Source organism: Eulemur rufifrons, chromosome 19 (assembly GCF_041146395.1).
Source record: "Eulemur rufifrons isolate Redbay chromosome 19, OSU_ERuf_1, whole genome shotgun sequence".
NCBI lineage: Eukaryota > Metazoa > Chordata > Mammalia > Primates > Lemuridae > Eulemur > Eulemur rufifrons.
This window is the reverse complement of record NC_091001.1, coordinates 31,066,213-31,210,391: the sequence shown is the minus strand read 5'-3', so window position 1 is coordinate 31,210,391 and position 144,179 is coordinate 31,066,213.

Genomic DNA, 144,179 nt, shown 5'->3' with positions numbered 1-144,179 from the left:
GAAAAGAAAGGGGAACACATTAACTCTTATATCTTAGAAAGAGAGCATGGTCCTACTGACACCTTGATTTTAACCCAGTGAGACTGATTTTGGACATCTGACCTCTAGAACTATAGGAAAATAAATGCATATTAATTTAAGTCATTAAATTTATATTAATGTTTTGCAACAATAGCAAACTAATACAATGGCTTTGCAGTATTTTTTGTTGGGATTAAGTGATTTCCTGGAAGTTAGTACCCAAAAGAGGGCAGGTGCCAGATCTCAAATTTTAATCTAGTCATAGCTCCATGAAAGATCTACAACATAACAGAAACTTAAGGTAACTAAATGTCTTTTATCAACTATTTTCTTCCATAAAGTTCTCTCTAATTGTGTACCCCTAAGAACTCACATGTGTCATAACAAACCTTAAAAGCTTCTTCTAATCTTTTCTGAGACATCTTAAAAGAAAATCGATCTCATGCTGCCCATTCTATACTTCTTTTCCTTTGATCTATACTGATCTGATTAAACTTTCCAAAGATGTAAGTGTTTTCCAGGCCCTGTAGAACTCCCAAAGAGTTGGAGAGGGCAAATTTTAGCAAGAAGCAGAGAACATTGGACTTCTCTTTTCTTCCTCTACCCTGATACAGAACATTAGCTTAATTTAATATCTTAACTCTATCCTCAACCTATATCAGATACAACTGTCCCAAGAATGGAATGACATAGATGGAGTGAAGGATTGAGCAACACTTAGTAGTAGTTGTTCCATACATGGCAATACTCGTAACTTCCCTCTTTTATATTTGCTTCCTATAAAACATTCTTTGAGAACCAGATAAATATTGTGAAGCTCAATTAGCTTGAATTAGACTCTCTATCTTCCCCATATTATGTCCTTTCTATGCCAATGGGATTGACTCTTTTTTTTTTTTTTTTTGTTGAGACAGAGTCTCACTTTGTTGCCCAGGCTAGAGTGAGTGCCGTGGCGTCAGCTTAGCTCACAGCAACCTCAGACTCCTCGGCTTAAGCAATCCTACTGCCTCAGCCTCCCGAGTAGCTGGGACTACAGGCATGCGCCACTATGCCCGGCTAATTTTTTCTATATAGATTTTTAGTTGTCCATATAATGTCTTTCTATTTTTAGTAGAGACGGGGTCTCGCTCAGGCTGGTCTCGAACTCCTGACCTTGAGCAATCCACCCGCCTCGGCCTCCCAGAGTGCTAGGATTACAGGCGTGAGCCACTGCGCCCGGCCTGGGATTGACTCTTGATACTTGTGTCTCCTAAGATATTGCCCTCTTATGAATAGACACATTTCTTGGCATTCCCATGATGATGCATGTCAATCTTGCAATATAACTTGTCAACTGCACTACTCCTACTTCTGGACCCTTTAAAACAGAAAGAACCATGCTGTGAGACTTACATCACACACTCCCTCAACCCCTTGAATTTGAGATCTGATAACTCAATCAATAGAATATAATGGAAACGGCCACTTTCCGGGTCCAGGCCTTAAGAGTGGGCAGCTTCCATTTCCTGCCTTTTGGTATGTCTATCCTCAGAACACAGCTGCCGTGCTGTGAAGAAGCCACAAGCACAGGTGTTCTGGACAGCAGTTCTAGCTTGACAGCTGCATCAACCACCTGACATGTGAGTGAGTGAGCCTTGATATGATTACAGCCTTCAGCCCTTGAGTAATCCCTAGCCTCAGATGGCCCAAGCCAATGATGCAAGGAACAGAGAATATCTGTTCTCTCCAAGCCCTGCCCAAACTGCAAATACATGAGAAAAATAATGATTATAATTATTTTAAGTCACTATATTTTGGAGTGTTTCTTTACATAGAAATACAAAATTGGAGCAAAAAATTGTATGAAAAAAGAACAACAATCTGCTAACTCGCTTGCAAGAGAAAGGGCTTTCCTGTGATAATAATTGCTTGCAGGGCTCTTGGAGACAGCTAGGGCATGATTTAACAATTGTGCGTGCAGACAGGGGAAATAATCAAATTGTGTTAAAAGGAATAGCGTTGGAGTCAAAGATGAGGAAGTATATTTCAAAGCAAAAAGAACCTTAAGAAGAGAAACAGAGCCAACGTTCAGAGCCCAGGGGTTATCAAGTCAAAGTAAGCCAGAAGAATGAAAGAAGGTTAAAATAGGATGGTTGAAGTGTCACTCAAGCACAGAATAGAAACAGTTAGCTTTTGCCCATATTTCCTCTTTTACATGTTACTGGTGCCTTTCATGTTTGCAGGCAGATCACACTGATAAAACAATCTTACTGAGATAACTTTAATGTTCAAGGTATGCTATAAGGAGCATAACCTAAGAATGTCCATCACACTAGACTCAACTTTGTGACTTTGCAGGAAACAATTGCTCTTTACAGTCCAACCTACATTTTTCAATAACACAGCAGGCATATTGACCTATAAAAGTGTGCCCCAGAGCAAAATAGATTTACAGTAAAAGGACAAGATGTTGCACTCAGCAAAACAATGGTTACAGTTCCCAGAGTTATGGGCTGGACGAAAGTGCAAAATCAGTCAACTCACGATGGTGATAAAAATGGACTTACAAGAAATATTTTGAGTGGACGAGGACTCCGAAGGCAGAGGCAAAATGACTTGTGTTGCTTGTTAAAAGAGCAGGTTCCTGAGACCCATCCTCAAGGGTTCCAATTCTAGACTTACAGTGTGATGCCTGAGATCCACATTTTTAATAACTACCCAGGGTGATTTTGACAGACAGTGATATTTGAGAAACACTAATCTGGATATTGAATTTTTGTGGGTTGTAGGAATTACTGATTCAGGAGGTGACTGTGTTTTTGTGTTGATATTTTCTCAGCTCATACCAAAAGTAACAGAAATTTGTTCCTCTTCTTTTCCCTTACCCTTTCTACGGCAGACACAGACACACATTTCTCAGATCCTTGTTCAAAAAAGAACGTGTTGACAGGTGGTGAGGCTTGTCCTTAGGTGACACTCCCCAGCTGTTACCTCATTCTGTTCTGCCTCAGATTTTAAGTTGAAGTCACACTTTTCTTAACTGAGCAATCTTATCATACAAGGGCCAAGCCCAATGCAACATGCACTTGAAGAGTAGTTTTGCCCCAGAGCTCTCCACTGGTCCATAGCAGCTTTGGTATATCTGCCTCCCAGTCTACACAATTCTGCTCTGTAACCCCACTTATCAGGTGCTACTTTGTAATAAATCGTTTGCACTCCTAACTCCATTTCAGCATTTGCTTTCCAGAGGACCAAACAGATACATCTTCCCTTCAACTCCCTGAACAATTTAGTCCAAAAGCCATTAGGTAAGGACAAGCCAGTAGGCATCCACTTGGAAGGGCAGCTTGGTGGAGAATGCCCAAACTCAAACGAGTTGAGGAGGGTATCTGCATGGGATCGGTTTTCATGTGGAATCATGTGAGGAGGACACACATGCTCATGGATGGCTCAGCTTAGGATTTCAGATCTTAAGCAAAATAATTAGCTCATCTACATGGAGGGGTGTCCTTGTTGGACACCAAGCGCAAGTAGGATAAGGAGGATGTTCATGGTAAGTGAGGAAGCCCTCATGGAATGGAGTAGGAATGTCCTCTGTATCCACGTGGATGGACACACCAACTCAAGGATATGCCCATCCACTCCTCCATGTGGATGCTCTAATTACCTTGTTTGGGTTCTGAAACTCCAAACTGAGCCATTCACAAGCATGTATGCCCTCCCCACCCAGTTGAGCTGATTCTTCATAACAGCTCATCCTGTGGAGACATCCTCCTCAACTTGCTAAGTTTGGACATCAAGGGCCCAAGCAGAGCAAGAAAAGAACCCTAGCCAAGGCCAGCTGGTGTGGGAATCCAGAGCTGAAGAGAGTAAAGTGAGTGTCCCCATAGCATGTAGTCTAGTTGGGAGGGAGGCTTCCTGTAAATAGGCAGCCTTGAGCGGAGTGGAAGAAGCTGAGCATGTGAAACGAAGTGTCCATGCAGGCAAGGCAGTAGCAGCAGCAAAGAGAGATTCATTGTCAAGAGAGAAATTAATCAAATAAATAAACATATTAGGAAAAGAGGAGGCTTCCTTGTCAGAGAAGAGAGTTATACATGTGGAAAGAAAGAAAAGTAGAATAAACCCTTTGACATTGGATAGAAATTACGGGATTGAAAATACTGTATTAATTCATGGATTTATGGATTTCAATAACAGAGATAGATAAATACCAGTGTATTTGCAAATCTGTCTTTCTTTGTATATGTGTAGACACCTCCAAAATCTATATAGGCATCTACCTATGTCACAGACACACCATACACACACACACACACACACACACAGAGGCATGCATCTACTTATCTATTTAAAGACACAGTGATAAGGATAGAAATAGATATGTGCACATGTATTTTTAGCTCTATCTTCTGAGAAGGCCACAGTAATAACTATAATCCTACATGTTCTTCTGGAACTGCAGTCTCCAAGCCATGGGCCACTGCCCAGTACCCATGCATGGCCTGTTAGGAAAACAGGGCCAAACATCACCATCTGAGTTCTGCCTCCCCCCACGCTGCCCCTGCCCCCCAACTCCATGAAAAAATTGTCTTCCATGAAACCAGTCCCTGGTGCCAAAAGGGTTGGCGATCCTGTTCTAGAATGTTGCTACTCTCTCTTTTCAAAACGTGGCATCTGTTTCTACCCTCTTTGAAATTGGGCAGGCCTTTATGGTTGCTCAAAAAATAGAATGTCTGACTTTCCACTTGGTTTTCTGTTGTCTGGGTCTCCTTGCCCTGAAAATCCAGCTACCATGTTGTGAGGAGGCCCAGCCATCATGGATAGTTCACTTGTAGGATTCCTCTATTGACAGCTCCAGCAAATGTCTCATTCCACAGCCACCATGAACTACTCTACATGTAAGTAAATGAAACTTCAGGTGATTTCAATCCTGCTAAATTGATACCCAGTAGAACAAAGGCAAGCTATGCCTGCCACGCTCTGCCCAGATTGCAGATTTGTGAGCAAAATAAATGTGATTTTTTTTTTTAAGCCACTGACTTTTGGGATGGTTTATTATGGAGTACTAAATAACTGAAATTATTGTCAAGAGTTCTGTTTTGGCTGTTTTTTCTTTGAGATGCTCATTAGATATGCAATACAAAGGTATAGTGAGTGGGAATGGCTTTAAGTGAGGTTAGAAAATGAAGAGAAGATCTTGGGGACATATTAAATATTTGTTGATTCAATGTGAAAGCAATGAAATTATTGCAATAGCATTTTCAAAACATTCCTTTTAGCTGCAAAAGAGAGAATGAATTAGAAAGGACAGAATAGAAGAAGTAGGGAGCCTATTTAGAAGACTATTGATGTAATCTAGTCAAGAGATGACTACGGCTTAATCCTGGAGTTTGGAAATACGTGAAAATAGGTCTGAAAGGATTTGAGGGCTATTTGTGAGATACGATAACCAGAATCATAATTGGTCATCTTGTTCATTCTCCATTTCATATACAGGTGCGTGCTGCTCACCCATAATTCTATATTTTGAAATCTATTGACCTATGGACAAAAATTCACTTTTAACATATTTTTATAATATACTTTTAAATGGCATGGTTATCAGTACTAGGATCATAGATATTAACTGGCACTAATCATCTTTGGCCTAATGGAAAAACTAGCACAATAAATATCCAAAAATTCAATTATATTCTCTTTTTAGCCCTTAACTTCTCTGAGTCCTAATTTCTACAAATTTAAAATAGAAACAACACCATTTGCCTTACAGGAAAAGATTAAATAAACTATACATATCACCTAAGATGATGGTGGAACAGAGTCAGTTCTTAATTATTTGTTAACTGGATCTGAATTTTAGCAGCTCTGAGCATATGTCAGAACATATGATTGAAAGGTACAGATCTTGGCTTAGTATTTTTATCTGATGTTATTACCACTGCTGCTCTGCTAACCTTCCAGTCAATAGCCCATTAGGCCCTCGGTGGGTAGGACTGAAGCAGGTTGATTGACCAGATGTCACTGGGAAGCTTGAGACGATCAAAGGATGAGGGTAGAGCTAGAGCTTCTATTAGCAGAAGAGAGACAGACTCTATTTCCTTAATCCTTTCCTCAGGCACTAAATGATTTTATTTCAAGACTGAAGTTTGGGCTGTTCACTTAGTGTGTCCCTCCCACACATTCTGGCCCATCGGACAAAAAAAGCTAATCCAACAACACATTGACTGTCTTAGGCCTAGAGCCTCCTAAAAATCCTCACCTGGTCACTCTGCACACATGGTGACCCTTACAGAAAAACTGCAGCATATGCAAGAAATATAGATACATATATATTTTCTACTCAATGGAGAACAAACAAGGATGAGCCACCCACCTATCATTTTAAACCCTAAAATCAGATTTTCAAAATGTGGGCAGGAGACAACTATTTCTCTCTTCCTTACTATGCTGAAAACTTCGCCATAAATCACAACACTGGAAACATACTTGTGAACTTAACTAGGAGAGGAATGATGGTAAATTGGCCTTTTCCTCCAAGGCAAGTGAAAGGCTGAACAATTTTATCTCAAGGAAATAAAAAAATAAGTGTCCAATCCATAACTCTCCTGTGAAGGTTGGCAAAAACTTGCAAAGTGTCATTTGCTAGATTATTTCTGGGTTATTAATTTATTTAATCATTTACTGATTTATTACTTTCCAGGCTCTTTACTAGAGATAATAGATATAAAATAGAAATCACTGCATTTCTATTATACATGAGGTGGTATTCTAGTTGGGGGTGGGGGTAGGATATAAATATACATATTAATATCTTATATAATTTGATAAATGTTAACAAGTAAAGTAGTTCAAAACACTCTGAATAGAGAATTTGAAGAAAAGAAAGGAGTTAGTAATTATGTGTCAGAGTCTTGAGAAGGCTTTTCATTGGATATGATATTCAACCTGGTCAAGTAGGATGACTAGGATAATATTTTGTCTCCAGAAAGAGACACATGTGGTGCCTGCCTCATGCAGAGAGTGTTTCTGCAGGTTACGAAGGCAGGTTGCCCTGGTTAAAATTCTGGTTACGCTGCCAGCTGTGTTGACTTGGGCAAAGGCCCTGGGCCTTGGTCTCAGGGTCTCAGCAGTACTTAGTAGGACCAAAACTTTATATTTGGATAAGGCTAATAAGAATAGCTCTTGCTCTCACTCCTTCACCATCACTCTCAGGATAGATATGATTTTGATTTATGCTCTTTTTTTTTTTGAAAGGGCAGGATCTTATTTCATAGCAACTCTGCAGCATATATTTTGCCATTCAGAACCATATTTGAACCTCTTACAAAACACCCACAAAAAAAGGTATCATTTGTCTTTCTTACAATCCTCCCTGGGGACAGAACACAAAAAGCATTTCGCTTGTCAATACTGTTTACTACGTGGTGGAGTAAATGTAAATTTGATGTTTTCCCAGGCAGTTGCTGATGGCTTTTCGTGGACAATGACATATCCCTGGACTCTTTGACATTTCATTTTGTGCTCCTGGGGCTGTCAGCTCTTTTCTGTAATTGCATGTCAAAATAACAAGATCTTGCCTGTTTATTTAGAGCAACCTGCTTAATAACTGACAGTCTAATCCTGCCACAGCCTTTGAGTCGTGCGAGCTGGCTTTCACAGTGAGATTGGGATATTTTGTCCCTAGAACATAAGGTGCACACTTAAAATATCCTCAAGAGTGCTGACCTAGAATGACAACGCGAGAGGTGGGGGTTCTTTGTGAAATCACGACGTTGGTATTCTTAGAGTTCCACAGATAGAAATAATGAGCATCAAATCTTTAAGTGTGAATAGAGCCACAGTGAGAGTAGAACACACCCAGGAAATATCTGATGGGCAAAAATAAACCTTTTCCTAATTCATTCACCTAAAAATATTGTTGAATGATAAAGGTATATACTGTTCTAACATAAAGTTTCCTCCTTGGAAGGTAGCTGGGGCTAGCAATTATGGTGAAGAACTAGGTCTTTAAAATCACATAGATTTGAACTCCTTCTCTACCTCTTATTCAGCTATGTGACCTTGGGCTAGTTACCTAACATCTCTGAGCCACAGTTTCTCTTATGTAAAATGTGAATGGCTCTCTCCTTCCCATACTATTTGAGAATAATAGCTGAGAATGAGGTATACAAAATACTTAGCAAAATGCTGGCACAGACCAGGTACACACATGGATTTGTTTGTTTGTTTTTTCTGGTAGAAAGCACCATCACCATCACCAGCATCGTGCTGAATGGCATTCTGTTCCTCCTCCCAACCCCATTACTCAGGTGGAAACAGTCCTCTAGGATTTGGCTTCCAGCCCTCACATCCTACCGCTCTACCTCTGTCCTTATCTTCTAGCAACACTTGCTTTCTTTCTGGCCAAGCACATTCTTGCCTCCAGCTTTTTCACTAACTGCTGCCAAGGCCTGAGATTCCCTCCCTCAGTTTTTTGCAGAGCTGTTTTTTCATCATTCAGGTTTTGGTTTATAGACCAACGTCTCCGCAAGGCCTCCTCTGACCATCCAATCTCTCTTAATCATATCCCTGTATTTTATTGTATCCAAATCTTCACCCTAATTAATGTGTTTCTTGTTTGTTTATCCATTCTCATGCTATCTCCATAATAACATTGATTTTTCCTGATATTTCACTTAGTCTTACCCACTTTTAAAAGTGACCCAAGGTAGAAATTTTTTTAAAAGTTCATTAAATGGATGATATAATCAATCAATCAATCAATCAATTAATGAAAGGTTTACTTTAGGGTAAACTTCAGAAAGATGACACTTCCGTACTATATAGGCTTTGGAATCAGATGCATTTTGATTCAAATTTAGCTACACACTAATGGAGAGATTTTGGACTAATTTCTTAATCATTAAAGCTTTAGTGTTTCCATTTGTAAAATTGAAGATTTTATAAATCATCACATAATTTTATGACGAATAGATGAAAAAACGCAAGTAAAGCACTTAAAAGATGTCCTGGAATATAGAAAGTGTCTGTTATTGAAGACTGTGAAAATTGAATCCCAGCTAACACCACATTCAGCCCAATATAAGCAGCTTGCCCTTGATCCATGACATTTATTTGTGTCTTTGTATATTTTATTTATGTGCTTTTAGGAAACTTTGATTTTGGAGCTCAGTTACTCAGCATTTTAAGTTCCAATTATTTTTATATTTTTAACGGAACTATACTTCACTCTTTTAAAGTTGTAATATTCATCTGTTTAAATTGGACAATTCAGTGTTTTTATTATATTCACAACATTATGCAACTATCCCGACTACATAAGTCCAGAGCATTTTTATAACCTCAAAAAGACACTCTACACCCATTAGCAATCACAGTCCAGTCTCCTCTTCCCACACCCCATGTTGACCACTAATCTACATTCTGCATCGATGGATTTACCTACCGTAGGCATTTCATGTAAATTGAATCATAGTATGTGGCCTTATGTGTTTGTTTTCTTTCACTTGTATTAATATTTTCAAGTTTCACCTATATTGCACCATGAATCAGTACTTCATTTATTTTTATTGCCAAATAATATTCCATTTTGTACATACTCTGCTTTTCCATTCATCAGTTGTTAGACATTTGGATTATTTTCACATCTTAACTATTAATATTATGAATAATGCTGCTATGAACACTAATGTACATTTTTGTGTGTAGACATGCCTTTTTACTTATATTGGGTATCTGAAAGGAGTGGTCATATGGTAACTTTACATTTAATATACTGAAGAGCTACAAAAGTGTTTTTCAAAGTGTTGGTACTATTTGACATCTCAACCAGCAGTGTGTGAGTTCCAATTTCTCTACATTTTCGCCAAGATGTGTTATTGTTTGTCTTTTTTATTATAGTCATCCTTGTGGGTGTGAAATAGTATCTCATTGTGGTTTTGATTTGAATTTCTATTAACTAATGATGCAGAGCACATTTCCATGCACTTGTTGGCAATTTTCTTATCTTCTTGGGAGAAATGTCTATTTAAATCCTCAACCATCATTTAATCGAATAATTTGTCTTTTTATTATTGAATTGTAAGAATTTTGCCTATTCTGGGTAAAAATTCTTCATCAGGTATATAATTTGCAATTATATTCTCCCATTCTGTGTTATTTTCAGAACAAAAATTTAATGAAGTTCAACTTAAGTATTTTTTTTCTTTTGTCACTTATGTTTTTGATGTTTATGTTAGAAACCATTGCCTAAACCAAAGTCACATGATTTTTATATTGGCCTAGATAGGGGTAGAAAATATATATATATATTATGTGGGTATTCAGTTGTCCTGGCACCATTTGCTGAAAAAATTATTCTTTTCCCATTGCACTGTCTTGGCACCCTGGATGAGGATCACTTGACTATAGATTTGTGGGGTTTCTTTATAGAGTCTTAACTGTATTCCACTAATCTATATGTCTAACCTTATGCCAGTACTACATCATCTTGATGACTGTAGCTTTATAGTAAGGTTTATTAATAAAATCAAGAAATGTGAGCCACCCAACTTTGTTCTTTTTCAAGTTTGTCTTGGCCATTCTAGTCCCTAGCATTTGCACATAAATTTTAAGATAAGCTTGTCAACTTCAGCAAAAAAAAAAAAAAAAAAGGAATCTTGGATTTTGATAGGGATTATGTTGAAAATGTAAGTTTATTTAGTGAATGTTGCCATCTTTATAACGCTGAGTCCTCCAGCCCAAGAACATGGGATGTCTTTGCGTTGATTTAGGTCATTAATGTGTCTCAACAATGTTTGTGAATTTTAGTGTAAGTCTTGAACTTCTTTTGTTAAGTTTATTACTAAATATTTTATTATTTTGATGCTATTTTAAATAGAAATGAATTAATTTGTAGATTTTTCACTGCTGGTGCAGAAAAATACAACTGATTTTTATGCATTGATCTTGAATCTTGCAAACTTGCCTGGTCGTGAGCTCTATTGGATATTTTGGTTTATTTCTTAGGATTTTCTATTTGCAAGCTCATGTCATAGTCAAATAGAGATAGTTTTACTTTTTTACTCATCTTGTGATCTGGATGCCATTCATTCCTTTCTTTTTCTTTCTTCTTTTTTTTTTTTTTTCTTTTTTTGTATAAATGCCAAGGGTGATTTCTCCAGTAGCATTGAATACAAGTGGTGAGAATAAAAATTCTTGTCTTGTTTCTGGTTTTAGGAAGAAGGATTTTAGTCTTTCACAATTAAGTATGATGCTAGCTGTGGAATTTTGGTAAGCAAGCTTTATTAGGTTCAGGTAATCCCCAGCTACCATAAAATGGTGTAGGATTTTGTCAGATGTTTTTTCTGTGTCTATGGGCTTATTATGGCTTTTATTTTTCATTTTTTTCCCAATATGGCACATTATATTGATTGGGTTTTGTATGTTGAACCAATCTGTTTTTCTGGGATAAATTCCATTTGGTCCACTTTGTCACACCTGGTATGATCTTTTTAATATGTTACTGGACTTGGTTTGCCAATATTTGGGTGAAGTTTTTTTGTGATTATATTCACAAGGGATATTGTTGTGTAGTGATTTTTTCTATTGCAATGTATCTAGTTTTGTGTAAAGACAATTCTGGCCTCATAAAATAAATTCAGAAGTTCTCACTTCCATTTTACTTTTGGAAGAGTTTGCGAAAGATTGGTATTAATTTTAAAAACAGTATTGGGTAGAATTCACCAGTAAAGATATCTAGTTCTAAGTTTTACTTTTTAGGATGGTTTTTGATTATTAATTCAATCTTTATACTTGTTTTAATTCATTCATATATTCTGTTTCACGGCAGTTTTGGTAGTTTGAGTCTTTATGTGAATTTGTCATTTTTATCTAATTTAGTGAATTATTTGGCATATATTTGTTGATAGTATTTCTTGTAATTCTTTTTTCTTAATGTAAGGCTGACAGTATTGTTCTTTCTTTCATCCTGAGTTTAGTAATTTTAGTATCTTGTATCCTTTTCTTGTTCATCTTAGTAAAGACATGTCAATTTTGTTAATATTTTTTCAAAGGTTCAATTTTTGGTTTCATGGATTTTTCCTATTGTCTTTCCACCCCATCTCATTTATTTTCACTCAAATCTTTATTATTTATTTATTTATGATTGATTTAGGTTTATGTTGATTTTCTTTTTCTAGTCCTTTAAAAAGGGTGGAAGGTTAGATTATTGATTTGAGATCTTTCTTCTTTTTTAATGTAGGCATTTTCCTTTAAGCACTGCTTTAGCTGCATGCCACAAGTCTTGGTATACTCTGCTTTTGCTTTTTCCTTCATTTTGAAGTATTTTCTAATTTTTCTTGGGACTTTTCTTTGACCCATCGATTATTTATAAGGATGAAACTTAATTTCCACATATTTATTAATAAAAATTTCTCACCTTTCTTTCTGTTAATTTATTCTTAATTTCTTTTCATTGTTGTAGGATAACTTACTTTGCATGATTTTAATCCTTTAAATTTATTGGGATTTGCATTACGGTTTAATTTATTGTCAATCTAGAGGAATGTTCCATGTGCACTTGAGAAGAATCCCCTGTCTTCTGCTCTTGATGGATGAATTATTTGATAGCTGTCTGCTAGGTCTAGTTGGCTTATACAGTTGGCTTGTTCAAGTATTCCATTCTATTGCTGATCTTATGCCTAGTTGTCTTATCCATAATTAAAAATTGGGTCTTAAAATCTCTAACTACTACTGTTGCATTTTCTATTTCTCCCTTCAAATACGTTAGTTTTGCTTCATTTATTTTGAGTCTCTGTTTTTAGGTACATTTATAACTTCTTGTTTGATTGACCATTTTATTATTATAGAATATCATTTTCTGTCTTTAGTATTATTTTTGTTGTCTCAAAGTATGTTTCATTTAATATTTCTATAGCTAGCTCCAGTCTCTTTTTGTTATTTTTTGTTTGCTTGGTATATAATTTCCCATACTTTTTCTTTAAACCTATTTGTAGCATTGAATTTAAAGTATGTATTTTATATGCAATATATAGTTATATATTTTTTTCATTCTGGCAATTTCTGCCTTTGAAATGGATAATTGGAGTATTTGATTCTTTTGCATTTAATGTAATTACTGACATGTTGGGATTAATGTCTGCACTTGGGCTATTTGTTTTTATATAGCTATGTCATTTTTGTATTAATAACTCTTCCTCTCATTTTTTTATCCATTACTGCCTTCTCTTGTATTGTATAGACATTTTTATAGTGTCACATTTTAGCTCTCTTACCATGTCATTTACTATATTTTTTAGTGATTATCTCAGTGGTTGCCCTGGGGGTTGTCATTATCGTCTTAACTTGTAACAATCCATTTTGGACTAATACCAACTTAATTACAACAGTACAAAAAGTCTGTTTCTATCTGTCTCTATCCCCACTCCTTTGTGCTACTAATGCCATACAAATTATATCTTTTTGCATTATATGCTCATCAACACAGATTTATAACCATTGCCTTATGCAGTTGTCTTTTAATTCTGATAGAAGAGACATGAACCAAAATGCATTTGTGCTATCTTTTATATTTATCTGTGTTGTTACCTTTAATGGCGCTTTTTATTTCTTCTTATAGATCTGAGTTACTGTCTAGTATCATTTTATTTCAGTCTAAATGATTTACATTAGTATTTCTTATAGGAAAGCAGTCTCCTAGGTTTGTTTATTTGGGATATCTTAATTTCTTCTTCATTTTTAAAAGGTAGTTCTGTACATTTGGAACTGTTGGTTGACAATCTTTTATCTTTGATTTTTTTTTCTTTAAGCAGTGTGAGTATGTGATTTTGTGCTTCCTTCTGGCCCCCATGGCTTATGATACAAAGTCAGCCTTAATCCTATAGAGAACCTTTGTACATGAGTCACTTCACACTTGCTGCTTTCAATATTTTGTATTTATCTTTGGCTTTTAACTGATTATGAGTATTCAGGTGTGGATTTCTTTGAATCTATTCAACTTTGAGCATGTTATTCTTCTTGGATGTGTAAATTTTTTTTTTTTTTTTCTCACGTTAGGGGCTTTTTTGACCGTATTTCCCCAAATATCTTTTATCCCTTTCTCTGTCTCCTTTTCTTCTGGACCTCTTATTGCCACAGGTACATACGCCAATGTATGTGGGTACTCATGAATATGTCACAAAGGTCTCTGAGACTCTGTTGATTTCTTTCTTTCTTATTTTTTTCTTTTTGTTTCTCAGACTGGATAATCTCATTTAATCTTTTTTTTAATTTCAAACTATTAAAGGGGTGAACATGTTTTTGTTACATAGATATCTTGTATAATGCTTAAGTTAGAAAAAATATTTTATTTATTTATTTATTTCAGGATATCATGGGGGTACAAACATTTTGGTTACATATTATGTATCTTAAAGTTTAATTGACCTTTGTATGCTTAGCAACTTTTTTGAACTATTTCTCTAAAGCATCTATTCTTTATTTTTGTGGGCACTGAAGTCTTTGCTCAGTTAGCTTAATGTTCAGCTTGTGATTAGACAGAGATTTCTCTAAATGCCAGGGACCAGTATATTCCCTAATCTCTCTTTGTGGGCATTCAGTGGGCATGTGAGGGCACACATTTAACAGTAAGCCACACAGTCGATAATTCTCCTTTAGCCTTAACTTCTGCTTACATGGTGCCAAGGTAGAGCTCAGAACTTAGGGCTTTCTCCAGTCATCCCTGAATGTGCAGAAAGTCCTATACTTACAGCCCTATATGTACAAGTGGTCTTGTTGATTCTTGGGGATGTGCCAGAGCTTTTCAAAGCTCTTTACAGACTATTCATTACCTCCTTTCCTGTTTTTGATTAGCCTATTTGTCCCAGCTATTTTTCACTGTTTCAGGCAGTCCTCATGTTCAACAACTGCCTCGGAGGGTTTTAGACGGATGCACCCATGCAAAAAGCTATTTGCAATGGATGAACTCGTTTTCAGGTCAAATAAAGACAGCCTTGCAAGTGTGGTCTTCCAAGAAACAACCAGATGAATCCCATAATATCAATTCTCTAGGAATGGAGGTTTGAAGGAGCTAAAACTCAGTTTGCCTCCTCTTTTGGCTATCAGACTGCTGGTTTTCACACTAATTGTGATCTCTGTGTTTTCAAGGATACTTTGCAGCTGGGAAGAGGTGAATGGAAATAGGAAAAGTTAAAGTGCCACAAAGCTCACTATTTTCACTGAGATCCAGCTGTTTTTCTTGGATGCACTCTCTGAATTTCTTCAAGCCTTTCGTTAATTTCCAGTGTTCTGAGAAGCTGATTCTGACAACTTCATGCCAGGGTTTTCTTTCATTTTATGGGGGAAACAATTTTTGGAGGTCGTTATACCACCATTTCCACTGAAGTCCAGCTCCACATAATTTTACACAGTACTTTTATGTATCACAGATTTTAATTAATATCTTTAAAAGATCAAATGTAAAATAAATACACATAACAAAATATATCTAACATAAAATGAAAATAATTTCCATAATGTGCTAGATTTCTATATCTGATTGCTGAGATGTGGTATGAAAATGTAGAAGTATCTGTCAAAGCTATTTTCTTTTTAAGATACTTCATTAATCTATCACCAACTAATTCATCTCAACATACAGGAAAGTTAAAAAAAAAGTAGCAACCAGAGGATGATCTTTCAACCTGGTGGTTTTTGCCAATGTATTTATTCAATTGTACATCCTGTAGACATTATGCTAGACATTGAGGATACAATTCCCAGAGAGACATTGAACAACATATACCCCATATTCTGATTGAATTGCACTACTTTACTACTAATAAGTAGACATATCTACAAATTGCTATTGGAAGTAGAGAAAAGAGTGTGATTAAATCTATCTAGGTTTGCATGAATGTTCCCATGATGGTAATGCCACTTTAGGTGAAAATTTTAAAATTAAATAGGACTCTGCCAAAGCAATCAAGGAGCTTTGTGGGTAGGAGGGGACATTAAATATTTTATCATGAGTTCAGAAGAATCATTGAAATCACATTTCTGACAAATATTTATTAAATCACTCAAATCAAAGGTCTAGCTTCCAGATAAAGAAAGATACAGAAATAGAGAGTTTGCAAAGACTATATACATTACTGATTGCCCTTTTTATGGTAATGTCCCTTCCAGTCACTACCAGTATTTCTCATGTATTGTAGGACTAACATCTTGCTTATCGTATGTTATGTATATGCACCTTTGTCCTCTATTAGATTATAGCTCCAAACTTTGTGTCCTCACAGGATGAGCACATTGCCATGCATGTAGGTGATGCACACCAAGTGTTCGATGACAGAAAAGAAAACCATAGGACAAATCCATAATATCCCCCAGCTGATTCTGAAGTACATTATAAAATTATTGAGCTTGAAATGGATTTTGTTTCCATATTTGTGCAACCCTCTCAGCAGCCTCAATTCTAATAATTATAGTCAAGATTATTTCAAAAATGATGATCAGCAATATCGTCTTCAGAGTAAAGGCCAAAATTCATAGTTTCTATCGCTTAAATAATTACTTTGAACCCATTTTTGTCAAACATTTCTCCTTAATTTACAATTTACGTAGTTCAGATTTCTTAGAGTAATATTCTAAATAAAAAATTTGTATGTATTGAAGATACTAACATTGTTTATTTTTCCCCCAAAATTTCAAACTTCCTTCAAATAATGTTTCACTAAATAGTCATTGGGCATTCATACTCAACAGTAAAATTGGAGAAAAAAAAATTAAGTAAAAAATTTTATTTGTCCTGTAATTATTCAGTATAGAAGTCACAAACTGGTTACCAAAGAAGTATTTAGTTTCATCCACACGAAGTGAAAATAATTTTTTCTATGCTTAAAAATTAGAAGATTGTATTAAAAAAATCTAGACATACTACTTTTCTTTAAAAAAAAAAAAAATAGAATGCCTGTGAAGTGGCAGCAATCTCCTAGGGCTGAGGAACATTTTCTTCCTCCCATGGCAGAGTCTCACTGTTTTATTTAGTTTTTCAGACACTAAGGTTATGTCATCTGAAATTCACATTATGCTAACTCTGTTTTTTAGGAGATTTGAGGAAAGTGAAATGTTTTTGTGCATGTATTTTTATTTAAAGAGGGGAAATTAAATACAGATAACGAAGGCCTCATGTTTCAAGAAAAATGTGAGGAAATGGATTTCTCTTTGGGGAACGAAAGGTATTTCTACATGCTTAATATGCAAATACAACTTGTCCCCATCCATGTATGCAAACTAATCTGTCACTCAGAAACAATATATATTAAGTACTATGACTGGTAATGCAGTAAGTGCATCAAACACAACTTAATAACCTCAACAAAAAAGTCTAAAATTTAGCTGGATTTGTTTTTGAATTCACATAGATTAAGCATTGTTGCTGTAAATATATTAAGTGAAAAAATGGCTGAAATCAAAATCAATTATTGAAGGCAAATTTATAAAAGTTTATTCTGAGTACAGCAGAAATTATGGGTCCTAAACTGAAACAAGCATTTGTAAATATAAATTCATCAAGAAGTGCACTTGTTCTACATGTTGAAGAAATGGGAGAACACCCACAGGGCACTATCTATTTATTGAAAGGCAACATATACGTGACAGAGAAACTCATATATATGGTGCCCATAACAAGCATATATCAAACTGGCTTTCTCTTGGGTGTTAAAAAATTGAAGGCAAGCAAGTCTGAATTGGCTCGTAACCTGATAGGTAATGATGTCTTTGTACAAAACGAACAAACCAAGTTTACAAATTTTGAAAAGACGGCAAATTTTAATCCATCTGTTGCATCATTTACTAATAACTGCGTATGCTAAAGCATTACATATGGACCTTGTCAGGCACACAACAGCAGTGAGCTAGAAATGCTCCCATAGTTTTAGCCATAGACAGGTGAAGCTTTGCTTGATGAATTGGGTATACATTTCATCTGCCATGCACCTAACTGCTGGGCAACTAAGTAATGAAATGTTTTGGGGCAATTTTTAATCTGTTGATAGAAACTAACTTGCTTATGTGAAGCAAGGAAAAACTCCACCTTTAGCTAACCAATAAAAATCAAATTAACAATTTGGCATTTTTGTTTGACATTACAACCACACAAACTCTTTGGATATTTATCTTCAAGGGCATTTAGAAATAATTATTAATACATAGGTTCAGTTTTCACTCTTTTCTAGTGAAATTGAATTTTTTAGAGATTCACAGAAAAAAAAAATTATCTGGCACATTTCTTTCACTTAACTCATATCTTTAAGTCAAATAATAGCCTGATCTGTATACCACAAATTGTAAAGTTGAATATTAATTTTCAAAAATATTTCTTGACTTTGTTTTATAAAAATGAATTAATATTACAATTTGCCTTTGCCAGTTAATAATCATCACAGAATAAGGAGTTCCAAAACAAATTATTTGAACTTCAGTGTAAGATGGTCAGAAACAATAAATATAACCACTCGGTGTACCACAAACCTAAAATATATCTGTAATTGTTACCCATCTGTTAAATAAACCATTGATCACATATCAGTTTTCACAGTCTCTGTGAACTTAGAAACACCCATATTATGTATGAATAGCATTTTTTCATTACACAAATAAATGGATATGTATCATTCCCAGATAAAGAATTTCATGCTGAATTTTATACTGCATATTTCAACAAAAATATGTAAGAACTGACATTGACATCTTGATGCAAAAGAAAATCTGTCAAGCTTTCAGTTTCAAATGAAAGGAGGAATAAACTGCAAAAAAAAAAATGACAACTGAATACTTCTATTTTTAAAACTTGTATTGTTTCAAGGTCTAATTTTAAAAATAGTCTAAAATGTCATATTGTGTATATTGTATTACATATCTATACCACAATTAGGTAACATAAACAAAGTATATACAACATAGTTGTATCTTTGACACAAATTCCTGACCATCTGTTATGTGTAAAACTCTTTGGCACTGAATTTGAACACCATAATTTTTACATGTGATGTATATGTTTCAAACAATTGGTATATTGGTAAACCTACAATGAAGACCTATTAAAGAAGTTAATAGAGAAAAACAACTCTAGAATATTTTGAAGATATTCAAAGAAAGGACCTAGGGTAAAACTGGGGTATGTGTTAGTTTAGGCTGCTATGACAAAGTGACATAGACTTAGTAGCTTACAAACAACAGAAATTTATTTCTCACAGTTCTGGAAGCTGGAAGTCTGAGATCAGGGTGCCAGCATGGTCAGGTTCTGGTGAGGGCCTTTTTTCTGGTTGCAGACGGCTGTCCTGTTGGATCTTCACATGATAGAGAGCTAGCGATCTCTCTGGCCTCTTATAAGCGCACTGATCCTATTCATGAGGGCTTCACTTTATGGCCTAATCACTTCCCAAACGCCCCTAACACCATCACATTAAGGATTAGATTTCAAAACTTAGATTTTTGAGGAACACAAACATTTCTGTAACAGAGTATCATTGGAAAAGTCTGAATAGCTGAAATTCTAAGACTTTAACATTGAAATTGGTTCTTTACCAAAGTAAAGGATCAATTGACCAGTTTTTACATTTTCAGCAACTTATTAACGTGGTAATGAATAGTCACAAAAATCAATCTCTCAACAAAACCACTATCGAACATTCTGAAATAACTAGTAAGTCAATATTGCATGAATGGTGAACAGCTAAGTCTCAGAGCATTAGAAGGGAGTTACTGGGAGGCTCACAGGGTCCCAGGAAGAAGAGAACATGGCAGAGTTGCTCCAGGACTAAGGGATGCATGAACAGAATAAATATTGGAGACGTCATCGCCACTACTTTACACTTGGTAAAGGGAGTAAAGATATGCTCACCCATATGCTGCATGCAGGAGGTCTTCCAGGGGAAAGGTTAACAATTTTAGAAGATATTTTTGAGGATAAGTGAGATGAACATAACCCTGGTAAATGATGGACACCTGGGATAACGTTCCTGCCTTCCTGTAATGCACCCTGTGCCCAGAATCAGCCTTTTCATTGTCTTCAGCCAAGAGGAAACCTCCCAAGTTGTTATAAAACAGATGCATTAACATTAACTGTATCTTGGTAATCAAGTAATATATGATATTAAATTCTACTGCTGACTTTTATCCTCCTCTAATGATAATAAAATGACTTGGAGTAATTACATGGGCAATTATCTGTTAACATTTCAATTACAGCATTATGAGGTTTGCTTAATTGTCTTCACTGGGGGTACCAAAAGTCAAACTTGCAAGTGGCAGCCCACCACATTAATAGTGAATCTACTATTGAGAATTTATCCTCAGGTCAGTGCATACAAGTGAAAAGACTAAAGATACGGGCCTTCCAGATGACATCCAATTTTAAAGTGAACCATGGCTTTAGAAGCATCTTTGTGATACTGCATGACTACAGGTCATTCTTAAAACAGTCTGAGAATTGCAATGTGACTATCATACCCAGAGGTTAGCAGATGGTGGACACCCTTCCATGCATACAGAACCCCTGTTGGATGGATATTTCAGATCGCTTCTCTCTTTCTTCTCCTCCTCCCCTAACATTCTTCATTCCTTGTTCCTGCTCCGTTCTGGTGAGGCAACCTCTAGCCTAGAGTTTCCATGCTTTGATGGGAAAGACTTTAGATCCTTCAACTTTTCCAGTAGAACATCAACAGAGCAGGATCTTTTCTCATATTGTTAATATTGACTATTTTAACATTTTTATCAATCTTTCTCAGTTTTTGCCCCTTTATTCTCTCTTACCAAGACCTCTGGATACAAGAAGACTAGTGGGAATGAGGAGGAAGATAAAGTGACGCTGCACTTGCCAAAATCAGGCTCACAAAGTTTCTATATTCCTCCCTAAACTTTAGCCTCCAAAGAATTCAGATAATAAGGTTTGCCTTGTAATATTTATCAGGACCCTTAAGCATTTAAATAACTTGATGGAGTATATGAGAGAGTAGATTTTTCTGGGTATATGGAGGAAGAAATTTTAAATTATATAAAAGAAAAATAGGAGACTAAAGGATACTTTTTATTTACTGAATTCTACTATGTACCAGGTTCTCGATAGGAAGTTGTGAAATTTATGTAATTTAAGCTAGATTAAATATTTCTATTTAATAGTAACAGAAAAAGTAGAAGAATTATCTTCTATATTTTAGTAATGCTTTATGAGAACCCTTACAACACCAAGATGTGAAAAAGAAGAATATGCTCCAGAGCCTCACTCCAGGGTCAAGGCCAGCTCCGCGTAGCAGCTGTGTGACCTTGAGTCAGTGGCTTAACTTCTCTGTACATGAATTTCCTTTGTAAAATGGAAATAATATTATCTGGCTCCAGAGGTTATTCTAAGGAATACAAGAGTCAATGTATATAAAGGGCTTTGCCCAATGACTGGCCCAGTGTAGATACTTTTTATACAGACACACACACATATATATAAATACATATATAACACCTTATATATGTGTTAATTAAGTTAAATTAATATTTTTAGCCCCCACTAGCTTCTTTGATTGTATATAAATTGTACAACAATATGTGGAGGCAACAGGAGGTCTTTTTTTCTATTTTACCTTCGTCTGGTTTCATTTGGATTTTAGTTTTCTAAGTATTGTTCATTTTTTGTTACTATGTTCTGTTTAGGATTCTTAGCAGATGGAGGAGCTGAAACTAAGAAAAAATAAAACGAATCAAAACCATTTTTTTTTTCTAATGCCTTGCTGGTTTCAAATTAAAACTGTAGCAAAGAGGCAGAAATTATTAACTATTGTATTTGTGGAAACATATATTATTATTATTTATATTTCCAATGGAGAAAACCCCTTGGAAATGTTTAATCTGATGTTTCAAAATGCATTTGTGGGTAATGGGTTTCTCTTCATTCTTTAGAGATTTCATTTGAAAAGGTAGGAGCCTATAAAATATTTATAAATTAAGACAATTGTTTTTTTTTAATTCGCTTTCATTAGAAATTTTAAAAGTTGTTCAATGTTTTTTTCTCAGTTGAAAAGGAGCAGAGTAGTTGCTCCATAGTTTATTCTGTTTACATGCTCAACTTTCATATTTGCAGGGCACTTTCTTCAACTTCAGCTATGATTTCAACTCTTTTTGGATATGAGTAAGTTCTTGAGATCCCTGAGGTATCAAATGCATTTATAAAAGAGCCAATGAGGCTACCAGATTCAATCAAGCTGAGCTATCAAATGTAGTGTTCATAATGATAAAAAAGAATCAATTATACATCCTACACCGTTCTGCCTCTACCCCATACAGACAGTGGAGAAGTCAAAATGATGGCATCAGATGAGATACTAACCAACTCTTCCAGGAGAAAGATAATCAGGGAAGCAGTCATTCCTTTTCTGTCTTATTTATTTCCCATTTCTATTGTAAATACAATCACATGGAGTCAACAAAAGCTGTCCAGTATGCAGTAAAAATTAGAGTAGTTATGGGCTCAATTAAGCATAGGATGATAAGTTCAATGTAAACATCACAATCTAAATTTAACTTTCTTTGGAAAAAGGAAATAATCACTGACTTAAAAGGAAAATCAATGATATAATTAAACAAGCTCTCATTATGTTGCTTTGTTAATTACTCTAATACTTTTAAATTATTGTCCAATTTGTTTTGCAATTGCCCTATTTTGGTGTTCTTAGAAAACATGATTTGCTAAAGGTCATTTATATTTACTGACAGACCATATCCAATGCTTTTCATTGTCAAACTACACCTGTTCCCAATAAAGGCCCTAAACCATGTTCAGTTATTGAAAAGCTGTGATGTTCAGTACTGTGATTTCCTCTCAATGACATTTTGTTCAAATAAGAAAATTTGTGTGAAGTGGCTCTGTGCCTATGAGTAATTTGTGTGAAGTTTAAAATGTCAAATATTGGCAATAACCATGTTAATTCCGTAAGTTGAGAAAGTAAAGCAAAATAGGTGTTGACTTTTTACTTCCCAGAGAGAACCTAATACTATTCCAACAATCCCCAATCTTCTGGCTCCCATTTCTTAAATGATACCTATGCCAGCTAGAGTGTATGTCACAAAGGTATGTGACTCTCACAGCACAGGAAGTCTTTTAATCATAGTCAAGATTGAAAATAGGATTTCTATCTATTTTCTTATCTAGTGATTTATTTAAAGGCAAACCCTAGGAGGAAAATGCAAAATTCACTTTTTTGTTAACAACAATGAAGCAATATTCTATCCCATTTCAGATACATCTTCAAGTGATTGCCCACAGGACTGAATGTTGTTATAGAAATAGGGTATCTAGGAGTAGGTAGGAGTCGGAGATATGAGTTCCAGTGGTAAATTAGCACATGCCCATGTGAGGAAGACATTCCATATGAAGCCTACAAAACATGCCATTTGTGGAAAATTAAAGGATTAATTTATGTTTAAACTGGAGACAAGAAGTCTTGAGTAGGTTAAGTTGGTTGCCTTCAAATATCTGAAAAGACAGCATATATATATATATATATATATATATATATATGAAAGATTTGCTTTCATTGTTGCTCCAGAAGTTCAATATGGGATAGGTATATAGAAGTGATAATAAAGATAATTTATAATAATTAGAACAGTCCAACAATGAACCTATCTTCTTTGTGAAAGGCTGTGTTTTTATTTCCTGATGTTGTTCATGCCAAGGTTGGAGGGACATTGTGGCCCCTATTCATTAAATGTCCCTTCAGCGAGGGCTGTTATATCCTGGAGCACAGGGAAGATATGATGTATGATGACTGCCATTGTATTCATTGTCATGACCTCTATCTGTATGAAAAATTTAACACAAATACTTGAAATGAAAAGCAAAAGTCAAGTGAACTACAAATGTAGTAAATTTCTCCTTGTGCTAGAGTATTCCTGTCAGCTATAGAAAGGGATCCCAAATTAGGTCAGAGGTTGAACTAGATGCACAGACCCCAAACTTGTTCCAAAGGAAAACAATAGCTCTGTGAAAGGTTGCCATATATTTTATAAGACAAAGAAACAAAAAAGCATCCTCCTATAGTCAATTCAGATTTGGAAAATAGAAGATGTAAAGAAAGGCATAGTCTCTTTATTGCTGAAATTATGACAGCCTTTAACATGAAAAGCAAAATGTGAATCCTTAAAGGGGATTTAGAAATGCAATTTTACCAAATGACCTTTTTAAAAGTTTTTTCTTTTCCTTCTTGCGGAATACCTTTAACAATTTTTGAGACCAGTTCCATTCGATGAAATTTGGAAAGTAGCGAATGAGTTGTAAAGGTTATATTTTTCATGATATATGATATATGAGGATATATGCAGTCAGATGGTGACTGAATTAATTTCTGAGGTGAAATAGGGATGAGGTTTTTAATTTCAGGAGGAAACCAGAGTGAAGAGAGTTCACCTCCAACAACAGAATATGTTTGTCCTGGAAGTATGTACAAAAACAGAAATTCACTACAGAATACAAGATTCAAATATCAAGAAGAAAATTAGAAATGTTGTAACTTATGGGAGAGAAGAAAGACAGAAAATCAAATGAAGGGAATGAAGCCAAGACACTGAACCAAAGACAAGGAACTGGGACACATGGCCAAGAAGAGTTGCACATGTTTGTGTTTTATTGTTATGGGTCAGTTATGATGTATTCCAAGGCTGAAAGTATTGAAAAATCATGGTGGAATAGGCAAACGGTTTGAATCTGAGAGCCATAATCACAGGCACTGTGGTTCCAACCATGTCTGTAAACCATTGAGACGTTCTAGTTCTATATCACATTAGGGTGAGATGCAAAGCAAGTCTTGGTTCTTGAAAACCTAGGTGGGTGTTTTAGGTTCAGCTCTCCAGAAAACATACTCTGAGATAGAGATCTGTATGCAGGGATTTTACCTGGAAGAACTCTCTATATCAAGCCCTGTGGGGAAATGACAGGCATAGAATTCAGCAGAGAAAAGGGGCTGTGCCCTGGTTCTATTTCCTCTCAGAGTTGAACAAAGGACTTGGCAAATACCAGAAGCCACCAGGAACTTTGGAGTTGGTTTATCTTTCGGAGTTTCCCCACCTTGAGACAAAGGGATCAATTTTTTATACCACTTCCTGACTCGTGGTCAAATGTGGGGTCTCTAAAGTGAGAATGGTGTCATTGGATTGGGAGGCTTTCTTTGGATTTTTTAATTTTTTAAAAATTTTAATTGTGCACATGTGTCTTTGTTACAGAATGGCCTTTTTTCCTTTGGGTATATGCCCAATAATGGGATTGCTGGATCAAATGGCAGGTCTACTTGAATCTGTTTAAGATACCTCCATAATGCTTTCCACAGGGGTTGCACTAGTTTGCAGTCCCACCAGCAGTGTACGAGTGTTCCTGTCTCTCCACATCCACGCCAACAATTCACAAGAGCAAAGACGTGGAAACAACCCAAATGCCCATCAATACATGATTGAATTAGTAAGCTGTGGTATATGTATACCATGGAATATTACTCAGTTATAAGAAATAATGAAGATATGACATCTCTATGGTTCTCCTGGAGAGAGTTGGAACCCATTATATTAAGTGAAGTATCCCAAGAATGGAAAAACAAGCATCACATGTACTCACCAGAAAATTGGTTTCCCTGATCATCACCTAAATACACATCTGGGAACGACACCAATCGGATATCAGACTGAGGTGGGGGGTGGGGGAGGGGATGGGTGTATGCCTACACAATGAGTGCATTGCGCACCGTTTGGGGAATGGTAACGCTTGAAGGTGCTGACTAGGGAAGGGGGGGGAAGGGAGGGATATATACCTACATGATGGGTGCAATGCGCACTATCTGGGGATCAGACACGCCTGGAGCTCTGACTTAGGGGGAAAGGCGGTACATGGGCAACGTATGTAACCTGCAATTCTGTATCCCCCATAACAATAAGATGAAATAAAAAAAAAAGACTGAAAAAAAAATTTTAATTGTGATGGGTACATAATAGTTGTACATATTTTGCAGGTACATGTGTTACTTTGATACAGACATAGTGTGCAATAATCAAATCGGTGTAACTGGGGTATCCATCACCTCAAGAATTTTTCATTTCTTTTGTTTGGAACATTCCAATTCCACTTTTTTAATTATTTAAAAATATACGATAAATTGTTAACTATAGTAGCCCCATTGTGCTACCAAATACTAGATTGTATTCTATCTAACTGTATTTTGATACCCATTAACCATCTACTTTTTATCCTCCCCTTTACTACCGTTCCCAGCCTCTAATAACCCTCATTCTCTCTGTCTTCAAGAGTTCATTTTTTTTTCAGCTCCCAAATATGAGTGGTAACGTATAATATTTGTCTTTCAGTGCCTAGCTTATTTCACTTAACATAATGTCCTCTAGTTCCATCCATGTTGTTGAAAATTACAGGATTTTATTCTTTTTTGTGGCTAAGTAAAACCCTTTTATGTATATATACCATATTTTGTTTATCCATTAATCCATTTATGGACCCTTAGGTTAATTCCGTACCTTGGCTATTGTGAATAGTGTTTCGATAAACATGGGTGTGCAGGTGTCCCTTTGATATACAGATTTCCCTTTTTTTGATATATAATCAGATGTGGGATGGCTAGATCACATGGCAGTTCTATTATATTTTTAGTATTTTGAGAAAGCTCCGTACTGCTCTCCATAGTAGCTGTACTAATTTACACTCCCACAACATAACATGAAGTTTCTCCTTTCCCCTCCTGAAATTATAAAACTACTAGAAGAAAACATTGGGGAAACACTCCAGGACATTGGTCTTGGCAAAGATTTCTTAAGTATGACCTCAAAAGCACAAGCAACCAAAACAAAAGTGGATAAATAGAACTACATTAAGCTAAAAAACTTCTGCACAATGAAGAAAACAATCAACAAGGTGAAGAAACAACCAACAGAATGGGAGAAAATGTTTGCAAACTACCTGACTAGGGATTAATAGCCAGAATATAAAAGGAGCTCAAACAACTCTAAAGAAAAAAAAATATTCTGATTTAAAATGGGTGAAAAATCTGAATAGATATTTGTCTAAAGAAGACACACAAATGGCCAACAGGTATGTGAAAAAATTGTAAATATCACTAATCATCAGGGAATACAAGTCAAAACTACAATGAGATATCATCTCATCCCAGTTAAAATGACTTTCGTTAAAAAAGCAATAATGAAAGTGGCTATCATCCATTGGCTGAAGGTAGTGCTTGGAAATCAACTCAGCTGTGAGCTGTGAGTCATCAACACGCCCGGTAGCTAGGGAAATGAGTGCCTCATGCTTGAAGGAAGGTTCACATAGAACCATGTGATAGTTTAGTTTATAAGATGTGCATATATATTTTTTCATAATAAAAAAGAGCTTAAGAGTGCTTGTTGATATCAGAAAACTATTAAGTTTTCATGATGTACTACATTAAGCACTGTGGAAAGCACATTTCCCATGTATAACAATAGGCTTGATGCATAGGAAATTACAAATCACATAGTGGAAAAATAATGGAAGATTGAATTTGAGAAAAACAGAAGATTAAAATTCAAAGCTGTTGGTCCCAGGCTTTTTTGATGTGTCTTTTTAGACAAATCAATCAAATTTGGTAAGCCTCAATTTTCTGAAATTAGGACCAACAACCCTGGTCCAACAAGTATGTATCATTGTTGCAGAATTTTTGCTATGGTTTGTATTTGTCCCCTCCAAAATTCAGGTGTTGTCCATGTGATAGCATTGACAGGTGAGGCCTTTAAAAGGTGATTACACCATGAAGACTCTTTCCACATGAATGGGATTAGGTGCCCCTATAAAAAGGCTTGGCTAAGGGAGTTGGTTCTCTCTTGCCCTTTCACCTTCTACCATGTGATGACACAGCATAAAAGACCTCATCAAATGCTGGCGCCTTGATCTTGGACTTTCCAGCCTTCAGAATAAAATATAAATTTCTGTTATTTGTAAATTACTCAAACTCAAATTTTCTGTTATAGCAACACAAAATGGACTAGGATAGTTTGTAAGAAAATTGATTAAAAAAATAATAATATTAATAGGAACATAGCGTGTGCCAGTCCTTTCATGCATATTCTTATTAAAACTCATCTTAACATTGAGGAAATGGAAATTAAAGATTAAACATAGCATAATGGTTAAGAGTGTGAAACCTAGCATTAGACTCCTGGGTTCAAATTCTGGCTGTGTTCTCTAGTTCTATGATCTTAGTAAATTATGCATTCTCTCTGTGCCCGATTTTCTACCTCTGCAGAATGGAAATTGTAATGTCATCTACTTGAATTCTTATGAGTATTAAGGAAGACAACAGGAGCAAAATGCCTAAAACAGTGGCTATTACCTATAGATCAAATAAATATTAGCTAAAAATAAGTAAAATAAATAAATAAAATATAACTTGTCCAGTGTTATAAAATCATACAGCTAATGGGTTAAGGAATTAAGACTTGAGTCCTGGAAGTCTAATTACAGAATATATATGTCTAAACATTATTATAAATTTTATACAACAATAAGTTATTAAATTTTAAGGGCTTATAAAGCAGACTGAAAATAGGATGTTCTATTAATAATGTTGAACTTGATTCCCTGACCTCTTGGGAGATGTTATACAGTGCTGGTTAAAATCTTGGGTTCTCCAGATATTCTTCTTGAGTCTAGTTCCTAATAGCTGATCTCAGTTTGCTTTTCCACCTCATGGAAATTATTATAAGACCTACCTCATACTGTAAGTATTAATTAAATCAGATACCACATGCAAAGTTCTAGGCATACTTATTGATTAATAACAGCAGTCATACTCATCATCACAGATGCTTCCTTATTCCTGGTAAGACCTTTGGTGCCAAGGCAGCATCTGGAAGACTTTGAGGGTTTATTACTGAAGAATAAAGGGAATTGATTGTCCCATGGCATGTACTATTAGTTTTCTTTTTTTCTCATTGATTCTCACAGCAACGCTCTGAATAAACTATTTGCCATTTTAGTAGGTCAAAAATGATTAAACAGGAGTTTTATATAGTTCAAACCAATCTGTAATTCCATTTTCAGGTAAGGAAATAGGCTGAGTGGATTTAAGTGGCCTCTGTACACTCACGTTCGTAGGAGGAGACAGAGGCTGGAGTAACTTTCAGTTTTGGTATTTTCCTTCCTTGGTCTTTCTCAAATGTAGGGTTAAGATCTTGGATGCCAGAGGAGGCATAATACAAAATGAACATTCTTTGATCCAGACATATCTGAAACAAAGACTCTAATGCTCAACAAAGAACTAAAAAAGAAAAATTCTACCATTTAAAATATAATACTCTATAATTACTTCATTCTTATTTTTCTAGTCTCAATATGTTTGAGATTATTCCTTTACAGTCTTGAGGTAAATTATTATATTGTTTGACAGCTAATTGAGCATTTGGAGAAAGGCTGAGGCACCTTTCCACAGACCTCCCAGTGTGGTAAGAAATAGAAGCTTTTTTTGTTTCCTATGGGTCCTGCTACATCACAAAACCACCATGGTTGAGTTCAGTTAGAATTCTTTGGCCTAAATTGTGCGAGTTACTGTACCGAGCATCATATTGTTTGTGTAGAAATCTCTCACCTTTATGATCTCCTTCATTTCTGCCTAATCATCTAAGACAAGAATAGCACACTGTGCCTAAGGGGGAAATTTTCCATTACTACTGAAAAGATAAATGGTAGGAAGGAAAATGAACCAGGCTCATTACAACCTTCCAGAAAAAAAAAAAAAAAAGGCAAATTGGGCTTCAGAAATGATATAATAGGGCTGACAATTTTAACACTTTTCCTTTCAATTGTGGCATTTCACATCAAGGTTTTCATAATGTGCAATGCAAACACTTACAGACATTTGAAATAATGCATGGTGCTTAATATTTTTAACTACATTTTCTTGGAATCTGTACCACCCTTCACAAAAAGTCAGCTATTTTTTAACCCATGCTGACAAAATGTGAATAGAAAGATTATATTTTAAAAAGCATTATAATCATTCATTTATTTTGCTATAGCTGTATTTTTAATAGATACAATAATGGCTGTAATGTCACTTGATAAACTGTAAAAATGCCCCAATTTCTAAGAACAGTTAAAGGCAGACAATTTGTTTGATGCTTTAAATATCTGATGAGCTACTAGATAACAGAGCTGAAGGGAAGATTGATTTTTCAAAACCAAATACAGTCTACAATAATAAGCCAATTTCTTGCTAGTGATTCATTTGGAGAAGCAATTTCTAAACACATTTTCATTAGCTGCAATGAATGAACATTCTCAAGGTTTCACATCTTTGGCATCAACTTGATGGGATGCTAATTCACTAATTGAGATGGGTATTTTATGAGTGGAAAAGCTTGGTAGTTACGGATCATCAAGTATGATTCCTACATAGATAAAAGCTATTATTCACATGAAGCCTACGCACTTGAAGTATGCATTTGCAAGGGAGGCTGAGCGTGGCTCCACAACAAACTGGGCAGAAAAAATGAAACCACATTTAAGTCTCTAATTTAATGAAAGATACATACAAGTTGTTAGCTCAGAGCATGACCTAACTAGTAGAGATGCTTTTATAAAGAGGGACCGAGATGTTGAAGGACACTGGTCTTCTGTAGAAGGGATAAAGAAAAGCAATAAAACGTACACTTATGACACTAGAAACTAATGCCAGGCCTCATATTATTCAAAGATACCTTGATAGTTATATTATCAATATAGATAGATATACTATATTTATCAACACATGTAGTATGATAAAGTTTCAATTAAAAATATTGGAGAGTTGGCCGGGCGCGGTGGCTCACGCCTGTAATCCTAGCACTCTGGGAGGCCGAGGCGGGTGGATCGCTCAAGGTCAGGAGTTCGAGACCAGCCTGAGCAAGAGTGAGACCCCGTCTCTACTAAAAATAGAAAGAAATTATCTGGCCAACTAAAATATATATATACAAAAAATTAGCCGGGCATGGTGGCGCATGCCTGTAGTCCCAGCTACTCGGGAGGCTGAGGCAGTAGGATCGCTTAAGCCCAGGAGTCTGAGGTTGCTGTGAGCTAGACTGACGCCACGGCACTCACTCTAGCCCGGGCAACAGAGCGAGACTCTGTCTCAAAAAAAAAAAAAAAAAAAATATTGGAGAGAATTTTAGACTCTAGGAGGTAAACAAGTCCATAAGTATAAGCTAAGTCTTAATTGTTGTTGGTTTAATGGATCCAGACTAATGCACTCAAAAGTCTATCTGTCCGTCTCCTCCTGCCATCTTTCTTTGTTTGCAAAGGACAATAGAAAAAGGATACTTAAAAAACAAACAAACAAACAAAAAGCATACTCTTAATAGTTAGGTATGATCCTGAGGCTTAAATTCTAATTTAGTCCACCATCTTTTTAAGTGGGGCTGAAAAGTGAAGAAGCTTTGGCACCCAAGTTTTTGTGGAATCTCTGGTCCCTTACATTTTATTTGACTGAGAGAAACAAACAAGTCTCTCAAGCAAGTGGTAGTATGTACACAGTGGGGAAAAAAGAGAGGAAATCAAAAGAAAAGTTATAAACCCTTCCTGGGTTCTTGATCTAGTATTTTTAACCCTTCACTGAATTCCAGTGATAGAGATCTCATTACCTTCTAAGACAGCCCATTCCAACTTTCAATAACTCTTTAAGTTCAAACTATTTCTCTGTGGTCATCACTGACTGGTCATAGATCTTCCCAGTCAAATAAGGTTAAGGTTGATATCTATATGAGAAAAAAAATGCTGAGTTGAGTTTGACTGAAACAAATAAATGAGAAAACAACATAGATGAATGTTCTTGGGCTGGGAAGAATGTGGGGACTACAGGAAACATTTTGAAATGTATGAGACAAACAGAGACACCTACACTATGATTGGGTTGAGTCAATGGTAAATGCTAGTCAAATAGATTAAAATGGATGAAACACACTTTTGTTTTTTCTAAATCTCAAGGTCACTAAAAACTTTGAATGAGGGAGGCTTTGCAAAGTGTCAGAGATATAAAAAGAGGCTGAATATATGAATAAACACTTCCAATTTTCTCCCTCAGTGTCTCACTGTACTTAAAAAACATAGATAACACTCTAGTCTCAGCTCAGTCTTTTATCCAACTTCCAACTGGTAGCTGACCGTTTCTTAATGGGCTGCTTAAAAATTATTGAGGACATCTAGGTCATTCAAGTATGTGACCTGCTTGGTATTAAAACATATAGTGAGCGAGGAATTTTATAATTTTAAAGATCATAAAAAGCCTGTTGATATTCTCTATATCTTATAGGAACATACCTAATTTGAAGTAAAACACAAATAGAAGATTTAGAATGGAATACCTCATTTAACTCAGCCATCTGACTATTTTATTGAGTATTTATAATAAGACCTAGATGACCTCAAATTATCCAGGAAGAGAGAGAGAATTGTGTTTTATTATTATTTCAAAATATTATGGGAGTACAAATGTTTTTGGTTACATGGATCACTTTCTTTATGCTTGAGTTGGGGTTATAAATATGCCCATCACCCAGATAGTGTTCAGTGTACCCATTAGGTAGTTTTTCACCCATCCCTTCCCCTCCCCTGCTTGATTTCCACTGAGTTTTCCTTCCCTGTATGCACTTATATGTTCATCAACTACTGCAATTTAATAGTAACTACATGTGGTGGTTGTTTTTCCATTCTTTAGGTACTTCACTTACAATAATGGTCTCCAGTTCCATTCAAATTGTTGCAAAAGGTGTTTATTCATCCTACTTGCAAAAGGCGTTTATTCATCCTACTTAATGGATAAGTAGTATTACTTATTGTACATAGACCACATTTTGTTAATTCACTCATGAATTGATGATAATGTAAGTTGTCCACATCTTTGCAATTGTGAATTGTGCTGCAATACACATTCAAGTACAGGTGTCTTTTTGATGAAATGAGTTATCTTCTGTCAGGTAAATACCCAGTAGTGAGATTGCTGTATTAAATGGTAGGTCTATTTTAGTTTTTTGAGGAATCTCAATATTATTTTCCATAGAGGTTTTCCCTGGAGGTTGTACTAATTTGCAGTCCCAACAGTGTATAAGTGTTCCTTTCTTTCTGCAAGCACACCAGCATCTATTGTTTTTGGACTTTTTAATAAAATCCATTCTAACAGGGATAAGATGACATCTAATTTTGGTTTTAATTTGCATTCTTGATGATTAGTGACACTGAACAGTTTTTCATATGTTTATTGGTCATTTGTGTACCTTCTTTTCAAAAGCTTCTGTTCATGCATTTTGCCAACTTTTTAATGGAGTTGTTTGTTTCATTCTTGCTGATTTGCTTAAGTTCTTTGTAAATTCTGGTTATAAGCCCTTTATCAGATGTATAGCTTACAAATTTTCCCCCATTCTGTAGGTTGTCTATTTCTTTAGATGTGTAGAAGCTTTTAAATTTAATCAAGCCCTATTTGTTTATTTTTGTTGTTGCTGTGATTGCCATTGATATCTTCTTCATAAATTCTTTTCCTGGGCCAAAATCTAGAAGAGTTTTTCCAATATTTTCTTCTAGCATTCTGTGCCTTACAGTTAAGTCTTTTACCAGTCATGAATTAATTTTTGTGAGTGGTGAGAGATAAGGATCCTGTTTCATTCTTCTGCACATGGCTATCCAATTCTCTCAGCATCATTTATTGAATAGGAATTTTTTTCCCCAGTGTATGTTGTTGTTTGCTTTGTCAAAGATCAATTGGCTGTATGTGAATGGTTTTATATCTGGTACGCTGTTCTGTTCCACTGTTCTGTCTCTATTTCTGTGCCAAGACAATGGTGCTTTGGATACTATGGCCTGGTAGTGTAGTTTGAAGTCTGGTAATGTGATGCCTCCAAATTTGTTCTTTTTGCTTAAGATTGCTTTGGCTATTCAGGATCATTTCTAGTTCCAAATCAAGCGTAGAATTATTTTTTCTAGATCTGTGAAATATCTCATTGATATTTTGATGGGTGTTGCATTACATCTGTAAATCACTTTGCACAGTATGGACATTTTAACAATGTTGACTCTACTGATCCTTGATCAAGAGAACTATGAAACACTGAGGAAAGAAATCATAGATGACACAAAGAAAAGGAAGGACAATTGTGTTTTATTGGGACTACTATTTTGATGTTCTCAGGCTGCTTTGGAGAAGTAAAATACTTAAACATTCTAGAAATAGGCAAAAGAAGAAATCTCAAGGAGAATGGGACATATAAACTAAAATATAGAATTATTGAGGAATTTGATTTAAAGGGCATGGTAAACTGAATAAACCTACCCTCTATCCATGGCTTAAGATCTGGAACCCAGGAATGTTACATTATGACAACAGGAACTTTGTAGATGTGATTAGGTTAAGTAACTGGATCCTTTTTGGCCTGACATAATCACAGCTGTTGTTATAGGACGGAACCAGAAAGAGTCAGCCTCAGAAGAGAAGGCAACATGATGACAGAAGCAGAGATTGGATTGATGTTCTTTGAACAAGGAGGAAGTTGCTACAGGCCAAGGAATACAGGCAGCTTTACTGGAAGATGAAAAAAGTCAAGAAAATTGATTTTTCCCCTGAGGCCCTTCAGGAAAAAATACTACTAGCAATTATGACACCATGACTTTATACTGATAAGACATATTTCAGACCTCTGATTTCCAGAACTGTAAAATAATAAATTTGTGGTGTTTTACACCACTGTTTGTGGTAATTTGTTACAGCAACTGTAAGAAACTTATACATAGTATGAGATGACAACACATTCTAATGAGAGGTGTTCAAGTATGCAAATGTTGCTTATGTAGGATATTGTTACAAAATTATTTCTTGAAATCTAAATATGCATATCTTTTAAATTACTATATTATAAAGCCCCATACCAGGTTGTTTAAAGACATTTCAGCTCAGCATTTCCCTTCTTACAAGATTTTCCTTTTTAAATGCTATTGAAAACATAATAGTTTACACTTTACCTTGCCTCTTCATTTTCTTTTGAGAGAACAAGAATCTTACAAGATGAAAATAGCTAGTAAATGAAGAATTTGTTCATTGTGATTGTTTTTTCCCCTAGTGCTTCCAACTCTTCTTAAGTACGAATGAATTCCACATCCTCAGGCAAGAATTTAAGAATTAAAAGATGACTTAGATTTCAGCATTTCCAGCAGTGTAAAAATCTCATAACCAGATTGTTTTTCCGAATGCCCCTGAAAAATCATAAATTGTCATCTCACCTTCTAAACCGAATCCATCCATGAGTCCTTCATACAAAGTCCAAGATCTTATTCTGTCATTAGGTTAAATTCAACTCAGTAGGAAGAATGTACTGAACAGCTAAGGGCAAAGTTGGTTACTTTTAAAATGGAGCGTGCATGCTATTCTACTTTTTTTTAAACCACTTTATAGAGGAATAATTAACATAAAGAAAGTTGTACATATTTTATATATATATATATATATATATATATATCTCAGTTAATGAGTTTGGAGTTAAGTATATACTTGTGAAAGTATCAGTACAATTAAGGTCATAAACATATCCACCCTCTCCAAAAGTTTCCCCCAACCTCTTCATTATTATTATTATTTTGATAAGAAGATTCAATATAGATCTACCCTTGTAACAAATGTCCATATATATATATACACGATACAGTATTGCTCACTATTTATGTCAGAAGGTCAACATCAAAAGTATAGACTTGGGTTGGAACCCACCTTCCCCTAAGACCAGGACCCTGAGGAGCCACATCAGCAAGTAAAAATGATGCCAGTTGCTCCTATTTACACGCTATTTCCCTACAACCTGTGATCTCTCACCAAACCAAGGCTAAAGCAATTCCCTTGCTTGGTCAACAAGGCCTTACGTGGTTTTAACTCTGCTTGTCACACAAAGTTTATTTCATCTTGCTTTCTTCATCACTTCCAAAGATCGGGGCATCTGGACAGCCTCCTAGGATGTGGCAAACTCTCAGCCAAGAACCCATGTGCTGTTCTACATGTTTGAAATGCTCAGCCATGTGCTGTTAATTTCACCTCCTCAGAAAAACCTTTCCTTGGGCCTTCTGAAGGAGGACTCACCTGCTTTCTCCATCAGTTCACCTTCATCATGTCCTTCACGGCACTTATAACAGTTGAGGTTGTGCTATTTACTAGTTTACTTGTCTATTTGTAGTCTTCCCTGATAAAGCATAAGATCCATGAGCCCAAAGAACTCGTCTGTCCTTTTCAGTACTTTACCACAGTGCCTGGATCCAAGCGATGATCAGTAACTACGTGGACCGAATTCATAAATTAATGAACATGTCTGGGCAAAGTGTGAAAGAGTCCGAAGTATGTTTGACATTTTCATCTTATATATGCATAGTCTATTCATTCTACAATTTTGATTTAAGTTAAAAATTCTTGTTTTCAACATTCTATAACATTGATGATATAATTCATGGTCATTCTTCATGACCCTTGGGGCAACACAAATATCTCCTTGATGTTCCACCACACTAACTATTTACCTCATTTTGAAATTTGATTCTCCTTAAATATCTTTATTATGTTGAGAATGGACATTTTGGTTCTTGAGCTGTAGAAGAAAGGCTATAAGTATGTTTTTAATTTTTGGTCCCTGGATATTTGTTTTGATTTGCATGTCTCTATGAAATGGTAGCATCATTATTTTTTTGTCTTTTGCTAAAAAAAAAAAAAAAAAAACACTTTTTTTGACCCCACCCTTATCCTTAGGTCAAGCTTACAAAAAGATTAGCAAATCATGACTTTATAATTTTCTGGGAAAATGTAAATTAGTTAAGGAAAGACATAGTGGAAACCCTGCAGAGGCCAAAAGTTTTGGAGAAAATGACCAGTCTTCAAGCCCTTATCCTCAAAAAGGCTCTGAGTACAGATAGTTACACAGGTTAGCTTTTATACATTCTCCAGAGATATATAACATTCATGCCATATAAACTGTCGAGCATACAAAAATTGATTTTTTAATTCATTTTTAAAAATCAGTGTAACTCTGCTCCTGAAAGTTAAAAAAGAGGTCATACATATACAACTACAAGCTAGTCTCAATTATAAATAGATGTAAAAATTCAAAGTCATATATGGGAATATGAAAGACAGCAATATGTTAATTTATGTATCTTCTCTATATTTTTAGTATCTCATCTATAAAATCCAGTTTTTAATATTTATCTCTAAAGAGTAATTATTAAAAATATACCTGCAATAAAATTGTTGCTCAAATTTGGAAAATGAATCCACATTGACCTATGACCTGTGCTACTGCCATGTGTGTACCAATTTCCTTCTAGAAGATCATCATTCAGGCTTTCCTTTAGATAAAGCAACTGATCTTTTGCATCGAGTTCATGACCTATCCAGCTGGGTTGAGGGTGAGGGTTCCTTGATGCAAATATTTTATTCTGTTGTTCCTTTATTTAAAATGTAAAGAAGGGAAGTTATCTTCAATGTATAAAAGTGTGTCTGTCAACGAGGGAATGACATTATATTTGCATCAGGGCTTATCTTTTTTCTAATCATGCACCTAAACGTTCTTTGCCAAGAAAGGTCCTATTACAGGCGAGAAAAATTCGTAGCATTGCATGCAAAATTATATTCTTCTTAATCTGACTTTGTAGCTCATTTCTAAATCAAGCCCAACCTCATTTTGAAAGGAAAAACAGTCAAGGTGAGAGGTTCTGAAAATAAATGTGAATGTTGCCTTTTTTTAATCCTCTGGCCTTTCCTAATGTTGAGGTGCTAGTTTCAGAGGTTTTATTGTACAACTCATCATCAGGAAGTTCTGTATGCTAAATTATTTTATGAAAGTCCCTGGGTCATACTCCTATATAATATGTCATTTTGATAGCATTTCATAGGTTTCACTCAAGTTTTTCCATTTGTCTTTTCATTTATTTTATTTTGTCAAAAAGAGAGTCACTGAGAATTGCAAAATAGATAATACATGAAAATTATTGAGCACACTTCAAAGATATTATAAGGGTCTTTTACAAAAAGAAAAGTACATGTACGTATTTATAAAAATTACTGATGGAAGAGAAATGAATGCCAGGAATTTACTTCAGCATTCCTTGCTTTCTTCTTCAGTTCACAGCTGGGGGAGCAGAAAGGTAAATGACAGAGTTGGGGTGCATCAACCATGGTACAAGCTGACCAGCTGTCAAGCACAGTAAAGATGTGATTGTATTTAATTCTTTCAAAAACTCTGAAATCTCTGGTATCATTACCCATAATTTCAGATACTTATATTAGTCTAACAAAGAATAAAGACTCTTCTTAGTTGTGTTTGCAAACCTGTACAATTCTATAATATAGTATGTCTCCTTGCCTGTAGGTTCATCTCACCCAGAATTCCCATGGTAATCCTGACAGTGTAAGGAATCCACGAAAGCTTACCATTTTAATTATTAAAATCCAGAAAATATGTCCCTTGTTGGTACCCAGAAAGCAAGCTTCATCTCTGGGATCCCATGGGACTTACATAGAAGAGATACTTCCATAGGGAGACCATAAGAGACACAAAAGTAAAAAAGAAAGCCAAGTGTGAATCAAATGGATCCCCCAAACAAGAGTTACTAAAAGCATATTTTAAAACTAGGTGTTCAGAAGTAGGAAACCAACAACCAAAGAAACGTGAGTAAAAGCAAGTAAGTCAGATGATTGTATAAACACCTTGAGCTATTATTTGCATCTTAATCCTCCATTTGGAGGACGTGAACCTCTCAATTTGGAAGGCCCCAAAACTGAAGAAAGACATATCCTTTCAGCTAAATATGGTGAATACCGATGTTCTAGCTTGCCCACGGAACTCTCTGCAGGCAGACAGTTCCCTCACCCCTGCAGTGATGCACTAACTCTAATCACAAGAATCCTACCTCCATTTGCTGATTAATGCTTAGTTGCCTAGATGACTCGGGAACCCTTCTCTGAAGCTCTGACCTATACATTAGTACTCTGACCAATTTTTATTTCAGAGTTGCAAAGTAGAGGCTTGTACATAACTTCTGATTTTCAGAGTTATGTTTTTTGGCCCAGCTGGTTTTTAAAATTTTTATTTAGGTCCAACATTTAAATGCCTGAAATTTATAAATTAACATAAATGTTACATAAATACCTTGAAAACTGTCTGGATTCTTTCAACATTGGCCCACTTCCCACGGAAGCACCATCGGCTGTGTCTGAGTTCTTGACCTCTTCACTAAGGTAAGCGTGAGGCTTTCATCACATCTTTGTCCTCATCGTTCCCTTTGCAGCAACTGACTCAAGTCACTCATTTACCCTATTTGCCTGACCTCTGACTTATTGACACCTCTTTTCAGGAATGCACCTGGGCTCTGACTTTCAAACACATAGACCGCCACTGTCTTTCTACCCACACTCTCAGGAGTTTATCCTACCACCTATATTGCAGAAAAAAATTATACTCCTGCACAGACAAAATCATACATGGGAGTGAGGCAGGTGCTGCAATTAGCACTTCACTGATCCCAGGTTTAAACTCCTTTGACTGGCGTGCAGATGAACCCTCCCTCTGTTAACCCCCCCAACTGCACCCCTTTTTAAAAGTCTGCATATTCAGACAATAAGGCTGATCCCCAAATGCAGAGAAATAATTTTCCTGTTAACACTTTTAGAAAAGCTGTTCTTCCCTATTATTAATAAAATTCTAAATATAGACCTTGAGATTCAACAAATATTAACTGTTGAGTATAAAGAAATTATTATCTGAGGCACACTTATAAATGATACCTTAGCCCTCACCACAGCTCCTGCCAGTCCTTTCTTACATTTCCTCAATTATGAAGATGTTGACTTTCTCCTACATGGTGAAGAAGGGTAGAATATGTTTGGCACTTAAATGATAAACTGGAGTGTTCCCATGTGTTCCATGACGAGTTTTACTGATAAATGAACAAATACAGTATCTAAGGTATGAGACAGCCATGGTAACAAAGAATTCAGACCCCTCAAGTATGAGGATCTGGGTCACCCCACCAGGCAAGTCACCTAGAGCAGCAGAGTTGCTTGTTGAGCACTGGAATATGTGGCAGAGGTAGTAGAAATGAATATAAATCACAGCCTTGAGATCAACTGCAACATGGAGAGCTATAGTTTGTCTTCCTATCCCATTTGTTTTAAGTGTCCCAGGAAAGAAGACTAATTAGAATTCTGGAGGGCCTGTTCCCAGTTGGGGTAAATATATGGTAAGAAGCAAGTGATATGAATGGCTCAAGAGGTGGGCTGTTAGTGGGTACTCTGGTGCTCTACCTGGATCCTGTCTTCAGAACCGACACATCTATCCTTCGGCTGCTGGGAAAATCAGCTACTTACAGATTACAGAAATTTCCTCACTGACAATTACTTCTGACTCCAAAGTCACACACTTCCTAGACAGCACCTTGCCAATGATTGGCTGCTGCAGAAATACAAATGCCCAGTCTTCTCACTTCAGTTTAGCACAGTTATGATAGGCCTTCCTTGTGGTATCTGCTGAGACCTAAGCTGAAACTGTATGGAAGGTCAGTTTTTTCCCCTGCTAAGTTCTACCTTCCTTACTTACTTAGAAAATTTTGTCGGAAGAGCATTCTTTTGCCTGCAACTTAACCTTCTGCGCTGCATACGACTGTCCCAGAGTCTGTTTCCAGGCAACCCCAATCGAAGTCAACTGATTATGAGAATAGATGGAATCAGAACACATAACTTCATTTTCCCTTTATTGATCTCAAATTATGATTTTAATTGATTTAATATTTTATAAAACCTTATTTTTATATGTATTAAAAAAGAAGCTACTTTTTTTTTTTTTTCAATTCTTTTTCCAGTGAGTTTTGGGAAAATCCTGAGACTTTGTATAAAACACCACCCTCCAAAATGAGATGGTGCTGAGAGACCAAAGAAATGACCTAGACCAGTCCAGCTTGGAGAATTAGATGAGTTTATTAGAGGTCACTTACACGGGGCTGTCATTCTTAGTCAAAATAGGAATCCTCTGGGCACTCACTCCTGGGTGGTGGCAGGAGCTCTTTGGAGAGTAAGACTCACACCACCTGCCTGTTTGTGGAGCCTTAAATTTCTTTCTGGCAAGTGACACAGAGCTCTTTCTCTGCATCATTGTATATTTACATACGATACAGGTTAAGCATGCACAGTGCTTACCATTAGGTGGGGACTTTAGTATTACAATTAACTAAAGGGTGCTAAGGCAATTAAAGAAGCTTAAAACGGTTCAAACTGGTCATAAGACTTATGAATGCAAAAGGAGCTGCTTAAAAATATCCCTTGTGCTTTGTGTTTCTTTCAGCTTTTTTGTTTTGATCTGTATCTCTAAATTCAAAAGAAACCTTCACTAGTTCTGTTAAGCAGTAAAAGCCAGTACGGGGAACTTGTATTTTTCCCCCTCACGCTCATTAATCAAGTTTTCTTTAGAGCTATCTGGAATCTTTTTATTATTCTGAGGTGTCAATGAATAGTCACCCTTTTCAAGATTACACATCATCAATCAGTATGGAAAGCACAAAAAATGTTAAATTTCCTGGGACGTGGATATTGGGGAACATTAGATTCATTTATAAATGAACAACTTTTGTAGCTTATACTCATTCATAATTAAGAGACTGGGGATATTTGTAGTAGATTTAAACTCTGTCCTACATGTGCTTCTACATAAATTCACTTCCCTCAAGCAAGAATTGCTTTATTTTCTTTCGCAGCCCAACTTCACTTAAATTAATGAGGTAACTTGGTTCGGATCTCAGCTTCATTGGATCATATCTCAGGCAAATTAGTACCTCTCTGAACCTCCAACTTGGTGAGACTGGCATCACGATCCCTACTTTTCAAGTATACTATGTAGATTAAAGGAGCTTTAAATATAAAACTGATGTATAGTAGGTCCTCAATAAATATTAGTTTACACAAGCCTTGCTTTTCCAAATACTTTGCAAAAATGTTGTATAAAAGCCTTCCAAGAGGAAAACTACTCTTCGCCCCAGTTTATGTGGACATCTATATCACACATGAATGTATAATGATAACTAGAGTCCCTTTGCTTTCTGAGTAACAAGTGAAATATTTAGTTTATATGGTCCAGGGTATTTTAGCATTAAGCAAGTGACTACTTTATTAATTTCTTTCATGAGGCTTAGAAAAGATTTCTTTGTTCCATTTATATAATCAAAATATTAAAATTAGAAGTATTTTCAGGAAGCCACTAGCTACAGTGTGTCAGAGGTCCACTGGAGCCTGCTTCTTGGACTTGATCATCTTTGACAGGCTTCCCAAAGTATTTGGGTTAAAAAGATATTTGTTTGACCTTTTGGAATAATGATGAAAACTGTAAATTCAGTAACTTTGGGGTATAACAAGTAAAAGTGTAAAAGGGGAGCTTTCTTCTTTCTTGTCAGTCACAATAGGAAGAATAGATTTTTTCCTACAAGAAATGTTTTTGATCTAGTTTTACATATCTGTGCACATTATCATTGTGCTTCACTATGAAGTAGGGTTAAGATAAACCCAATAACTTCCACTTCCACTCTCCTATTCAGGCTCCTCTACTTATTATCCCCTGGATCATTGCATTAGCTTTATGAACTGACCCCCACTGCATCTAGCCTCTGCCTAATTCAACCCATGTTGATACCATCTACTCCACTACCAAATAATCTCTCTTATTGCCATACTGTATATTAATATATGCTCAAAATTTTTATTACTCTACTTGTCTATAAATGACAGTCTAAATTCCGGTCCAAGTATACATGCTATAAATGGTAGTTTAAATTTCGGTCCAAGCATACATGATACGTATTAAACAAACCCAAGACTCCATCATCTCTATAATGTGTATCTTTATTCATGCTTCTGCTTCTTATAAATGACACTTTTCCTTGTACATCTCTGTTTCTTGAAATACAGTCATCCAAAAGATACTTCATATGTCTCCTCCTCCAACAAGGCTTGTCCAATTCCAATGGAAATGCACAGAACTTCATACTGTTAGGGTAGAAGATTGGGAGACAGAGCTGAGACCAGATGCATGGGGCTTGCAGAGTGGGTGCAGGTGTTAAAGTCTAACTAAGGGGGGTTGATAACCACAGACAAAGACTGGCTTCAACCAGCTTTTCAGCTATCTAGGTCACCTTATGTGAACTTTGGCTAATTGTAATATCATTTACATTGTGGTTTTAAAATCTCATGGCCCTTGAAATCACCGTGGCAGTTCCAAAACAACTATATAAAGTATACAAATGGGTGGGGACCCAATTCTAGGAATTACTAACCAAATTCTTAGTAAAAACCAACCTCTTATCCTTGAATATGCCTCCCCTCAATTAATGAACCTTAAAAGGCCAAAAACCCCTTCCTTTCTGTGTAGCTGCTCCTTTTGAGCCTGCCTGCTCCCTCTGTCTTGACATAATGTACTTTCATTTTCACTTTCAATAAAAGCTGCTTGGTTTTGGCTTTATGTGCTGTGTCCTGAAATTCTTTTCTTACAACAATCACTAAGAACCTGAAAGAACCTCCACTAGGAAGACAGTAGCTGTATTTCTGTGAACTTTATCAAGTCATGATGTAGCTGTGGGTTACAGTTAGCTGTTATTCCTCGAGACTGTTCATTCTCAATGGGGACAATATCACCCCCATGGTAATGAAATTTGCTCTTAGAAGGCAAAAATCTTTGACATTGCAATGATCTTAAATCTCTGCAAAATCTCATCCCTTAGTATTTAATTTCTCTCATTAGGGAAGATTTAAATTTAATTAATTTTTCCTTCTTCAGCAAGGCAATATAAAAAAGATTGAGAAACACTGCTTTATGCCATAGACGACTTCTGTACAGATAGTTGCACAGATTGATCATTAATCAATATCTCCCCCACAGAGCCCCAAAACTATACGTAAGTCACTAACAATTGCTAGTGGAATTGAATAGAAACCATAATGTTTGAATTCAAGTGCCAAATTGTACTGCATATTTTCCATTTCCAGAAGGAAATAGTATTTATATTCTTTTTTCAGTATTAAGTTTATCTTTCCTCCCCAATGGAGTAACTCAAATACTGAAATATTGACTTATAAGAGAATCTGGATAATGTTCTGTAATGAAGACAGGCAATGTCATTATTTTAATAGCAGCCATCGTAATAATCACGTGAATCATCACATGTAACTACAGCATAGTGAACCATAGTAACCATATGTTAACTACAGTTTCACATATTTCACAATAGTCTCTTAGTGTTGAACCAAAGCTGAGATGTCAAAACACGGAGTAAAGAGCTTTAAGCCTGGTTTCCCTCAGTTATTCCAAAATAAGTACAATAAAAAAAATTGTTCATGAGAGAAAACTTATAAAGTTTTTCTTCACCTATTTTTCATTTAATACTTACAAAAACCTTTCAAGATAACCACTACTTTGACTTCTCTTTTAATCAGTTAAGAAAGTAAGTCTCAGCAAAGTTAGATCATTCATCTAGAGTAGGACCTGAAAGATGTTGGAGTCTGGATCTGCTCTGCTCCAAATCTTCTGATGTTTCCACACCACACTTTCTCCCAGAGTGAGGTTTATCAGCCTCAGCCCATAAACATTTGATAGGATCATGATGCTCCTAAAAGAAAGTCCAGGGTTTCATTCCTGTGTCAGTCCATAGGTTATAATTCATTAATTTTGATTCATTTCCACAAACATTCCCCTTTGATTCATTTCAACAAACATCTGAACGCCTGTGGGTCCGTAATTCCAGCCTCAATCAGCAATTTCCCAAGGGGGACTAGATGGGGAAACTCGTTAGATAAAATTCAGTTTTAAAATAATTGAGGCCCAGAGAGGTTAAATGAGTCCCCTGTGGTCATATACGTGAACCCAAGACGTGGTTTCAATGGTGACCGCATCTCTCTCCTCTCCTGCTTCTCTATGGGTGACTCTTCCAGCCTCATCCTTCCTGGTGACAGAGTTGCTGCCCCTCTATCTACTACTAACCTTCCGTCTGCTTATTCACGGTCCATCTGTCCTGTGAATTGTGCTCTTAATTTGCATTAGGAATGGTTTGAACATTAACATCATGTTAAAATAAATACACTGTATACTATTTTAAAAATGCGAGTGGGGAGGAATGGAGGAATAAAAACCTACCTATCGGGTACAATGAACACTATCTGGGTGGTGGGCACAGTAAAAGCCCCAACTTAAGCATTATAAAAAATATCATATAACAAAAACATTGGTACCCCCTTAATATTTCAAAATAAAAAAAGAAAATGTGAAGCAGCAATTCAAAGTACATAAATGATCGTGTATGTATATATATTTTATATATTTATAGTTCTACTTCTTTACAGTCCTTTTGCATATATTTAAACATTAAATGATTTTCAGAGGTGCAGTTTAGTGTGGATTTTCTTCCTAAAAGTAAAGAAATCTTTAGCATTATCGATACTCAAGTGATTTTGGTTGAACATAAGGTCATCTTCAGTGTAATAATTACAACACTATTCCATTTACACTAGAAGGAGATAAAAGCACATTGTAAAATATGCATAACAATCAAGAACTAGGGGAAAAACACTATTTAAACATAAAATAGGCTATAGATTGATACCCCAGTAAAAAAGAAAGGTGTTCGCGTATTTCTTTGAAAAATATTTATTGAAAACTTTATACATATCTAAGGTGGTAGAGAAATATAAATAAGAACAAAGATTTCTTATTGCAAGAAGCAAGTGGAAAAGAAAAACAGGTAAATGGAAAATTTCACTTTAATAGAATAGGGGTTATGACAAAGAAGCTTGCAAGGCTTTAGGGACTTGGAGAGGTGGCCACATGACTTAATGTGAAAAGAATGGACTTGAAGCCAAGTGACTTGATATCTCTAACCAGCACTAGAACATTGAAAGTTTATTTATGCCAGGAGATCGTTGGGCAAAAATACCCTTTATAAGACTGAAATATACTTGTCATACATGTAATAATGTTTTCCTCTATTTTAGGGATGAATAAAAGATATAAATACAAATTGACTACTAATATTTCTCAGTAATGTGAATTTGAACAGAGCATTTAATGCTTGCATAATTTCAAGGAAAAATCTACATTCAAACATCTTGCCAGCTTGTTATTCAGTATTTCTTTTAAACAATGGACAACAATACACCCAAAAGTAACTGTTTTCAATAAAGAGGGCTGGTATTTGGATAGAATCACTATCTGCTCTATATTCTTCAGAAATAGTGAGAAGAACCATCCATCTTCTCTTTTTGAAGTAGTTACATACATAATATCTGGCAAAATGTTCTGTTTATACTCCCTCTCCAAAGAAATAATGCCTACCTATTCTTAGGTTTAGTAAAAAATAATTTAGGACATAAGCAGAATGCTGGATGCACTATGGTCATTTCTAAGGTTTGTTTAATATTGCTCTGTGTAGGAAACACAAGAGCACAATAATATTAAATAATTCTCTTACATGTCTCCTGGTTTCTTGGTGTCCTGAAATTTCTAATTCAACTCTGATGTCAAAAGAACTAAATAATGGGCCAAGCCGAGCCTACCTAAATTCATGACTCCTAACTTTTGGCAATTGCCAATCAAGCCCTTCTTCAGTTTCCTTATCAATAAAACGACAAGCTGGATTTAGATTTTTATTAAGAATCTTACCAGCTCTAGTGTTCTATAACTCTAATAAAATCACTTAGAACTGGAAGATGCTCCAAGATATGAAAAAAAGTATATTATGGATGTCTCCATATGTCTCATCAGATCTTCTTTTATATTGGTTGCTGTGTATCAAATGACAATATATAATCCAGAAGAATCATTAACACTCTTTATACTTGCTTCTATACCATACAACAAGATCATTTTCCTACTAAAACATTTTTGTCTTATAATTCTCATGGGTAGTTTTTGAGAACACTCCCTTTAGCCACTATCATTCATGATTCTTTCACTAAGCATCTTTCTCACATATATTTTTGGATACATTAAAGATGGAAATGATCCTGTATTATTATGAGTGAAAAATGTCAACACATTTTTTCATGTGGGTCTCATATCTGTGATACAAGCATGTCACTTTTTTTTTTTTTTTTTGCTGGCAAAATGACAGATGCTTGGCAGTGAATGATATTATTGTCAAGTCATTTAAAGAAGAAATGGACAATTTTGTGAAATTGGGAGAAGATAGTGATGACCTATTGATGCTTATTACATGGGTATCATTTTCTGTTCAAACTGCCATTTATTTCAGATCTTTGCTCTCCAAGTCAGGAAGGCTGAGAAAGTTTTAACTGAGCATAATCCAACCACCTAGTTGTAGGTATGAAATAAAATTGGGTAGGATAAATCTGGCTTCCAATGGCTTCTCTGTCCCTATGGAGTATACCAAAATACTATGAAAACATTACTATCATCCAATAGAAAGGAATTCTGGGTATCTCGATTCTGTTGCTATGGTTTGAATATGGCCCATCCAAAACTCAGGTGTTGACAATGTGAAGGTATTAAAGAGGTGGGGCCTTTAAGAGGTAATGAGGCCATGAAGGCTTCTCCTTAGGAATGGGATTAAGGCCCCTATGAAAGAGGCTTTAGCACCCTCCAGCTAGCTTGTTCTGCCTCTCTTCTGCCCTGTGAGCATTTGTACTTTTTTCCCTTTTACCTTCTATCATGTGAGGATGAAGCAAGAATTTTCTCACTAGATGTTGGTGCCCTGATCTTGGACTTCCTAGCCTATAGAACTGTGAGAAAGAAATTTCTGTTCTTTTTGAATTACTCAATCTCAGGTGTTTTTTGTAGAAGCCCAAACAGACTAAGACATCTGCCAAGACAAAGGCTACAAACTCTTGGGTTTTCCTCCTTATAACATCAAGTTGTACCTGCAGTTGCTTTGGCTCTGACCATTTTTGGCCTCACATTTCTTTGGCTTCACCTTACACTTGCACAATGGACTTGGGGACAGATTAACTGTTCCTAGTTGCACCACAGTCTTTTATTCAGACTGGATTTTACCTTCCAATGCCCCTGGGCCATTGTCTTTCCCTAAATATTTCTCCCACTCTCTTCCCTATACTCCACCCCCAGCTCTTTTGAAGGTTGTACCATAGAACTATACCCTTGTCTGTTTTATGTTGATGTGGTCATGTGTGAAGCTCATAGTCATTTCCTTCTCTTTGATAAAGACCCTGGCTGCTGACTCCATAATCTCTTCCCCACCACACTGTGAATTCTTATCACAATTCATAGAGATGTCAATATCCAAGTAGGTAACTCATACACCACCTGGCTTCTTAATTCTTTTACCTTCTTTTTCCTCAAATCCTCTTTCTTCATGCCTCCTCAGCCTCTTCCTTCCATCATCACACTCCTGGACCATATATCATTAGAAGGACCACTGTCCTCACACTGTAATTTTAGGGACCCTACTCTATTATCACAGCTCCCCTGTTGCAGGATGCCTATCACATGAATTCTTCCTGTCTTCACATCATCGAGCTGCATGGACTCCAATCTTTTATTAACCTTGTTTGCTATCAATCAATCTCTTCTACTTTCCCTTCTCTCCATTACCAGCAAAAATTCCACTGTAATCAATCCCTTGAAAATATCCTCTGTTCCTTTCTCCTGCTCTCCTTTCAGAAATTAAAGGAGCTAATTTCCTCAGCCAAGATTTCTGACCAGATCAAACCTTGACTATTCTTTTTATCATCTTAGATGGTACATGTTTCAGAATAGTTGTTGACCATGTCACCTTGGAATAACCCCATGAGCTTCAGGGCCTTGCACTGAAAAACAGGGAATCATGCTATCTTTTTTCCACTCTTTTTTATTTCAGAATATTACAGGGGTGCAAATGTTTAGGTTACATATATTGGCTTTGCCCCACCTGAGTCAGAGCTACAAGCATGTCCATCTCCCAGACAGTGCACATCGCACTCATTAGGTGTGAATATACCCATCCTCTCGTCCCCCCTCCCACTTGCCCAACACCTGATGAATGTTACTACTATATGTGCACATTAGTGTTGGTCAATTAGCACCAATTTGATGGTGAGTACATGTGGTGCTCGTTTTTCCATTCTTGTGATACTTCACTTAGTAGAATGGGCTCCAGTTCCATCCAGTATACAAGAGGTGATAGATCACCATTGTTTTTTGTGGCTGAGTAGAACTTCATGTTTCTATAAAAATTTAAGTGGTTAAATAAGAAATAAATGAAATGCTATTATACACATTAATTTCTTACTTAAGTACAAAAAAGATGCTAATTAATAATATCAAATTGTTAGGTGTTCTGGTTTGTGAGATGTTTCTGAATATTGTTTTCCTTTTGGTTTTGTTTTCTTTCTCATTCATGTTTTTTGCCCTTGAATACCAAGGCCTGAATGTTATAGCTTGATGTGATAGTTAATTTTATGTGTTAACTTGCCTAGTCTATATCTAGTAGTTTGCTCAAACAGTAGTCCAGATATATCTGTGAAGGTTTTGTCAGATATGTTTAACATTTGAATCAGTATACCCAGCATAGTGGCTCACACCTAAAGAGTAACACCAGCACTTTGGGAGGCTGAGGCAGGAGGATCACTTGAGCCCCAAACTTTGAGACCAGCCTGGGCAATATAGTGAGATGCCACTATAAAAAGAAAAAATTACCTTTTCATGGTGGTGCGTGCCTCTCGTCCTAGTTACTTGGGAGGCTGAGGTGAAAGGATCACTTAAGCCCTGGAGTTCAAGGTTACAGTAAGCTATGATTGTGCCATTGCATTCTAGCCTGGGTGACATAGCAAGCCCTGTCTCAAAAAAAAAAAAAAAATAGACTTTGATTAAAACAAATTATTCTTCATAATGTTGGTGGACCTCATCCAATCAGTTAAAAGTCCTAAAAGAAAATATCGGGGTTTCCTGAAGAAGAAATTCAGCTTCAAGAAAACCACAACACAGAAATCTGATGTGAATTCTCATCCTTCTAGTGTGCCCTGTGAGTTTTAGACTTGCTGATCCCTGAAATCACATGAGCCAATCCCTCAAAATAAATTTCTCCTTCTCTCCTGCTCTGTCTCCATATATCTTTTCATCTCTCTGTTTCTGTCTGTCTCTGTTGGTCTAGAGAACCCTGACTAACACAGGGGGGCAAAAAGCATGAGGAGACTCAAAGCCAACAAGAGCCTGCCTTGACTGGATCCTGGTCCTTGTAGGAGAAATAGAGTATACAGATAGTCTCTGACTTAGGATGGTTTGACTTATAATTTTTCAACTTTTCCATGGTTCAAAACCAATATATGTTCAATACACTCCTCCAGATATGTCCAGATAAATCCACTGGGAGTTAAAATATTGTATGTTGAAATACACTTTCGACATACAGTATTTTCAACTTATGGTGGGCTTACAGTGACATAACTTCATCATAAATTGAGAGGCATCTGTATTCCAAAGAAGTTCTGGTGGAGTGGCAGCCTTCTGATATTTCCAGGCGGTTAGAGAGAGAGCATACTGTAAATGAACTCAGCTTTGAGAATATTAGAAACACAAAGAAAGAAAGAAGGAGGAAGGAACTGACAAAGAAGTGAGTGCTAAGATGCATAATGCAGTCAAATAAATAAATAAATAAATAATGTGATAATTTTAAAAAATTATAGTAGTAGGGGTGCCTAGCATTATTTGCAAAACTATAATTGAAAAGGTGGGGATTTTACTTGATCATATTTATACATTATATCAGTTGTTTAATTATTCTTTATTTTAAAAAGTACAAAACTTTCCAAAAGTCTAATTAGTTTGAAAATTAAGGACAGTGCCATCAATTTTATTTTGTAATCCATTGTCATAGGTCATCTCTTTGGTATCCTATAATAGCTCATTAAAAATTGCATTACATTCCTTGATCTACTAATTTTAGAATCAAATTTATATATTTATTTTATCTAAGAAAAATTTCATTTCTACTACAGCAAGAAAAGAATGAAAATTTAATTAAAGTCTCAGAAGTTGTTGGATAACTTTTAGACAGATGATATTATAGAGTTTCAAGCAATAACAAGGCAAATGGTATGGGTTCAGAGTTTAGGGAACTGTGAACACAATGACTAGCACATGCAAAAAAAAAGACATTTTTCTCGGAGGGAAAGTTGCTCAATTTTTAAAATAAAGACACCCTCTCCATTGTTATGGAATTAAGATATTTTTTTTCACCAAGCAGCAGATACCACAACGTTTAGAAATAAAATTCTTTTTTAAGAAATAGCAAAACAAAATGTTAAAATATTAACTATATATGAATACTGCATAAGTTCACTTCTAAATATTTTTACATGGCATTATACTATAGCTGAATGTTTATATTGAAACCTATTCTCTCGAACTTCATTAACAACAATTGCTTCTCTGCTTACTTTATAGAAGTGTTGTGAGGATAAAACAGCATTATAGATGTGAAATCATTATGTTAGTTGTGAAAGTTGGATATGGCAATAAAATAAAAAGAGGGAAAAGAAAATATTGACAGATAAATGCATCCCAATAAACATTTTGAAGAAGATAGTGGTAAATTTACAGGATAAAACTGGCATAGTTCTCTTGAACACATCAAGTGTGGAAGAGAGTATATAGAAAACATATTACTCATATCCCTTGCTAAAGAGTCTATATTAGTACAAACATGCTGGAGGACACATGATAGCAATTAGGCTTTTATTAAGAACCAGTGATTGCATTGTTTAGTACCTACCTAGGAATACAGTAACATCTCTGCAGAAGGGGCCATACACAAACATGTTCTTTTCGATACTGTTGGTAAATATGTCAAAAATAGAAACATGGTAAATATGTTAAAAATAGAAACAAGTGACCCCCGAAGCTATATATTACTCCACTTATAGGCTAAGCATCTGTCTCATGAATTTTTACTAATGCAGCATAAAATAAAGACACACCTAGAGCTCATCACTTTCCTTTCTCTTTACCAAATTACAACCACCCAATTGAAGGAGACAAATTAAACATACCTGCTTATTAAGACAAACAAAATTTAAATTAGGATCCTTCAGATAAAGCAAAAATCTCTTAGAACCTTTAACTAAAAACATGCAAATGCATGTTTTAAGACTAAGCTTTCAATATTAAATGCAATACCAACTAATCGTGTATTCAAAATACAAACTGCTTAAAATAAAAATCGGAAAATAAAACATAAAAATAAGTGCATCAATAAAAAATAGCTAAATTAGCTGTGGCATATCAAAAGTATGGGATAAAGCATTTAAAGTGACGAGGTTCAAATGCCATTATGTGCTCTCAGCCCCAGAGTGCCCAGTCTGCAAAAGGGTCAGCTACACTGCAGCCATCTTCTCATTGCCCTTACCAGGCCAGAAAGGGAGCAGGAAGGGTGGGCATTATCATATGCACTGTGACTGGGTGCCATGCACCCCCCCAATCTCCCCCAAGTGACCGCATCCCAGGGATCTGAGCAGAGCAGGGGCCCACAGGCCCTCAGAATCTTCGGCTCCCATCTTACATTTCAACAGCAGCACTTCTGCCACACGAGTAGCACTGCAGCAACTGCCACAGTTGGACTTGGGCAGAGGGAGAGCCCCAGCCACTGCAACTCCCTGGTGGTGCACTGTCTACCCAGGCCTACCAGCCACTGCAGCAAAGTGAAACACAGAACCACCACCCACAGTCCTCCAGCCTGCCCAACTGCTAGCCAATGACTCCCGGCTTGTCCAGGCCATCATCAAGGTCCTACAACCTACGCAGGCACCAGCCAAGGTTCCATGTGCCCAGGTATCCGCCAAGGTCCCACAACCTGACTTTCTGCTGGCTGTGGTCCTGCAAGCCACCCAGGCACCCACCAATGTGCTGTGACCCAAGCTGGCACCTGCCGAGGTCCCAGGACACACCCAGTCACTGGCCAAAGTCCTATGAGACACCCAGGTGCTCGCCAAAGTCACATGACATGCCCAAGTACCAGCTAAGTTTATACCACCTGCTTCTGTTGAGAGGGACTTACCCAGCTTCTTGCCCAAACTTCCAGCAGTGGCCTGGGACAAACCCAGCACTCTGAATGAATATACCCCAGCCCTGGCTCAGACTGTGACAACCACAGGGAAACAGGATGATGCAGAACAGCTACATAACAGGCTTTCAGTGCAACTGCCCCTCTCCTTCTATGTCAATCCTTGGAATAGGACACAGAAGCACTATCTAAGGATCTTTCCTCTTCTCACTAATTAGGAGAGTTCCCAGGAAAGGAGAACAGATGCACCACAAATCCATCAGCCCTGAACAAAGAGAGGATGTTTCAGATGAGAAGAAACCAGCAAAGGAATTCAGGCAACATGAAAAAACAAGCTTATTCAACACCCTCAAAGGATCACAATAGATCCACACCAATAGACTTCAACCAAAAGGTAATTGTTGAAATGTCTGAAATGGAATTCAGAATGTGGATCTCAAATAAAATGAATGGAATTGAAGAGAAACTTGAAAACCAACACAAAGAAGCCAAAAAATAGTTCAGGACATGAATGAAAAATTTGCTAAAGAAATAACAACATAAAAAGGGCTATAACAGAACATACAAGAAATGAAAGAGTCGTTTAGCGAATTATAAAATTCAGCAGAAAGCTTCACGACAGGCTAACCCAAGCAGAAGAAAGAATCTCAGAGCTTGAAGCCAAGGCTTTCAAACTAATCCAGTCAGCCAAAGACACAGAAAAAAGAATAAAGAAGAATGAACAACCACTCAGAGAAATGTGGCACTATGTGAAATGAGCCAATACATCTATACATATTATAGGTGTCCCTGAGGGAGAAGAAGAAAAAACAAAAAGCATGGACAATATATTTGAGGTAATTACTGAGGAGAACTTCCCTGTTATCAACAGAGATACAGATATCTACATACAAGACGGTCTTTGAACACCAGGAAGATTTACAGCAAATGAGACATCTCCAAGACATGTAATCATCAACCTGGCCAAAGTTAAAATGAATGAAAAAAATTTTACAAGCTCCAAGATGAAAGCAACAACTAACCTACAAAGGAAAATCCAGCAGACTAACAGCAGACTTCTCAGTGGACAGCTTAAAAACCAGAAGGAATTTAGTCTTCTTAAACAGAAGAATTGCCAGCCAAGAACTTTGTATTCTGCAAAACTAAGTTTCATAAATGATGGAGAAATAAATACTTTTCTAGGCAAGCAAACACTAAGGAAATTTGCCACTGTGAGATCTTCCACACAGAAATGCTCAAAACTGCATTATGTATGGAACAGCACAACAAATATCCATCAGTGTAACAATACCCAAAAGGTAAAGCTCATAGTTTTTATAAAACAATAGCACAAGAGGGAAAAAAACAATAAGGTTTCATCCAATGATGAACAGACTGACATCCTATATTGATACTAACACTTAACATGAATGGTCTGAATGTCTACTTAAAAGACATAAACAGGCTGAAAGTATAAGAAAACACAACCCAAGTATTTCTTGTCTCTAAGAAACACATCAAAACCATAAGAAATCACACAAACTCAAGATAAAGAGATGGAAAAATTATTCTAAGCAATGTAAACCAAAAATGAGCAAGTATAGCCATTTTTGTTTCAGATAAAATAGACTTAAATCAACAATGATTAAGAAAAGATAAAGATGGTCATTATAGAATGGTAAAGGGAGCCATTCAACAAAAATAAGACTTAACATTTCTAAATACACACACACACACACCCACACACACCCCTAATACACAAACACAGACACACTTAGTGTGGGAGCTCCAAGATTCATAAAGCAAATTCTACCAGGTAAAAACAAAGGAATAAGCAGTAGCATTTTAATTACAGGGGACTTCAATATTTCACTGACAGAATTGGACAGATCATTAGTCATAAATTGAATAAAGAAACAATGGATTAAATGGGACTCTACATCAAATGACTTGATAGACTTTTACAGAACATTCTACCCAAAATATAACGAATATACATTCTTCTCATCAACACATGGGGCATTTTCCAAGATTGATCATATCACTGAGACAAAAGAAGTCTCATTAAATTCAAAAAAATTGAAATCATACCATGTATCTTCTCAGACCATAGTGGCATAAAACTAGAAATCAATTACAAGGAAAACATTCAAATCTATGCAAAATCATGGAATTTAAACAACCTGCTGCTGAATAATCCTTGGGTTGTTGATGAAATTAAGATGGAAATCAAAAGATTCCTTGAATGGAATGACAAAGGGGACACAAACTTTCAAAATCTATGGGATACAAAAAAGCAGTCCTAAGGGGGAAGTTCATAGCTTTAAATGCCTTCATTGAAATGAGAGAAAGACCACAAATTAACAACCTAAGATCATATCTCAAGGAACTAGAAAAAGAAGAACAAACCAAACCCAAAGCTAGCAGAAGAAAAGAATAAGAAAGCTTGGAGCAGAAGTAAATTAAATGGAAAACCAAAAATAATGCAAAGGATCAAAGAAACAAAAAATTGGTTCTTTGAAAACATAAAGAAAATGGATGGACTACTAGACAGATTAACCGGAAATAGAAGAGAAAGAACTCAAATAAATTCAATAAGAAATGAAATAGGAGACATTGGAAGTGATACTGCAGAAACACAAATATTATCTGTGAATACTATGAAAATCCCTATGCAAACAAACTAGAAAACCTAGAGGAAATGGATAAATTCCTGGAAACAAACAACCTCCCAAGCCTGAATGAGAAAGAAACAGAAATTCTGAACAGCTTGATAACAAAAAAAAAAAAAAAAAAATCCTTGGACAAAACAGATTCATGGCTTATTTCTAAACATCTGGACCTAGTGTGCAGCAATCTGAGAGGAAATACAAGTGGTGCAATGTGGAGGTTCCAGCACAGAGGGAGGCCTGACCGTGTTCAGTCTGGCGAGGCCTGGGTGGGCAGGTGAGTGGTCACAAAAAGGCAGGTGTGACAGCCACCAAACCACAGAATGATGCTTAAGGGTAGGACTCCAATATTGGAAGGGAAAACTTGCCTAGTTGAAGCCAGAGGAGTCCCAGTCCTATTGTCACTGTGATAAAGTGGACAAACAGTTTGATCCTGGCAGCAAGGCAGAAGGGAAAACTGGCTGCTTTCCTTCCTTGGGAGAATTCCACGCTTTATTCCCATTGCCCTTTCATCCTTCCCTTTGTGCTGCCCCAGAGGATAAACATGGTTATCAGATGATAGACTCCAGCAAAACAAATTAAAGGATAGCATATCTGTAGGGAGGAGAAACAGTATTTTTTATATGTTGGGGAGGCAGGTTTGCATTGACCTTGTCTTTGAGTAGTATAGTCTACCTTTCCCCTTTGATCTAGAACTTCAAAACCATAGTAACTGAAATGTGTGCATCTCAGTGCTGTGCAAAATGAGGACTGCCTGTATCATTGCCATGAACTATAAATTTGATATTTTTAAGATGTGTTTTCACAAAATTGATTCATAGATTCAGTGAAATTCAATCAAAACTAAATCATTCTCTTTTAAAGAAATAGGCAAGTTAATTCTCAGATTTTTATGGAAATTCAAAAGACTGAGGATATCCAAAATGAACTTGAAAAAGAAGAAAAATATTGGAGGACATTCACTTCCTGATTTGAACACTTGCTATAAAGCCACAGTACACAAGATGATATAGTATATATCATCTTAAGGATAAGCATAGAGAGTTGTGATCAACCCATACATATACAATTAACTGATTTTGCCCAAGATACAAAGTTATTCCAATGGTAAAAAGAAAAGCTATTTAAAAAAAGCTTGTTCCTGGAGCAAGAGGATATCTGCATGGAAAAAATGACAACCACCACCAAACTCTCAAAACTAGCTCGCTTGATGCAAAACAGTAATAATGCAAAATGGATCACTGACCTGATCTATAACCCCTAAGTCACAATATTTATAAGAGAAAACATAGAAGAATATCTTTATGTCATTGGGGATGGCAAATGTTTTGGGGGGCAAATCACAAAAAAGCACCAAACATTAAAAACAAAAGAATGAAATATTGTACTTCATAAAAGTAAAAAAAAATTCTCTTTGAAAGAAAATTTTTAAAATGAATAGACAAGCCACACACTTAAAAAATATTCACAACAGATATATCTGACAAAATACAGGTATCCAGAATATATAAAATCTTCAAATAATCAATTAAAACACAAATAAGTATAAGAAAGAATTTGTTTCCGTTTTTCATACTTGACTGATGACAGTATCAAAATCCACCACATCTTTCTCTGTTGCTCCCTGCCCTCAACTTAGAAAGCTGATGAGAAAGCCCAGGGGATCCCTTTCTTGGGACTCACAATTAGTTCAAGTTATGCAAGGAAACCTCCACTCCAGCACTCCCTCAACCACCATAAACTCCCTCCCAGCCTCCCTACCTTGCACTCTTCAGAAATTTTGGATCCTGCTCTGCCCTTCCTAGAAAGCCTCATTATTAACATTTTCACACACTCCAGATGCATGTATTTTATCACTGGTCTCAAAAATCCAAACCAAATTTAATCGGTGGGGCCCATCTTTTCTCTATAGTGTGACTACAACAATCTAATGGAAAAAAATGTCAAAATGTTTGAAACAGGCACTTCACAAAAGAATGGCCAATAAACACATCTAAAGGCTTTCAACATCTCGACTCAGCAGGGGAATATGAATTTAAATCCATAATAAGTAACCCTACATTCCCACCTGAATGGCTAAAATTACTTTAAAATAAAAAAGACCAACAATAGCAAATGTTCAGAGGGAGGTAGGACAACTAGAAAACTCATATATTGCTGGTAGGAGTTAAAATATTATACTTTGGAAATCTGTTGGGCAATTTCTTATAAAGTTCTTCATACATCTGTCCTATGACCCAGAAATTTTATGATTAGGTATTTACACAAGAGAATGTAAAACATCAGATTTCAAATATATTTGCACTGGAATATTTTACAGCTGCCTTGTTCATAATAGCCCCAAATTAGAAACAAGCCAATTGTTCACCTATAGGAAAATACGTAAACAAATTGTTGCATATTCATGCAATTAAATGGTATTCATCAATAAGTATGAAAAACTGTTGGAACATGCAACAGCAGAGATGAATCTCAAAAACCTTATGTTAAGTAAACAAATTAAGACAAAAAACGAGTGTGCAAATCTGCTGCTCAGTTTAGCTGCCATGGGAAACAGAGCAACTGCAGCTGCTGCCCTTCTGAGTCCACACCACAATAGCATCAAGACAATGAATGCTTCTGTGGCCTCTTCCTAGCCAATGACTAATGCCGCCCCATTCCTGCAAGACACAGGACTCCTCTAAGGAATCACTTTGCCTTGAGGACATTTCATGTGCCTAGTTGAATTTTCCTTGGAATTCTTGGAACTGAGCTGTAGTAGGAGATTCTTTCTACCCAATCTTTCTCGTTTCTCTTCTCCTTCACAAGTGTCAGACCTGCATTATAGTCTGAAAGCTTTGCCTGTCTTCTCTGAGTCATTCTCAACACATCTTTTACCACTTGTTGAAATGTTTATTATAAAAAAAATTAAAGCATTGGAAAGGATGTGGAGAAAAGGGAATGCTTGTGCACTGTTGGTAGAAAGTAAATTGGTACAGCCATTGTGGAAAACAATATGGAGATTCCAGAAAAAATTAAAAATAGAACTACCATATGATCCAGCAATCCTACTACTGGGCACATATCCAAAGGAAATAAAGTCAGCATATCCAAGTGATATCTGCACTCTCATGTTCATAGTAGCGTTATTCACAATAGTCAAGATCAACCTACGTGTCCATCAACAGGTGAATGGTTAAAGAAAATAAAGTATATATGCACAATAGAATACTAGTCAGTTTTAAAAAGAAGGAAGTTCTGTCATCTGTGACAGCATGGATGAACCTGGAGGGACATTATGTTAAGTGAAATAGGTCAGGCACATAAAGACAAATGTCAAGGATTTCACTTTTATGTTGATTCTAAAAAGGTTGACCTTATAGAAGTAGACTGTAGAACAGTGGTTACCAGAGGCTGGGGAAAGAGGGAAGGTTAGTGAAAATAAATAAATGTTGTGCACGTCTAATTCTTTCTTGTGGTAAGCTTCTCAGAGAAGTGCATACTGTAAAACTCTGTGTGTATGAAGTTCTAAAACTTTCATAATTAATTTATGATGATAGAAAAAAACAGTTTACGGTGGTGGATCATAATTGAGTGGAAAAAGTGATGAGGGGATTTTCCAGGATAATGGAAGCATTCTGTATCCTCCATTGAGTAGTGATTTCATGTGTTTATACAACTGTTAAAATTCCTTGAACTGAACACTCCAGAGAGTGAGAAAGAGAGAGAGAGAGAGAGAAAAAAGGAAGAAAAGACAAAGAAACAATTGAGTAAAAGCACATATGTCATAAAAATTTAAAGGAAAGAATAAAACTGCCTTTAGTGATATATGACAAAATCACAGCCATAGAAAATCCTCAAGACTCCCTCCCTCTTAAAAAGAAAATAAGAAAAAAATAGTAAATTCAAAATTACAGGAAATAAGGCCTCTGCAAAAATCAATCTTATTTCACTGTATACTAACTGTAAGGAGTGTGGTTAAATGATAACCTACACTGTTGGCTCCTTAGAGCCATCACAGATGTTGTGACATTATAATTGGGATGACCCATGTCAGTGATTGAACAAGACTGTGATACAAGGACCTAACACATTTCCATCCAACGCCAGACTTCGCTAACAAGCAATCTTCTCTCCTGATATGCTGGCAAAGACTTTGTAGTAGTAGCCAAGGGAACTTGACCTGCAGAGAATTGTGAATGGTTACTAGAGCAAGACATCTCTAGCACAAAAAAATGGGCAGCCATTAGTACTGCCAGATAATAGATAGATGATACATAGAGAGAGAGAGAAAATTTTTTTAAAAAAGAAAGTAAGAATAGATGAGAAGGTGGCTGACGACATTTGCCACAATAAAAAGTCGTAAATCATTATCAAATTCCTTGACCTGTAAATTTTTGACTATCGAACTGTCCACTTCTCCAGGAGGAAGAACTCTAAAACACCACAGCATATATATACTATAATAATTCTGTAAGTTATTGCCCAAAGGAACTATGGCCATTTACTCAGATGATTATATTAATACTTTGGATAAAAGAGAATAGCCAGGTATTTTGAATACTATTAAATAAAGTGTCTGAATGGACATTGGTTCCCAGACCAACAGCATCATCATGACCATTGTTAGAGTTTAGGGATTAGGGGGCCCTGGTAGTAAGTGGAGTCCTCACTAAATCCAGATTATAATAGGTCCACGGGATCCACAGACCATTGGTCATTTCCTGAGTACTTCAATGTTTAGTTGTTATTGGCATATTTGGCACTGGGTAGTTGACCTATTGGGTAAGAGCTATTATAGTGAGCCTTTGGAACTCCTCCCCTCCCTGGTCAAATATTATCATATCTCACATTCTGAGTGCTCAGAGTGGCAAAGATTAAAGCCACCACAACAGTTCTAAAGAAGTCAAGGTTGGGTGATCCCATATCTCCAAATAATTTTTCATTCTGGTTTCTGTAGCAACCAGATGTATCCTGGAGAATAATTATACATTACAATAAACTCAACCAATATTAGGCTCACTTGTAGCTGTCATGCTATCAGAATTATTGGTCCATGGATATGTGGTACTCGGCTATAGATTTAGCAAATACATTCTTTTTAATTCAAGTCAAAAACGAGGATTAGAAACAAGTCATACTCACATGAAACAGGCAACAGTATGCTTTCACAGTTTTGCCTTAGGGCTAAGTTAACTTTCTTGTTCTGTTTCATGATATAATGTAAGCAGATCTAGACCATTTGGCATTCTACAGAATGTCACATTGCTTCATTACATCAATAACTGCATCCTGTATGAGCAAGAGGTGACAAGCATGCTCACTTTGGAAACATCTTCTCTAGAGGATGGGAGATACACCCTATTATGTTTTAAAGACCTGCCACTTCAGTGAAATTTTTAAGGGTCTGGTGATTAAGAATGTTTCAGAACATCCTCTTCAATGTAAATGTAAAATTACTATTACCTGAAACACACACCACAAAAAACGAAGTGCGACCTGGTCAGGGTCTACAGAAATATTGCTCTATTCCACACACCAGGTGACATGTATGGCTGCCAGTCTGAGTGCGGCCTACAGCAGGAAATGGCTCTGCAGCAAGTTCACACTATGAAGCAAGCAGCCCTGCAGCATGAATCACAAAATGCAGAAGACCTAGAATTTTGGAAGTTTCAATGGTGGTAAAAGATACAGTGTGGAATTTATGGGACTCCTCTGTGGAAGAATTACAGTGGAGACCTCTGTGGTTCTAAAGCAAAGCCATGCTATATGCTTTGGAAAATGGCACACTTTTGGGTAAACAGAACTTAGAATGCTACTGGGTTCTGGTAGAGACGAAAGGTTGATAGCATAATACTAAGTGATAATGTATTCAGAACCGTTCATAGTGAATATTGTCCTAACAGACCCCCTAAGTCACAAAACTGTGTGTGCCCAGCAACCATCATTAATAGGATGGGTATTGGGCATATGAAACTGAGTTCAAGCATGGACAGAGGACACAAGAAGGCTGCATGAATGTGTACTCCAGCCCCCCATTACTCAACATGGTTGAACTAACACCCCTCCCTCCACTCACAACTGCTACTGCATGGGGTTCCTGTATGAGAGCTAATAAAGTAGGAAAAGTCCAAGATTCGCTTATGCAAGGGTCAGTTCCTTAAGTAAGTACCTGAAATAGACAATGATGTATTACAGCCATATTTGGCCCTGGACTTTAAAACCAGTAGAAAGGAAACACAGCAAGAGTCCCATTTAACGAGAAGCTACAGCTTCCAGTAGGCACTTTGGATTCCTTGTATCCAGTGTCCAATAGTTGAGAAGAGGGGTCACCATCTGCAAATAGACATATGCAGAAAGCCTGACCTGAGATGAGCTTGATGACCCAGGGCTTAGACACTTCTAGGAATGAGGGTTTGGGTCACGTCACCAAATAACACTGAGATCAGTAAAGGTGAGAGAATAGGGAGAGGGGAAGTTATAATGACAGTGGAAGAGGAAGTTAACGAATATCCACTGCAGCCTAAAATCAACTGCAGAAACTGTACAAGGCTTTACTGCATCTCACTAACCCTCAGAGTCTGAGTGTCCCGTCAGGCAGAGAGGCTCTCAGGACACAGGATGAGGTTTTCCCCAAATGTGATGGAGTGGACCCACATGGCACCAGGCCTAGGCTGTGACAGACTTGGCTTGCACAGCTCAGATCAGCCTTCAGGATTACACTCTGCTCAAGGTGGTCCCAGGCAACAAGAGCAAGACTGAGTACCCATGTCTGCTCCACATGGAGAATCCTCTAGCTGGCAATTTCTGTATCAGAGCTGCATCTCAGTTTGATGGCTCTTTTTGCCTAATCTTGCTTCTATCCTTTTTCTTTAATACATATGACTCCCTAATAATCAATTTTGCAATTCTAATTCCATTTTGTTCTGTTATCCACAGAAATCTCAATGGAAACAGATAATATCTGTGTAGGTATGAATTTTCTAGGACACAAGGCACCAACTATCTATCTGTATATCTAATCCAACTACCTATCTAATACTTTAGACTTAATCAAAAGTAAAAATTTCTGCTCATAAAACGACTTTGTGAAAAAAATGAAAAGATAAGAGAAAGACTGGGAGAATATGTTCAAAATATCTATATTTGATAAAGAACTTGTATCAAAAATATATAAAGAATTCCTATAAATAAGTAGTAACAATTCAAATATCCCATTTAAAAAAATGGTAAACATGAAACATTACAAACCTCACAAAAAAAGATATATGAAAATGAATAAACATGTGAAAATGGACTTCACATCAGTAGTTTTCAGGAAATTGCAATTCAAAACTGCAATAAGGTACCATTAGACACTCATTGGAATAGTTAAAATGAAAAAGCCAGAAACACCAAATGTGAGTATGTGTAGTAACAGAAACTCTCATACATTACTGATAGGTATTAAAATGTTATAGCCATTTTGGGAAATGGTTTGACATGTTTTTTTAATAATATTATTAATGTATTTAGCTTATGATCCAGCAATTTTACTTCAAAATATTTACTTCCATCTTCCCACAAAATGCAAACATGCATCCTAAATAAGTCTGAAAAAGAATGTTCTTGAAAGCATTATTCACAAATAGCCCAAACTTTTAACCACCCAAATGTCCATCAACAGAATATATAAACAAATAATGGTATATTCATATAATGGTATATTACTTAGCAATTCTAAAAACTAAACTATTAATTAAAGCAACAAAATAAATGATCCCAAAATGTTGTGTTAAATATGAAAGCCAGGCACAGAAGAATATATATTATATGATTACATTTGTGCAGAATGCAAGAATAGGCTGAATTAATCTATGGTGATAGAAATCAGTACAATAATTGCCCTGGGGCACAGGAATACCTGAAAAGGAATAGGAGGAAACTTTCCAGGATGATGGATATGTTCTTTCTTTTAACTAGCATTGTGGTTACATGGAATTTTGCATTTGTCAATATTCTTTCCAGGGTATGCTTAATATCTGTACATTTTCTTATATGCAAATTGCATTTCAGTTATTGCCTCCAAACAAAATATCAAAGCAGAAGCTAGAAAATTGCATGTGATAAATAAAATTAAATTAATAGAAGGAAGAAATTGAAGGGAAAAAAGGAGCAGTAAAGATTTAAGATAGAGGAGAAAGAAATGAAAGCCAAGAGGTTTGATGGAAGGTGGAGGGAAACACGGAGAAAGAATGACATTATAATAAATTGGAAAAGGATATTGGAAAAGAGAAATGAAAAAAAAAAAAAGTATAGCAAAGATGACAAAGGATACATGAAAGTTTCCACACAAAGGGTTGAAAAAGTGATGATTTTATTTACTCTCAAGAGAGAACCATGAATGCTCGGAGAAATTTAATGCCCTGCCAAGTGACCACTTTATCGTATCTATTGATTGCAGCATGTATATTATTCTTTCCTCCTGGGACTTTTAAAAACTTGTTTGTCTCCTATTTCTTACATAATCTGAGTCTTAAAGCACAAACACAAATACATTACAATGTAGTATAAACCACCATTTTGTACAGACTCCCAATAGAGATAGAACCTTTTTTCCCCCAGGCTTTAACACTTGTGTACATCTTACATCTATTAAATAGAAGGAAACAGCACCTTAAGTAGAAATGTGGAATAAAAAGGCACCAGTGTTTATAGGAAATTTATTCTGCAAAAATAAAATTACATTAGGCAATTTAAATGAGTTAACTCAGTTAATCCCTCTGATGTTCATAGACGTTTTTTGGTAGGAAAACCATCTATACTGAACATGCAGTGGTGCTTGGAACCAATTTCTACTGACTCATAAGAGCAGATTATAAAATATTCCGGCATTTTGTGAGCTGGATATTAATACCAACTATTTGATATTAATAGTTTGAAATTGGTCATAATGGGAGTGCTCACACCATAGGTATCAGCAAACACTACAAATTGGAATTTTTTTTTCTCCAGAGAGCTAGTTTACCAGAATAGCACTGTTTGTGTTCTTGCTCTTTGTAACTAATTAATTTTATTAAATTAATATGTGTCATGTCCATTAAATTGTCCTCTTCATAAGAGATACAAAATATATTTTACTTTATTTTATTTTGCACAGTATATTGAATCCCAGTGCCTACCAGTGTAAGCATATGAATGAATAGTACACTTTCCATTTTACTGATAGAAATATTAAGTCACATGGTTTTATAACTTATCAAAGTTCACACAGCCAGGCAGTAACAGAGCCATGAGGCAATTTTACTGTAAAACTCTATTCTGCCCATTGACTATACTCTCCCTCCAAGAAGGTAGTAGTCAACAAATAATTCAAACAAAAGAATCAAACATGTTCTTTGATATAAGAATTTGGAATAAATAATATACTTTCTGAATAATTTCAGATCAATCCAGATATCATATTAATATTGTTTTTAATATGATGATATAAAATACCAAGTTTATATGTTAATACCAATCTGTAGTTATAGAAAATTCTCAGGTATATCAAATGATACTGAGATTTTATTAAGTTTTAATAGCATAATGACTAAAACGTTGGGCTCTGGGCTCTTCCTAGATTCAAACCCAGCTGTGACAACTTCTTGGCTTATTAGATATTTCACATTGAAAAAGTTATTCAATTTCTCTAAGCCTCAGTTTCCTCTCCTTGAAATATCTAAAAATGAAATTAAAAAATTTCATGAAATACTTAACTCGGAACGGAGTAAGTAAATTAGTAGGAATATAAAAATAGTAAATACATTTTATTTATAAATGTTTGTTTTAAGGTGATACACAGCCACATAGCTTGAAGGAAAATTAATTTTTATGTTCTGAATTGGTGATAAAATGAATCATCTATGTGGAATTAACTCAAAAGATTGTCATGTGCTAAAGGAGAGATGGATTTAGACTATGCTTTGTTTTAATTAGCATGACAACAGTTATATCCAAAAAGTATTTTTTATAGAAAATTCTGTTAAAAGAAGAAAGAAGTTCGGCTTGGAGCTTATGAAAGGGGGAGAAGAAGAAAAAAATATGCATATAAGTTTTTTGTACTTTGGTTTAGGTGAAATTCGCTGGAACTAAACACCTCATTAACCTGAGAGGTGTGTAGCTAAAATTGTTCATCGAGACAAAATATCCCCTGAGACTATCACTTTGCACTAATTCTGTAATCAATAAGTAGCCCTCTGATGATTCACTTGACTTTCAAGTTATCTCCTACTGAGAAAGCCTAGCTAATGGCTCTCTCTAAAAGGCTAACATTTATTATGCATTAATTTTTTGTTATATCAGTTTATCTATCAGTCTTTTCTGAATATGAGTTGTTCTTGAATGAGTATATATAGCAAATTTTCAATTAGCCAATTTCTAGAACTTCATAGCAGACAGCAGGTTCATAGAATGGTCATCCACTCTGAGGGGTGTCGGTTGGTGGGCCCTCACCCCAGGGACAAGCCAGACTTCCTCCTAGCAATTTGTGTCTCCTTCTCTAGACATGCAAAGACTTAGAAATGTGAAAGTTTTAGATACATGTAGATGATGGTCATCCTTATCTCTTTGGGTTTCCACATCAAAAGTATGAGGAAAGTAGGGAAAAGCATATATTTACAAATTTGCAGTTGAAAAAACATAAGGCCACAAAAAGGCAGAGTTGGTCATAACATGGATAGTAGGAGTTAAAACCTTGATCACAAATAAGGTCATTTCTCTCCTGAGTAAAATCTAAGCCCACAGCACATTCTATCTCTACTGATATCAATGAGTGAAATAAGATAGTAAGTCTTTGATTCCTAAAGAAGTTTTTTGAGAAGGGTCTCAGAGGGATAAACCAGTTAATGTTCACTTTTCTAACAGAGTGGGAAATACTCTGTAAAGGGAAAAAAAAGATGACAGGCTTTTCTTAACATATCATTTTTATTTCACTTTTAAATTGAATCACATATCTATAAAATACTTATCCATCATTAAATAGTTAACAAATATTAACTTGGTTATTTATAATTTCAAGTGTATATCTTAGTTGAATTGTATCACTTAATAGAATTGATTGTTGCTAAAGTGAGCCTTCCTAGGACCAGAAAAATAAATAGAAAGATATTTGTTACAGCTTACACTGAAACAAGATTGCATTAAAGAACTGTTTTCAGACTAAATTAAATGATGCTGGTGTTTGTTTATTGATTTTTTAAATCATACCGATTATATTTTCCAGTACCTATAAATGCATTTAAACAGAAACATGTAAAAACAGCACGCTAGAATTCCCCAAGTGTGAATTCATTTATTTAATGTCAAATGCAATTTTACATTGAGTCCATTTCTTTCATAGTATCTTAAATAACTATAATCACCAATAGTATTTTTTGAAACTAATTTAAAATCAATTATTTCTATACAATTACTAAATCTTCTCTTTTTAGCAAAAAATGACTAAAACTTTGAATAGTCCCAGAGGAAGTGAATTTTACACCATTCTAAGAGCACTAAATAAGGCAGAGACAATCCTGACAGTACAATTGCAAAGACTAGATTAATGCTGATTATTGCTTGACTAATTTTGGCTTCACAGTTGGACAGCCAAAGTGCTTCCACCGACGTTATGCTGTTGATTGTCATATAAACAAAATGACCTTAAGATAATCACATAATTTTAAAAAGTAGAGATAGATTTAAGAAATTTTGTAATAAGGATCATTTTGAATATTTATTTTATTAAACACACACAGTGCTGGATACAGAATCATAAAAAAATAGAATTTTAGCAATTTCAAACTGCATGTGATCTTATCATTTTCTTTACTTGTAAAATGGAGATCAAAATGAAAACCCATCTCAGAGCTTAGGAGGCTTAGAGGGGACTGCAAACATTAAGGAGCTCAGCACTGTGCGTAACAGAAATCATTCATTTGTTTATAAACCACACTGTATTAGTGTCAGAAATGCACCAATGAATAAATCTGATCTCTATTTTTTTTTTTTTTTTTTTGAGACAAAGTCTCACTCTGTTGCCCAGGTGAGTGCCGTGGTATCAGCCTAGCTCACAGCAACCTCAAACTCCTGGTCTCAAGCGATCCTCCTGCTTCGACCTCCCTGGTAGCTTGAACCACAGCTATGCACCACCACACCCAGCTAATTTTTTCTATTTTTAGTAGAGACAGGGTCTCATGCTCTCTCAAGCTGGTCTCGAACTCCTGAGCTCAAGCTATCTTCTCACCTCCACTTTGGTCTACCCGAGTGCTAGCATTATAGGCATGAGCTGCCATGCCTAACCCTGATCTCTATTTTTAAGGAGCATGCAATAGTGCCATGTTACTCTTTCATTACACTATTCTTCCTTCCTTTTTCTAAAAATATTTCCCAGCTCTCATGTCTCATATATCATGTAAATAAATGCTAATGATTCCCAAATCTACACTTTAGACATTGCTTTAGGCTTCAAAACCAATCTCTGCCTTTTTACTCCTGACACATCTACATGCATTTCACATCGATGGGCATCAAGCACTACATATTTGTAAACCTCTAAATAAATTATTTCATCATCTGTCTTCTCTATCTCTGTCACATGGAAGGAACTGCATAGTCACACATGAATGGTCATACCAATAACCGTTCAGTTTTGTTTTTTTTATTTATTTTTATTTCAGCATATTATGGGGGTACAAATGTTTAGGTTACATATATTGCCTTTGCCCCACCTGAGTCAGAGCTTCAGGCATGTCCATCCCATAGATGGTGTGCACCGCACCCATTAGGTGTGAATATACCCATTCCCTCCTCTCCCCTCCCACCTGCCCAATACCTGATGAATGTTACTGCTACATGTGCACATAAGTTATGATCAATTAATACCAATTTGATGGTGAGTACATTTGGTGCCTGTTTTTCCATTCTTGTTATACTTCACTTAGTAGAATGGGCTCCAACTCTATCCAGGATGATACAAGAGGTGCTAGACACCATTGTTTTTTGTGGCTGAGTAGAACTCCATGGTGTATACACACACACACACACACACACACACACACACCACATTTTATTAATCCACTCATGTATTGATGGCCACTTGGGTTGTTGCCACATCTTTGCAATTTCAAATTGTGCTGCTATAAACATTTGAGTGCAGATGTCTTTTTTATAGAATGTCTTTTTTTACTTTGGGTAGATGCCCAGTAATGGGATTACTGGATCAAATGGTAGTTCTACTTGTAGCTCTTTGAGGTATCTCCATATTACTTTCCACAGAGGTTGTACTAGTTTGCAGTCCCACCAGCTGTGTATGAATGTTCCTATTTCTCTGCCAACATTTATTATTTTGGGACTTTTTGGTAAAAGCCATTATCACCAGAGTTAAATGGTATCTCATTGTGATTTGGATTTGCATTTCCCTGATGATTAGAGATGTTGAGCATTTTTTCATATGTTTGTTTGGCCATTAGTCTATCTTTTTTGAAAAGTTTCTGTTCATGTCTTTTGCCCACATTTTGATAGGGTTGTTTGATTTTTTCTTGCTGATTTTCCTGAGTTCTATATAGATTCTAGTTATCAGCCCTTTATTGGATGTGTAGCATGCAAATATTTTCTCCCATTCTGTAGGTTGTCTGTTTGCTCTCATTATAGTTTCCTTGGCTGTGCAGAAGCTTTTTATTTTATTTTATTTTATCTTTATTATTTTTCATAAAAAAGAAATGTTTTATTATATTTTCATCATCCGGAAAATTTCCATGCAGTGGTTGACAAGGAACACATTTGTAGTCAATCCTAATAGACACTTGACAATGGGGTTATCACATGTCAGTTTAAATAAAAATATAATAAAAGAATTTCAGAATTGAAAAAAAATCTGAGGTCTTCTATTCCAAATCATTGTTTTTAAAGGTATTTTGAGGCATCTGTTAGAATTTTGTTATCCAGCACAAGTCAGGCAGTTGGCAGCAGAGCACAGATTAGAACTCACATTTCCTGGCACCCAGGACATCACATAAACCTTGTCCTTAAACTACATGGCATTAAATACCTAATTTCTCACATTCCTTTAAAAAAATAAAAGTTACTTTGTTAACTTGTTTTCCTACAGAATTAGGATATTTGGCAGGGGTAAGATTTTTGCTTTATTTTGGGCCATGTAGAAGCTTTTTAATTTGATCAGGTCTCATTTATTTATTTTTGTTGTTGCTGGGATTGCCTTTTGGGTCTTCCTCATAAATTCTTTGCCTAGGCCAATGTCTTATTGTAAGAGTTTTTCCAACATTTTCTTCTAGAATTCTTATAGTTTCATGCCTTAGGTTTAAGTCTGTTATCCACACTGTGTGTTGATTTTTGTGAGAGGTGAGAGGTGCAGATCCTGTTTCAGTCTTCTACATGTGGCTATCAAATTTTCCTGGCACCATTTACGGAATAAAGATTCTTCTGCCCAGTGTATGTTTTTGTCTGCTTTGTCAAAGATTAGATGGCTATATGAGGATGGTTTTATATCTTGTTTATCAGTCCTGTTCCATTGGTCTATGTCTCTGTTCTTGTGCCAGTACCATACTATTTTAGTTACTATAGCCTTGTAGTATTGCTTGAAGTCTGGCAAATTGATGCCTCCCTATTTGTTCTTTTTTCTTTTTTCAGATATATATTGTGCTTTATTTGATTCTTGAGATAGAATTACCATAGAAGGAATTTATAGAAAATAGGAAACAGGCTATATAAGAATTATCAGGTAATTTTTTAAATGCAACAGAAGGGAAATAGCAAGCTGAAAATACATGTATGATTATGTGACAAAGAGAGAAACAGAAAAATATTGAATCCCTAAAGCATCATCACAATAGTATTTCCCGAACTTTGGCAGAATGCAATGACCAAACAGCTTCCATGCGAGCAGACAATGGCGGGTCAACTCAATGGCCATACTTACCACCTTTCTCCACCCCAGGGAAATCTGCCTTTTTGTCCTTCACCTTAGCAGTGCTTCCTTCCCACAGCTTACTCTCCTCCTTTTCCTTTTCTTCGTCAGACACGTGTTTCCTGCTTATTTGTTCTTTTTGCTTAAGGCTGCTTTTGCTACACAGGATCTTCTCTGGTTCCATATGAAGTGTAGAATTAATTTCTCTAGATCTTCAAAAATTGATGTTGGTATTTTAATAGGGATTGCAAGGAATCTATAGATCACTTTGGGCAGTATAGACATTTTAACAATGACCCATGAGCATGGTATGTTTTTCTACCTGTTTACTTACTCAGTGTTTCATAATTCTCCCTGCAGAGGTCTTTCACCTCCTTAATTAAATATATTCCTAGGTATTTTATTTTCTTTGTTGCTATTATGAAGGGTATTGAGTCTTTAACAAAGACTATATGATCCTCTCAATAGACTCAGAAAAAGCATTTGACAAAATTCAGCACCATTTTATGATATGAATGTTTAACAAAATAGGTATAGATGGGACTTAACCTAAAAATGATGCAAGCCATATATGGCAAACCCACAGCCATCATTATACTGAACAGGGAATAATTGACAGCATTCCCGCTTAGAACTGGAACCAGGTAAATTTGCCCTCTGTGACTGCTTCTATTCAACATAGTGCTGAAAGTCCTAGCCAGAGCAATCAGACAAGAGAAGGAAATCAACGACATCCAAATGGGTGCAGAAGTGGTCAAATTATCATTCTTTTCTGATGATATGATCTTATATCTAGAAAACCCCAAAGATTCTGCCATGAGACTACTGGAATTCATAAACAAATTCAACAAAGTCTCAGGTTACAAAATCAATGTACACAAATCAGTAGCACTCCTACACACCAACAACAGTCAAACTGAGAACTGTTCAGTTTTCAAACATGATGGTTCAGTTATTCTGAACTCCCCGTACCCTTTAATGTAAATTAAATTGAACACATACACCCTCCAAAATGCCTCAAATCTGTACTTTTGGCATTACTATTTTTACTGCCATAGTTATAGTCATGTCATTTCTTCCCAAGATTATTGACATAACCAGTTAATATACATTTCCATTTTTTTCCCCACTATTGTCTAATAGATGGGACTCAAATATACTCCATGGTAAAAGGAAATTACCCATTCATTTAACTGTGAAGTCTGGGAGGAAATTATCCCAGGAATGGTTAGGTCAAGAATGATCCAATAGGGTTTTGTCTCTGCAGACTTTGTTCAGGCAGACAACTTGCAATCCCACCACTGATGTTTCCAGCTTCTTATGGTCCCAACCTTGCAACTGCAGTGACCAAAGAGCTTCATTCTCTTGGTAGCTCTATAGCGTACAAGAAATAGACACTAATTGCCTCTTTTGTGATGACTGGACCCAGTGGGCTAGTGCATTATAAATGTCTCAACCTGAGCCAATTCATCCCTCTGGATAAGGTGAGGGAATGTGAAGTGATCAATAGATCCATCATAACCAGTTAAGAGAAGAGAAAGGCTTTCCCTCAAATTAAGGATGCTGAACTAATAAATATAACTTTTCTACTTTAAAAGTTAAAATTATTTTCCTCATGGATAGCTCTAACAAGCTGCTCTGGTTTATAATACTTCCATTTCCCTACTTGCCCACAGATTAAAGGACAAACTCATTTTCATGACACAAAACCTACAAAATCTGATCTCATTTTTCTTTCCAGTTTTTTCAATAGCTATTGCCTTTCTGCTCCTATACTTTACACCTCTCAGATAATTAGTCATTCCTCCACAAAAATAAAATCACATACACATGCACAAACACACACACACAATGATAATATGATGCATGTCCCTCCAAGATAGTCTTGCTTATTATGTCTCTGCTGATTTCTCTGTCTAGAGTGCTTGCCACCTCTCCCTGACATTTCTGTCACTGTGAAGAACTCCTAATTATTTTTCAGGGTCCAAAGTAAATATTATCATTTTTTTTTGTATTAGTTTAAGGAAAGTAATGAATTCCTTCATTAGCCTTTCCATAAGTTGTCTGTATACCTTTACTATAGCACTATTACTAGCATTGTTTGTATAATTAATAGGAAGGCTGACATATAAAAGCATAGTCTAAAACCCATTAACATTAGTGTGGATCATCTATTTACTGTGTGTGACTTTGGGCAAGTTATTTACCACTTGGAACTTAACTTTACTTATTTATAAAATTTGAGCGATAATAGTATTAATAATAATACCCACTTATCAAGGTGACTTACTACAATTAAATGGCATATGCTCTTCTTTTGTTTTCTGAACTCTCTGCTTTCTTGGATTTTCTCTGACTTTAGTAGCCATTCTCTCCTCACTTTCTTTTGCTGGCTCAATCTCTAAGTGCTTTAAAACCCTCAGAATTTGATTCTAAAGGTTCTTCTTTCTCTTATCTATACTTGATAACTATTAATATGAAAGCTCAGTTGATCTCATATTTTTAAAGAGCACTATAGGATGATGACATGCAAATTTTCACCACTAACCATTAACTTTTCACTGAGCCCTATATTTGTGTATCCAAAGGGATTTTAGATAAGCATATCAAACTTACCAGTTCCCAAGCAAAACTCCCATCACTCTTCACATCCAACCCATCTGTAAGTTTTATAGTCTAAACACCCAAATGGATCTCACATTAACAAATTCTCAGTCTCTAACACTACCAATTTGTCCAAGCTATCATCATTTTCCATTAAAACTCCCCCAAATCAAATTCTAACTGCATTTAGTAGTTCCTCACCAGCTTTCTCAGAATCTATCCCCCTACAAAACAGTTAGATTGAATTTTATAAAACATAATGAGGGCTGGGCACTGTGGTTGAGGACTGTAATCCTAGCACTTTGACAGGATCACTTGAGTCGAAAAGTTCAAGACTAGCCTGGGCAACATAGCAAGACCCTGCCTCTACAAAAAATAGAAAAATTAGCCAGGCATGGTGGCAAGTGCCTGTAGTCCCATCTAATCATGAGGCTGTGGCAGGAGGATCACTTGAGCCTAGGAGTTTGAGGTTACAGTGAGCTATAATGACACCATTATACTCTAGCTCAGGCAAGGAAGGGAGACCCTGTCTCAAAAATAATAATAATAATAGTGATATTTTCATCACTCTCTTGTTTAAAGCCTTCTAATAGCCAACCATTAAATTTTGAATAGCACCCAGTTGTTTGCCATGCATGATCAGCAGCTGTCTGGTTTTCTACCTCTCTGTGCAGCTAAACATCCAAGCTGAATTCCTTATGTTTAAAGGAATAACAGTAAAAGACAGGGTTTGTAAAGCAATCTAATATTGAATTCCATCTCTGCCACATGCTAATGTGGGTGATTTACCTAATACTTCTCTGCCTCAGTTTTCTCAAGTGTAAAATGGGACTGAAAATAATAACATGTACTGCATAGGGTTATTGGAAGAATTAAATGAATTAGTGTACATTAAATATCTAGATCAGCTCCTGGTACATAATAAACACCATACAAATATTTGCTATTACTATATATCAGCTTGTTAACTCATTGTCTTCCACACTAGAATGTAAAGCCTGGGAAATGGGAGATGTTTTCTTATTTGGTACTATTTTCCCAATATCTCGACCTTAGTCTTTCACATAGAAAATGTTTAAGAAATATTTGTTGGATATATCAGTACATAAGCAATATATGCAATTTGAATGAAATTATTTAGTATATACTCAGTATATTTACTATTTTTTTCTTTTAACTTCAATTGTTCTCACCAACGTGAAATTATTAGACCAAGAGAGAGAAAGTGGGCTACCTTAGAAAGCACATTTATTATGATCTGTGTTAAACACATAATATGAATTATCCTATGTAATTCTCCTAACAGTCATGTGAGATAAATTATATGTCCATTTTTGGAGATTAGGAAACTGGAATTGAGTAAGATTACATTTTATGAGGTTATAGAATTAGTTAAGTGATATAACGAAGTCTTTAGGACTTTAAAGCTATTTCCCCTTTTTCTCACCATGCTAAAATTTCAACTTATTCATCTTTTTATATCTATTTGGAAGCACAGTAATTACCATAAACTAGACTCATAATCAATGTTGATGGAATGAACTGCACACAAGCAACCCTGTACAGAGAGATGTTGTTAAAAGAAACATGACAGAATTAAAGTTGCAGAGGTAGTTTTGTATACAAAATAAAATTGTTTCATAAGATTGATCATTATTCTTATCTATGCAAGTGCTAAAACTTCTAGGCATTCAGAGATAAATATCAAGCATATTTTTGTACCATGGAGATATCATAATCTCATATCAAAGTTGTTCTAATGCTATACTGTCTTGCTTTTACCTTCAGGGTCCAATTATTGAAATTATTATTGCAAATTTAAGACAATTCCATTTAACTGATTTGGAATTTTATGGGCACTTTAAAATAATATCAAGATGCCTAAATCTTAGTCATTGGAATTAATTTTCTCTGGTCAAATGCATTCAACTGCCCAATGTGATTACAGCATTGTCAAAGGTACTTCAATTCTGATATACTTTTCCTCTGATTATACTTATCTTTCCAGATCTTCTATCATGAAGCTTTAAGTAGCAAAGATTTCTTTTTACTTAACTATAAGAATTGCAAAACGAATAATGATGCTGACATGAATTGCACAAAACAGACCTTTCATTTTTTTATTTACAAATTTTTGAAAATCTTCTTAAAATTCATGTTCTGTAGTGTTTTTAATCTCAAAAATCAAAATGCATCCATTTAATAGGCAATATGACGAATAGTGGAATAACTACTACTTAAATGAGAAAATATCTTAATTGCTTTTTCTGCCAGAAATTTCAGACAATGTGATGACTATTTTAATACATGTACTGTAATTGCTGCTATATATGGCATAATTGCACTGTTATAATAAAAGAACTGTTAATATTTCTGTTGATGGAAATTTTCATGCATAGTTGAAAAAAGACAATTCATATCTGAGACCTCAAAATGAAAAGCAAGTTTTATTTAAATATCACAATTGAGCAATGAAAGGGTGAGGGGCAGGAGTTTGGGAACAAATACATTTCTTAATTTAGTGGTAAGGGGGAAAGCTTCTCTCCAAGCTTTGCTTTAGAATGTCTTTCAATGTGTGGGGTCTCAGAATGTCTCTGGGTCTCAGCTTCCACATGTGGAAAAAAGGCCCAATATTATACATTGTGGCATTCATGAGGACTTAATGAGGAGCCTTCTCCATTTTATCTGCGTTCTCAGTTTCTGCTCCTTTCCTCTCAACTCCGTTTCCTACATTTCTGCCACAGAAACATTTTTTCATGTTTTTAAAATTGTTGTAAAACACATACAAAGTGGCATTTGAACTATTTTAAGTATATAATTCAGTGCCATTGCCTGCATTCTTGATGTTGTGCAACTTCTGCTACTGTTTCCAAAACTTCTTAGTAACATAAGCAGGACATTGTACACTCTGCTGGCTACTCATCCATACATTCCTAGTGCACCTAAAATGTAATCGAATCTCTTCAACTTGTCCTTGAGTGGCCTCCTGGCAGGCTTCTATCAGCCCTAGGGAATGGATGTTTTATTACTCCACCCTCCTCCCTATTACTCACTGGACTCCGGCAGCATTGGCCGGTCCTCCTTACACCCTCCAGTCTTGGCATCTGCTGTCTGCTTCGCCAACTCTGCATACAACAGCTTCTTCTCAGCCTTCAGGTCTTAACTAAATTAAACCCTCATTCCCTCAGAGGCCCCACCAGCAGATATAATTACCCCAGGCTTCAGGTAAGAAAACTAAGGCTTAAAAAGGCTAAATAATTATACCAAGTCATCCCCACTTTCAGCACAGAAACTTTTGATGAAGGTAAAGAATAAAAGTAATCTTCAAAACATCTACATTTTCATCATTTTTGACTATTTCTGGTCTCAACAAATGAAGTGCACTCTTTACCCTTTCTCATCTAAGCTAATCACTGCTGTTCACATGCACTCTACATTCTTTGTTCCATAATACTATCTCCTAAAGGAGTCTTCAACATTGATTAGCCCTATTTTGACATTTATTTTTGACTGCCCCTAACATTGGTTCTTTCAATCCTATCTCCCTGCGAATCTCTTCTCTCTCATAGGATCTTGTTCTCCACCATACCTATATGCACATGTGTTTAACTTCCTTCTGGTAACTCCTCAGATGTATTCCCTACCTCAGCCCCATCATACCAACACACATCCAACATACAGCAAGCCAAGGGTTGTAAACTGCTGACCTACCTCTTGATTCTGGCCTTCTATGGCGAGATCAATGTTTCTTGTGTATGTTGTTTAATTTTTACTGTTGTCATTGCTTTTGGTTTGTCTTGCATTTTTAAATTCAATGGTAATTCCTTTATGGAAGGTTTGCCTTCTGAGTTCACCTCTGGTTACGCCACACCCTATTATCCTTAATTCTATTTTTTTTTTTTTTTTACTTGTATGTTAGCAGCTTGTCTTATGAAGCTATTTGAGAAAGCTTCTTGAGGATATTGATCATGTCTAATTCAGTGTTGCCTGCATAGCTCCTCAGGTCTATTTAGTTATGTTTAGGGTTGATATTAGGCTACTAACTGGCCATAAAAAATGTTAACACATTAAAATACTTCCAAACCAAATGCTAAATAGGCACAGTTCTGATCTTCTCCCTCTCAGTGTTCCACTTCCAAGGACATCCTAACCTCATCCTGAAAACCACTGGATTATCTGGCAATCCTGCAGTCAAAGGTAATAATATCTGGGCTTGCAGTGGCCTCCAAGACCCTATTCCAACCTATACCTGGCATAAGTTCTTATGGGTTGAATCTCCCTACTGGCTTACAGGCTATCAAACACTATAAATTTCACTCAGTTTATGCGTAAGATTTTATACCTGTAATGGAGGGTATCTATCTAATACAAACACAGCACATGCACACAAACACACATAATTAGTATCAAAATGTTGCCTCCACTTGAGTACTAGTCAAAAGTCTGCTTCTACTCTAGATCTTTTCTTTGTCCAGTCTTGTTTACCTTCATTTCACCTTTCTCCACCCATGTAAATCTCTCTCCCACTAGCACACTTCCACATGCTTTAAAGGTGCTCTTGAATGCTGTTGAAGTTACAATCACTAGGCAGAGTATGGGTATGTCAAATTTCTATGTAAAATATTCAATCCTTCAGACCCCAGGGTATATACCATACCACAGTTTGTGGTGGGCATTGTGCTAGATGTTTCATATAACTTACTTTAAAATATTGCAACAGTGCTTCAAAATAAAATATAAAGTTGGGAAGAATTCAAATCTGGCTCTTTATGATTTCAAAGCCAGTACTTTAATTACTCTGCTGTCTAGTTCTCAAGACAGAAAATTTCTAAGCAGAAAATTTGGAATCATCATCATCATCATCATTCCATATTTATGTACACTTGGCCCAGAGGCATGAATGTAATCATCCTTGTAAGTATACTCTGGCCCTATTAGTGTGACTTAGAAGATGTGTACACCATATATAGACATTTCTCTTATATTTCCTAGTGACTTTGAGGGAATCAAACTATCTCTTCTCCACATGTTCAGGTGTTTAAATCAGGGAAAGTAAAAATTCCATAGGCCTGGAAGCCATTAGTATTTGTTTCCCATGGTATTTGTTTCCCACTGAGTTCAAATGTATTTCAGAATAGTTCTCAACATTGTTCTCAGACTGCTGTACCAGGATCTAAGCTAGAGGGTTGGGTGAACACTTTTTTCCACATATGCAATGAGCTGTTGATTAGCTTTTATTTAATTGGTCTATAAGACTCTGACTTTCCTTGCATCCTTTTTTTGTCACTGGAAATTGTATAATTCCACTTTTATAATTGGTTATATAGTGCTATATGATAACAAGAAAACCATGCAGTTTAAAATTTTGAGATGTGTGAAGTCAAAATTCAGTTTAGATTCAGATTTAACTTAGATGTGAAAGTTACCCTGAAGAATATGGTTTTAACCTTTTCATGATGACTTTAATTCCATGTAGATAATAGAAAAACACCTAGAGGACAGATTTCCAAAAAAGCAGGGAAATGAAGTTTGAAAATACACTTTTCCATAAAAGAAATAATAACACTGGAAAGAAATTATCAAAATCTACTTTTATTAGAACTATGGAAACTAACCAAAAGCTTTAAACAAGCTACTTGTGTTTTTAAGAGATGCATTGAATCTGGCTAAGAACAATAAGTTTTGTTGTTTTACAGCTTAATCTAATCCTATCCTTATTTCCTTAACTCTGTGGTAGTCTTGAAAACTAGCAGTCTCATAGCCATGAGACTTATAAAAGCTAGCAGACTAGCAACCACTGGAGGGGCAGATGATTTCAGAATTCCCCAAGAAGCCTCATCCCTCAAGAATTATTATGACTTGAACAGATTGACAAAGATGGCAGACAAGAAAAACTGCCAGTCAGAGTGTCCCTGCAAGAAAAATAGATTTTAGATGAAAGTGAAATAAATAAACAGGTAGACAATCATAGATCAGATGAGAATCAGAAGGAATGGTGCCTGAAACCACATGAGACTCCACAGGAAGAAGCTGTGGAGGAGAACTGGAGGGAGAAAGGCATCCACATGGTCTAAACCCCGAGAGGCTTGGAGACCAGTGACAAGGGTAGGTGGAGCGGTTAAATTTCCTCTCCCTTGCCTCTCACACTGCTAGTGGGCTCCTGAGCTGCTGGAGAGACCTGCCAGCACCAGCACAGAGATGGCTGCCGCCAGTGAGCGGTGAGCCTCTTGTGGACAGGGCACCAGGATCCCAGGTCCTTCAGGGCACCTCCTGCCCCACAGAACTGAGCCAATTGGCAGGCGCCATATTGCTTCATTCTCCCCTTCCCCTTGTGCAGCTGTTGAGAGAGACAATTTAGCCACCACGTGGAGGCATCTGCAGAGAATGGGACCTTTCCCTTTGGGGCCCTACAGTGGACTTGAGAGGTACTCGGACTGTGAGCTCTCTACCACCAGGCCTTCCAGGTGCCACTTGCCTGGTGACTCCAGCAAAGTGGGGCAAATCCCGAGGTGGAGAGACATTGATCCACCTTGGGCACCACATGGGTGACTTGAGACCAGCACTCTTCTCCCTGGCAGGGTCAGGGAGGGCCCAGGGGGGAAGTCTGAAGGCCAGATCCCATACACCCAGGTCTCAATAGCATTGCCCGGGAGCACAGAAGGGATATTTGTGAATGAGTCTACTGAGATGTGTGTGCCTTCGGGGGAAGATCAAGGTGGGTCTTGGCTGCAGTATGTTTGAGGGACAACCCTTTTCCCATGGTAGGGCCACACTCCCAGCTCAGGCTACCATCCTGGGCAGGGAATCTCCTGGCCCACATCACAGCCAGGGGAGATCTGCTGGCTTGAGTTCGCACCTGCTGGCAGAGGCCCAGAGAATACACAGTATAAGGGAGGAGGAAAGACTCCAGACTTCAGTTCTCAGACAATCCCACCCCCACACGCAGACTTTGTGCTGAGTGCCACCATTTCAGCCCCTCCCCAGCAGATTTGCCCAGAAGCAGAGAACAGACCTTTGGCCCCTGCTAACAGCATTTGTGGAGCTTGAGGGCAGGCTCACCCAACCCAGCTCTGCCCAGCCTCACTCTCCCACCTGCCCCCATTGAGGTGAAGAATAAAGACAGGCCTGGAAGTCCCAGGGCCACACCCACCACCTGAGGCACCAGAGTGCCTCTCCAGAAGAATGAGAGCTGGTTACAGGACCCAAAAGAAACACTGCAGCCTGCCCCTCCCAGCAAGCACCACCTACTGACAGGGAGGTCATGCTGCACACCCTTTTGCTGCATCTACTAACTCATCATACAGGGTTTGGTCAAATCTCACCCACTAGCACCACCCACTGGCTCAGAGACTAAACCGGGTGTGTCATTATCTCAACAAAAATCTAAAAGTAAGAAGCAACAGCTGCTTCAGATGGGAAGGAATCAGCAAAAGAACTCTGGAAGTATGATGAATCAAATGGAAAGCATACCCCCAAAGGGAAACACCAGCTCTCTAGCAATAGACGTCAACCAAATTCAGAACACTAAAATAACAGAAGAAAAATATTGAATATGAATTCTAAGAAAGCTCAATGATATGCAAGAGAAAATGGATACCCAACACAAAGAAACCACAAAAAAATCCAGGACTTGGAAGAAAAATTCACTAAAGAAATTGAAAGATTAAAGAAAAATGAAACAGAACTTCTAGAAACGAAGAATTATTCAAGAAATTACAAAACACAGTTGAAAGCCTCAAGAACACAGTAGATCAAACAGAAGAAAGAAAAATAATGCTCAACATCACTAATCATCAGGGAAATACAAATCAAAATCACAATGAGATATCACTTAACTCCAGTGAAAATGGCTTTTGTCAACAAGTCCCCAAAGAATAAATGTTGGCATGGATGAGGAGAGATAGGAACACTCATACACTGCTGGTGGGACTGCAAAGTAGTACAGCCTCTGTGGAAAGCAATATGGAGATGCCTCAAAGAGACACAAGTAGAACTACCATTTGATCTAGCAGTCCCATTACTGGGCATCTACCCAAAGGAAAAAAATACATTCTATAAAAATGGTCTATTCTTTATTGGTCTTCTAAAAAGGATCTAAGGAAAAGGAAGCACAATGCAGATAACTTCTCAGTAGATTCAAGGCTAGACTTTAAAATAAAGAGGCTGGGCATTTTCCAGGATAGTATGTAATGCTGCACCACTCACCAGAGAAGAATTCAGGGCTCATGCCTTAACTAATGTGTGCAATGCACTAAGCTCTCTGAGAGGAGGGATTTAGTTCGTCTTATTAGCTATAATATTCCAGATGCCTAGCATATTTTTATTGCCCATAGTAGGTGTCTAGATAGGCTATGAAATCAGTAAATAAGTGCTTCTTATGTGCTCTTCATATATATATGTATATATACAATTTATAAATATATGTTATTTATTTAAATATATAAATATATGCAATCACACATAATTGATTATATAATATACAATTATGACATTTATATGTCATATAATTTATGTTTTATATTTAATTTACAATATATAATTTATATATAAATGTATAATATATTTATAACTACATGTTATATAGTTAGTCCTGAAGGACCCAGCAGGAATGAATGTTACACAAGTAGAGAGCTGTATGTCAACATTTGATGATTTTTGGTTCTGCTCATGCCTTTTCTGAAAATTACATTCCACTAAAATATGTATGTGTGTGTGTCTAACCTCATTTCATTATTTTATTGTGAAAGCAAGGCTTGTAAAATCATCATAGTTTTATAGTTTAAGCTAGATTTTAGTGGTTTTAAATTTAAAGGAGAACCCCAATTCCATTGAGGAAGTATACTGAGAGAATTAATTATCAGAACTTAAATTAAAAAAAGAAGATTTGTATACTCATTGTGAAATTGTACAGTGAGTGAAGATTTTTGGAAATTTAAACCATTGAAATGGTCCAGAATTCAACTGAGAAAATTATTATTTTTTTCATTAGAAGTTATATGACTGTTTCTCCCACAATTTTAGAAGAGACAGGTTACATCTGTGAAGCCAGTTGGAGTGCAGAGGTGAAATCTTTTTTTCCCATAGACCTAGAGTCTAACACTGGATGTCCCCTTACGCTAATCACTGAAGCTAGTACATTTCTGTCAAGTAACTTTATTGGTACTCAGACCAGAATTTCAAAGGGTCACTGTATTAGTAGAATTTTGTTAAATACACTTGAAAATATTTTAGTTACATTAAGCTGATTTTATTCCTAACGTGTGAAAATTAAACTAGTCTCACTCATTCTCAGGCACAGAGCAAACAAACAGACTCAAATCTGAATCTGACCATGAAATTTTCCACATCACAATCTTTCAAGGACTCCTCATGGCTTATAAAATGAAACCCAGACTTGGAAATATGGCAAAATGATGACCCCCACTGTCTTTCTTTGCGTGTCCTCCAACATGATCCTTTGCTGCTGCCACCTTGCACTGTGATTACCAGGCATATCGAACTTCTTACATTTCAAAGTATGTCCCTTAGTGTCTTGGCAAAGGCTTCCTTCTCTTGCAGAAATGGCATTCTCTTTTTTCCCATGACACCACACTCTTGGCACTCTCCTAAACATTCATAAAGACCCAGAACAAGCATCTTTCTTTTAAGACTGCTATAACTACTAAAAATTATTGATCTTCCCCTCCTCTCTGACAGTACTCAAGCTAAACTGAAAGTTTATTAAAGGTTATTTTCCTTCACTTACTAGCTGCGTGGCCTTAGGTAAATTACTTAACCTTCTTAAGGTTCAGTTCCATTAACGATGAACTAATGAAAATAATAGTAATATTTTTCCTTATAGTGTGTTAGGATCATTTATTGGCATAATGCAGGTAAATTTCCTAGTACTCACTGTGCTTGGAACATGAAAAACTCCATAAATGCTGATATTATCATAATTACTACTATTATCATTGTAGTTCTACTCCTATTTTCTCCCCACCTCCCCCAGAAGAGCTTAACATATCCAGTCAGGGGAATTATTTAAGCAAGTGGCTGCTAGTTTGCTCTGATCTTATCGAATTCAGATAACTAAGAGAGTGAGCCTTTATAGTAATTCAGCCCCAGGCTATTTTTCAGACAGCTTTGCCATTAAACCATACAGACAACACTGTGTGTTTGGCAGTTGCATGAGTTAATATTAGCATGGACTTTAACCCAAAGTCAAGGGGAGACACAACCTGTCTATAACATACCCAGAAGCTCTTGGATATTTAGACTCACTTTTACCATTTTATACTAAACTCAAAATCTTTTCCGTAAAGCCTCATTCTTTTCTGTGTCAAAAACTTTTTTCCATGCCTTCTTTCAATTTAGGGCTCTTGATTCTACTTGCTGTTCTTCATCTACTGACCCATTATTTCATTTCCATGTGGCTCTTTGTTTCATAAAGTCTTTAGTGTTAAGCGGTGTTCTCACACTAACACATCTGGGTACAGTGCATGTGCAGTTCAGCTTTTACCTAAAAACGACCCTCGACCTAGCAAAACTCCCACCATACGCTTGGCTCACCTCGCTTTTGTGGCCACAAGAAAGGACAGTGTTTCATAATTGTGAAGTGTTTCTTTTTGGTCCAATTCTGCGTGCCATTCCACAAGGCTTTATATCAATTAACTTTCACAACATTACTTCTGCATAACAAATAGCAACACGAAATTAGCCATATAGCAAAAATAAAGCTCTTATTGCACAAGCACCTGAGTGGCCAGCCAAGTAATGCCTCCACTGGGACTGAGCCTGTTCGCATGTCCCACAGTCAACTGTGGGCAAAGGCATATGAAAGAAAAAGGTTAAGAATTTGGACCACTAATGAGATCAATCTGACATGGGAAATGTTTGTGTGTAAAATCTTCCCTTAATTCAACCCTTTAACTTTTTTTATTTTTACTCACTTACATGGATATCTTTTCCTCTGTAAATACACATTGTGATAATACGATTTGCTATGTGTTGAACGGGAAATAGTGATCAGAGTGGAACACTCACACACACACATGTACATATATACATGCACGTGGACAGAAAAATCATTAAGGAGCTAATTAAATTCAAGAGAAATTATATGTGGTAAGGTAAGCCCTGGAGGATATCTAGCCACACCTTATAGAGATTTAGGGAAAGAGAGAGACCGATAAGTAGAAAAGAGTCATAATGAGATATGGAATGGTTTGCGTTCAGTTAAGTGCAAAGTGAAGGTAGCCATGAGCAAAGAAGCATCAGACTAAGAATAATTAAAGCTCGAGTCAAGGCTGCACAGTGCACATTCCTTAGAGTTTTCCTAGTGGAGGGAGGCACTTACCCTAAGATAATGTCACCAAAATGAGTTAATCACATGAAAATAAAATACACAGAAATCAGAGATGAAGCCATAGTTTTCTCTACCTTCCCTTTAGGTAGAGTGAGGGTTAGCTGCACATAAAGAAAAGTTCTAGGAAGAGTTTGAGAGGATCTGCACTTTTGTTAATTTGCTAGCAATGCATAACAAAATACCATAGATTGGGTGGCTTAAACAACAGACGTTCATCTTCTCACAGTTGTGGAAGCTGGAAGTTCATGGTCAAGGAGCTGGCTGACTGGTTTCTTCTGAGGGCTCGCTCTCTCCCTCCCTTGGTGGTGTTGCTTTCTTCTGCCTCTGCAAATGTAGTCTCTCTCTGCACATGCACCCCGTTGTTTCTCTACTATGTCCTAATCTCCTCATTTATAAGGGCACCAATCAGATTGTATTAGGGCTCCACCCTAGAAACCTCATTTTAACATAATCCTCTCTTTAAAAGCCATATCTCCAAACACAGTCACCCTATGAGGTGCTGGGGGTTAGGGCTTCAACTTAAAGATTTTGGAGAGAAACAGTTCAGTCAATATCATGTGTCATAAATAAGATAATGTCAAGACAGGAAAGATATGACATGGATAAAATTATCATCTGATTCCATATGCTCTAAAAATCTTCTGGTGATACAGAACTTGTGGTACTTCTGTTGATGCTAGACAAATAAGTTTATGTTAAAAAATTAAAGTATTGGTTATATATTGATACTCTCACCAGTTATATTTATCCAATACCCTGTTTGAAAGAAAATCTCAGAAATCAGAAACCTGTTCTAGAAAAACGTAGATGCTCCCTCTCCTGATGTTCTGTGTAACCTTTCACACTACCACTTTAAAACAGGGCTTGGAAAGCTATGGCCCACAGACCAAATACTTCCCACTGCCTGTGTTTATATGATCTATGAGCTAATAATTATTTTCTGTATTTTAAGTGCCTATAAAAAGAAAAGGAAGAATAATATTTAGAGACACATAAAATATACAAAAATTAACTCCAATGTCCATAAATAAAATATCATTAGAATTACCCTGAAATTGCTATTTAAAATGTAGAATTAGTTGTGTAATAGGAATGCATTTATAAACAACCTTTTATAGAAAATAAACGGGCTTTATAAAAAGTGATTGTCAGATCTAAATTTTGGAATCCCTATTGATGACTTTTTATCACTAGAAGGGATCGATTCCATTTAGGTTAAATTCCAGATGTAATTCTCTAGACACCTAAAATATGACTGATATTATTTTGTCCCTTAGATATGCATGACTTAGACTCTGCTTTCAAAGAAGTTACCTACAAGGGTGGGAAAAAACGAATTAAATTAGAACCAAAGGTAATAAACCTCATTTTTTCTTAGGGAGGGAGTGTATTTATTATATAAGAGGTGACACAATTGTTTTAAATAGCTAGAGGACTTTTTCAATTAGATACCTCACTAGTCAGTAAAATATCAGCCTGTGAAAATTTAGTAGGCATGAAAGAAGGCATTGTGTTTGGAAAAATGCTCTATATTGTTGCTCAATCTAATTTTGCTTAGTGTGTGCAAGGGGTGTCTAAGGACTGAGATTGGGAAGGAGAGTCGCAAGTGGTGAGGCCAGATAATTAGTCAGGTCATAAAAGGTCTTGTAAGTCGGTATAAGGGGTCTGCATTTCACTTTGTGTTCCAAAGAGACAATGATGATTTTAGGGAAAACAGATAAGTAATTTCAATTGACATCCTGGAAAAATGCAATCTTTGACATTCAATTCAATTCAATGGAAACGAAGTAGAAGGGTTGTGTATGGAAAGTAAGATTTTTTGAGTATAAATTTTGTATAATTCTAAATTTTAATATTCCTCATAATTTAAAAACATGTTCAAAATTTGTAACAATGAAGAGGGAACCCAAAATGGAATCCAAACAGAAGCAAATGCATGTAATTGTATTACAAATAAATATAATAGCATAACAATGCTAAGTGAGAAGAGGAAAATAAAGTCTGGAACAAAGTAATATCTTTATTACGTACCATAAGAAAAAGGACTAGACAATGTTAAATAAAAATAATTTATGTTAGTAAATTTGTTTATATGTTGATATGGGTTAACATTGCTAAAACTGCTTTGTGATGTATGATGGAACTAATGAGTAAGTAGATTGCAAATAATGACAGCTAGATTTTTTACTATTGGGGAAAGCATTACAAATAATGAAGAAAGAAAGGATAGAATGAAATTTGTGGTGTTGTATTGAATTATGGGTGCTTGTATAAATTCTTGTTTTAAATGTATACAGGAGAGAGAGAGAGAGAGAGATGTGTATTCATATCTACATTTTCTAACTCTGTGCTCTAAGAAAAACTAGAAACAATGACACTCCAGTACCAGTGGGCCAAAGCTTAGTTTCTGACTAAATGCCATTCTCAAATACAAGTAACCAGGGCTTTTTGGAGAAATGGCCAATTCCTAGGTTTAGACAGAAAAATTCAAAGATGAGCCAGGAACATGTTGTAGTATCAGAAAAGAATGAAAGAATATAAAACTGGATAAGGACAATTCAAAAATATATAAAAGGCAATTTGAGGGAGTTTTCAAAGGCCAAATATTGTTTAAGTTGAGCAAAAAATAATAGCAGTATGATAATACTAATAATAAAATCCATTTATATGAAAAATATGGTCCTTGAGTCTATGCTGAAATAAATGAATAATAAACAAATATATGTAGGATAAGTAAAATCTCTTCTTTACAAAAGAATTCCAAACAACAAACATAAGGGAAATGATGGAAATAGAAAAACCCCACTGATAAAACTCTAAAGTAATATTTTTAGGCAAAAATAATTAATGGATATTTAACTTCATGAGTGAATATATAGATGATGCATGAGATATTTACATAGTCTAAAAGCAACTCTCATAAGACACTTATTAACTACACAGGAGAAAATAGTAACATTATAGGTGAGAAACCTAAAGATACCACTCTAATCAAATTTAAATTAATTTTTAAACTAATATCACCAACTAACTAATATAATTTGTTCACTAAGACTGGCACATCATTTATGTTGTGTTCCTATCAAAATACATAACCTCAATTTTAAAATAAAGAAATATTCTACAAAATTGAAGGAAAGTCTACCAGATGTCTTGCCATTGGTCTTGAAAAGTGTTGTAGTCACAAAAGACAAAGAAAGGCTGAGAACCACTAGAATTTAAGGGGATTAAGGAAGTATTTCAACTAAATGCAGGATCCTAGGTTGGATTCTGGACCAGAAAAAGGGTATTAGTGGGTTTATTGGAAAATTTTGAATAAGATTTATAGATTAAATAATAGTAATGTATCAATGTTAACTCTGTGTTTTTTTTATCATTATATTAATATTATGGGTATGTAAGAACTTAACATTTGAGGAATCTTGATGAAGGGCATATGTCAAGGTTTCTCAACCTCAGTACTGTTGACATTTGGGACCAAATAACTCTCTTTGTTTTGAGGGGTTACCATGTTTGTTGTAGGATGTGTAACAGGGTCCCTGGCCTCTAGGCTTTAGATGCCAGTAATATCCCCTTCCTCAGCTGTGACAGCCAAAAATTAATCCAAACATTGTCAAATGTCTTCAGGGGTGAAGGCACAATATCACACTCAGTTGAAAACCACTAGTATTTTGGGAATTCTGCGTATCATTTTTGCAACTCTTTTATAAGACTGAAATTAGTACATAATAAAAAGTTTTTAAAATTTATGAGAAGGACTAGCACAGTGGCAGTAGCTTACGGAGCACTAACTATGCAATGCATCTTTTAAAATCTACTGAATAGACCTCTGTGGGGATTCATATATAGTCCCAAATCCCACGTTTCAACCTCAACAGGTCTACTCAACTAATCACAAATTTAAGAAGAGTCCCTTTAAGTTTAAAAATCTGCTGGGTTTTGACACCTTCCACTCTAAATGTATCCTCTCAGCATCCAAACAGTGTCTAACTATAAGGCAGGTCAGTTCTGCCTTTGCAATTTAATACTCCTTATTCCTCCAGGCTTCTTCAGAATACAAACCTTTTCTATTTGGGTTAATTTCACACTTAGAATCTCACTGAAACTTCATTATTCATTTTTTTGTTTTTCAGAGATCAGCTCTGCTGAATGCTAGGTGTGATGATAACAGGAAAATCTGTAATGTTTCACAGAATTTTAAAACCCAATGTGATCTGAAGGAAAATGGAAATAGAATACAGATAAAAACAAGGACAGTTACTCTTAAATTTGACATTTCAGACTTTAGTTTTGACAGTCTGCCCTTGCTATTCTGCCAGTTATTCAATGACAATGGAGGAAGGTGGTGCTATATTAAAATCAGGACCATGGTTACCGATACACTGTTGGCTCAGAGAGAAGGAGAAATAGAATAAAGATGAAGAGAAGAAAGAGAATTCAGAAGATAGGAACAGTGAGTGAAAAGGAAAGAGATGGAGAGACAGATTTATGTATCACAAGGGAAAGATAGAGAAATGTAACAATTGCAATGATAGAGATAAAGTTCAAGAACATGACAGATTAAGAATAAGACACAGAGAAGGGAACCCAAGAGGGACAAAAAGAAAGAAAAAGATACCAAGTGAAAGAGAAACAGAGAGAAAAGCAAGAGTTGAAATGTAAAATGAAAGAAAAGATAAAGATACCCCGAAATTCTGAGCTTTAGTTGATGACTTAGGATTCATGTATGAGAGTGTGTCCAACATAATAAGAAATTGGGAAACAACAAACTATGAAAAAATTAAAGAAGATAGGAATATCTTGTGTGAATATGAGAAAACATAATGGGGACATATAGTGTTCCTTAAATATTCACCAGATCCTACATAGAGACATGGAAAATGAAATCAGTCTTCGTTTGATCTTATGATGCCAGACCATAGTGGGTGGTGAAAGGACAATTGTGAGGATGCACGTAAGTTTTCTGGTGTTTAAGTTATTCAGTGACAGGTTGAGCCATGTCATGAGTGCCTGAGCTTCCCATTAATTGGCAATATTCATGCTGCTAAATAATAGACAATGTTTATTATTTTTTTAATCCTGTGACAGTACCTGGATCTCATACCATTTATTATCCAAGCTGTAATACATTTGAAAGTAAAAAGCGTTCATTTATTTATAATTACTTCTGAACAATACATTCAAGTTTATACTCTTCTGAGCAAAGTAGGTATATGGGAACCCTGAAGAGCACTAACATGATTTCTGAGAATAGTTCCATGTCTCTGATCTTATGGCCACAATCAACTTTTCCTTCCTGACTGATTACTTCACTGACATATTTCACAGCCCTTTGATATGAAAGTGGTGATCAAGTTTCCCTATGCATTACGATGAATACAAATAACACAATAATAATTAGAGGACCATATAAATGATTTTTTTTTTAAATTTCGAGTTCTTCATTCATCCATTCCAGGAATAATGATTGAATATGTCTTATGTTCCAGTCCATGTGCTAAATACTTGGGAGTCAGTGGTAAAAATGAGAGAAGAGTTTCTTATATTGATGCCTACATTCAGAAAAATAATAAGCATGACTAATAGCCATGATCTTGACAGAATTAATGATCTCCTTTGTAAAGAATTTTAGTTTTATTCTATCTTAAGGAAGCACTCAATTGAAACCAATTTATTGATCTTTCAGTATGATGTAGCTATTGCATTAGGCTCTACAATATCCTGCTCTAACTAAATCCACATACACAATATTAAAAAAATAGAAAGTAATTATTATTAGTTACATTTTAGAGATGAGTAAACTTAATTTTCAAGAGATTAAATGACTGCTTAGAAACGCAAAAGTGGTATGGAACAGAAGGGATTTCATAAATGGGTTTTCCTCTTTCTTCTCCAGTGTGGCCTCAATTAAACTATAATTGTATCTTATAAAAACAAGTGTGCCCATTTAAGAACCTTCATTCAACAAACTATAAGACTGTGATACAATTTTGTTTTTAGCAAAATCTCATTTTGGAAATAAACAACAATTATCTTCTTTATCTCTAGAGCAACATACTCAACTACTTATATAAACACATTTCTGGGAGTGTATACAAGATCACACAACTGAATTCATGATAGATTTGGGATTTGAGCCAGTATTCTGTCTACACTGTTACCTGCAAATATTTAAAACCATTCAGTTTTACCAATTATGTCAAAGAGTTGCAATGATTCTCACTTTAGAGTTGATCCCGGAGTTTGAGAAACAAAAGGAATGGCACAAGGAATGACAACTCAGCTGAAGATTGCACATATAGAGGACATACCCTTATGTTAATTAGTCATACATGATGAAAAGCATCCCCAAACCAACATCACTTCAAAGATCTACTTTAAGCTATCTACAAGATGTATGGGTGTTCCTGGAATCAATCTTTGCTATATCCAAGAAAGTAGAATCATTGACATTCTGTTTCCCCCCTTTGAACTCTGTTTTCTTTTATGATAATTTAATTTAGGATAGTTTCATATTTCCATTTTTTAATTTGCCTAGCTGACATTTCTGGCAGCTTCAGGCTCCTATCCTCATAATATTAATTCCAGTGTAGAAGGAAGAGGAGAAGGAGGAAGAGGGAGATGGGGAGGGAAATGAAATGGATGGAGAGGGTCAGTCTATGACTCTTTGAGACAATCACATGTTTTTTGCACTTTTGTAGTGCAGATGTGGCTAGAAGGTATAACTCATACTGAGTGAAGTATAATATCCAACAGATTCTCAATTCAGGACCTCTCAGTAAATTACTAGAAGCATGGAGATTACAAGTTCAAATTCGTTGGTGCACAAGAGATGCTTACTAGGTACTATCTGCCTTTCCCATTCTCCCCTTTCTTCTTTCTGCTTTATCCTTTTTCCATTAATCCATGTCCCTACTTCTGCTTTTGGGGGGCACAAAGAATTAGTCTCCACCCTTCTAGGTGACATGCAGCCTCATCTTTATTCTCTTCTCCAATTTAAATATCTAAAACTCCTTCAAGTGTTTTCGTAGCTAGTTTCCAGACTCTTTAAAATCCCTATTACTCACAACTAAATGCCTACTGATTCATCAATAACATACTAGGATACAAGTTAAATCAGTAATATTTAATTATATATAATATTCTCTTTTATTTCAGCATATTACAGGGGTACAAATGTTTAGGTTACATGCATTGCCTTTGCCTCACCTGAGTCAGAGCTTCAAGCATGTCCATCCCTCAGACGGTGAATTATTGTTTGTTTCCAGCCATTTTTGATTTCTAAGTCTTCAGCTCCTCTGTTTTAACTCCCTGAAAGATAGAAAATTGGTGTTTGTCTTTTTAAATGTGTTGTAGATTTCCCCTAATGTTCTTTACATCATTCTCTTGGAAATGACTCCATTTATTTTTGAGGAAAGCCTATGAAATCAAAAGGATAACATGGTATAATGGAAAGAGAATGAACTTTGGGACCAGAATACCTGTGTGTTTAGTGTTAGTTTGTATATTTGTGGTGGGGATTGGTAAATCATTTAGCCATTTTGAGCTTCAATTTTACTTTCTTGGTTGATTGTGATAACAATATTGTATGTCTCACGATGCATTTGGCCATAGCTATCAGTATTACTAAATGATTAAAATGTAATTTAATTGTTTGATGATCATCTTTCAATCTGCAGAATGTGGGGTCCCTCACATCATCATGTGAGGGTATAGAAGAAGGGACTGTAATCTTTTGCTGACTGGCTATTTAGAGTAGGGATTTAAAGTTATATGAGAATTGAATGGGATTGTTTTCTCAAATATAAAGTTCCCCTGAGGGTAAAAATAGGGAGAAATAATATTGTTGTTTTGTAGGCCACTGTAACATTCAGAAATATAATGCATCAAATATGTTCAGGTGAATCAATATCCCCTCAGTGTGACTTGAGTGTAAATCAAAATTTGTGATCCAAGTATGGCATACTGTGACCAAAGTGAATGAAAAAGAGAAAGTGGGATTAGAGAAATAAACATTTCTATGTCAGAATGGCTGGCTATTAATTTTTATAAAAGCAGTGAAACAAGCAGAGTGAGAGACACTTTTGCATGTAAATAGTAACTTATTCTTCCCTAAAATTTCAATATGGCAGAGAATGCTGTAAATTGTGTTCATAGTACCTAACAGTATAATAGCAACAAGGAAATTATATTTAAGAAAGTGTACACATGGTTACATATTATCTTAAAATAGAAAAGAATAAAGAAAATCAGTTAATATCATCTCTAAATTATACAAATGTGAGATGAGGTTAACTTGGCCAGGGTCAGAGAGCTGGTTAGCAGCAGAGCTTTCATCATCAGCTGTATGTGGATAATTACCAAATTTATATTTCATATCCTTGTCTCCCCCTCTTAATTACAAATCTACAGCAACTATGTACTCCTAGAGTTGCCATATTTAGCACATAAAATCCAGAATGCTCAGATAGCTAAATAGAATTTCAGTTAAATTAAAAAAAGAAAAAAATTGTTTAATATAAGCATGATCCATTTAATATTTTGGGTATATTTATAAATTATTAATTATCCATTTTTATGAAATTCACATTTAGCTGGGTGTCCTGTATTTAATTTGTCAACCTTATTATATACTAGGGAGTTCCAACTGGGAAAATCATGATCCCCTCTAGGATAACATATTCAAAATCAAACATGTTATCTTCATCTTGAAACTTGGCCTCCCTCCATCTTCCTGTTCTTAATTAGTGATGTTCCCATCCACTCAGTTAACCAAGACATAATCCTGGTATCGTTCTTCCTCACCATCTTCCTCCCTACTCATCAATCACTTATTAAACATCTCCTAAATGCATCCCCATCTCTCAGCTCTTACTGTTGCTGCTAAGTTTAGCTCATTCTTATTTGCACTGGTTACCATAAAAGATGCCTAATTATTGTACCTGCTCTTAGTCTCACCTCTTTCATCTACTCATGACTTTATAACTAGAAAGAGAAAGAGAAAGTTACAGATCTGATAATCTCACTGACTTACTGGTAGGCTTCCATGACCCCTCATTAATGAGAAAGGAGGACCTAAAGCATTCCCATTTGAGACCATTTACAGTCTATCTTCTGCTTGCTACTACAGCCTCAAATTGCTCGAAATTCCTTTGCCTTCTACATTTTAAACCAGGAGTGTGCAAACTACTGCCTACTGCCTGTTTTTGTAAATAAAGTTGTTAGTGCATAGCCATGCCCATTTGTTTACATGTTGTCTATGCCTACCTTCCTGCTATAATTCAAGTAGTTGTAACATATTGATAGGTTGCAAATCCAAAAATATTTACTATCTTCTCTTTTATGGAAAAATACGTTTGATTACTCCTGCGTTAGATATACCAAATTATGTATATTTGGTGAATTTATCATGTTATATCTCACCATTAGGCCAAAATGAATAATCCTTGCCAAAAATGTTCTTTCTTTTCACATAAGCCACTGTAATTCTCTTCAAAAACTCCACTCTATTTTAGGCTTTAATAAAAATATTCCTGCCTCCAGAAAACCTCCAGGTGTACCAGAACTGGTATAAGGTACCCATCTCTGGGTTCTCTTGGACATTTCCCTTTACCTCTTTGTTGACTCCTTGGGCCATTGTCCAAGGGCAACGACAACATTGACTCTTTACTGGTAGCCTCTAATCAACAGGCGTCACGGGAACATGACCTCCATCACACTAACGCAAAAGGACTTCAACACCGTTTCTCTCTTAAGCGTAAATAAGCTCATTCTATCGTACGTTCTTGTGCTTCTTGTGCGCCCTTAACCCTCCCTCCTTTACCGCCAGGTTGTAATCCATAAGGCTTGAAAGGTAATCATATTTGGCAGATGGCTGTTACTTATGTTACATTTTTTGGCCTTCTTTTGTTATGTTCACCATACTATTGATACTCATTCTCACTTTCAGTGGGCTACTGCTCAAAGCTCTGAAAAAGCTGATGCTGTTATCACTCATCTATATTCTTGTTTTGCAGTGATGGGCTTTCTGGCTATACTCAAAATGGACAATGCCCCCGCCTATACTTCTAATAAACTTGCTTCCTTCCTTCAGCTATATTCCATAGGCCATGTTACTAGAATTCCCTTTAACAGGCAGGGTCAAGCCATCACTGAATGGGCCAATCGCACCCTAAAGCTTCAATTACAAAAACAAAAAAAAAGGGGAGTCCCCGAGTCTCCTCATCGTCATCTATTAAGAGCACTCTTTACCCTTAATTTTTTAAATCATTAGCAGACTTTGAATTCCTCTGCAGCAGAACGTCATTTCATGACCTCGTCCTCTCCCCCGCCTAACGTTTGTGATCTTGTGTACCTGTCCACACTGAATGGAGACTGGAAGGAGGGAGAGGTTCTACAATGGAGTCGGGGCTATGCTTATGTCTCCACAGGACAGGGTTGTGAGTGGGTTCCCACTCGTCGTCTTAAGTGGCCATATGGCAAAGAGGATCAGGACCGAGGACTTCCTCAAGGAATTTGAGAATCTGACTGTGCAAGCCAGGGGACCCACGCCGGGAACGACATGCGCGGTTCCGCCAACCAATGTCTCTCGGCCTTTATTGGCTTGTGTGCCCTATCCTCATTTGCTACTGCTAGGTTCTGTTCAATGGAATGAGTCCACAGGAAATATCTCCTGTCTTAATAACTACTCTTTATATACCTGCCTTAGCCGCTCTTCATGGGCTAACTTCAATGCTAGTTCATAAAGTTTATATGTTTTAAGGGCTGGGACAGAGCTTTGGATTCCAGTTAATTTATCCCAGCCTTGGAGTGAATCTGCCTTAATTACCACCTTTTTAAACAAAATAACTTCCTTGAGCCACAGAGTTAAGAGAGCTATCGGTCTTATAATTGCCATTGTGGCAGGATTAATATCCATAGCTGCCACAGCTGCTACAGCAGGAATAGCGTTACAACAATCTGTTCAAACCTCTGACTTCATCCGTAAGTGACATGAAGACTCACACAGACTGTGGCAACACTAACAGGAAATTGGTAGCTATTTAGAAGGAGAAATCTTGCACTTACAAAGTACTGTCCAATGGCTAGGAGATCAAATTCAAGTCCTAACCACTCAGTCATTTTTGCATTGCGATTGGAATTCTTCCAGGTTTTGTATAACGCCTATTCCTTTTAACAGTAGCAAACATTGGCAAGTTCTACACCAACTGCTAGATGGAGGGCGTGACCTGATGGCTGATTTACAAAGCCTAGAACAAGAAATAACCAGTACATTCCAGAAAAATTTGCCAGAATTTAATGAACAAGATTTCTTTCAAGGTTTGGCAAATGGCCTGTCACAAGCTAATCTTTTAACAACTTTTAAATCTTTCCTTAATAACATAGGAACTAATGTCGGAATTTTAATTGTCTTTATTCTTTGCCTATTTTCAGTCCACAGATGCTGGTGCTACCGAAAAATAAAAATCAACCAACGTAATCAAAATATCATGACAGTCTTTGAGCATATTGGATCTCAAACTTAAAAGAAGAGGGGGAGATGTAGGGATCCTCCCTGAGCAAGAATGGGCTTGAGCTCAGAGTCAGTGAAGCTGGACGTGCTTCTTGGGTCCAAAGGTCGATGGGTCCAGAACGCCAGAAGTCAATGGGTCCGGACATGGCCCATTGACTGCTGAATGCTTCTTGGAGCTAAAGATCAATGGCCTATTGAAATAGACAAACTGTTTCCTATGGCAAATAGCCAAGGTGTGTCTCATTGTCCTGCACGCAAAGAGGTCCAAATGTCCAAAGGTTAAGATGCAAACGTCTGCCTTCCCTTGAGCAATTTCCATAAGAAATGGAACATGTCGCCTCAGGGCTCTAAAGATAGTCACGTACCAGGAAGTAGCTGCTGGACAAAAGGAGTATAAAAATAAATCGACTGCTACTTTCTGGACTGCAGTCTTTACCGTTCATGTGTGTCTGCATGTTTATTTCTGTATGTGTCTGTGTGTATGTTTATGTGTTCATCCTCCATTCTGTAATCGGGCCGCAACATATTTGCTATTTATGGAACTAATTTTCTACTTTTGCCTTTGTTGCTGTTTTGTTTATTTTTATTGTTGTTGCTCTTTAGGCTTGTTTTTGTTTTTGCATTGATACATTTGGTGTTACATAGAATAGAAGACTGATTTGCCAATACACACATCTATTAATTCTGTAAGTCAAATTATGTCATTGAAAGACGAATCAAACATCTTTTCTCTGAGAGAAGGATAGGGCCACTATTATTTTCATCCCAAGACATGCTATCTAAAATTTATACAATATGAATACATATTTAAATATATTTAAAATTTCAAGGACAACTAAATACAAGAAGTAAGCAAAAATTATAGTATTAAAAATTGGGAGGAAGAGGAATAGGATATGGCAGGTGATAGAACACAAATAGCTGTTACTAAAGCAATATTTGTCAAGGTAATGTATATTTGTGTAAGTAACCACCATAAGAACTAAATACATAAATTGTTGATAGTAGGCATCTTGGACAGCAAGATCAGTAATGGAGAGGGATAGAAGAGGAAAATGATGCTTTTCATCATAAGGCCCTTATAGATTATTTGTTTTTAATGTCATCCACTATTTGATATTTGAAAGTAATATTTTTTAAAATGTATTTTCTTCTTAGACATTATCTCTGGAATAGCAACTGTGAGTATTTTAATCCTTTATTCATGGGCTGACATTTCAGTTATCCATATTAAACTCAATGTCTCAGATTTCTCCCTGAAGATTTGGACATTTTATTTCCTATTTTGTTCATATCTAGCTCAATATTAACCACATAGCATGTGTCCAACCCTGAAGCATTTTTGCACAGTTTCCCAGAGGTCTCCAGTGGTATTGAGCCCCAGTTGGCCACAGTAAAAACTATTCATTAGCGCATACTGTATCGAGATTCTTCTCTTCTTTGCTTTACTTCCCCATTCTCTACTAGAGTAACTTGTAACCCCCTCAAATTAGACTATTTTCACTTGTAAGTCTTATATCAGCATCTGCTTTGAGGGAAAAACAACCTATGGTAATTGCAAGTAGTATTACAAACCAAAAAACAGGTTTCTGGAACTACATTGCTAAATGACCAGATGGTACCATAGCACCATAGAGGGTGGTAAGTCAGGTTAATAAGACCATCAGCCATGCTGGATGTTGATGGAATATCAGTGTAAGAAGAGGTATTAGCTCTGGGGCATGGGATATGTAAGAATTCCCATGTATGGCTGTTAACAACTACCACAGAGCTCTGAAGGAAGAAAATTCTAGTCCCAGTTTACCAACTATAAACTCAGGGCACACTGTAAAAGCAAGTAAGCCTCAATGACAATGTTTAAAAAGACCTCATCTTTAGCTGCAAGACAGATGTTGCTAAATATCAGACCCAAGGTTTGATTATAAGGGTCTCTGAGTTAAGATGAAGGCTTCCATCAGAACTCCACCAAATATTCTGCAGTAAAGTTAGATTCATTATAAGAAGAGAATAGAACTCTAAGACCCAGGATGGCAACACTGGTCACATGTTCTTGAGAAACTTGCATCTTAAGATTTCCCCAGACTCTCTAGGTAGGAAGCATGGACTTTTACTATTTCCTGAAGAACAGACTCTCATTGCCTGAAGACCATACAAGGGCTTTTCCCAAGGTGAGCACCAATGAATGTGATACTTACCCTTCTCAAGATCTGTCTTCACCTCCCTTTATTGTTCTAAACCAATATTTAGTATCAGCATGGTCCAATAATGAAAGAGTATATCATGAAAACATGTAGACAATATATATCATCAGGAATCATTAGAAGATAATATGTTTGGGGATAGATCTGGAGAGTACAGAATAATATATGGGTGAATGTGGGGGAATTTATTTATATGAGGACACTCTACAGTGATTTAGAATTTAACCCCCTTATAAGTATGCTTTAAATAAACCTTAGTATGCTTTCGGACTAGTTCCTCAAGGCTTGGAAATAATGATGGTCTACAAGTAAATGAAGAAATAATGTTAAAATTGTCTTAACAGAGAAGGATAAAAGAATGGCTGAGGCCAAGTGTTACATGCAGTTATTAGAGATAACTTGGACAAAAATACTGTTACAGGATGCAAATCCAGGAAGTCAGCAAGGGCTCTTGGTGATGATATTTCAAGAGGCAAACTAGATGAGTGACCAATAAGAATAATGTTTTATTTAAATATTTTTTTAAATAAGAGCAGGTATGCAGAAGGGTGATGTCAGTCAGTCTCTCTTATCCAGTTTCCTGACCTAAGCCAGTTGTTGGACCCAAGAGTCTATTGACTGGACGACCATATCTGCATAAGGAATGGCCTTATAATGTCATAGCAATGATGGACAAAAGCTGTGTACGTCCAAAGCAACATACAGCTGTTTAAAAAGGTAACTCTTCTCTGGAAAAAGAGGACTATCTAGATGTTCAGAGGATTACTGAATATAAAATTTGAACTACCACTGGTGATAGAAGAATATGTATAGCCCTTCTTTTAAACTGTCGATGTACAGAGGACAAATAATAATTAGACTCCTGACACAAATATGTTTCACCTCAATGTCCGAGTGCATAGTGATTGAGTCGTTCTTCTAGCCTCTGAGAGCAGCATATCGGTCATGGATATAGTTTGTAGCTGGCAGGACCACTGGTAGTCATTCCCTCTATAAAGGGCACTATAAAGGGCAAAGTGGAAGCTTGTGAAACTGGCCCCGTTCCCCATTAACTGTAGATCACAAGACCACTGTGAAATGGCAGAGATTAATGCCATCCTTAGAAACTTAAAGGACATGAGAGTGGTGTTATGCATTACATTCCTGCTTAATTCACTAATGTGTACAAAAGAAAAAAGATAGATCTTGACAGTTGATGGTAATCTGCTATAAATGTAGCAAAGAATATAACAAAGTGGTAGCCTCATAATAGTTTCTGTATCAGAGTTGTATAGAAATGACCACATCTTGCTGTCTATTGCTATGTAGTTGTTGATCTGAGAAAATTACATTTTTCAATTTCTATCAGGAAGAATGATCAGATATTGTCAGCATTCACTTGGAAAGATAGCAATACACTTTCACACTCTTTTCAAAGGGTGATGTTAACTCTTCTCTTCTGTTGCAGTGTATTAATGGATAGGTAGAAGGGACCTTGATCATCTGAACATGTTGTCATGCATTACAATATTCCACTATACCCGAGTTCACCAAATGTTTACTGTAAAGAGACAGGTAAGACCTAATCGGTACAATGTACACTATCTGGGTGATGGGCACACTTAGAACTTTGACTTAAACTGTACAAAAGGAATTACATAACCAAAATTTTTGTATCCCCATAATACTCAGAAATAAAACTAATAATAATAAAATTTTTAAAAAGAGACAGGTAGAAACTGTATTTTTGCTTTTAAGGCCATAGAGATGTTAAAACTACCAAAATTTGCCATTGAACATCCATAGATATTATATAAATTAATAGATATGACTGTGTCCCAATAAAACTTTATATACTTAGACAGGTAGCAGGCTACATATGGCCCAAGGATCATAGTTCTTATGCCTCTGCAATATGCCAGTGACATCATGTTAATTTGACCTGGTGACCACAGAGTGGCCATACTCTGAATACACTGGGAGAGATATTAAAGCCTACAAAGTTTTAGGGCCTGACATGTCTGTGAAGTTTTCAGGGATCTAATAGTCTGAGAAATACTAGGACATTTCTTCCAAAGTAAAGTTTGGGATATTTTACTTTGTGCTTCCTACAACTAAAAAATTGGGGCAGTGCTTCGATGGCTGTTTTGGATGTTGAAGACAGTATGTGCCATTTTTAGCAACATAGCTCTGACTCATTTATCAGATGACTCATTAGACTGCCAGTTTTGAGTAAGGTTAGAGTGATAGAATCCTCCACAGCTAGTTCGGGAAGTGGTTCAAATCGATACTTTCAATGAGGTAAATATATCCATGTTTTCCCCGTGGTGGTCCACAACACGTTGACACCCTGACAAGCCTTAAAAGGAAAGTCACATTACAAACCCCTAGAGTTCTGAAGCAAAGCTGTGTTCTTTGCACCAGATTACTATTCCCTTTTGAAAAGCAGCTCTGGGGAAACTACTGGACCTTAGTAGAAACTGTACTAAACTATGAGACATCTAGTGAATATACAACGGGATAAACCCAGTACGAGCTGAACATTGTCAGGGGAGCATTGAAGCAATATATCATATTATTAAAATGGCAGTTTGGGAATTGGGAAGGGAAGGAGGATGTAAATAATTTATATAAATGGGTGATCCAGATTCTTATGCCCCCTCAGTCCTTTTACCAATGCCTCTCCTCATCTCATACCTATGGCCTTGTTGGCATTCCTTCCTTAGGACTATCCAACTTCGGAAGAATAAGCTGAGCTTGGTTTATGAAGGGGCCAACTCAATATGCTGATGTGAGCAGAATATAGACATTTGCTGCAGTATAACCCCAATTATAGATATCCACAAAATGCAGTGGTGATGGCTATTTCTCTTAGTGGACAGATCTTGAGTAGTATATCTGCTTTTCAACTTAGTGGGTAAAGTGGTCACAGGTAAGAATACACATACAGGCACCTGGGCAGTGATAAATGACAGCTTGGAAAGGACTGGGATTTGAGGATAATAAAATTTAAAAAAGTATCTTTGGTAAGATGCTTGGGGATGAACCTATGGAATTGGGACCAAAGGGTGAAGATCTATCTTTTTGCATCAGACTAATGCCAACCAGAAAGAGTATCCACCTGAGTAGAAAACCTCAACCACCAGATGAACAGGTTGAACTCATCCAGTGGATGTCAACCAGCCTCCCTCCTGGTTCACCCAAGTGCCTACACAACATGCTCATAAATCCAGTAGCCATGGGGGTAGAAATGGAGGTTACTCATGAGTCCAACATTATGGACTTCTTTTGTTATGCTGCTGATGCCACAGGTATTATCAGGTAAGTCAGAAACTGAGCCCTTGCTATGGTACTATTGAATAAGAAAATCAATCAGCCGCTTGAGGACAAGTTGATTACATAAGAACTCTACTGCCTGCATAGGATTAGCATCTGGGCATTACAAGAATTGATATGTTTTCTGGACTTGGGGTTTGACATCCCTGAAAATGCAGTTGAGACTCCACACATGTTCTGTTTGCGTTCAATGTTCCTGTACATCCCTTACTCATGGCTTCCTATTACAAGTACCCAGGAATCCTTGCCTGAGGGTTCTCTCTGGGAACTGAACCAGGCTTGGCTCCCCACACACAGGAGAGACTGTAAGTACCAGTGATTTAGAATCACTCAAAAATGATTAAAAGGAGATGGGTACTTAGATACTTCGGCTTCCTTGCTACTTTAATGAGAAAGTTCTGAGATTAACTCTTGTAGTCTTCCAGAGTTCTCTAGCAAGATTGAGGCACATGACTCACAATAGTAAGCATTTAATTAACATGCCTTTTATTGGCTTTATTTCCTTCCTTATAACACTCCTTTACTCTCTTCCCATAGTTCCTGGGATGACTCCCACAAATAAACCATTTACATTTAAATCCTTATCTCAGTTTCCTCTTCTCAAGAATTTCAACCTTAATATATTTGGATCTAGAAAATTGTTTATCAAGCCAAACTACTTAATTGAATCTACAAAATTTCTTTAAAAATATCTATTATTCATTCATTTGACAAAGAATCATTGGGCACCTCATATGTATGTAATACATATCTCTTATCTTGAACACTGCAGGAACTAGTGGGAGATCTGGGAGAAAAACTAAAATTATAATACAGTATGATTTATCTTTAACAGAAGAATCTATAAGATGCAACAAGGAGAACTGGGAGGGAGAAGCAGAGAGAGAAAAAAAGAGAGGAGAGATGGGGGGAGATAGAGAGGGAGAGAGGAGAAAGAGGAGAGAGAAGAGAGAGAGAGAAAAACAGAGAGAGAGAAAGAGAGAGAGAGAGAGAGACTGCTTTTTACTTAGTTTAGGGATCAGAAAAAATATCATAGCTGAGGCTGTGAGAGATTTGTATCAATTAGTGAGAAGGCTGCTTTAGCTTTGAGGACTTACAGGCAATCAAGATAAAGAACATTTTATACCAAAGAAAGAGCATGTGCAAAAATACATAGAAGTGTTGTCCACAGGAGTAGAGAAAGAGATCACATCACTGTTCTCTAATTTATTTATTTGTTCAGGGACAGAAAGAAGACATTGAAGGATTTATTATTTTAATACATAATTTTCTGCCTTTGAGCCATGTTCAGTCAACATTTCTACCACAAGATAGATGAGTTTGCAAAGCTGAACCAATGAATATACTTTTGAACCTCTTAGTTTTTTTAATAATAAAAATTTCATGAGGTAGAAATGAGAGTGGAAGATTAATGGTTCAAGTGGCAAATGCATATCTATGACTCCTAAATCTCAGTGACATCTTTTGATTCTAGGTTGCAAAGAACAACACACTTGATAATTTCTGTTAATACCAACCTTACTGCATGCATTCTATAGAACGTATTTTGGGTGTATATGTGTGCTTATTGATAATGATGTTGGGGAAGGATGGTCTTTACCTTATGTTGTTCTTTGCTTATAAATAGGAATTCCTTTCAGTCATTCCACCTCTCCAGAAAATATTGGGGTATATTCTTTCTCTCTTCTTGCTACCCATCACTCACTACTTTCAGCAGCATAGGCAGAAGTAATGGTATGTGGGAAATCTGGGTATTTGTTGACTATACTGTTGATCAGAGTTAGAGGTAGTGTGTGTTTGTACCTTGGGCTTTCTCTAAAGGAATCTACCCACAAGTTTAGCACATTTGCCAATCTCCTCCTGCTGTGGTGTAATGAACTTCCTGCAGTCCTTTTGAATTTCCATCCACAACAGGAGGAGGTGGTAAGAATCCCTATTCTTAGTGTAAGTCCAGGCTGCATTTTCTAATTGAAATATATAAGAAGTAAAGTGGATTACGTATTTTAATCTCTACCTAGCTCCTGCGTGCTAGATCTGGAGGGATGGATGAGGGGCTTATTAGGTTTCTCCAAACTTCAACAGTTTTTTGTCTTATTATTAAAGTTATAAGAACACTTTGTTGTGCATAGCACAGTACATATTATAACATGTTAGAATTGAAAGGAATAATCGGGAGCTTGCAACGTCTCAATTCACAGCTAGAAAACTCAGGCGTAGAAATTTTAAATGATTTGTTTAAGGTTGTAATTCTACTTAGGGGAAGAACTAGTACCAGAGTATAGGTCCATTGATAATCATATAATCTGACTTTCATTCATTAAATATTTACTTAAGAAATGAATTATTATAGCAAGACAATTATAGCCATATAGCATTGACTGATTTAAAGAATACCATAGTATAAATACATGGACCTTAGGAGGATAGAGCATTTTAGCAATTAGTTCAAATTAGATTCTCTGTTGTTCAACATTAGCAGTATTATACCTTGTAACTTTAAGATTGTGCCTGTTAGTGACAAAGGGAAGTAAAGTAGAGTTACAAGAAAGAAGCAAAAATGAAGAACCTCACAGTACTCTTGGGGAAACGGCATGCACACAAATCAATAAACTGACCTACCTTATGGCACCTGCTACTGTAAAGTTTCAGGAACAGCTTCAGGCAAATGCAAGTGGGTAGGCAGTGGACTCTCTCTAGAGGATCTTAGGAGGCATTGCAGAGCATTGCATTGAGCTGTAAATGTTGTAAGGTGGCTAAGAACATTCTTGGTGGATGATATAGAAAGAAGCAGAAGAACATGGGTGGGAAGATATGTGGGATGTGGGAAAGGCGAGGAGTCCTGTATGCAGACAAATGCTGGGGAAGGAAAGGCCTGGGAGAGTCCTGGGCTGCCCCATGGGGCTGAGAGGAGGAGATGCTTAGTGGCAAACACACACTTGAGCATCACTCTGGGCAGGCTGACTTAAGAGTCACCAACAACTCCAAAGGTTATACTAGAACTTGGACAAAAAAATAAGACTTCTTGTTAAAGCACAGTTCTGATAATGTCACACACTGGCTTTAAAATTTGTAGCAGTTCTCCCATGTCTTCTGGATAAAACCCACCTTCAGACCTAATTTTCTATTAATATACAAGATTCTAGTCAAAAGAAAGTTTCTGTTTATCTTATATGTGCACTTTTCCCTTGCAATTGTTTCTCTCCAACATTTTCATCATAGTTTTCTTGTGACTGCTGCTTGTTTCTTCCATTTCCACAAGATTTAATCCAATTGACCTTTGCCGCACAGTTCAAATGTCATCTCATTCATGAGATCTTTCTGCCAACCATATCTTGGCATTTTTCCCTTTTCTGAGCTCCTTTATCACCTAACCGTAACTTACTTTTAGCTAGGTGTACACCTTATTCAGCCTCACTGTAGCGTGTGTGTGTGTGTGTGTGTGTGTGTGTGTATTTAGACTTATTTCTTTCACTAGACTCTTTGATCCTTGAAGGATCCATGTGGGTCTCTACTCTGTGTCCTCCCCAGCAGCTAACAGCCAGACTGGCAATGACTCTTCACTCCTGCATTGTGATTTGTCTTCCTCCAAGCAATACAGTTGAGGCTTTAAGTCCAATTAAGTAAGGAGAGACACCATTTTGAATTAAGTGTCTGGGAAGGTAAGCATGATATCTCCACTTTTCTCCTCGAAACAGATAAAAAGAAGACAAATAAAAATCTACGTGGTTCTTAGTAATCATGATATTTGCGGCTAACATTAACATACGCCTTTTCCATTCTTAAAAGCTGTGCAGTTACACACACTACCTCATTTGGAGTTCCACAGTGATTCTGTTAAATGGGAGCTGTTATTGTGATTTTCAAAGGTAGAAACAGCATCTCAAATGGGCCAAACCATTTGTTCACAGATAGATTCATTTTTCATCGGGACTCAAACTCAAATCCTCTGAATCCAATGCACTAAACAAAACTGCTTCCACTAAAAAGATAAAGAAACTATTTTACCAAAACATGTCAGGCTTCTTTCCCTGTTTTGATCAAATATAATAGCAACTAGGTAAGCTCAGAATTACAGATGATCCCTGACTTACCATGCCTTCATTTACAATTTTGCAACTTTACGATACTGAGAAAATGATATGCATTCAGTAGAAATGTTACATTAAATACTCATATAACCATTATGTTTTTCACCTTCAGTACAGTATTGTACAATATTAAATAAATTATATGAGATTTTTCTATACTTTATTGTAAAATAGGCTTTGTGTTAGGTAATTTTGCCCAGCTGTGGGCTAGTGTAAATATTCTGAGCATATTTAAGGTAGGCTAGGCTAAGCTAAGCTATGATGTTCAGTAGGTCAGGTGTATTAAATGCACCTTGACTTATAATATTTTCAACTCAAAATGAGTTAATTGGGACATAACATTATGGTAAGTCAAGGGGCATCTGTATATATTTTCCTATTTTTCAAAAAGAGAAGTCTCTGATTCAGAAGGATTAAGAGGCTTAATAATAATAGCTGGATTCAAATTAGGGCTTAGTGTTGCTCCCAGGGAACTATTATTATCCTAATTTTATGAATAAAAAAATTGAGACACAGAGAGGCCCAATAACTTTCCCATACCTTCAAAGCTAATAATGAATACAAGATCTAGGACTCCCATTATGTTTTCTGACTTTAAAACTACACTAATTTCACAATATCATACTGTCTGAAGAGAAGATAAAGAAAGCACTGAAAGCAAGATAAAATAAAGAAATAGAAAGAAAGGAAGAAAGAAAGATGAGAATGGTGTTTAAAAGCAGGCAGGACACTTATGACAAATACCAACTTCTTCTCAAGTTTCTAAGAGCGAAAGCTTCTCAATGACTAAATTATTTCCTGGAGGTAACATATGTACTGAGAGAGCCTCAGACTTTTTTTAGGACACAGGAGAACTATTTAGAACAACACTCAGTGGACAGACCATTTATTACTTCCCTATCCAGAGGTAAAAAAATGATTCTTCAGGAAACACCAACTGAAATGTCGATGCCAACACCAAACTTACAAATTCTCCCCTGGATAGATCCTTGTATTATTTCTATTTCATTCTTCTTCTTGGGACACAGGGATTTTCACAAAGTCATTACCTTTCAATAACAAACTGTACAGTTATACAAATACTTAGTAAATGTCTTTTGGGATCATGTAATTCATTTAGGGATGATATGGGGAAACCCTCTGTCTACTTGATTTACAAAATGCAGATGGTTGGTAATTCTTAAATTGTTATTGATGCCTCCTAACATCTTTCTCAGCACCCTTAAAAAGAGTGGCATAATTCTTTAAGACATAATATTATACTTAGGAATTGCTCTAAAAGATCATCAATCTTTGGGGCATGACTCTGAGTGCTCAGCTAGTGTTAAATAAACCATGACAAGAAATGAAATTCAAAACACTTTGAGTGATTCCTGCAAAACGCTCTCCATTTGCCAATTATGTACTACCATATTTCATGTTATCAGTTATTCTTTATTCGTGGCTAAAAATAGAGTTGTGACAAATAGTGTATCTCAGAGGAAGTTTCATGATTTTCCAAAGAAATACGATCAATATGTTTTGGCCAAGTCATTGCTTATATTTTGGACTTGGCAAAAATAATGTTGTGAGTGATGGTATTGGTGACTTTATTTGTAGTTGCTGATTAATTTGGCTTTTAGGAATATAAATATAACTAAAAGGAATATCAAAACCAAATGGCACTGTTATCAAAAGGTGCCTACTAAATATAGAATGGATTGTCATCAAGAAGAAAGGCAATTAGTGAATAAAAATTCATTCTTTTTATATAATTATGATAAAGAAAATAAATCCTAACTTCAACAGGCAAGAAGGAGAGTTATATTCCACACCTACCACCTTCCAGGAATACATTGAAAAACACCCAAAGCTTTAAAATAAAAATTATCCACTTTTTCCTTAAAAGCAAATATTTTGACCTACAGAGAAAGTAATATGACTATTTATCAGGTATTCTGATCTTGGGTCTTCTTGACTACTGTATAGCTTGAGAAGAAAAAAAAAATCACTAAACCTCTCTGAGCTTCAGTTTTCTTAGTTCCCTGGGTGTTTCTAAGCGGTATCAAATAAGAAAATGAACTTAAAAAATGGAAAATAAAATACAAAGATCTCTTCAAATGTAAAAAAATCTTTGTTATTATGACATATTCCCTAAAGAAAAAATATGTTCATATTTAAAAAAGGTTAAAATTAAAATTGTATATTATCTCATGACCATAACCTATAAAACTATATATACGCAAATGTAATAATAGAGTTTATATAGTAAAAACATAATGTGAATTAATAGATTTATGAAATTAATTAACAGAAATTTATATAGCATCACATATCACCATTAGAAGCACTGTGCTATAACTAACTGCTGTTCGAGGTATTCAACAACATAATAAAATCTGTCTATACAGCTTCCATCTTACTGTGTTTCTGTCATGCTTCCAGCAGTTTTTCTGGCATTCAAACCTACAAGCCATTTGAAGTTAAAGATTCTCTATTTCCCCCAGCTATGACCACATCAGCATTTATGGCATCCCAGTTCCTTTTTTAACATAGGAGAATTAGCAGGGAATTTTGATTATAATCTAAGTCCAATGAGGAAAGGTGGCTTGCCCAAAGTGCTTTAGCAAGTTAAGAAAATGGTACCCATAGTTCCTGAGCGTTAACCTGCAGCCATTTAACAGATTAACTTTATTTTAGGAATAAAGATTTTGAAGGGGCCGGGTGTGGTGGCTCACGCTTGTAATCCTAGCACTCTGGGAGGCCAAGGCGGGTGGATCGTCTGAGCTCAGGAGTTGGAGACCAGCCTGAGCAAGATCAAGACTCCGTCTCTACTAAAAAAATAGAAAGAAATTAGCTGGACAACTAAAAAATATATAGAGAAAAAATTAGCTGGGCATGGTGTTGCATGCCTGTAGTCCCAGCTACTCGGGAGGCTGAGGCAGTAGGATTATTGAGCCCAGGAGTTTGACGTTGCTGTGAGCTAGGCTGATGCCACAGTACTCTAGCCTGGGCAACTGAGTGAGACTCTGTCTCAAAAAAGAAAAAAGAAATTTTTGAAGGGCTGGTGGACAAAAGGTCTGGATTGACACTGATACCAGACTTTCTCAAACACTACTGGGCCCTATTGTTAAAGTGGAAACTCATGGAGCCAGGTAATATATCCAAGGCTATTGTAAATCTACTTCACAATGGGTCCAATGAGTCTTCACTTCCACCCTGTGGTTATTTCCTTGGTCCCCAACATATAGCTGGAATGGATACAATTAGCAGCTGGAAGAACCCTTACATTCTTCCCATGGACCTTGGGGGAAAGCCATCTAGCAGGATGGACAAGTATATGTCCTTGAAAGTGCCCCCCTGCTTTCATGGACAAAACTGTAAAGCAGAACAATGATACATCCTGGCAAAATTCGCAGAAATTAGTGCCACCTTCAAAGACTTAAATGGTATAGGAGTTGTGATTCCCTCATTATCAGTGTGTAATTTACCTGTTTGGTCACTGCTTGATGGTTCACAGGAGATATTGGTGGCCCCAATCTCAGCTGCTGTACTTGTGGTATTCTTCATGGAACACATGAAACACAGCTTCAGGCATTTGATATGTAGCTAATTATCTAACAAATGCATTTTTTCTATCCCCACCAATACAGAAAAACAAAGATACTTCATTTTTAAATGGAAACAACCCTTGCAGTGAAAGCTTCATTACACCTTGTCATGGGGTTAACTCTTATCTTCACCACAGTATGATATGCACAGCATTGATAATTTTGACATTCCATAGACTATCAAATTGAGTATACACTAACTGACAGTTTATCTGACTTCAATAGTAAAATACATGTGTTCCAGAGGGGGGAGAAAAGAACTACAAAGATTCAGACAAAGGTTTTAGGGAGCTATGGTATGGGGCATGCTAGGACATCTGTCTAAAATAAAGGACAAATTATTTAAATTGTTATTTAAATCCCTGCCACTAAGATGTGTGGTACTTGTTGGGTCACTTTGGACTTTGAAATCAACATTTACCACACTGTGGAATACTTTTCTGACCAATGTGAAATGTTACAGTCAAGGCTACAAGATTTAAGTGAATTCCCTAGAAAATATGGCTCTTCAGCAGATCCAAATTTCAGTGAAAGCTGCCCTGGAGCTCAAGAGAAATGCCTAGAACATCCCCTGGTGCTACAGATATGTTTGGTAAAAAAACAAATTTTGCACTGAGGCTCTCACAAGCTTCAAGAGGAAAGTCATAATACAGATTCTGAGGATCTGGCCTTCAATACTCGAAAAACAGCTCCTGTCATGCTAACAGGCTCTGGTAGAGACTGTGTGTCTGATCATGGGACATTAAGTGACTGTGCACATGCAGCTGTCCATCATAAACCTGGTGTTTTCATGCTGACCAAGTCATAAGTGTGAGCCAGCACAGCATCGCATTTCATATGATGGAAATGTTGTATTTGAAATTGGGACTGAGCAGATGGTCCTGACATTTATGATACCCACCTCTGTCTCACAGATGCCTGTTCCTCATCTAACACCTGTGGTCTCATAAAGTGTTCTCTGCAATGAGCTGACAGGGAAGAAAAACTCAGGCCTGATTCATGGATTTGACACAAAACCAAAATGGATCTATGCTTTGGCATGTCCCTGCCCACCATGCCCCAAGGACAAAGGTAAGGGTAAATCCTTTCAGTGGGAGTTCAGCCAGGTATACAGGCAGTGTATCTGGCTGCTCAGTTTGTCAGGGTGGAGGAGTAGCCTGAAGTAAAGATACACATGGACTCCTGGGCTGTGATGAATATCTTCTCTTGTTGGTCAGGGATCTGGAAGAAATAAGTTTGGAACATCAGAAGCAAGGTGGTCTGGAGAAGAGGCATGAAAATGAACCTGAAAGAATGAGGATGGGATTTGAAGATTCTTGGTACTGAGAGTGTCCACTAGAGAGCCAACTAGAGTATCCACTGCAGAGAAGGAATTTATTAATCATATGGAGGAGACGACTTACCCAGTGGATTATAGGTGACCCCTTCCTTAGCTTGAGCACTAAAATCAGGAAAGAAGCAATCATGATGTCAGGGATAGAACATGGACTCCCTTTCACCAAGGCGGATCCAGCTGTTGCTGCTTAATATCCAATTTGTCAGCAAAGAGACTAGAACCATTACTTGAGGAGAGCACCCAGACATGAGGTACAAGTTAATTTTATTGATGTCTTTCCACTCTGAAGGGGGCAGTATTTAGTCTCTACCAGACTTAATAAATACTCCAGATAGTGTATTATTCCCTTCCTTCCTGGTCTCCATTAGTATCACTATAAGAGGACTCCATTAATGACTAATTTAATAACATGGACTAACATATATCATTCCCCCACACCCATTTTCTCAGCACAGTTTGAAGCAATTTGTCTATTTCCATAAGGTGTACTGGTTCTACCCTATATTACTACATCATCCCAAAGCAGTTCAATTAAAAGAATAATGCAGTGGCCTATTAAAGCCTCGGTTAAAATTCTAGCTTTGGAATGGCATGTTGTGGGACTGGTGTGTGCTCTGCCAGGATACAGTATAACCACTGAAATTATGGCTAGCTTATGGTTCTGTTTCCCCACTAGGTAGAATATGCATATCTGGAAACCAAGAAATGAAGTGAATGTGTCATTACTTTTCCATGCCTTTAGGCTCTAATAGATTACAATGCCTAGTTCCAAGAGATTGGGGTGAAAGGGTGGGTTAAACCAGTAAAAATTCTACTGACCCAGAAGGTATCTTACCACCTGGTAATTTTGAGGTCCTAAGGGCAGTCAAATATCAGGCAAGAAAGGAGTTTTATTATACTGGTGGGAGTATTGGACCTTGAATCTGATGAGGAGTTTGGACATCCGCTATGCAATGGGAGATGGGAGACGGTATGTCTGAAGCTCAGGGAATTCACTGGGATATTGTCAGGTGCTTAGAGATAATAGTGAATAGACAATTGCAACAAACAGCCTGACAAGACAAAGCAACCAAAGGCTCAGGGGTTCAGTATGAAGGTCAGGCTCACCCCACCAGGCAAGTGATACAGATTAACTACAGTGCTGAGCAAGAGGAGGGGATTATATCAGTGGGTAGTAGAGGAAGATCATGATTTATTTTTTAGAAAAGCATATAAAATAATGCAGAATATAAAGAAGATAATAGATAATTTTACTTGTGAACAAATTGAGGAGGGGAGAATAGAAAGGCTGGTAATAGAAAGAAGAAAAAGTGTATATGTGTTAACAGGATAGAAGGGTGAGAACATGAGCACATATGCAAATAGGCCAGAATCTTGGCGATGGAAAGATAAAGTCATACTTGTATTATTGGTGTTATGCATAATTAGCTATTGTCATTCATTACCATTGTATGTGACATGGAGAATGCTGAATTTTTTAGAAGGGATACAAATATGTAAAATAGTTTTCCGGAATAACATAAAACAAACTTATTTAAAAAGTATGGTTTCTTACTTATAAGATAGTTGTCAGAAAATGGGTCCTTTAAAATAGATATCTTAAAGGCTGAGCAGTTATAGATGTAACAAGAGTCAGTGCAAGACTGTGGGAGTGTGCATCAGAAAAAATGGGAAGGAGACTGCCAAGGTCACTGGGGCTGGAATGTCAAGAAGATGCAGCCCAGGGTATACGATTGTGGTTAAGACCACCAATAATGTTAACAGGAGTTATTGGTAGAAGAAGACAGGATGCCAGATGCTAAAGACATCAATGAATAAGGGTTACTGACTGGTGAGGAGTTGACGACAGCAATAAAGAAAGACGAGGGTAATGGGTGATAAAACTTAATGATGCAAAATTAAAAGGAGCTATTTTTTATAGCTAGTGAAGAAACAGTTTGGAAGCTGCAAGGAGAAGTGTGCAAAAAAGTATCCCACTACAAGAACTGACTAGAGCTGTCTCTCACACACCCCTCACACATGTATTCACCTATGTTGTCTGTGTGTAATACACAAATGAATACATATACCCTCACTTAAATAAATAGATTTATATAATCTCAATAATTCTATTTAAAGTATTTCTGCTATAATATGGGATATGCGTTTTCCACACTTAGTATATATAATATTTCAACATTTATAACTAATATATAGATTGTTTATATTAATACATCTCTAATTTACATTTGCATCCATACACATTTATATAAATTGTGTGTGCCTATCTCCATGCATATGTTCATTTTCTCTGCTAATTTACTCTTTTTCAAAACCCTGTGTAGCCAATTTAGGTAGATGTGATTCCATTTAAACTTTGCGTTTAGAAACAGACATGAAATGACCTAAGGAAGATGGGTCGAAGAATGATCTGAGAGCCTGAGGGAGAGGTGCAAATCAGGAGACAATTACTGATGCCATTGGTGGCCTCCAAACACACCCCCTTTCTTTGCTGTTCTGACTCCAATGAATCAGTGTCAGCCGGGCTTAGCTTCAGGAGAGTTTGACCTTCTCTCCAACCCACAGTGTGAATCTTGATTGAGTTAGAACGATGCTGATATTTTTCCTGATATGTCACATGATTCTGGAATGCAACACAAGGGAAAGTCTACTGAGGGCACTTTTGGGAGAAAGTTTTCTCTCTTGAAAAGATAAGCCTTTGAGAGGATGAGGGTAGGGTGATGACCTCCAACTTTTGCTTCCAGATATGATGATGGGAACTGAGGTTGCCATGTTGGAACCATGGTGAGATTCCACCTCACAGGGTTAGCAACAGTAGGAAAAGAAAAGACAGTGAAAGGAGTGATTTTTGATATCAAGGATGAGGTACAAAATTGGAAAAAATTACAACAAAAATATGCCTCTATCTTATTTAGCACAACTATCTTCCATTAGTGTGTACACCTATTAGAGTTCTTTTACTTGTACTTTCTCTTCTCTCTAATGCCAATAGTATTCTCTATTACCTGTGAGTGCTGTTCAAAATTAAAAGGTAGCTATGTTTTTAAGTATGTAGAAATCTTTGAGATGAACATTAGATTGGTAATGACATTTATTTAAAAGCTACCGTTCTACAGGAAAGTGAACTGAGGGGTTAAATGACATTCTCAAGCATATTTACTAGCTGTGGCTAAAAACCCTACCTTTAAAAAACAATAAAATATAATAGTTGAATATTATATTGATTATATATTTATATGAAATACAAATTATATAAATTGATTATATTATGCTTAATAATATATAATATATATTTAATATATTGACAAAATAATATAATTATATTATACTCTAATGTTGATAATATTATATTTAATAATAAGAAAATAAAGATACTTGACATGTATATAGAACTTTCCACTCACAGAGCACGTATTCTTAAATCATTCCCTTTAACCTAGAAACCAGTCATCTAGCTCCCTTTCTAGTGATCCTTCTACTACTGTTTTCTGCTCTTATAAATCTCATCGCCTAAGGAGACAGGAAGATTGATAGAGCATGCAAATTTTTTGTTTTTCTTCTGTTTGACTACAAACCATTTTTTTCCCCAGAGCAGGTGGGAAGAGACTAAGTGTAAATAATAACAATGCTTTCAAGTCTGTGGAACTACTGAGGATTGTGAATCTGTCTCTAAAAGATGATAAAGGGTGACGTAGTGATATAGAGAGTGGGGGCTTGGCAGACAGTCTCATCTGTTGCCTGTGGACAGGTAACACATCATCTCGGATTGAGGGCAACGGCTGATGAGCCAGAGCTTATTTACGTTGGCAGTTCCCACAGAGTAGTGCAAAAGAGACTGGGAGGGAGGGAGCCAGAATGAAAGGACAGTTTTTCATTGACTCCTACCACATGTGAAACAATATATAATACTAAGTGGTTTTATATGTGTGCATGTGTGTTTGTATGCATTGAAACTAATTATTAACATGAGTCTAATTCCTGTTAAGATCTTCCCTATTGTATCTTAAATTCTGCCTCAGCCTTGTTGGTCATTATATCCACAGACCAAGCTGACCTCCTGGCACATGATAGGCCCAGAGGAGATATTTCTTGAAATAGTTAGTGAATATTAGATTAGTAAAGTGATGTAAAGGCCATCTAAGCCACCTATTTCATGAAAAGAATTTAAAAGCTCTATATATTGTCACTTGTCCAAAGTTACATAGATGGCAGCAGAGTGGAGTTACAACCATTCCCAATTAGAGAATAAGCTAAAAACCTATGCCTATACCAGTTTGTCCATAAGTACTAAGGCTCATCCATGCAAGAATAGCCACATGGAAAAAAAAAATAGTGCAGAATGTAAGAGACTCAGGAAAATATATTGATGGGTGAGAAGTGAGCATAAAGTTCTCATGAAAAATTGGCTCCTCATATTGGTTTCTTGGAAGGTTTCAGGCAGGCAAAGAGAATAAAAAATCTTCCTACATGTGAGAAACAACATGGGCAAACAAACGCCACTTTCGGAGGAAGGGGGCCTATTTCCCCAAGGATTTGTTACACATCTTGTCCAGCCTTCCCCCACTCACTTGCCCTCTAATCTCCACCATATACAGTTAAAGATGCTCTTGAGAGTCAGGAAGACCTGAATTCAATTCCTGCTTCCTTGTCCTCTTGCGTAACACAAGAAAAAAAATGCCATAAATTATCTGGACTTCAATTTCCTCCATTCAAAACTGTCAATTGCACAGATCATGAGATGATTGTGTATTAAATGTGATCAACTATTTAAACAGCCTAGTTCAGTGAGTAGAACATAAATATTTTAAAATATTGTTTTCTTTTCCCCTCATCCTCATTCTTACGGCACTTCTTTTATTATTTATCTTGTAGTTGTTTGTGCAGAAATCTTATTCCATTGCGTTGGAAACTTTTAATGTAGAAATCAAGACATGTTGGGCATTGTATCGTTAGTCATATTGCTCAACATTTTAGGGAAAAAATTAAATTTTCTCTATGTTTTGAGGCAGCTCTGAATTTTATAGTCTTAAAACAATTACATCGAAATGCTTTAAGAAGCTCCATATTGTGTTAAAACAACTGGATCAGTTAGGGTGCAACTAGATAAACAGAAAAAAATAGGATATCTAGCTATCTATAGATAGATACAGATATTATATAAAATATATGTTAATGTATAATATTTATTATATATATGTATGATGTTTTGCAAAATGTTGTCTTGCATGATTGTGATATGGTGAGTAGACAAGTGTGAAATACGTACATAGCCATAAGGAAGGCCGTGTCGTAACATACCAGCATAAACTGAAACTGCTGTCCACAGAGGGAGTTTCTTCTTCCTGAAGGAAGCCTCAGTTGTGTTCTTAGGCCTTTCAACTGATAGAATCAGGCCTACCCAAAGTATCAAGGATGTGATTTACCCCAGGTGTACTTATTATTGATTGTAACAGTATCTATAAAAGTAACTTCATAGCACGCTTACATTGCTGTCTGATTGAGTAATTACATACTATAGCCTAGCCATGTCACATATAAAATTGACCATCACAGCAAACTTAATAGAGGATATTTTTATCACTTAATGAAAACAGGCCGGGCGCGGTGGCTCACGCCTGTAATCCTAGCATTCTGGGAGGCCGAGGCGGGTGGATCGTTTGAGCTCAGGAGTTTGAGACCAGCCTGGGGAAAAGCGAGACCCCGTCTCTACTAAAAAAATAGAAAGAAATTATATGGACAACTAAAAATATGTAGAAAAAATTAGCCGGGCATGGTGGCACATACCTGTAGTCCCAGCTACTTGGGAGGCTGAGGCAGGAGGATCACTTGAGCCCAGGAGTTTGAGGTTGCTGTGAGCTAGGTTGACACCACAGCACTCTAGCCTGGGCAACAGAGTGAACTCTGTCTCAAAAAAAAATAAATAAATAAATAAATAAAATAAAAAAATAAATAAAAACAATTTATTTTTGTTTACATTATATAATTTTCAAAGAGCTTTCAATACATTATTTCTGTTAATGCGAGGCTAATATTGCTATTCCCATTTCACTAAAGGAGGTACAATAGGGGCTAATACGATACGCAAATAGTGATCAATGCCCACTTCTGCTAAGGGAAAACTGGGCCCATAACCCAGGTCCTTAAACTCTGACCCATAAGACCACACTGTCCTTTTCATACAGAGCAGCTTGCATCTGGGGCAGCATTCTATTTCTAATGGAGAGTGAAGTTCTTTTCTTCCTATGACTAGTCTAGAGACCATGTGTTGAGATGGTAGAATTATAATACAGAAAGTATCTGGATTTATCAATACCTGGAATTTCAGCGAACAAGAAATTGTCCAAGAAATTAGCTTATTTTATTGAGCCTCTGGGTTTTGGAAGTTGTTGGTTAGCAGAGAATAACCTAACCTACATTAACTAATTAACTTCATTAACAGTCTTAGGGAGTTGATTCAAGAATTGGGTGAGAAAAAAGATGTAAAACTGCTGGAAAAGGCTAAACATTATTGTGTTCTTAATCCTGCAGCTGTGTTTCAATTAAATCATTGGCAGTTATAAACAGGTCTGGGCAGCACAGCTGACTGTACTCACTGGATATTGTTCACTCCTGAAGGAAAATTTAACAGCTGAATATGTCAAATTGCTATTTCAATTATAATTTGGCAGAAAAGTCAAGCTCTCACACCAGAGGAACACAGCTGGAAAGGGATTTGCAGGAAACAAAATAAGCTTCTTAAGACTTTATTTGGCCTCTGTACCTTGTTGCCCAGCCCAGGGTCACACACATAATGGCCATCAATACATTTTTTAAATTCTATGATGCCAAACTGTTTTTTGGCTTATGTTCTAAACATTGTATTAAGATTAGTCAAATATATTAGTGTGACCTATACTACATGTAGCAGGCTTGAAACAGTTAAAAACTTAACCAGCTAAGTTATTGTAAAAAAGACAATTTTTTTAGACAAAACTATGGTATTCCAAGGGGATATCTGAACCAGTTGTTCACATTGAGGTGATATGTAGTGTCTTTATTGTAAATCCCTGATTTGATCATTATCCATATATGCATGTATGCAAATCACATGTACTGCATAAACAGGTACAAATATCATGAGTCAATAAAAAGAGAAAAGGAAATTAATATGATAGTGGCACTATGATAAAATAAAATATTTCCATCATGTTAAAAAATATGAATTCCAAAGTTTTCACATTTTGTTAATTTGGGTTATAATCTGAAGTCTAGCTCTTAACTATATTAGAGAAGTTGCCTTCCCTCTCTGGGCCTCAGTTTCCTAAAATTTAAATAAGAAGAGGTCTGCAGGATGGTCATTCACCCAGTTCTAGGATCCTAGTCTTTGGGAGGGAAAGCCCTGAGTGGTTAGTAACTGCTCAGGGTCTGGGAAGATGCCCCGAGAAGCTGTCTCAGCTGGAGATTGGCTGGCCGTCACCCATTTCTTGGACCCACTCCCACGGTGTCCTCAACCTCACTAAGCTATGCCACGTGTGTTACATCCAGACCTGTCAAACTGGCTCTCTAGATGAAGCACCAACAGAAATGCAATCCTCTTTTGTTTTTATTTAGTAAGAATGCCTGTTTTCAATCACTTTGTAAACTTAGGACCAGCTGCCCGGGGTATGGACTTGTTTGGAAATTTCACTTTACCGCATGAGTGCCAGACTCAGCAGACACAGCTTTGACATCAATTAACAGCACGACAAATCGGCAGCCGAATCTGGAAACAGCTTCCCTGCTGACAGTGAAGCATGGCAGTTGAGAAACAGCCCCTCCAGTAACACTTTGCCATTCTTTGACATTGCTGACGGTCTCCTTACATTCCCCACACTCATACAACACACATGCACACGTTCCTACAAATATGAGTATATATCTGGGCTTGCACATGCAGACAGACACACACACATGACAGAGAATATGCATGGAGGTACCCATGCTCCTCCCACACATACACCACACACACACACACACACACACACACCCTTAAGAACTTAATACATTCATTTACTCACACATGCAACTCTTTAAAACTCCACAGACATAGACATGCACATATCTGCAAAAACATGAACATACACACAGAATCATACTTCACCTACACATGCAAACAGGCCCACGTGTGCCCTTCTGCTGTCTGCAGGCTCATTCACACACTGCAAATCCGGCGCTCACAAGGTCATGCACACAGACATGGGGAGCCATAATTTCTCAGACAGATGCACTTAAATGTATGAGCTCATATGGCTAAACAGGGACATGTGCTTACATAAATACAGGCACAAAGAAATACACAACTACTGCCCAAATGCAAAAGACTGAAGACGAGTTTCTGAAGTAAAGTTGGAAAGTGCAGCTGTTTTTGCTGTGAACAAAGACTATAAAATGCAGAGTAAACAACGGAATGTTCTCCACACTTTCTGGTTTTAATATATTTAGCTGTGAATAGCTTTGTGTGCCACATTTCTCTTTTTTGTGTGCCATTCAGGGTACTTGAGTTATGTTTACATAACAAGGTCTTGGAACATTTAGTCAAATTAATACTTCTTTTCCGTGGAAAGATACTGCCCTCACTGGGTTTAGCCATTGCTTAGAAACATTTACTCTGCGAAGACTCTTCATAGTTGTTCAGTTTTCACATGTTGTGCCACAAATCCCATCTATTTACTTCATCCAACCCCTGCAATCGCCTCTAAGTTTGCAGATCACTGGTTAGAAAAGAAGAAAGGCTGTTGTGTCAAGCCTTCACATATTTATAACTTTCAGATGTCTGAAAAACCAAACAGCTTTTTAAAATTAGCACTTGCTTTGGGGCCTGTGAGTGGAAGAAGAGAAAGAACATGCTATTGTCCTCACAGTGGGCAAAAGCAGCCGGAGTTGGAGAACAGAAACAGAGTAACAGAGTGGCTTTACTTATTCAGGCTAAAGCCACACTCCTGGAGCCCAGGTGGACAATGGTTTCATAGGCCATGGAGAGAGAGGTGGGAAAAGTCAGGAAGCCTATGTGAGAATACCGCCCCTTCCACTGAGTACCTGTGTGACTGGGCAAGGTACTTTAACCTCTGAGATGCGAGTACATTAAATGGAAAGTGGAGATGATAACACCTCCCCGAATTTTGTGTGATAGACAGTGATCAGTGTAATCTTTTTGGTACTCAGAAATCACTGGATGCATTTATCTTTAAGTATTGTCTGCAAAATGGTCTAGGCAGTCCGGTACTAAACCAGCGTTGCTTTACCTCTAAATAGATGTATGCGGTTTGTGCTCTCTTGAATTTTATACAAAATGAAATCATCCAATATTCATAAATGCTTCTCCAAAACCCTGGGGAGAGAACCACCAATTTTCTAGTGAAATTTCATGAGGGTAGAGGTCTTTTTTTTGGTGCCACTCACTAGTTTATTCCTAGTGCCTGGATAAGTATCAGATACATAATAGAGTCTCAATGAGTATGTGCATAATTTATGAATTAGGTCCTTTAACATTTCCATTGAAGTCCCTTATTCCAAGCCAAAAAAAAAAAAAAAAACACGAGGAAACAACTCTTTATTCTTTCTATAAAGCATCATAATTGAAGCTGAGGCTGTAATTTACTTATCACTCCTTCCCCAGGGCATGGCACATAAAAGAGGCTTAATAAATATGTGTTACATAATTCGATAAATAGCAATAGGAATTTTATATAGAGACAATAACAAAAAAATACCAATATGTGGCATTGTTAAAATAATTCAACTCAACATTTTTTGCAGAGAAGCAAACTTCTTGTCCTTCTCTTGGCCTTAGTTCTCTGCCTCTACACAGGGTTCCTCCCCACAGGCTCAGCCCCTGCAAGATCCTGCACACCATTCTCTGCTTTTCTAATAATGCACACTTCATCTCAGTGATTTTATATAGACTTTTTTTTCTAATTACCATTGGGAATAGTAACTTCCAAATTTCTTCCTCAAACTCATCCTCCTCACAAGCTTCATCTTTTAATATTCCATGAGTGCTAGAGTTTGCTACCAGGATAGCTCCCAAATGCCTTTAAAAATGTGCAAATCAGAGCTCATTGTCTTCTTTCCTAAATTTTCTCCCTCTGCTCAATTTTGTATCTCAGCAGACGTCACCAGCATTCACCCAGCAGATACATCCGCACCCTTTACAGTCTCCTGTTCACTCTCCTTAAAGCCCTTTCTCCCCCTCCCTTAAATAGACTTATTTTTCAAATACCCCTGTCTAGTTCTTCTTTCCTCTAACTGTACAAATCTATGCATAAGAAAAGTTCTAAGAGGTCATGTGAGATAATGAAACTCCATTAGACTGAAATCTATCTTTAAAAGTTTTAATGGCATCTAACCTTGAATAACACTAGATGAGAAAGAGCTGCCAAATACAGTAATGTTTGTAATGGCAAATCTATAAGACAAAGTTAGCCAAAAAAATAAAAACAAACAGACTCCCCCCCAAAAAAAACCCCTCCCAAATGGAAGTGTAATACATAAAGGGCAAATCCAATACTCATTTATGTGAACAAATAGAATGGGGGACACAGACTGGCCAGAGGAGCAAGTCAACCCAACCACCCTGAGCCGTGGGCAATGCAGGGTGGTTTCAGGAAACTTTGCAGCAGTGTCTTAGTAAAAAGAAAGACCTTGAGTTGAGTTGAGAGCAACTTGGCTGCTGTCGATCTCTGCTTTCCAGAAGGAAGCAAAGGCTCAAACAACCTGCAGAGTGACACAAGACTGCCACATAAGCTACTCTGTTACACAAGGAAACTTCCGTGGATGTAGAAATCAGTTCTGGCCCTGGTATAGCCCAAATCTTCTGAAAATAGCTGGTCCTGTAAAAACACATCCCATTCAAAGATAAGAAATTGTTAAAAAAGAAACATCATAGGATTTATACAAAGATACTACAAGATAAAGGGGAAAAAAAAAGGAAGGGAAAAAATGTGAAAGATGACTAAGCTTCACCAGAAAAATATTACCACAGAGCAGATGTAAAATATGAGCAAACATAAGCCATAAATAAAATTTTAAAAATACCTTTAAAAAAAGTGCACTGGTGAGATATGTCAAGTGAACTAAAAGAGATGAAACATGAGTTGGCAGAACTTGGGAAATAAGTGGAAAGAAAGAACATCATCCGCAAAATCACGTCTGCATTGGAAGCAGCGCAAGGGAAAATAGAAGCTGTTCAAAATACAGTAAGACCATGAAAGACTGGAGTGAGAAAAAAATAAGAGGAAAATGAACAAAGCATTTTAAGAATTGCTGATGGCAGCTATGTAACATAGGAAAGAAAAAAGAACTTCATACACAAACACACACACAGTGAGTAACTCAGAAAATTAAATATATATGTATTTGAAGATACAATTCCATAGATAATTTTAAATATAAAATAAAAAAGAAGACCTAATTTATATATAATTTTACATGTGTGTACAGAGAGAGAGAGAGAGAAAGAGAAAGAAAAAGAAAGAGGGAATGCTATGACCCAAGGCTTTTTGAAAGAGAATGCTGAACTGTCAAAGTTACTAATCTTCTAAGACAAAGAATACATTGGGCATCTAGGCAAAATCATTAAATTATCCATATGAGAAAGAAATTAGGCTAGTCTCAAAATTATTCACAGCAGCATTCGATGTTCAGGACAATGGACCACATGGGTACACCACCCTCAGGGAAACAAGACTTTTAGCCCAGCTAAATTTTGATCTAATTATAAAGTCAATGTTCATCTAATTGTTCAGAAAATATTTATTGGGTGCTTATTAATGTCAAGCATTCTAGGTGCAGAAGATACAACAGCAGCAACAACCATAGCAAGCAAACAAAAATCTCTGCCCTCACGAAATTTACAGTCTAATTTCAGGAAAAGGAGATCAGTAATGAATTGAAAAATAAAATATCTAGTATGTAAAGAGATGCTAACTGATAAATGCTCAAAAGAAAAATAAAGACTGGAAAGTTGATAGAGATTGTCAAGAGTGTGGCCACTTCATCAGGGAGGATGCCCAGGAAGGCTTTAATGAGAGGGGACATTGGGGCAAACCTGTGAGTGAGGAGTGAGCCTTGTGGTTATGCAGGGAGAGTGGACGCCAAGCATTGGGAAGGGCTATTGTCAAGGTCTTGAGGCAGGGTTGTGCCTGGAGTGTTGAGGGGTCAAGAAGAGAGTTAGTATGGCTGGAACAGAGGGAGGAGGAGGCACAGAGAATGGGGCAAGATCAGCAAGGTCGTGGGAAAGGAATGTTGCATATTTTAGGGATTCCAGCTTGTACTGTGATGGAAATGAACAAATTTGAGTTAGATGTGGGGGAAGATCAGAAGCCCACACTGGAACTTGTGCAGTATTCTAGACCTATTAGAAATCTGGGTAGAGAAGCTGAATAGGTGGTTGAATATATAATGAAACACTTTGTTATCATGCCTATAATCACAAATTTTATAGGAGTCTTTATATAAAAAGTGCTAGAGGGCCAGGTTTAGCAAACCTAAAGATTAATGGACAATCCTTGGGGCAGGGACTCATGGTGGGTTCTGGATCCATGTATTTATAGAGCTAAGGTTAAGACAATTGCAATACATGACATTTGCAGGATAGAATGAAATACTATAAACACAGAAATGTGGAAATGATAAATAGCAAAGGAAGAAAGAAGAGGAAGCTTGTAGGGGGTTGTCTGAGAAGGCTTATTTCCTCACCTTTTATAACCAATTTCCCAAAAATATTTTAAAGTGGATAAATCAAGTTATAAGGCCACAAGCATATTTAAAGTTAGAAAGTTAAGTATTTTATTACTCAGAAAAAAATCATTTCATTAAGAAAAAAATATAGCAGACACAAGCATCCCACTCACTTTCCTTCACTCTCACCACTTCAGTGCACGTCAGCACAAATAACTGCCAGTATATGAGTTTGTTTTGCATGAGGGCTCTCTGTCGCAAGGAAATCATTGTGCCTACCCCAGTGGCAACCATAATTTCCAGGGAATGAACATCCTTTGGGATCAGCCCTCAATCTATTGTACTATAGCCACATTCCACAACAGCTTTGAAAGATGATGCGGAAAGTACTACCGGGCAGAGCCACAAGCACTAAACCTCTAGTTCTCAACTTGGTCTATACAGAGAAGTTACCTGAGTTAAGAATAGTATGGAATCTGGGATAGGGACAAATGGCTTGTCCAGTTCCTCAGGGTCTTGGAAAGAGCAAGACTAGAAGATTGAAAAAAAAATAATAATGTTACAGCAAGAGGCATAAGGCTGGTCCTAGAAGCATGAACACAAAATGTGCAGATGTTTGGGTCCCCTGCATTGTCTGCCTGAGAGTATCTGGCAGTGGAGGCACTGATACTCAAGAAGACAGTCCAGCAGAAGTCAACCAGCCCCTATGGCTGTCACCACAGCAGAATTAGTTACTGCTGCTACTGAATGTCCCATCTGTCAGGGGCAACAAAGGGCACTGAGCCTATGATAGAGTATCATTTTTTCAAGAAAACTAACCAGCCACTGAGAAGCAAGTTGATTTTACTAGGCCCCTTTTGCCTGGAGGAAGCCTCTTTCATTATTACTGGGATTGAGAATACACTGGGTATGGATTTGTATGTCCTGCTCTGAGTGCCTTGGCCAGTACCACTGTCCAAGGGGTCACTAAGTAGGTATTATATTACATATGTAATTTTAATAGTGTATTGCTATGAGATTCTGCATAATATTATGTCAGACCAAGAGACTCAAAGCAACAAAAAGGTATGACAATTGGCACATGAGCACAGCATCCACTGGTTCTTCCATGTACCCTGTCACCTGCATGGGCCATCCACTAGAACATTGGAAGGAGCTCTTCAAGGTATAGCTAAGATGCCAGGTTAGATGTGGTGTCCTGTGGGTCTGACATGGTGTCCTTCAATACTTGATGTATACTTTAACTAACAGCCATGAGATGGTACTGAGTGTGTAGTAGATAAACAAGATATAGAATCCAAGAGGTAGCAATAGGAGTGATCTCACTCATCACCACTTAGTAAAATTTTGGGGGGATTTATACTTCCTATGACTTTTAGTTTTGCTGAACTAGAGATCTGTTTTCAGGGCCAGGTGATGCTCTTGCCAGAGATGCAGTAGGAATTCTGCTATATCTTTCACCATATGTCTCTGCACACTAGTAGACTAGCAAGCAAAGGAAAGAGTGATTATAACTGGTAGAGATGAAAGACCCCAATAATCATGAGAAGATAGTGTTGTTGTTACATAGTAGTGACACAGAGCAGTAAGTATAAAATGCAAAGACTGTTTAGGGGCACCTTTTCATGCCTGCATGTCCTTTAATAATTGTAAGTGGTAGCAACCATACCATAATAAGGGCCAGCAGAAATGCTGATGGCATAATCTAGAATGGGTGGTAGAGGCAGGAGGCAATTTGTACCAGTTAGGCTCCTAGGAGAAGTTCTAGCAGTGGAAACTACCACTTGTCTTATCAAACCCTCAGTTGCACATCTTTTTTTTTTTTATCTTTTTGTTAGAAATTGTGACAGGTTGCTATCTCCAATAACTGCTTACAAGATTTTAACATAGAGCAGGAGTGGATCTGAGTGGCACAAGAGAAAGAGTTATTGTGAATACCCTGCCCATATCTCTGTGCCTTGTCCATTTCAGGGCAGGGCAGCTTGAATTCAAACTTCTAGCATCTGCAATTCCTTGTACCAGGCTCTCTCTGCTGTTGGCATCACTTTCCATAACTATAAGAAAGGCCATATGTTCAGGGGAATTAACATCCCTGAGAGCAACCCTGGAAAAATCCCTGGCGAAGGTTGGTGTGTGATCACCCCAGCTCCCTCACCTTAAGATGAGATGACTCTGAGGGGAGTGTTTCATTCTAGAGTCCCCCAGCAGGATTTCACTCCAGTTACCCATGGTGGAATCTAGCTTGATGATCCCACCTTAATGTCTTTCTTCCTTTCCCCACTTCCCTACCACTATCTCCCCACAAATGAATTCTAGACTTACACTGGCATCTTTATCTCAAGGTTTGCTTCTAGAAGAACCTAAAAGAGACACTTTTGTCATAATTTTGTACTTGCCCATAATGGAGATTCAATAGTTGCTAAGTCAATGGAAGAGCAAGTATTTTATATAAAGTTTAAGTTATAATGTAACATTAAAAAGAGCAATTAATGGAACATAATTCTAAATTATTAAGGGACATATATACAGACAAATAGCAAAGAAATATACTTCACTTCTTTTTTTAAAGGATTAGTAAAAGTAGAAAACATCTCATAAAATATGAGAAATAATTAAGACTATGTATCTTTTATATCAATAAATGAAAATAAAATTACCCATTTAGATACAAAGAATATCAGATTAGATTACAAAGAAAAAGGATATGACTGTAATTGAAAAGTAGAAGGGTGGACAATTTTCTACAAAGAAAATATAGAGAAAGGATGCATTAAAATTTTAATGTTATTCAAGGGTGAATTAAGGGAAAAAACAAGAATAAAAAGTAGGATCATTTATAGCTAAAGCTTATTGGTTCCAATAATTTTCAAGCAGTTTTAAATATATGTGTGTGAATATTTCTTAGATGGATGAAAATATAAGCAATAGTCATGTAGGAAAACTATGGAAAATAACAGTAAAAACATCAAAATAAATTATTATGAAAATCTAATTCGCTATTCTCAACATGACACAGAAACATGTAAGGAACAATATATAAAATTTATCCCTTATTCAGTTGTTTTTATGTCCTTGAATTCTAATCCCTGAAAGGATACTTTCTTCCTTTCTCAAGTTCATGGTGTTAAGTTGAATGCATATTATGTCTTACAAGTAAAAATGAAAAATATCCAGAATGAGCAAAGACTCTGAATGCTTAAAAAAAGGTAAGAACCTGGGAGGATTTTTTTCATAAATCCTTATGAATATGATATTTTTAATAATGAAAAATAGAAGTCATAAAATGTTTAGAAATGACACTATGGAGAATATTAAACTGAACATTTACTGCAAAGCAAAAAATTAAAATAAAATAGAAATTTAAGCAAGACTTGGATAAAAATGAAAAATGTTTGCAGCACATGTCACAAGTAAAAGTCTTGTTTTCTTAATGTGTAATTAAGTAAAATTAATAACAAAAATGCCAGTAGTCTATGAAAATAATCAGCAAAACACAAACTCACAGGAAAAAAAAAAACAGCTGGCCATAAACATAGTAAGATGATTGATCTCATTCATGAGTGAAATGCAAAGTGAAGCTACAATGATACGGTGTTTTTCACCTATCAGATTAAGAAAGAGCAAAAAGTTTGGGAATGCAGTGTAATTACAAGTGGGAAAAAAATGAGGACCCTTCTCCATCGCTGATTAGAGAATAAACTGTTACAATCTCAATTGGAGGGAAAAATGAAAACACATGTCAAATGGACATACTTTCTGACCCAGAATTTCAATTTTGTTCTTAGCAATATAATCTACAGCTAGACTTACATATGATTTTTAAAAATGTTCAAGAATGAGATTTATTGCAACTTTGTCCCCTAACAACAAAAGATTAGAAAATCCATTCAAAAGAAAGGTATTAAATATATTGTGTTACATTCATATAATGGAATACTTCATTATCATGAATGAGAAATCCCTAATTAATATGAAGTTAAAACAAAAGTAGCAGAGCAGGGTAAAATATCATTAAAATGAATATATGTTTATTTATTCAGGTATTTAAAAATATTTATTGACATATTCTAGGTTCTGGGCATACAGTGGTAAATAAGACAATCTGAGTCTTGGGTTAATATTCTAGGGTGGAGGAAGGACAGATGGTTAAAAGAAAAAAGAACAAATTGAATGTCAGATATGGGGAATAGGGGATGCTAGTTTAAATAGGACGATTGGAAAATCTACTCAGAAGAGGTGAAATTTCAGCAGATTTGTCAATAAATTGGAAGAATTGACCATGTAAGGATCTAGAGTGATGCCTATCAAGAAGAAAAAGGAGGAGGAGGAGGAGGAGGAGGAGGAGGAGGAGGAGGAGGAGGAGGAGAAAACTTCTCATGTGCCAATCACTAGCAGTATGACTTTGGGCAGGTTAACTAGCTTCTCTGAGTCTTGTTTTCTACACCCACAGCACAGAAAAGGCCATATCTACTCTCTAGTGTTTGCATCAGTCAGGACAATCTTGGTTGAAAAGAACAGAAATGGAAACAACTCCCTTAGGGCAATGATGGATTTTATAAGCTTATGTATCCAAGCTGTAGACTATAGGAAGAAACTAGATTTTCAGACAGTCTGAGTCAGTGATCAGAAGGTGTTCAGGACTGTTGCACTCCATCTCACATCATTGCTTCTCTCTGAATGTTGGCTACGTATCTCTGATTGTAGACAAACTTCTTCTACACTTGGGGAGTAGAAGTCCAGAGCACCTAGATGATTCAAAGTTCACATCTTTTCACCAAGAAAGGACAGTCACTCTTCTATTAGTTGCAACTCAAACATCCTATGTTAGTTCTCTGGCCCAATTTGCCTTACTTCTCTACTCCCCATGGTAAGCAGAGTGCAACACTGTGATTGGTATCTTCCTCTGCAGCTATTTGGTTGAAGTGGGGGCTGGAGGAATTTACCAAAAGTAGGGATACACTCTGAAATTAAGGGAGGCTCTCTTAGCGTAAATAACAATAGCTGGCCTTTGCAGGAGGGTCATGAGGACCCAAAGCTACAATTTGTATGCAATGTCAATCAAAGGTATTAGACCCTGGAAGCAGCATATAGCACAGGTGATCCATATCACCCTGGGATCACCAGGATAGATACTGCTAACTGATCAATGATTCTTTTTCTTTCAGTTCAAACCTGTCCACAACATACTTTCAGTGTTATACTGTGTAACCACAGCTATGTGATGTGAGTTGTAATCAATAAGATTTGTTTCATATTGTTTTTTTAACAGATATATAACTTAGATAACTGTATGTTTCTTTTCTTCGTTTATTTATTTATTTACTTATTTATTTTTTAGGCATGGGCTGGATAATCTAAATCTTTGTAAAGTTATAAACATCTCACAAAATACTAGCAGATAGAAGATACTAAAAGATATGTTTTCATTAACTAACCTTTCCTATTTCCATTTATATAGCTTACCTGTCTATTTTTCCTGCCATTAGCCAAGGCTGTGAGTGATGTATAGTCTTCTCTCCCTAGTTAGTTCCTTTTTGCATCAATTTTTCTTTAGGAAGCAGTAATTAATTGAATTTATCCCTCATTGGCTTTCCTAATGATACCCCTAATTCCCATGACACACACTATTCTCATCTATTTACATAAATATTTGTAATTTCCTCTTCCTTCTTAACACTAATGTAGAGGAGATATCAATGCCATCTTAATTGTCCTTTTGCCCTAATTAAATTGTCTAGATTTTTCTTCCTGAGTGCCATGCAATCTCTATTCATTTTTCATCCTCTCTAACGTGTCTTTGATTTTTATATATTATTTATGTTTGTGTTTGCTTTGTTTTGTAAGCAGCATCATGTGACATTAAAAGAAGCTTGAAACTTGGGTGCAGAATCAGAACCCAAGACCAGTTTCTCCTTTGTTGGGTTAAACCTGCTCTCTCTCATCATGAATATGTTCTTCTCCTCTCTAAAAGGCAGTTTCCTCCTAAGGGGATTGGAAAAATAATCATGAACATCCCTTCTAATTGTAGGCTGTTAGGAAGATAGTTTTTCATCTCTTTTTTTCTAGTTTTATTTTTTTTTCCATAGCTCATTGATTTTCCCCCCTCAGTGGAACAGGGAAAGTACATGGTCTTGAAACACACTTCGTATCATTCATTTGTTGTATGAGCTGAGACAATTAGTCATTTACTGAGAAATAACCTTCAGTTTTTTGTCTGTACCAGGGTGGTGATGATAATATCTACCAGTATCAGCTAGAAACCTCAACAGAAAATCTGACTTGAACTGGTGTAAGCTAAAAAAGTAATTTATTAGCTTATAGGTGCAAGAAATGGTTGGGGCTTGGGAAGGCTGCAGGCATGACTGGATTTGGAATGTGACGATGACTAGACGGCTCAAGCATGTTCCATCTCTGGACTCTGTGGTTGATCCACTGATAGCCTCTACTAGCTCCAGGCTCTACCTGAGCAAGCACAAACTAATTGTCACAACTACAGATCTCATATATACCCCAAGACTTGAATCCTGCAGCTAGAGAGCTTTTCTCCTTCAGTAGATAAGCCAAAAATGGGAACCTTACTCTCATTTTTTTTCCATTAGTTCACCCCTTATCCAGTCATTGGACTGGAGAAATGGGATATATTGATTAGCTCCTACCTTCCACCTACACATCTCTAGCAGAAGGAGTAAAGAGAGAGCCAGTGCATTTCATGTGTAGGTTCTAGATAAGCCCCCCTCCAGTCTTACAATCTCAGGGAAGGAATCATAAAACAACTCAGAAACCTCTAACTCTGTAGATAATGCTCCCCCTCCCAAGCCTCCTGTCAGCCAATTATCCTGCTCTGAGGATAACTTTTAATGGACAGTACCAAACGCTGAGAATACCTGCAAAGGTCCCACAACTTCCTCCACAAATCAGAGGCTCACTCTAAATTCTGCCCTGATATGACTTATTTCCCAATTATCTCTTTTGAACCCACTAAGAAACTTTCTCACCCTTCATCCATTAAAATTATTCTTGAAAATAACAGCATTAACTGCCATGTCACTAGATCCAAAGGTCAGTTCTCGGGCCTCATGCCTAACATCTGGGCACCATTTGAAATAGTTGTCACCTCCCTCTCCTTGGTAGGCTTTCTTCACTTGATGTCCAGGAAATCACATTCTTCTGGTTTATACCCTATTTCCCTGATCATTATTTTCCAGTTTCCTGAGCAGAATTTCCTGCTTTGTCCTGACCTCCCAGTGTTGTAGTGCCCTAAGAGACATTTCCTGGTTTTCTTTTCTACTTTTATGTATTCATTTGGAAATCCTCTCCAGATACATGGTTTTAAAACTATCCCTATGCAGAAGAGCCAAAATATGTATCTTTAGCCCAGACCGCAATTCCAAACTCCTGTAGCCAACTTTTCCAATATCTGCTCTCTTAGGTGCTAAAAGCATCTCAAACTTAACATCTCTAAAACTAATGTCCTGATTTCACCCCACCACCACCACCACCACCACACACAGCCCTCACGGTGTCATTGGATGGCAACCACGTTTTCCTCTTCTGGCTCAGGCGAAAAAATCTTAGAATCATCCTCACCCACTGTTTTTCCTTCTCATGACACGCTTCCTATCAGGAAGTCCTTTTGGCTCTCCCTGCTTTCCTGAATGCATCTACTTATCACTATCCCACTGTTGCCACCCTGGGCAGAACAACCTGAATTAATCACTGCTTTTCTTGCCTGTAGTTTATTCTCTTCCTCACAACTAGAATGATTCCTTATAATAAAAGTCAGATCATGTAACTTCTGTGCACAAAACTTTAAAATGGCTCCCAACTTAATTGAGAGTAAAATCTCAATTCCTTCTCATTGATTTATAAAACTGCACATTGTTTGGGCCCCTGACAAATCTTCCAATATTCTCCCCTTTGCTCACTCTGTTCCAGGTGTACTGGCCACCATGCTCTCTCTCAACACAAGCCAAATTTGCTGCCTCTTAAGGGCCTTTATTCTAGATGTGCTCATGCCTGGGAAACCCTTGCCCTATGCATCTCACTATCCATGACTCTTCTTAAAATCTTTGTTGAAACATCACCTTCTAAGTGAGGTCAATCTCAGCTTCCCTGTTTTATCACATTCCACTCCTCTTCCCTTCAGTGTCCTGATGTCCTCTTAACATTGCTCTACTTTCTTCTATTTACTGGTATCTATCACCTTCTAATACATATTTTAATGTAATCATTGAGTACATTTATCAGACAGACTATAAGGTACACATGGTAGTGTGCTTGAGCTGCTCTTACTTTCATGTAAGAGCTAATTGCATATGCATTTTCCCAACTTTGTATTCAAGTGGTAGCTTACGATTGGTCCTTAGTGGTTATTTGGATCATGAATACTCACAAATGATCCAAATCAGGGCCCCTTCTAAGTTTTTGAAGAGTCTGCTCTCAAAAGTCTTCTAGCACACCACTGTATTCATGAGGTCAGAGATCTTTGTTTTATTAATTATCATATCTGTAATATCTAAGCTGTGCCTGGCATATGCTAACCACTCAACAAATATTTAATGAGAAAATGCTGCAGAACCAATCTCATTCTTTTAAGTCCATTTCAGCCATCACAGGAGCCCAGGACTCTGAGATTATCCCTTTTCCTCTCTATAAATTGCTATGGGCAATGAAGCCATCATGTCCTACCCTCAGCATTAAATTACCCCTTCCCTGCTTTAGGTTTTTCTCCATAGCATTTGTCACCATCTGATCTCCTCTATATTGAATTTATGTATTTGTTTGTACATTGCACTGCAACGTGTTTTTTGTCTATTTTGCCTGAAGCTATGTCTCAAGTACCTATAAAAGTGTCTGATATACCTGATAAAGCTCCATACATTTTGTTGAATGAATAAATTAACAAATTAATAAATAAGTGAATGAGTTCCTCAGTCAATCACACAGGGGCTGCCTCTAAAGTTGATTCTGAGGGTAGAGGGGAGTGTTTATTTTTACCCCAAAGTAAATTTAAGGTACTAGTTTCCCAGAAGAAAGATTTTGCATGTTAAAAATAAAATAACACATTTTCCCTCAAATAACACATGGAGATGTAAGAGTAAATGAAAATTATATGAAGTGTCTAATGCAATATTTTAGAAAATAAGAACAGTAGAACATCCCTTCTGCAAGAACTTAATGTGGTTATGCAAGTCCATGGAAAAATAGCTCTAGGTCAAATAATTCTGAGAAACTCCCACTCCAGATTAACAACACTAAAAGGATTTGTTTACTGCAGGGTACCTTAGAGCATTTGATATAGTAATGTAATTGCAAATTTCCCTGGGAGGTATTGAAATAAGAAACAACACCCAAATATATTTTAAAATGCACATCTTTATTCTACTAAGCATTTTTTTAAGATTGGTTAAGCTTACAGATATTAATTTCCTTATATCTTTTCACCTCTAAATTCTACATAAAATTGTGATTATGGTCAGTGAACTAACAAGCCAAACTTCCAACTTAGGAGTTTTGGGAAATTTTGTTTTTCTTAAGTACTTTATACATAGACATATACATAAAAGCATCTATGTCTGCACACATGTATATGGGGAAAGGATTATTATATTCTGAACATATACAAGGGATAAAAGATTAAGACATTCAATAATAATTAAAATAGTTGAATTTTCATGGTGATGTTATATTATTTTTAAAACTCGCTTGAATTTCTTTTATTTAGCCATTCTTTTAAAAAGGGAAAATGCACTTTTATTGAGAGATCCAATTATTTATTTATAGCCATTAAACAAGATTTGTAGCAAAGCTATTTACATTTTTGTAATTAACTGTTTATCTCAAAGGGGCTACCAGAATCTCAATAATATGAAATTATTTCTAGTTAATTCTGACATGAACTGTCATCAGAGCACTCTGAGGTTCCTTAGATAGAACCTACACCTAGCTTTTTAGTGGAAGACTGATGTTCTTCTCTGCTGTCCCTGGAGGGATCATAGTACAGTGAGAGGCAGTATGTGAGCAGTGGATATAATATGCGGTGATTCTCAGTGGGTATCTCACCTTATTAGAAGAAATCACATAAGAGAAAGCTCCATGTGATGAAGTCATTTGAGATTGATCATTTAGAATGAAAGGAGTGGTGTGATTATTGGATCATTGACTGAAGTCTCCGACATAGTTCAAATAATTTCCTCGACTAGCCAAGCGTGTTTTAGAGTGATAGGAATCTATTGGAGAATGGCAGCTCGGAAACTGAGAAGTGTGAGTTGCTCACTGGCAAATACATTATATTCAAATCAACTGTGATACTAGCACATGTTCCCTAACCACCACAAGCCCTTCACCTTGCCAAAGTCGTGAAGAGTCAATGAAAAATGCAAATGTCAAAAATAAAATGCACACACACGTGCGCGCATATAATGAGGAGGGCACTGAGGCATCTGCACAAAATCCTGCCAAATTGCAGATTATTTATAGAGAGAGTAATTTTAGTTCAGGGATAGTGGATCATCTATGCAATTGCTAACTAACTATATTAAAGCGTGATATTTCTGAAAACTTGTACTTTGACGTAAAACCCCACTATGGAAACTTTATCTCCTCAGTAAAGTTTCTACACTATTTCTAATATATAGGGCTCCCTGCCAGAGGAGACACTCAACTAAACTCGCAAGAGCTACGTAAAAGTAACTTAGCGATGTCATTTTTTAGGGTCTACCTCTCTACCTTATCCCTCCTGCCCCTTTCTCCCAAATGTTAAAATACTCCTATATTGCACAACAAAATTTAAAAAGATAACACTAATCAGAAACAAATAGCTGAAAAAGACTTTAGAGTTTTTCTAATTCCGTTGTACATACACTTACCCCACCAGCTCTTAAATTCCATTTACGGTACCCATTCATGCACTAGACAAACAGCTCTAGAGTTTTAAATTTAAGCGTAGCACTGTGCTTTTACAAAATAGGCATTGGTATTCCCATTGTATAGGTGAGTGTGGTGTGGGTTAAAGAGACTAAGTGACTTGCAAATCAAACACTGTGTGATCAGTAGTAGGTTTTACATAGGACCCAGGACTAAGTCCTCTTACCACTCTACCTTATTGCCATAGATGGGAGATATTTCCAGAAGCTTACTAATTGAAAGGAAAGAAAGATTGCACTTGGGCAAGAAAACATTACATACACTGCCAAATGTCTCCTTCATCACAGGTGGATTTAGATCAATAGGATTTTGCCCTCCCTTCCCCACACCTTTGAACCTGCAATATTCTGTCTTGTAATATAACATTTTCACAAAGCTTTCCATGAGTCATCCCCTCCTTTATGAAATCTATAACTCTCGTGAATTTTTATTCATAGCTATTCAAAACTCTCTCAAGACCCATCTGTCCTTGTATCTTGGATTGTATATTTTTTCTGTGCTAGAATTTAAATATTTTAAAGAAAAGACTGTATCATACATGTTATTCCATCTATGATGATGGCTTTCTTGGGCTGAATGATCAACACTTTTTAATGAATGAAGGAGTGAATGAATAAGCCATGTCTAAGCCATCTTTCATATCATCCACCCAAACCACCTTTCCTTGTCATTCAGCCAGACAGCCAACTGTTCTTCCATCTTTCTAGTCACTTATACATACCTACATTCATTTGCTAAAGATTTTATAAGAAGCTACATGCTAGAAGAAGTTTTAGCAACTGGAGTATAAAACATGATTGACCAACCAGACTCCAGAGTTTTAAGATTTATGCTTAAAGTTACCTTCTGACAATGGAAGTGGGAGGTAACTATATGGATAAATGGACTTGCTCAGGAGGAGCAAGATCTCTCTTGGGTTTTAAAATTGCCACATCATAATATAGAATCTACCTTCCTCTTTCTGAAAAAAACTAGCATAGTGCAAACAACAACTATATCACCTACAAATATTTGGCATTTGATCAACTTGTTAAAATTTAACTCCTAATACCATTTTAAGTGTTTTCCAGTTTCCATATCCATTATCTCATCAATTACGTGCAATAGGTAGGGGAAGCTATATTACTTACCCTAATCATATGGGATTACTATATTGCAAACAATTACTATATTATGAAACAGAGTCACAGAAAGCATAAATAACTTGCACGGTTGAAAAACAGATAACTGAGGGGGAAAAGAAAAAGAAAAAAAAAACCTAGTATATGTGCCTGATTCACTTCAGTGATGGGACCACTTACAAAGAGATAAATAAAAACATCATAAGTAAAATATGTTCAGCAAACTTCAAATCATGGTGATTTCGCCCCTCTCTTTAAACAAACAATACTATTTATTATATCTTTGTCAATCACAAACTAGATTGTGATTCCTCTAGTATTGTCGAATTAAAGTATCTTGAATACTTCAATGTTTACTTCTAAGGCGTGAATGTCTCCTTCCTAACTCAGGAATGTTAGTTTCCCAAGCTTTGGTTTTGCTTAGAATCTGGAGTCAGACCTAACTGGTTTCTGGGCTCCATCATGTAATAATGTGTAATTCAGGGCAACTTTATTAAGCAATCCAAACATGGGTGTTACCTCTGTTCATTCATGGTGCTGTATCAAAATACTGTAAAATGGGTAGTTCATAAACAACAGAAATTTATTTGTCACTGTTTCAGAACTGTGGGTCCAAGCCTGAGAAATCCAGTATAAAGGTACTAGCAGCTTTGGTGACTAGTGGGGGCCCATTTCTGATTCATAGATGGCATCTTCTCAATATGTTCTCAAATGCTGGAAAGTGTAAGGGACATCACAGAGGCCTCTTTCATAAGGACACTAATCCCATGATAAGAGCTCTTTCCTCATGACCTAATCACTTCCCAAAGGCTCCACCTCCTAAAACTATCACATTGGTGATTAAGTTTCCACATATGAATTTTATGGAGACACAAATATTCAGACTATAGCATTCCTCCTCTGGCTCCCCAAAATCAATGTCCTTCTCAAAAACAAAATATATTCACTACATCTCAATACCCCTAATAGCCTTAACCCATTCCAGCATCAACTTTAAAGTCTAAGTCCAATGTCTAAGACTAAAATCATCTAAATTAGATGTGGATGAAACTCAAGGTACAATTCTCCTCCAGCTGTGAACCTGTGAAATCAAACAAGTTTATGCTTCCAAAATGTAATGGTGAGACAGGCATAGGATTGATATTCCCATTCCAAGAGGAAGAAATAGGAAAGAAGAAAAGGATAATCAATCCCAAGTAAGTCCAAAACCTGATAAGGCAAACAACATTAAATCTTAAGGCTTAAGAATCCTCTTCTTTGCATGCTCTGCCATCCAAGTCCACTTGGGCAGAGATCCACCTTCCAGACCTCCTGAGTTGGGTTGTGCTTTCTGGACACACTGAAGTGACAATTCTGTCCCTATGGCTTTGTACAAGCATACCCTCACAGCTGCCGTGTGGCTGGGCCCCATCCCTTGGTGGCTGTCAGTCATGGTTCCATCTCTGCAGTGGATCTGTGCCCAGGTTGTGCACTTGTGGTTTCCCTGGGCTGGAATAATGTGACAGTTGCATACCTATGGTCCCACTGGGCATTGCCCTAATGAGAGCTCTCTGCAATAGCACACACTCACTGGGGATTTTGCACTCTGGCTTGTAATGAAGGTGACAGATTGGATGATTTCTAAATTGCCTTCAAGGTTATTTTTTCATTGTCTTGGACAACAGGATCTGGTTGACTAATCTTATCAGATGGTCATTTGTCCACACCCTTGGTGTTCTCTCTTGAACATACTTTCTCATTCCTTTCCTTATGAATAGGCTGACATTTTTCTAAATTTTAATATTTTGTTTCTCTTTTGATTAAGAATTCTGTCTTTCAATCATATCTCTCTCCTTGAATTTTACCATAAATAGTCAAGAGAAGCCAAGCCACACCTTCAACACTTTGCTTAGAAATTTGCTCTGCCAAGTATCTAGTTTTGTTACTCACAGGTTCTACTGTCTACAAAACACTAGGGCATAAACACATGCAGCCAAGTTCTTTGCTACTTTATAATAAGAATGACCTTTCCTCCATTGCCCAGAAACATGCTCTTTATTTCCATCTGAGACCTCATCAGGATGGTCTTTATGGTCCATGTTCCTGCCAACATTCTCTTCCTGACAACTCAAGCATTTGCTAAAAAGATTGAAGCTTTCTCTACAGCTCTCCTCTTCTCCTTCTGAGCCCTCACCAGAATCACTCTCTAGGGTCCCTTCACAGCAATGCAGGCATTTTCTAGCGTTCACCTCAAAACTAGTCCAGCTTCTACCTACTGCCTAGTTCCAAGGCTGCTTTCATGTTTTTAGAGATCATAACTATACCCATTAGTTGGAACCAATTTTCTGACTTGGTCCATTTGGGTTACTATAACAAAAAAGAAAAATAACATATACTGGGTAGATTATAAGCAACAGAAGTTTATTTTTCACAATTCTAAAGACTATAATCAAAGTTCAGGAGATTTGATGTCTGGTGAGATCTCATTTCCTGGTTCATGACCAGTGCCTTCTCACTGAATCCTCACATGATGGAAGGGCTAAGGAGTATCTCTTGGGCCTCTATTATAAGGGCACTACTATTATGTAAGAAGGTACCACCCTCATGACCTAATCACAGCCTAAAGGTCCCACCTCCTAATACCTTCACATTGTTGCTTACATTTCAATTTTGCAGGGGCATAAAAATACAAACCGTGGCAGGTATCCTCATTCTTAAAAACTAGAGAAACTAGTGGTATTCTTCTCATCAGTAGTTATGAAAGCTAACTGAAATGCAAAGGGCAAAATTAATATTATTTAGAATATATAGTAGATGCTTGAAAATGGTAGCTGTTTTATTATTATAACCCATAGCATTATTATACACATGAACTATCCAAAAGAGTATGGAATTATTGTTTCCATTTTTATTATTCTCAGGGACTAGCCAGTGTATGCATAAAGCATCCAATACATATTTGTATATTAATTTAAGATAATTTCCAGTAAGTATGACAATAGAATTATTTTTATAAGACAGGTTGAGAATCAGAGGGACATCTTAAAAAAAACTATTAATATAATAGAAACTCCCTAATTTTTTGGTCATTTACAGAAAGAAAAATAAAGTAAAGAAAACAACTCAGGCTAGCTTAAAAAAGTAGAAAGTGGTGAACATAAGCAGCAAACATCAGAGAAAATAAATATGGGAAGGCTGCATGAGAACTATAGATTATAATTAGAGACTATCAAAGAATAAGTCCATAATGCCATCACGCATGTGCGCTCTCTCTCTTTTGGCCATTTGCGTAAAAAGAACATTCTATAAAAAAAAGACATCTGCACTAGAATGTTTACAGCAGCACAATTCACAATCACAAAGATGTGGAAACAACCCAAGTGTCCATCAATACATGAGTGGATTAATAAAATGGTATCTGTATACCATCAAGTTCTACTCAGTTACAAAAAACAATGTTTATCTAGCACTTCTTACATGATCTTGGATAGAGCTGGAGCCCATTCTACTAAGTGAAGTATCACAGGAACCGATGAACAAGTTCCACATGTACTCACCATCATTAACTGATGCACACTTATGTGCACATGTAGTAGTAACATTCATCACGTGTCAGGCAGGTGGGGGAGAGGAGAGGATGGGTATATTCACACCTAATGAGTGTGGTGTGCACCATTTGAGGGATGGACAGTCTGATAGCTCTGACTCGGGCAGAGCAAAGGCAATATATATAACCTAAACATTTGTACCCCTGTAATATTCTGAAATAAAAAAAGAACGTGTTACAAAAATTACAATTACAACAGATTTCTAAATTGCATTCTAATCCCTAGACTTCTAAGATAATCTAATTAATAATTTGGAGTTTTCAGTGTGGGGATACTATATCTGCATAACTATAACATACTTTCCTGACAGTCACCTGAAGAAGTAAAATTCAAGTGACTTTTGAACTTGCTCAGCATATCATGCCTTTAGTGACCTTGGGAAAGTGAACTATTATAGATTTAACTTTGGTTCTTTATTTTTGCTCATTTTCTATGTGAGCTTCATATCAACATATGTGAGAAAATGTATACAATTAGAAAGTAAAAATCGCAAAGTGAAACAAATGATAAAATGCCAGCTGTTATAATCACCATTATGCAGTTCTCATGATGGAACCACTGATAGAAAACTGTTGTTGCAGTTGTAGGTCCTAATTAATTTGAGGGATGGGAATATGAATATGAGTTACTATTAACTATGAAAGGTGGGACAAAAGTTTATCTGTCTCAAGGTAAAAGTCCAGGAACACAAGTCTATAAGGTATTAATACTCTGCTGTTAATTAACATTTGTTCAGCCCACAAAATATTTCAAGTCCTCAGTAAATGATTTCTAACCTGGAGTCCCATATTTTGCTTTCCAATATTTCAATAAACACATTTGTTATAATATTATTGCTTTATATTTTTATAGTTACTTTTACAATTTTCAAAATCTTTCATTTTTATTTTTATTTTTCACTTGTTTTTTTCATTAATTTATTTTTTATTTCAGAATATTACAGGGGTACAAATGTTTAGGTTATATATATTGCCTTTGCCCTACCCAAGTCAGAGCTACATGCATGTCCAGCCCCCAGACAGTGCACACCCCACCCATTAGGTGTGAATATACCCATCCCTTCCTCCCCACTCCCACCTGCCTGACACTCGATGAATGTTACTGCTATATATGTGCACGTAAGTGTTGATCAATTAATACTAATTTTATGGTGAGTACATATGGTGCTTGTTTTTCAATTCTTGTGATACTTCACTTAGAATGGGCTCCAGTTCTCTCCAGGATAATACAAGAGGTGCTAGATCACTGTTGTTTTTTGAGGCCAAATAGAACTCCATGGTATACATAAACCACATTTTATTAAAACACTCATGTATTGATGGACACTTGGGTTGTTTCCACATCTTAGCAATTATGAATTGTGCTGCTATAAACATTCCAGTGCAGATGTATTTTTTATAGAGTGTCTTTTTTTCCTTTAGGTAAATGCCCGGTAATGGGATTGCTGGATCAAATGGTAGTTCTACTTGTAACTCTTTGAGGTATCTCCATATTACTTTCCCTAGAGGTTGTACTAGTTTTTAGTCCCACTAGCAGTGTATGAGTGCTCCTATATCTCCGCATCCACACCAGTATTTGTTGTTTTTGGACTTTTTGATAAAAGCCATTCTCACTGGAGTTAAGTGATATATCATTTTGGTTTTTATTTGCATTTCCCTGATGATTAGAGATGTTGAGCATTTTCTTGTATGTTTTTTGGTGATAATCTGTCTTCTTTTGAAAACAGTCTGTTCCTGTCCTTTGCTCATTTTTTAACGAGGTGGTTTGATATTTTTCTCGTTGATTTCTCTTTATTTGTTTCTTACAAATTCAAAGATTAGGCAGAGGTGGTAGTCATGAGAGCTGCTCGTAAATTTTTTGTCTCCTTTTCTCACTCCTTCCTTCCTTCCAGGCACATAGTAGTAATACATTTCTTTGCTAGTTAAAGTTTGATGAGGACCTATGGTTATCTTTAGCTGGTGAACCAAGATAGGAACTGGGTGTATGTCACTTTGGGGCCATGCTATGCTTCTCTGCATTGTCCTTTTCTTCTGGGCATATGGTATTATCCTTTTCTTCTGATAATGTTCAGGACTGTAGCAATTTCATCAGCCAGGAACTCTGATAATTGAAATTATCAGCTATCTCCCCATCTCCTCAGCCTATGATGGACATGTAAAATGAGGAAGAAATATATATTTATTGCCAAAGGTCACTGAGATATTGGGGTCATTTGTTACTACAGCATGACTAGTCTTTTCTGACTGATAAAACAGGTATTATTTTTCCCTCTACTAAAAATTGTTTTCTGATGCTTAGAGAAGCTTACTTATGAACACAAACCTAGAATCATTTTATTTTTTTTTATTTTTTTTTTATTTATTTTTTTTTTTGTTGAGACAGAGTCTCACTTTGTTGCCCAGGCTAGAGTGAGTGCCGTGGCGTCAGCTTAGCTCACAGCAACCTCAAACTCCTGGGCTTAAGCGATCCTACTGCCTCAGCCTCCCGAGTAGCTGGGACTACAGGCATGCGCCACTATGCCCGGCTAATTTTTTCTATATAGATTTTTAGGTGTCCATATAATGTCTTTCTATTTTTAGTAGAGACGGGGTCTCGCTCAGGCTGGTCTCGAACTCCTGACCTTGAGCAATCCACCCGCCTCGGCCTCCCAGAGTGCTAGGATTACAGGCGTGAGCCACCGCGCCCGGCCTAGAATCATTTTAATTAAAATTATTTCCTCTTCTACTACATCAGCAAAATATTTAAATTAATATTATTTATTAAAATAAAATGAATTATTATTCAATATCATCATAATACATGTTTTTCTAAATGTTTTGTGTTAAATGTAGCTTTCTTTATGCTGGGAAGGAATTTTTGCAGCATTGAAATTCTCAAGTTATTATTTAATTTTCATCTCTATGGTGAGAGTGTAAATATTTCTGTGACACTGTTAACTCTGTTATCTTTGTGAAAACACTAGAAGAATGTTTCATACTTTGTTGAGTGCAAGGTGATCTTGAATACAGTAGATGTGAACATAGGCTGGAGGTCCTAAAACTGCTAGAATGTCTCCAATTTTGCCTTTGTAAGCTTCTTTATAACACAAATTCAAGATGATCAAAATTATTCCCTCATATCAGCATATTACATTAATCAATACAAAAATCTATCCTAAATAATATTATGCAGAGCATTATTAAGATTAAATATAGAATACCCCATCTATCTCTATTTAACCTCATTGGGAACCAAACCTTTCATATGAGTAGAAGGTTTCAGATAACTAAAAACATACTTATTTAATTGCAAGTTTTTAATGAATTTGCCACTTAAATGATAATCTTTCTTAAATGTATCATTAACTTTCCTGGCCTCCTAAAATTGAGTGAAAAGAATATAAAGCATTAACAGTTATTGAAAGTTTACTAAATATCAGTTACTGAATTTACCATTCACCATTGCTCTAGGTAATAAAAACTATGAGCCTTTTACAGATGAATATACTGGATATCTTAGTGTGTTTGTGTTGCTATTACAAAATATCTGAGACTGGGTAATTTATAAACAATAAAAATTATTTTTCATAGTCCTAGATGCCAGGAAGTCCAAGATCAAGTTGCCGGCAGGTTTGGTGTCTAGGGAGGTCCTGTTCTCTGCTTCCAAGATGGTACCTTGAATGCTGCCTACTCCCATGGCAGAAGGGACAGAAGAGCAAAAGGGGATAAACTCTGTGAGAAGCCTCTTTTAAAAGGCACTAATCCCATTCATGAGAGTCATTCTTCATGATCTAATCACCTCTGGAAAGCCCCACTCCTTAATACTGTTTCATTGGAGATTCAGTTTCAACATGAATTTTAGCGGCATCACAAACATTCAAATCATAGAACTGGACCTCCATGAGGATGAGAAACTTGTTTCAAGATCTTACAACTACTCAAGGGATGGAGCAAGGGCATAAACACAGGCAGCCCAAAGGTAAGGCCCACTGCTTTTTGCTACTATGCTGTCTTGCTTTCCACTCTGAATACAGTTTAGTTCTTTAACACAAATGTAGTAATATTAGACTTAGAGTTAATCATAGATGCTGTGATATTCAACTGTCTCAATTTAGAGATAAGGCAACTTACATGAAAATAGGTCAAATGTGTGATCATAAGTTTAATGAATGACAAAATTCAGACAATGTAGTAAGGATAACAGTTCAGTCGGGGACACAGTTGCCAGTCTATATGTCATCCAAATATGAGGGGCAATTACTGCAGGAACTGAGAGGCTCACACACAGATCTTAGGGCCAAAAAAGCAAAAAATCAGTGTGTTCATTATCAACCAAGCTGAGCCTGCTACACAAGTGTGAGCTGGGGTTTCTCACAGACTCAGCTGGAAGCCACTGGATGCTCCAGAACCTGGAGGAGGGCTGATGGATCCATTGAGCCTGCAGCTTGTCCTGTGGGCTGCAAATGGTGTCAAGTTGGCAACAGATGATCCAGCACAGGGAGGTTGCTGACCTTTAGTTTGATGTCCCTTCTGCTATGCTGCACTATGTCCCAGAATTTCTGGGTAGGCAGGCACACTCAAAAAAGGTTAAATACAGTTGTTATTATTATAAAATGATTCTATTTATAAAGTCTGTGAAATAAAAACAGAATCCTAAGCCCACAGGCTGAATGAAACAGACTCCTTGTATCAAAAGAGACCCCAGAAAACTTTTAAAATTAGATTCTACAGCTTTGGCAAAGCAAGAGGTCAGTTACACCTCAGAACTCCCCCTACCTTGCTAATGGCCTCAAGATTTTCTTTCCTACAATTAAACAGAAACCACTTCCCGAAAAATGATGCCTGGAAGATTTCCCCATAGACCACCTAACTTTGTGGCTGAACTCTCCCTCTCTTGTGGTTTCACCATGACAGCTGACCACCCTTACAAAGCATTCCTTTCTGATAAGAGACCACCAACCACTAACTGGTTCTGGCCAAAGAAACTACACCCGAGATGCCTGTCTATTTGTGTTTCACCTTTTGACAGAAAGAGCCAAGTTTCACTTTGTTTTAATGTTAAGTCTCTATGAGGTCTTTGCCTTCTAACCCTCGCAGACTCTTGCAGACAGCTCATCAACAAGCAAATAAACAACAGTCAAAGTGAAAATTCCTACCCGACAGTTACAGTTACGTTGAGAATGCCTTGGTGTAGCAAACTAACACCTTCCCATGTAGCCAGGGATGGTTCCTCAGAGATAAA